This window comes from Salmo trutta, chromosome 1 (genome assembly GCF_901001165.1).
Source record: "Salmo trutta chromosome 1, fSalTru1.1, whole genome shotgun sequence".
Lineage (NCBI taxonomy): Eukaryota > Metazoa > Chordata > Actinopteri > Salmoniformes > Salmonidae > Salmo > Salmo trutta.
This window is the reverse complement of record NC_042957.1, coordinates 48858623-49002775: the sequence shown is the minus strand read 5'-3', so window position 1 is coordinate 49002775 and position 144153 is coordinate 48858623. Positions and strand designations below refer to the sequence as shown.

The following is a 144153-nucleotide window of genomic DNA, read 5'->3' as shown; positions in this document are numbered from 1 at the left end:
ACCGCCATGCGCAGGTACGACCCAACACACTGACCGCCATGCGCAGGTACGACCCAACACACTGACCGCCATGCGCAGGTACGACCCAACACACTGACCGCCATGGGCAGGTACGACCCAACACACTGACCGCCATGGGCAGGTACGACCCAACACACTGACCGCCATGCGCAGGTACGACCCAACACACTGACCGCCATGCGCAGATATGACCCAACACACTGACCGCCATGGGCAGGTACGACCCAACACACTGACCGCCATGCGCAGGTACGACCCAACACACTGACCGCCATGCGCAGGTACGACCCAACACACTGACCACTATGGGCAGGTACGACCCAACACACTGACCGCCATGCGCAGGTACGACCCAACACACTGACCGCCATGCGCAGGTTCGACCCAACACACTGACCGCCATGGGCAGGTACGACCCAACACACTGACCGCCATGCGCAGGTACGACCCAACACACTGACCGCCATGCGCAGGTACGACCCAACACACTGACCGCCATGGGCAGATACGACCCAACACACTGACCGCCATGGGCAGGTACGACCCAACACACTGACCAGTGACCACCTTTCACAGGTAGGCTACAGCCCACCACACACTGACCATCAGTGAAACATCGACACTGATCCAACATCCCAGGTACATGAACGATGTGTAACTCAGAGCCTGCGTTGTCTAGCCACAGCCCACCAGCACTGAACACATAATGGCTGATGTACAGAGGTGACTGGCATCGCCTGACATTGGTTGTGTTTGTATGGTCAGGCAAGTGAACGAGGGCGTCTGGAAGAAGCAGGAGGACTTCCCCAAGCACAGCAGTGAGGACTTCCGTAAGAGTTCTGACTTTGACATGCCCACCAGCCCCCCTCTCAACCTCAGTGACCTGAGGGGCGGCAGTAGCCTGTCTAACTGGAGCCCCCACTCCAGCCACAGCCATAGTCACAGTCACGGTCATGGACACAGCCACCCCTCCTCTGGCCCTCACAGGGACAATCATCCCCCTGTGCCTCACAAGGGCCGGGCCCTGGAAGAGCTGGCCAACCGCGCTGCCGCTGATAAGGCTGTGTCTGTGGAGGTTCGACTGGTAAGGAATCCTTCTGTTACTCCATTCTACTGTTTAATCTGTAGTTGTCCTAGTGTAGCATTGGTATGATGATACAGTATGTGTAGGTTCTGGAGGAGAGTGTGCGTAGGCATGAGTGAGTCTACAAGTGTGGATGTCTGCACATGTGTGAGTGAGTGTTAGTGGAGGCTGCTGATTGGAGGACGGCTCATAATAATGGCTGGAACAGAGCGAATGAAATGGCAGCAAACTGTGTGTTTGATGTGTTTGATACCATTCCACTGATCCCGCTCCAGCCATTACCACAAGCCCGTCCTCCCCAATTAAGGTGCCACCAACCTCCTGTGGTGAGTGTGTGTGTGTGTCTGCGTGTGTATACAATATCCCTCACTGTGCTATATCTCTCTATGGTTCCCCCTCCCCAGGCAGCAGAGCGGGACTGGGAGGAGAAGCGGGCCAGTCTGACCCAGTACAGTGCTCAAGACATCAACCGTCTGCTGGAGGAGACCCAGGCTGAGCTGATGAAGGCCATCCCAGACCTGGACTTTGCCGCCAAGCAGATCAACAAGCCCTCCTCCAACACACCCTCCCAGTCTCAGACTCCCCAGAGTGGGGGAGGGACCCCAGAGCACCGCCCTACCAAGCCCCAGCACGCCACACACAAGCTCTCGGGGAAGGAGCCTGGCTCCAGACGTGGTTCTGGTAAGGATACATCAGACCTCTCCTCACCCAACAGAGGTAACAGTAGAGCGTTGGGGGTTTTGATGATGGGCAGCAGTGTTTTGTCACATACTCAGCTCATGAATGTGTCAGGGTCGGCTGTGGTGCCAGTATGAATGTGCTGTGTCCGGTTCTCTAACGGGTTCCCATGGTACTGCCCTGCCTGCCACAGATGCAGAGCAGCTGACAGTGACTCGCTATCGTACAGAGAAGCCCTCGAAGTCGCCCCCTCCCCCGCCACCTCGACGCAGCTTCCCATCATCCCCGGCTGGCCTGATCACCCGCAGCGGAGAGACCCTTATCCCCGGCAAGAGCATGAAGGTGACAGAGCATGAGGCATGGATGTATATTCACACACACACACACACACACGCACGCACGCACGCGCGCGCGCACACACACACACACACACACACACACACACACACACACACACACACACCTCCTGCCTAGTTTCTGATCTCCACTATGTATGTGTGTAAAAGTCGGAGGCGGAGGAGGCAGAAGCACAGAAGCCCCATGTGAAGCTGCGACGGACGGTGTCTGAAAACCCGCGTCCTGCGTCCACCCCTCCCACCATCGCCTCCGGAGACAAGGAGGAGGGAGAGGAGGACAAGATCGCTGCTGAACTGGAGGTACTGCTATACCAGCTTCGGAAATAGTGTATTAATAGTGTTTGCAGAGTTTATATAGTATTCGCAGAAGTGGTCCCTGAAGGATTTTAGGTAAGGGTGCAGGGAATGGGAAATGTTACTGGAAAACGACACTTCCTCCACTTCCCTAATTTTGCCGAGAGCTTGTAGCTACACACACACTCACGCCCATTGTAGGCCTCATTAGCTGGCTGCTTGGTGTGTTAGAAAGGATGGTCAGGTCAAAGCAGCAGGTGCCATATGTCCTCCACACCCCAGGCCTACACACTGGGAAAGAGAGCTCCATTCACTGTGGGCCCAGACTACTGCTGATCACACAGCTTAGTCACACCCACACACACACAGCGTGTCACCCAGAGCTCACAGACCAACCCAGCCTGGCCACATAGACCCAAATGAAGCGTTGAGTTGTGTGTTTGTCTTTCTGATGCCCTGCTGGCCACTTAGTGAAACAATAAATTGGACTGATTATTTTTTTAACTTAATTTTTGATAGACCAGTTATGATAATTTATCTTGATATTATGGATAACTTATCCTAGTTTAACCATTATTTACATTATTTCAACTTTCCCCTCCCCTCCCTTCTACCCTTCCCCTGGCCAGCTGTTTCAGAGAGCCCCCCTCAGGCTCAGCCACCCCCCTCCCCTGTCCCTGCCCAGTGCCCCCCGCAGCAGGACCAGCGTGCCCCCCTCCAGCCTCGACCTATGGCCCCGAGGTGCCCCGGGCACCAAGGTAACGCCCTCCCTGACCTCACGAGGGCTTGTGTGGACTTCTGCTTCCTGAGACTGCCCTCACCTTCCTCCTCGCCCTCCTTCCTCCTCGAACTAACACTTCCACCCCTCTACCCCCTCCCTCAAATACACACTCCCATGTTCCATCCCTGATCTCTACACCCCTCCCAGAGTACACAGTCCCATCCTCACCTTTTATCTCTACCTGCAGAGTGCTCTCCACAGGGTCTCCTGTCAACACAGCAGCTGGTCACCAGCCCACAGACTGTACACTGACCCTATTCTGCTTGGTGCTGTAGGGAAAGTAAAGGAGTTTGTACTATTGTTTTAAATGCAGCCCTTTGGTCCAGCACTCCCCTTGTTCTACACTACCAGTACACACCCCTAAACACACTGTCTCCAGACAACACACACACCCTATACCAACACACACTCACTCCCTGATGGAGTGATCACTCTTCCTTACACACAAACACTCAGGTGACTAGTCACTCTCTGTGTTGATTATGGGGCTCTGAAGTGCATGGATGTGTGTGTGTGTGTGTGCAAGTGTGTGCAAGTGTGTGTGTGTGCGAGTGTGTGTGTGTGTGTGTGTGTGTGTGTGTGTGTGTGTGTGTGTGTGTGTGTGTGTGTGTGTGTGTGTGTGTGTGTGTGTGTGTGTGTGTGTGTGAACAGTTGTGAAACTCTACACTGTGCCTACCATCTGTCTAGAGCATCGTTGGACTGCTCTGGTCTACAGCAGCAGGGCAGCTCAGAATGCCCTAATGAGAAGTATTTTATAACCAGTCAATTACCATTACACTGTTTAGAAAACAATCCTATTTTATCTTATTGAATATATATTGGAATATTACTTCTATTCACCCATTTTGTTTAACAGGCACAGAGCATGGCCCTTCCTGGTCCGTCCTTCTCTCCTGTCCCCCGGATTGTGCTCACAGAGTGCGTGTCAGTTTCACCCTCTCCCTCAGAAGGCTTTGTCAGAGACTTGACACAGGACCATCAGATGTCCCCAACAGTGGACCAGTCCCAGAGCCAGACTGCTCCTCCCCAGACAGTCCCCAAGATCCAGGAGGTCTCTAAGGGGAATGATCTCGTCAGCCAGCCCCAGAGGAAGCCCTCTCGGCGGGGGGAGCAGAAAATCCTGGAGCCCTTTGAGAAGGAGGAAGAGAGGGAGGAGAGAGAAGAGCTGTCCTTGGTGCTGACTGAGCTGGGGGTGATGGTGATGTCACCCTCGGAGGCCCAGATGCTCAGCAGGACTTGGGGAGAGGCTCTACAGACACTCACCATCCCACCTCAGCCTTCAGAGGGAAGCACTGAAACCCGTCTGTGTGGGGCTCCACTACTGGTACTCTTCAGGGAGACTGTGACGGTCAGAGAGGCCTACAGGAAGCTGCAGTTACTGCTGGGCAGGGAGGAGGACACAGGGTCATCCAAGGTGGTCCCCAAGCCCAGAGCAGGATTTTCTCACAGCAGCCTGAGCAGCAGCCCAAGTACCCTGGGTTCCAGGATAACTCTCTCCCCTGAGCAGCAGGACTCTCTGAGAGAGGCTCTGAGGAGAGGGGTGGAGACAGGGGCCAGGAACCTGACACTCCCTCACAGCACTGGAACAAAGAGCATTCTAGCCACCCTTCCGGAGTCCAGTCAGGACTCTGCAGAAGCAGCAGTGAAACCCAATGGTTCTGCAGGGTGTGAGGAGAGCCAGGCCAGGGAAGAACAGGGACTGGACCCCTGGAAGCAGGGAGAGGACATTAGGAGCAGCACCTACAGGAGGCTGGACAGCCTGGATGAAACCATCCGCGAGCTGGAGAACACCCTGCTGGAGCTCAGTGGCCACCCCCCCACACCCCCCACTGACACTGCCTTGTCAGAGGCTCCAGACACAGCCCAGACCCCTGGCACCAGCACCCCAGAGACCAAGAAGCCCCCAGTCCCACCCAAGCCCAAAACCTCCTACACTCCTGCCACGATGACCAAGGTCTATAACGTGCACCCCTGCATAGACTCTGCTCTTTAGAGGGCATGCACTCCCTTCTCTCTATCCTCTTCTGTCTTTTTGGCTTTAAGTGTTGGGGTTGCTGTTTCTGCTGAAGCTGAAGCTTTATCTTGTCTTCCTCCTATTGACTTCAGAGGGAATCTGACAGCACATAAATGACCAACATCACATGGAGTTATACCTCACACCTCCGTTGAACCTCTCAACCTGCCTACTCCCACATAGAAGTAATCTGTCGTCTGCTCCCTGTGAAAACGGGTAGATTTTGGCAGGCCAAAGGCTTTAAATCTTAAATCTGTTCAACTCAAAGGGGCCTGCAGCAGATTCTCTCCTTCTCGGTACTGTGATTAGTTATGTGGTGCTACTGTCCACTTGGAGACGGGTTGTTCATGATCTTTTCATCGATCTTCTGTTTCTACTCTGTAAACCAGTGCGAGTCCAGTCTCTGCTGCAATAAACTGGAATTTCTCTTTCTCTCCCCTCTTTATTTCCCCCCCCCTCTTCACGTCTTTGTCTTGTCTTCTCTTTGTCCTTTGCTGCTTCTCTCGCCTCTGTAATCAATTACCAGTTACGTGCATCATCAACTATTATAGCTTTACCTTGAACTTTCTTTCGGCTTATCGACAAACGAAACGTTGAGACTTGTTTACATATTGGCCTGAAACTGAATACAGACACACGCTGTTGTTTTCATTACCCCATAGTAAATCATTAGCATAGGGCAGACCAAACCTCGGAGGGCTCATTGCATGCTGGGAGTCGGAGTTTGTCATTTCACCTTCAGGTCAACGCTCCTGGTAAAGCTCCCAAAATGAAATACATGGTTGAGTAATGCTGATAGGTAGAGAGTTAGAGACAGACAGGTGAAGAGGTAGAGTGTAGCATGGACCACCATGTTGTCTCAGTGTGTAGATAGACTGTCACTCAGTCCAACTGCAGTGGAGTGCCAAGCTACAGTAGAGGCTGGCTGTCAGAGACCGTTTCTCCTCTCGGCCGTTCAGCTGGAGAAACAGGTCCCGTGGGCTTGACGTGGGGTTGGTGTGGAGTTGCAGCATTTTCACGCCTTGTTGCATCACTCTCAGTACTGTAACCACCACTGCCTTTAACTGGGTCTCATTAGGCCAATCAGATCCTTCATCCAGGTTCCCTACTCTACCCCTGAATGATTCATATTAGCATACCATACTGGGCGCTCCGTCTTCTGTAATCATATGCGCTGCCTTTCCTCTTAGCCAATGTGCGTGTGTGGAGGGGGTTGGGGAGTAGATAGGATGTGTGTTGGAGTGAGTGAGTGCGTATTTGCTTTTTGCATATTAGAGGCATATTCACCTGTTTGTCAGATCTTCTGCAGCCAGTGTGTAAAGATATATTGAAAGTCAGTGGGGCGGATAGAAGGGAGTTGTGTCAGCGAGGCTATAGTGAGCACCCTGATCTTAGGGCTTTCAGCAGCCGGTGGGCATTCTGGGTGAGAGCTTCTATTGAGTTGGTATATGTCTGATTAAAAGGAAGGAAATGTAAATCCGTTCGTGCTCTGTGACACTAATACTCACATCTCTCCCCTCTTCTCCTCTCCTCGTCTCCTTCTCCAGGGAGGCAATAGCTCTTCAGTTGTGGGTAAAATCCACTCCTCGGCTGCCTCCAGACTGAAGCACCTGCAGCAGAGCAGCACAGAGAAGACCAAAACTGGCAAGAGGGAAGACTTCCTCAAGGGCCAGCAGCAGGTACTGTATTCTAGTGAGACTGATCATCTACTACTGACTGACCCTCCCTAACTGACCCCACACCTCCACCTTCTGCACCAAGCTAGCCTATTCCACTGTTGTATTAGTGTACCTCTACATCTTGGTGTGACTTCTTAATCGATAGACCGTCGATGGATTAGCCAGAGCCAATAGTACTACTAGGGTCTTGTTTGATAAAGGGGATATAGATAGTGTATGGAATAGATAGTGTAGTGCACCAGGGCACCTGAAGGTTTTGAAGGATGCTGGGTTATAAATTGGGAGATGCAAGGGGGCCCAGGGGAGACAGGGAAATGGAACTGTTCAGGCATGTCAGAACAAAGTCAAGCTGAGAGAGAACGTTCTTCTTTAGTGCTTGCAGGAGTGATGTCAATGAAATAAGCTTTAATGTCAATGTTATTTGAAAAATACCGGAGCACTGAAGTGCACCTAAACCCCCTCTCCACGCTAAAAATACTTTGATTGGGAATTCAGAGAGGGAGCCATTCATGGAGAGGGAGAGGGAGAGGGAGAGAGAGAGAGAGAGAGAGAGGGAGGCGCGCCAATAAAGCCATTTGAATTGAATAGAGAGAGAGAGAGAGAGAGAGAGAGCGAGAGAGGCCAATAAAGCCATTTGAATTGAATAGAGAGAGAGAGAGAGAGAGAGAGAGAGAGAGGCCAATAAAGCCATTTGAATTGAATAGAGAGAGAGAGAGAGAGAGAGAGAGGCCAATAAAGCCATTTGAATTAAATAGAGAGAGAGAGAGAGAGAGAGAGAGACCAATAAAGCCATTTGAATTGAATAGAGAGAGAGAGAGAGAGAGAGAGATGTAGGGAGAGACAGAGAGAGATACATGTATATATAATATAAAGAGAGAGTGTGTTATGAGACTGGGCTGACTAGTAGCTGTATAGGTAAACATGGGAGGAATCTCTAATTCCCTTGTCTCCCAATGTAGGCTGAGGCTCATCAGTACCCAGTTGTGTCAGTGCAATCACTGATTATTCAATATGAAGAGCACAGTGCTTCCCCCCAGTGTGCTCGCTTTCTCTCTCTTCCTCCATTTTATTCACTCACTCCTTCCTTAGTGCACAATCTTTTTCATCCCTATTATTTCTTGTTCTCTCAATTTTGTTATCTCTCTTTCCCCACCTCTGTCTTTCTCTCTCTCCCCCTGTGTGTCTCTTGTTCCCTCCCTCTGCTTCCCTGTTTTTGGAAAGCTGTAGGGGTGGAGCGGCCTCCTTCTTGCCCACTGAGAGGAAAATGAATCCCATTATTTCAGTATGAGGACACAGGATCTCAGCGTGCTCCCTTTGTCCACAGACTGTTGCAAACAATTACATTGAAAGCAGGCTGTGTGAAAACACTATCCCCTCGCCCAAAGAAGGAAAGGTGTTCAAAACAATCTCTCTCAGAGTCGGCACCAAGCCATAAGTTAAGATAGCGCCAACAACAACAGTAGCAAAGACATTTCTAAACCCATTTCAGAGCATTTTGAATCAACATATGACTTCAATCGTGGAAGTCTATCTCCCCAATACTCAATGACTGACAGCAGGCTGTTTGTATTGGCATTACATGCCATGGATGTCTGTCTTCTCTCATTACTCCACCTCAACACTGTCAGATGCCCATCCACCCACCATATTAGTTGACGCATAGAGCTTTAAGGTGCCCCCCTCTAGTTTCCCCACTCCCATAGAGTTGTAAGTTAGTAGCCCCACTCCCATAGAGTTGCAAGTTAGTTTCCTCACTCCCATAGAGTTGTAAATGTGTTTTCTCACTCCCATAGAGTTGTAAGTTAGTAGCCTCACTCCCATAGAGATGTAAGTTAGTTTCCCCACTCCCATAGAGTTCTAAGTTAGTTTCCTCACTCCCATAGAGTTCTAAGTTAGTTTCTTCACTCCCATAGAGTTTTAAGTCAGTTTCCCCACTCCTATAGAGTTGTAAGTCAGTTTCCCCACTCCCATAGAGCTATAAGTTAGTTTCCCCACTCCCATAGAGTTGTAGTAAGTTAGTAGCCCCACTCCCATAGAGTTGTAAGTTAGTAGCCCCACTCCCATAGAGTTGTAAGTTAGTAGCCTCACTCCCATAGAGTTGTAATTTAGTTTCCTCACTCCCATAGAGTTGTAAGTTAGTTTCCTCACTCCCATAGAGTTCTAAGTTAGTTTCCTCACTCCCATAGAGTTGTAAGTCAGTTTCCCCACTCCTATAGAGTTGTAAGTCAGTTTCCCCACTCCCATAGAGTTGTAGTAAGTTAGTAGCCCCACTCCCATAACGTTGTAATTTAGTTTCCTCACTCCCATAGAGTTGTAAGTTAGTTTCCCCACTCCCATAGAGTTGTAAGTTAGTAACCCCACTCCCATAATGTTGTAAGTTAGTAGCCCCACTCCCATAGAGTTGTAAGTTAGTAGTCCCACTCCCATAGAGTTGTAAGTTAGTTTCCCCACTCCCATAGAGTTGTAAGTTAGTAGCCCCACTCCCATAGAGTTGTAAGTTAGTAGCCTCACTCCCATAGAGTTGTAAGTTAGTAGCCCCACTCCCATAGAGCTGTAAGTTAGTAGCCCCACTCCCATAGAGTTGTAAGTTAGTAGCCTCACTCCCATAGAGTTGTAAGTTAGTAGCCCCACTCCCATAGAGTTGTAAGTTAGTAGCCCCACTCCCATAGAGTTGTAAGTTAGTAACCCCACTCCCATAACGTTGTAAGTTAGTAGCCCCACTCCCATAGAGTTGTAAGTTAGTAGCCCCACTCCCATAGAGTTGTAAGTTAGTAGCCCCACTCCCATAGAGTTGTAAGTTAGTAGCCCCACTCCCATAGAGTTGTAAGTTAGTAGCCCCACTCCCATAGAGTTGTAAGTTAGTAACCCCACTCCCTACTGATGCAGTTGTTTTGACTGACACCCACCCAGACATGCCCACCATGGGTGTCCTCTCTACTGGAGCCACAGCTGAAGGTAAAGAGATCTCTTCTCCCCTCCCCAGAGATGACCCCTCACCCCAAACTCTTACATTGACCCTCTCTCTCTGGTCATCACTCTTTCCTTTCATCTTCCTATCTTTTCTCTGTTTGTCTCTTTTCTGCTTATGTCCTCAGTGGTGTTATGAATTAACGTTATCGGTGGTGCGAAAGCGTTCATATTTGTGTTATCTGTCTGTACTGTGTGCTATCTTTATGTTTGTGTGTGTGTGAGACTGAACAGTGCATTGTGAGATGCTACTCAGTGCCGTTGTGCTTGCGCTTGTTGTTAGGCACTGCTACAGTACCAGGAGACGTCAGAGCGTTCCAGGCGCGAGAGGATTTTTTTTAATCACTGAGCTGTTATAAGAACAGACAGTTCAAAGCCTCCATTTCGCTCCGTTGGCCTTTGGCGCAGATCAAGGAGGCCATGACAATGTGAATCCTTTTCATACCACAATCCTCGATTTCCATTTCCCATTTCGCTTCTTATTACTTCTGGCTGAGAAGCAGGCTAGTCAAGCGGGGGGCCCGGTAAAGGCCAGTCCCACGACACAGTCTTTTGGCAGGCAGCTCTGAGCTTCCAGAGATGAGAGGAGGCTATCTTACCGCACTAACAGAGCGGAATAAATGTTGCGGTGGCCAGGCTTGAGAGAGAGGAGAGAGAGAGAGGGTGTCCTCAGGCAGAAGGAACAGCCCCTCTCCCTGGGGGCAGACAGCAGCACCAGAGTTACTGGAGCACCAGCCAACACAGCAGGTTAAAGCCTCACAGGCCACACAACACGCACCTGCTGTCCAACCAACCACACAGACCAAATCCCCTCTGTCTCCACACTAACACCCTCCAACCACTCAACATGCAGGGCAGAGTAGAAACCTCTCAGAAATAGTGGGTTGCCTTTATTCGGAACATTGTGGAAGAGAACTTTTGACATATCTATGTACAAGAGTTATTCAAGAGCAAACGATTTGCCATCCTGGATTTAATCCAAGTCACCTCTAAATAAACGATGACCTTCGGTATAAAACCTGGTATGCAGAGTTACTGCTCTCTCCCAGTGTCTGTCTGACTGATGATACAGAGTTGGGACCGTTACATGAGACTCTTCCTTTAGGTTACACCTCTCATCCCCCAGCCACAAGCACAGATGTCTAGACAGGTGTCATCAGCCAGTGGCACTGATGTAGGACTGATCACAGAGGTAGGGGACCCTCACACACTCGTGCTCTGGCATAGCTCTGTTACCGTTTGGCACTGCCTGTCTTCTGCCCATGCCCCGGCACTGCCACTTGCCCCAAGCCATCCTCTATGAGAGAGACTGAATGCTGGCAGACCGCATTTACAGAGAATACACCCCCCTATACTGTATAATGTGTACAGCGCTACCGCAATGTCTCACTGCCAACACAGCGCCATCTACTGGTGTACTCCAGCATCACACAAAGGGGAATATGCGTGATGCTGTTCATTTAATGTGTTTTGCATTTTTAATGACTCGGACGTCCATTAAAAAAAACTGTCAAAACAGTAACGGACAACAGCAGTGTAACCCCTGTACACTTCTGTTACGTTTTCACTTCAGACTGTTGGTATCATAATACAAAAAAATATATGTATTGTCCCATTCTGTGTATTTGGCACTCTTGGCTAGCATCAACATCAGCTGATACTAACCTGAATTTCCTGTGTTTGTCTCTTGTTCTCATCTCACCCCTCCTCCCTCACCCCACCCTGCCTGTGCCTCTCTACACCACCTGTTCCTGGGGCGCTACCACCACCTCACCCACCACCCTGTCACCTGTGTGATCCTCCCGGGCCATCCTGTACCACCCGGCCCGCCCCTCCACCTGCGCCTCTGTGACCTCTGACCCTGCACAGTGAGTGAGGGACCAGCCTGTGCCCCGTGCCTGTCCTCTCCAGACTCCTCCTCAGCACCAACCACCTGACTACAGAGCTGCATCTGACCCCCCCATCCCATGCCCTTCTACTCCTAGTCCACGCCCTTAAGCCCCCCTCCCCTCTGTTGGCTAACATGGGTATTAGCAGTCTCTGACTCCTGTACCCTCTCATGTCCTACATTGACCCCACAATGCACAAGATATCTACCACCCTCCTCTTGGTGTGTTTGTGTGTGTGTTCTGTATGTTTGTGTGTGTGTTCTGTATGTTTGTGTGTGGGCATGTCTGTGTGAATGGAAGGGTGCTGTCCGGGACCACTACCAACTATATGACTGTACTCTCTTTTTTCATTTCTCTTTTTCCCCCTGAAACCTTTCCAATTTTCCCCAATTCTCCATGTTCATCCTCCTGTTCCTGGACTGTCCTGGGTCTGACCCGTAGGCCCATGGGAACAGCAGCAGCAGTATTGAGCCCCTCCTGTCAGGCACCAAAGCTGCCAGTTTCTCCGGCCGCCTGTCTTCCTCCAGTTCGGCCTCGACTGTGTTCGCCCCGGGTCTGAGGAAGTATCCCCAGGAGGGGGCGCTGTCTTCCCTGACAGCCTCCTCCAGCCAGGCCAAAGCCCTGCTGGCCAGCCTGTCAGCCTCCAGCCTGAGCGCCGAGGCCCTGCTCCTCTCCTCCACCTTCCGCCAACACCGCCTCCTCCGCGAGCAGCAGCGCGCCTCCTCCCTGCCCCTGCCCAACGGCCGCTCCTCCAACTCCACCACCACCTCAACCACCACCTCCTCTTCCTCCTCCTCCACCTCCCCCACCTCCACCACCTCCACCCCCTCCTCCTCGCCCTCCTCCCCGACCCCCCTGACCTCCCTCAACCTCTCCTCCGTGTGGCTCAAGCCCAGCAGCCGCAGCCTGCAGCACTCCGGCTCCAACAGCTACAAGGAGCGTGGCAGCAAGACCCTGCTCAAGCCTGTCTCCCCTAGCAACTCACAGTGAAGTACAAGAGGATGGATGAGAGGAGGAGGAGGAGGAGGAAGAGGAGGAGTGCAATCAAAGCCCCATCACATGCCAAAAATGAAGAGGACAACAAGCACACTAGCCCCGCCCTCTACCCTAGCCCTCAATGCCAAGAGTTATATGCAGCAAAACATATCAGTGGGGAATTCCCCAGAGTTGACTTTCTGAGTGTCACTTTGCTGCCCTTGGTCTCAGTCCAGCATCTTCACATATCTATAATTATACAGTACAAGAGTTGATGGTGGTTCCTCTCTGGCTCTCCCACTCAGTAGTACTGACAGTTCCCGAGACCCCCAGCGAGAGAGCTCAAAGATGGGCCTCGGCCTCCTCTCCCTCCCACTGCCTAGTCTGGTCTGGCCCGGTCTGATCTGGTCTGGGTGGACAGAAAAACAGTGCCAGTACTTTATGAACCCTCAGTTTGTCATCGCACCATTTGCCAAATCTTACTGGATGGAACCTTAGTGGAGTAGATGTGATATCTAGACTGTGACTTATATTATACAGAGTAGAATTGCAATAATCAACGAGTACAGTACAGTAGTCGTGTGTGTTCAGAGTTCTAGCAGTTGTATTCCATCACCTGGCACAATGTGAATCTGTAGAGAAAAACAAAGCTAAACCAAGATGACGGTTTCCATTCTGAGACAGTTTTCTGTTTGTTCGTTTCTTTATTTCAGACTTATTGCATCGCCTGTGTAGAAGTCTAAACCGGTGCTATAGTTGTCCCTGTTTTGTAAAGAGTTTACATGAATGAAACGGCTCCCATTCAATGTGACTGTACATTCCACTGTTTATCTAATGCTTCATCCCTGGAGTGGCTTAAGGCTTCTTCTCTCCGGCATCTGATTCCATTCTTACCCTTGTTCTCTAAGGCCCCACTATTAGCACAGCGGTTTGGCAATGGAAGAAAAGGCCAGGGAGCTGCTTTTGTTGAAGTCCGCGCACAATTGTATCGCCCACAATAGCACATTATCGGAACAGTAATGTGACATTACGGTAGATCAATTCTTTAACGACTGAGCTGGTACGTGAAGAAGGGTAAAAAAAAGTACAACAAAAATATATTTAAACGTAGAAATTGATCGTTAAAGAATGTAGAATGTGTAGACATGAATGTTGTATGACAATCAGGACGTATCCATAGTGGAAGGGTTTTGCCTTGGACTGGCGTTCCCTGCTGCAGTGATTACACTCTTAACTCAACACACGCTCACGTGACCAGGCACAGGCATACAGCAGTAGATGCACGCGCAGTCTCCGACACGCCAGTCAGACGGAGATCCGCCGAACTGTTTATGAAAAGCACAGTCTCCAGTTGTTTTGAGTCAAAACTGTTGGCTAGATTGCCCATTTCTTTATTTCATGACTGTAGAACCACTGATCATGAATGAACTCACACCGGTTTGATAATGCAGTCCTTTAGGAAATATTCCATTTGAATGGTTAAAAGGAACAGAATGTTAGAGAGAGAGAAACAAGGGCACAAATGAATTCTCTTCTGAAAGGGACCAGAGATGTGGACCAGCTGATTATTATTGACAAGACATGCTGCACAATGACTTTCATTTTGGCCTGTGTGTATTTTCAATATTTGCTCTAGATAAAACACACAATGAGTTTATCTGGACCTCCCCCGACACAGAATCGGGCTTAGCCCACAGCTGTTGGTTGTGCAGTGGTAAGGTTGCTTTTGTTCTGTGATATACAGTATGTTTTGGAGAATAATTCGGTTCATGTACGACGGCACCGTAAACCGGAGCGCTTACGCAGATCACTGGCTCCATTCTTCATAACTGACTTAAAAGGAAGTGTTATAAGGATAGAAACACACTTTCATCAAAGACGTGTCAATGGTTTCTCTGCTGTTAATCTTATGCCAGCAAACACTCTCGTTCTCCTGTGATGCGTCACCAAGGCGACCTAGGGGGTTATGGCTGTGTAGTCCTAGTTCGTTCTTCAATTGTTCGGTAGACAAGTGCGTGAAATCGATTTTTTTGTGGCATTGAGATGAAAACAATTGCTTGTGAAAGAGGCCGGTGTCAAGTGCAGAGAGCTTGAGGTGGGGAGATTGGTTTTGGTTTTCATGTTTGAAGGCTAGTGTAATAACAAAGTGCTTTAACTCTTATCTACTGGGTTCATGAGGTGTTAAAGGGCTGGTTAGACAGGTTTATCTGGACGTCACTGTTTGACACCCTTTTGAGTTTCTTTGCAACTTGCTATCTGTGCTGTCCTTTGGGGGAGATGTGTCTATGAATCAAACCCTTCTTGGAAGAGGTTCCCACTGGACCTGTATGTCTGACTGCCATGGTGCTGTTATAAATTGCACAAAATGATCGATGTTGCAATTTCCCCATGAGAGCACAGAGTGGACCTATCTCTGCATGAACCCTCTGGAACTTTGGTTTCATTGGAGACCCACCAAAGATACTGTTTATCAGTGGCTCTGACAACACACTGCTGTAAAGATCAGAACAAAGGGGTACATATTGGCCCACACACACACACACACACACACACACACACACACACACACACACACACACACACACACACACACACACACACACACACACACACACACACACACACACACACACACACACACACACACACACACACACACACACACACAGCATAGTGTGTCAGAATGTGGCCATGGCATTGCAATAAGCACACCCTCTGTTCTGTCAGCGAGAAAACGGCAAGCTCACGGCACAGCAAGTTAGTTAAGCCTCACACTGGCTGCACTGTAGCAATGCAGGACTCAAGCCCTGGGTTTTATAAAGTGAAGTCAAATGAAAGATATTCACTTACTCATTCAGCTCCACACTCAAATCCATAACTGCCAGCACAGAAGGGAGGGAGGTATTCACACTTCGCTGCTTTTACACAGGAAAGTCCAAGATGAAAACCCCAAGACTGCGGGACAATGCTTTTTTGAATCACCATAGCACTAGTGTTATTGGACAGGAGATTTCAGTATGGCTTAGTCTTGGAGGGGTTTATTGGTAGTGGGGATGAGGAGAGGAGGGTGGAGAGTGGAGACACTCGTAGTGAAAGCCCCTGGCAATCAGAGAGATAGTTCATGCAAACTTGAAATCAAAATTAAAATAATTATATATATATATATAAATATATCTTCGTTAAGATGTTTGTGTATGATATTAATATAATTGTGAAGAAAGTGTGACACATAGGTCTGGATTAAATTATTATAATGTACAATTTAAATCATCCTCTTCTTGGGATTTATATGAGTAGGCATTTTGTACAGACTTTCCTTTTCAATTCTTCGAGAGAGATAATGTATTTCACATTAGCAAATTATTTATTCATAAGCAGAACATTTTTATATTGATTTGAAAATATTTATCTGTATAGAAGACAGGACAGGTATGTAATATAAAGTGGAGCTCATTTTTAATTCTGGGATATTTTTATTAGCACTATTTTTAACAGTTGTGTGAGTTTCCTCTTTTGTTGGCCTGCTGGCCCATACTACTGGTATGTTTAGGGAGAGGTTGCCCCTGAGCTGGTCCAGTACAATGTCTGCTCCCAGGTCTCCACGAGCTAACATTCATTTTGAGGTAAGGGGAGCTGTTCCTAGACCTGTTCTTAGGGGCGTGTCTTTTGTTTGGAACTTCTGTTGGTTTACTTAGTCCTCTTCTAGTCTCTGTCCTAGTCTTTGCATTACATAGCGCTCCCTATACCTGACTGATGTGTTCTTCACCCTTGGCTGATTCCAGTGATGTGTGAGTGAGTGAGTGAGTGAGTGAGTGAGTGAGTGAGTGAGTGAGTGAGTGAGGGAGTGAGAGAGAGAGAGAGAGAGAGAGAGAGAGAGAGAGAGAGAGAGAGAGAGAGAGAGAGAGAGAGAGAGAGAGAGAGAGAGAGAGAGAGAGAGAGAGAGAGAGAGAGAGAACTGTGAAGTGGGCGTTTACCTGATGATGCAACATGACCTTGCTGCTCTGATTGGTTGTATTGATCTACTATGAAAGAACTGTTCACAAGAGAGGGTTTGGCTGTTCCTCCTGAAGGCATCCCACAAAAATGAATAGCCCATACTAGAAACCCCTCTACTGGTGGTACGATAGGATGGTATTACATCAGTATGACCCAAAGTTATTAACGGAGAAGGATCTCAGCATTGAGTAAGTCATTTAGGTTTCAATGACAAACCAAGAGCCCATAACGCGGATAGATATGGGACGTTAGCTTTTTCCTTCATCGTCATAATCATTGTCTATTGAGACATGTTTGGTTCTGTTTTTAATAAATGAAAGAGACATATGTGTATTATTTGACCTGCTTTCTGTGGCGTTTACAGTACTGTATGAGGTTCTGACATGAATGTGTGGATGTTCCAAAATCTTGGCATCGAGAAGAAAACAAAACAAAAAACGATATGTAAATAGACGGAGTAATTCCTAGAAAGTTCAACAAAATATTATGTCCAAAATAATGTTTTATTAATTCAAAGATGATGGATACAAAGGTATATTATAAAACAGCGCATGAAATATTGTCAAGCAATCGCACGGTGCAGTTGTTGTCTACATGTTTTCTTAAAAAACAGAGCGCGATAGAAAAAGAGGTAGAGAACCAGACCTTTTTTACTTTGGATCTTTCTGTGACACAGGCATGTTCAGTCTTACTGTGATCAGTGATGCTACGGTGATGATGGCTAAGAGTGAGGAGTGTTCCCAACAATCCAGAACGATCCGGAACGCTTCAACGCACCTTCACCAGAAAAACCCACCAATTACGATCTCCCACTTGTAGAGTAGTGTGACATAATGAACAATACAAAAAAAAATTAGATCTATATAAATATAAATACCTACTGATACTGGAAATTCTCATTTATCAGTGTGGATGCCATGATATTCTGTGAGAAATGTGATTTTGTTTTTCTTTCTGTGAGAAGACCGGCAGTTGAACCTGCTTCCTTTTGTACATACTTGCTGTGGTTGTGTGTCTAATAAAGTGCAGCTCTCTTGTACAGTCGGAGTCCGGGTTTCGCTTTATCGTAGACAGTAAGTTCATCTTCTTTCCCTTTTGGGATCAATAACGTATCTTGTCAGTAGGTGGAGGCCCTGTGACAGGTCCAGCGGCGGCCCTCAGATGGGTCATTGTAGTATTGTTAACTGGGTATGGAATGCTCTCTCCGCTCATCTTCCCTGGGGCTAGGAGGATGTTTCATGTACAGACATAACGTGAACACTCTGATATGATTACAGGACACATAGACTTTCTAACGGCTTGGCAGGTCACGGATCCACTCTAAGGTAAGCAAGTACTTGAGTCATGAATTTGGAGTGATACAGTAATGTGAAACTTGTTTTTTTAATTTAAAAAAAATGTACTCGTTAAAAGATGAACGGAAACAAAAAATTCTAAGTTATTTTAAAAAGCTAAATGGATAAAAACACATCAATGTATTTCTATGTTACACATTTGCTCATGACGTATAGCTTAAACTCTGTTCTATTTACAGAGTCAATTCATACTGTAGTTTAAATGTGTATTGATAGGTAAAAGGCCATATAATCTTCAGTACTAATGTAGGTGTATTGTGTATGTACAGTACAAGTATGTATTTGTGTTCTGTGTATGCATACACTTTGACATTGAGTGTGTACAGTAATCTCAGTGGAGTCTTGGAGCTGGGGCTGTTCAGGTGTCTTGACGCTGTGCTGGTCTCCGTCCATCTGTTGCTCTGAACGGTGAGTTCCTCAGGTCTGGGACAAAGCACATAGACACAACCACTGAAACTTAGCCAGGGATATCTATCTCCGAATGTACCGGTGAAAAGTGTGGTAACGCTTCATGATTTACATACATATAAAGCATTCATGTAGTTTATAGTGCCTTATAGCCCACTTATAATGTGCTATGGCATTGACTATACGCGTTCTTAACTCTGTTTTATAGATCATAAACTACAATATAAGACTATAGTGCATAATGTATTCTAGCTATAGTGGTTCGTCATACCTGTGATGATGTCCTCCAGGGCCCCATCCTTCACCTGAGGCTTCACCTGCCTCTTCTTCAGCTCCGCTATCAGGTCCATCTTCGGCATCATGGGAGACTGGCAGAGGTCAAAGGGTAAAGCTGACACACTGGCATATGTAGTACGGACCACACTAGAATGACTAGTCACTGGTCGATCAGTCATAAGGGAAGCTACAAAACGATAGTACTCCACCTCCTTTTATAACTGACTGTATGGAATGTAGAGATTGTGGTGGATTGAGTTGGTACGGGGCATCGGTCTACAGTCTACTGTCCTACCTTGTGTCCTGCAGCCTCTTTCTTTCTGGGGGAGGGAGACTCTGCTTGGTTCTCACTGCTCTGGGCCTCCAGTCTCTTCTTCTGTTCATTATCCTTCTCTGCTTGCTGTGTGGGACACACACAACAACAGGTAATTAGATGTCCAACGCAGCTGTTTTATCTCAATATCAAATCATTTCTGAGCAACAATGAAGCACCTTACTGTGATTGTTTTCAATTCAAATGGTAAAATAAACAAATAGCTTCTTAGCTAAATGCTATTTCTCAAGCAAGAATTTTGCTAGGACTGTCTAGGCGTGGTCTGAGATAGGGCCCTAATTGGAGGAGCCTAATAGGAGGAATGTGTAACCTGAAAACTAGCTGTTATTGGCAGAGAGGAGGGCAAACTTTCTTTGTTATTGGTCTATTAACTCACCAGGTGGTCCAAAAAACCCACCCCACCCCACCCAACCAAACAGCTCTTACACTAAAAGTGCATTGATATAATTTTCACAATATTATTCAAACCTCATAGAGTGGAAAATATACATAAAACAGGGAAATCACATTTTTGACTGCACTGCCCCTTTAACAAACATGCATCTAAATACAAAAGTTAAATATAATGAGCTATTTCATTAATCCTTTCCCATTATGGGGGCACCACCTCACCTTATAGGCCTTCATGAAGCGGACAAACAGAGGGAAAAACATGGAGGGTTGTGTGGTCTTGGGGTTCTCTCCAAAATACTCCACCACCGAGCCATACGCCTCCTAGCGGAGGAGGTGAGAGAGGAAGAAGAGGAGAGATGACGCTCACACTAAAATATGCATTGAACATCTTCTGTGGAATTATGTGTGTCGGATGTGTCTATTAAGATGAAATGTTATGGGATTCCAACCTGAGCGGTCTTGCTGTCTTTGAGTAATGAGTCCAGTAATTCACTGTTTGTCTTGACAAAGTCCTTCAGCACTGTGTTGTCTTCCTGCACCAGGAACTCCTTCTTGGTCACTTCCATTCCCCTCTCCAGGGAGCGGATATCCTGAAGAATACTGTCCAGAGACACTGAAACACACAAACACAGGAGAGAAACAGGGCGTCAGTTATTCTCACTATGAAGGGCTGCATTGTTTTCAAGCTGTGTGTACATGTGCGCGTGCAACCGTTGATTGCGTTCCCGCACCTAGGCCAGCCTTGTCCACAAAGTGCAGCTCAGTGTGGAAGTTGTTGAGTTCAGGGTATTTCTCCTGGACGATGCTGGAGATGAAGTGTAGCAGGGTCTGGGAGCGGTCTGTAGACTTGGTGTCCAGCAGCTGACAGGACAGAGACAAAGAGAGGCACAGATGGAGTCATCTCCCAAAGATGGACTGGCCTGCCTATCAAGATACCATAGCGCCCTCAACAGTCCAAAACTTTGCTTTAGCTAATAGCGACTTATTTATCGTTATAGAGTTGAAGCCATACTATTTCATCCAGTTCATCTCTACCATAGAGATGGTTCTATTCATGTTAAACAAGGGAAATAATTTTGTCTCAAGAGCAGAAGGGTACTCACCAGGTCCAGACTCTGCAGGCGGAACCCATAGGCTGCACCCCTCTTACTGCTGTTCATGTAGTTCCCAAAGGCTAGGATGATCTGGAGAGGAGGAGCCAGATACAGAATGTGTTACATAGACAGTGCAGGCCTGTTTAAAGAGGCTCTCTGATTGGAGGTTAGCAGTGACGGACAGGGATGCCCTCCACTCACCTCTAACATCTTCTTCAGCTTGGCCGAGGACTTAATGGACATGGATGCTGTGATTATGGAGTTCAGTTGCTGTAGGTGAGATTATGAATGACTATCGTATCAGATTCTGAAGAAAGTCATTGTTGTACAGATACAATTTCATTGGCTGTCCTGAGCAACTGACTCACCGGCTGCAGACGTTTGACACTCTCGGGGAAGTTGCCCATGAAGGTGAGGGTGCTGATTCGCTGGGCCAGACGGGGGATCTTCCCAAAGCGCATCATGAAGCGATCCTCCTCTGCCAGATCATCCAGCGGACGGCCCTCCTTCTCATAGTTCTGGAGGAGCTTCAGCTCGTAGTCTGACGGGACAAACCTCTCCAGCAGCTCCAGGAAGTCCAGCCCCAACGCCTGCTGGTCATAACTGGAGAGAAGGAGGGAAAGGAAGAGGGAGGGAGAGAAGTAAGATAGTAAGGAAGGGACAAAAAAAAGAGTGTTAGGGGAAGGTGGGATGAGGAGAAAGAGAATGAAGGGATTAAAGAGAACACAAAAAGGCATAAAGAAATTAAATTAGTGAGAGAAATATGTTTACTAAGGAAAGGAAAAGAATAGGAGAAGATATAGTTCCATACGTCTCTATAGCTGTGCAGATGTCTGTGGGGCTCCTGCCTCCCTTGCGTAGCGTGATGGCCAGGTTCTTGGCCTTGTTGCCCTCGATCAGGTTGACCTTGCTGGGGGCCTTCTGGGCCACCTTGACCTTAAGAGTGGACAGAGCTGCTGGAGGACCCTGGGCCTTGGTCTTAAACTGCTCTTCAAACGCATCCATGTTCAACTCCTGACACAACACACATAGAGATGGTTAGAGAGGGAGGAAGGGGGAGGGTAAGGAGGGGAGAGACAAAGGGGGAGAGAGAGGAGGGAGGGTAAGGAGGAAGAGATATATAAAGAGAGAGAGAGAGGAGCAGAAAGAGGGTCAGAGGAAGAGGGGAGGAGAGGAAAGAGTGGAAAAAGAGGGTCAGAGGGAAGGTGAGAGAAGGGAGAATGGAAGAGTAGAGTTCAGTCAGTACTAGTATCTGTGTGGAGGTTTGGTCTTACCCCTAAGACCTGCTCGTCGTCCAGCTCGTGGAAGACCGTGCCAGTCACCTGGTTGGGCTTCAGTGCCTGCCAGTTGAGCAAAGGCATCCGGAATTTAGTCTGGATGGGTTTCCTGCTTTTACCTCCTGAGATAAAGAGAGAGAAAGAGAGAGAGTAGGAGAGAGAATCAATCACATTTGCCAATCGCCAATGCACTCATTTCACCCTTCAGCAAATTGGACGCATACAAATTCATGAGATTGACTGACAATCTGATTATCATAGAGCTCTCTCCTATTTGACCTCTCACACCCTAATCTCTAATCTCTCCTCTATATTCATGATCTCCCCTCTCATCTTCAAATCTCTGCTGTAGACCGCTACTGGAGCGGAATAGGTGGAATGGTATCAAATACATCAAGCACATGGTTTCCACGTGTTTGATGCCATTCCATTCGCTTCGTTCCAGCCATTATTATGAACCATCCTCCCCTCAGAAGCCTCCACTGACATACACATGTAACTGCCAGAATAATGGAAACACTTAAGATACAAAGTATATTGAAAGAAGGTGCTTCCACACAGGTGTGGTTCCTGAGTGAATTAAGCAATTAACTTCCTATTATGCTTAGGGTCATGTATAAAAATGCTGGGCTGGCCATTATTTTGGCTACCATGGCTATGCCCCCATAGGATGACAATGCCCCTCTCCACAGGGCACGAATGGTCACTGAATGGTTTGATGAACAATGTAAATCATATGCCATGGCTTTTCAGTCACCAGATCTCAATCCAATTGAACACTTATGGGAGATTTTGAAGTGGCTCCTAAGACAGCATTTTCCACCACCATCAACAACACACCAAATGATGAAACTTCTCGTGGAAGAATGGTGTCGCATCCCTCCAATAGAGTTCCAGACACTTGTAGAATCTATACCAAGGTGCATGGAAGCTAGTTCTGGCTCACACTTTATATTGGTGTTTCCTTTATTTTGGCAGTTACCTGTACACCTCTAATGAAAGCAGATAAGAGTCACCTTACCGGCTTGGCTGTCTCCAGAAGGTGGGCCTCCGGGTGGGGGCGGAGGTCCAGCGCCGAGTGGAGGAGGAGGTGGGGGCGGACCTCCCCCTGGAGGAGGGGGAGGAGGGGGGGGAGGTGGGCCACCGGAGGCAGGTGGGGGAGGAGGAGGAGGTGGAGGGGGTGGAGGAGCAGTTCCACCAGGCCCAGGAGGCGGGGGGGGAGGAGGAGGAGGGGGGGGGGACAGCAGAGATGGCTGAGGAGGGAGTGGCATCGGGGACTTCTGGGCCAGGGGCAGTGGGTCCAGTGGAGCTGAGCAGGGGCTCAGAGGCTGGGGCGGGGGCGTACTCGATGATGGTGACAGGCACCACCTGGAGGTCTAGGGCCCCAGAGGGAGTGCGTCCCAGGCGGATCAACCCTCGGTCCTGCAGCTCCTGTACCTTGAGTTCCAGCTCAGAGGAGGGCTGGCTGAGACGCTCTCTGTCCCGCTCCCTCTCCTGGCTCATCTCCCTCTCCCTCTCTCTCTGCTGCAGAGAACTGACCTGGGAACAGGAGTCCCGCAGGCTCTCCTGTCAGTCGCACACACACACAAAGGCAAGGAAAAGTTGTCATCACACAATCACACACACATACAATCACACTATATTGTATACAGTCCACAGTTCATTGTACAGTGCAGACCTTGAGCAACTCTGTCTCCTTGGTGGCTTGGAGGAGCTGTTTCTCCAGTTCAGCCATCCTCTCTGCAGACTGGCTCTCAATCTCCTCTAGCCTGGCACTCAGCTACAAAAACACAACACGACACAACATGACACAGCACAGCACAGCACAACACAACACAACATGCCAACACAACTTTCAGAGATCACAGACAGAGTCATAGAGTAATTGATGGCATTTTTCAGAGGTGAGATTTGAATGAATCAGACTGTGTGTGTACAGTGTGTATCACTGACCTGTGAGTTATGCTCCTGCAGTTCGTCCACATGCTCCAGCACCCCGCCCCTGTTCTCTGCGTCCTCCAGCAGAGCCCCCACATCAAACACATTGTCCAGGTAGGCCTGAATCTGAACCTGCAGCTTCTCACTCTCTGTCAGCTTCAGAGACTGACACACACACACATCATCATCGTTATCATGACGGTTTCATTTCAGTTTTAAGGAGTTGGTTTTGTGGTTGTGACGGTTCCATTTTCAACAATGAGATGAGAAGGATAAATGGAGAGTTCACCTCTAAGTACTGGTCCAGTCCGTGGTGAGTGAACTCATATTGCAGGTGCACACGGAAGTTCATATTCTCCACCGAATGCACCACAATGTTAATGAACTGCATGCAGGCCACCTGAAGAGAGGGATCATCATATTTGATCTTTAACCTTTCAGAACTACATTGTGAGTAATGTAAACACATCAGCCAGTAGATTGAAAGCCGTTTTGTGTCCACGCACCATGAAGTCAATGTTGCTGTCATCGTTGCTAAAGTACTCCATCAGTTTCTCAAAGCGGTTCTTCTCTCCGCTCACCTGAGTGAAAGGACATGGGAAAGAAGTTCCTTGTTTCAGTAACAGTCATGCACTTCAACAGATGCCCACCGTATTCATAGAAAGCTGATCAAATTCGTCCACCTCTGCTTTAAACACATCCAACATTAGTCGTGATGGTCACCAATGTGGAAAGTCTATATCGATATCAGTTGAATTTTTTTCAGATTACATTTCAGTCATTTAAAGGGGCCTTTCAGTTTGGTGAGTAGTGGTTACGCACTCACAACGTGATATCTTCGTGTGAGTGTGTGTTTTTGAGTTCTAAGTGTGCTCGGTGAGACTAAGACAGGCAGTGGCGTGTATCAGTCGTGAGACTACTTAGAAGAGAAAAGTCTTGGTCCTGAGAACACACAAATGAGTAGGCTAAGGTGAGATGACACAGTACACATTGGTAAAGTAAAGTCTGCTATAGTGTGGCTAAGTTTGGTAAATCCCTTCACCTCCTTGAGGTTGTCGAAGGCGGCGAGAATGATGTCATGACCGCCCCTCACGAGACACACAGCAGCCAACAGCTCCAACACCAGGGCTTTGGTTCTGTGGAGACCAGGAATATAATACCACATCATACACACACATCACACACACACATGCACGAGCATGCACACACACATCACAGAGAACAGGTGTTCATACCTGGGGTTCTTGTTGTTGAGACTGAGAGTGATCTCGTTGACGCAGCGTGGGTGAGTCATAACTTGGTTGAAGCCCGACTGAAAAAGTGATAATTAGCGTTGGACTTTCACAATTTCACACTCCATATCACAGTCATGCCCTCACGCCACACAACACACACCTGGTAGTTCATGATGGCACGCAGACACATGATGCACACATGGACGTCATCCCTCTGACTGGCCAATCGAGAGATCTTCTGAGTTTTCCTACTCTGGGCCAGAGAGGTTATTCTGCAGCAAAGGAGATATCGAGAGGATGGAGGAGATGGTGGTCACTGGTCAGAAGGTCCTACTTTGCAGTAGAATATTTTTGGTGAGATTTATCTTGTGGTCTGTAAGGCTTGCTTAGTGAGACTCGGGTCTCATAACGGCTGATGGTTCTTACCGTACGGTCAGGGCGCGGGCTGCTCTGGTCATGCCGTGTGTAGGGGAGCTTCCTGCACTCTTATTCAGGTCCTCCATGGACCTCTCCGCTGGCTTCCCTCTCTCTGACAGTGTTCCCCCATTCTCAGCACCCTCCAGGTCAAACCTATAGATATAATTCCCAAATACGCAAACATATAGTCACATATAGATAATCAAACATTAAATCTACAGTACCAGTCAAAGGTTTGGACACACCTACTCATTCAAGGGTTTATCTTAATTTGTACTATTTTCTCCATTGCAGAATAATAGTGAAGACATCAAAACATAAGACATATGAAATAACACATATGGAAACATGAAGTAACCAAACAAGTGTTCAACACCCTTTGCCTTGATGACAGCTTTGCACACTCTTGGCATTCTCTCAACCAGCTTCATGAGATAGTCACCTGCAATGCATTTCAATGAATAGGTGTGCCTTGTTTAAAGTTAATTTGTGGATTTTCTTTTCTTACATTTTACATTTAAGTCATTTAGCAGACGCTCTTATCCAGAGCGACTTACAAATTGGTGCATTCACCTTATGATATCCAGTGGAACAACCACTTTACAATAGTACATCTATATCTTTTTTTGGGGGGGGGGGGCGGGGGGGGTTTAGAAGGATTACTTTATCCTATCCCAGGTATTCCTTAAAGAGGTGGGGTTTCAGGTGTCTCCGGAAGGTGGTGATTGACTCCGCTGTCCTGGCGTCGTGAGGGAGCTTGTTCCACCATAGGGGTGCCAGAGCAACGAACAGTTTTGACTGGGCTGAGCGGGAACTGTGCTTCCTCAGAGGTAGGGGGGCCAGCAGGCCAGAGGTGGATGAACGCAATGCCCTTGTTTGGGTGTAGGGCCTGATCAGAGCCTGAAGGTACGGAGGTGCCGTTCCCCTCACAGCTCCGTAGGCAAGCACCATGGTCTTGTAGCGGATGCGAGCTTCAACTGGAAGCCAGTGGAGAGAGCGGAGGAGCGGGGTGACGTGAGAGAACTTGGGAAGGTTGATCACCAGACGGGCTGCGGCGTTCTAGATGAGTTGTAGGGGTTTAATGGCACAGGCAGGGAGCCCAGCCAACAGCGAGTTGCAGTAATCCAGACGGGAGATGACAAGTGCCTGGATTAGGACCTGCGCCGCTTCTTGTGTGAGGCAGGGTCGTACTCTGCGAATGTTGTAGAGCATGAACCTACAGGATCGGGTCATCGCCTTGATGTTAGTGGAGAACGACAGGGTGTTGTCCAGGGTCACGCCAAGGTTCTTAGCACTCTGGGAGGAGGACACAATGGAGTTGTCAACCGTGATGGCGAGATCATGGAACGGGCAGTCCTTCCCTGGGAGGAAGAGCAGCTCCGTCTTGCCGAGGTTCAGCTTGACTTCTTAATGCATTTGAACCAATCAGTTGTGTTGTGACAAGGCAGGGGTTGTATACAGAAGATATCCCTATTTGGTCAAATACCAAGTCCATATGGCAAGAACAGCTCAAATAAGCAAAGCGAAATGACAGTCCATCATTACTTTAAGACATGAAGGTCAGACAACACGTAAAATTTAAACAACTTTGAAAGTTTCTTCAAGTGCAGTTGCAAAAACCATCAAGCGCTATGATGAAACTGGCTCTCATGAGGACCACCACAGGAAAGGAAGACCTAGAGTTACCACTGCTGCAGAGGATAAGTTCATTAGAGTTAACTGCACCTCAGATTGCATAATAAATGAAAAAATGCTTCACAGAGTCCAAGTAACAGACACATCTCAACATCAACTGTTCAGAGGAGACTGAGTGAATCAGGCCTTCATGGTCGAATTTCTGCAAAGAAACCACTACTAAAGGACACCAATAAGAAGAAGAGACTTGCTTGGGCCAAGAAACACGAGCAATGGACATTAGACCGGTGGAAATCTGTCCTTTGGTCTGATGAGTCCAAATATGAGATTATTACTCTGTGTCTTTGTGAGACGCAGAATAGGTTAACGGATGATCTCTGCATGTGTGGTTCCCACCGTGAAGCATGGAGGAGGAGGTGTGATGGTGTGGGGCTGCTTTGCTGGTGACACTGTCTGTGATTTATTTAGAATTCAAGGCACACTTGACCAGATTGGCAACCACAGAATTCTGAAGCAATATGTCATCCCATTTTGTTTGCGCTTAGTAGGACTATCATTTGTTTTTCAACAGGACAATGACCCAACACACCTCCAGGCTGTGTAAGGGCTATTTGACCAAGAAGGAGAGTGATGGTGCTGCATCAGATGACATGGCCTCCACAATCACCCGACCTCAACCCAATTGAGATGGTTTGGGATGAGTTGGACCGCAGAGTGAAGGAAAAGCAGCCAACAAGTGCTCACCATATGTGGGAACTCCTTCAAGACTGTTGGAAAAGCATTCCTGGTGAAGCTGATTGAGAGAATGCCAAGAGTCTGCAAAGCTGTCATCAAGGCAAAGGGTGGTAACTTTGAATAATAAAAAATATATTTTGATTTGTTTAACACTTTTTTGGTTACTACATGATTCCATAAGTGTTATTTCATAGTTGTGATGTCTTCACTATTATTATACAATGTAGAAAATAGTAAAAATAAAGAAAAACCCTTGAATGAGTAGGTGTGTCCAAACTTTTGACTGGTACTGTATGTCTCATTGATACTGTATGGGATTCTGGTAAGACAGAAGGGGAGGCTGCAGGGATACTCACGAAGCGTCACACTGAGCGTAGGACAGGTAATCCACCAATACATCCAAACCCTGGTTCTCCTCATTCAGAAACTCCTGGGCCCAGCTATATAGAGAGAAAGTGATTTTGAACACGATACTACTTGAAGGACTCCTGAGTCAGTCGTACTGACTGATGGGATAACTGTGGTACCAGTCCTGGTCAAACCTAACACAGCAGGCGTAAAAGAAACGCGTGAAACTGGATACCCTACATACTGGTCTTGACGAGAAGAAGGGAAAAAAACTATCAGGGGAGGTTCTCATCTGCACTGTTCAACCAATCAAGTAAATGTGGAGGAGGAGTTAAGATAGAGTGTTGCTTTATTAACGTCCAAAAGCGGAAGTTGCATCACAGGCTGTCTTTCCATTTCCCCTGAAAACCGGAACATCTGGTTGTTGGGGACTCGGCAGAGGCTAATCCTGGTCCGGTCACTCACCCAATATGATTAGTGCGGAGGGAGATCTCCAGCTCTCTCAGTACCTGGGTGGACTCCTGGACCCGCCTCTTGAACTGAAATAGGCCAAAACCATACAGAGAAGCTCTATTAACGAAGGAAACGCACAAACCTTTATATCAATAATTCAGAAGTTGTTCTAATGAGACTGGCCTTATATTGCTGGCTTCGTGGCTTTGTCATAAAATGCAAGGACGTACTACTACTGTGGATGTAATATTGGTATCCCAATGTTCCAAAACACGCATATTTATTTCTTGAAATCCCTGGCTACGGTGAGAATGACTAGAAGCTCTATGAATGTGAGCGGGGGGAGGGGTACTGTACACCCACCCTGCGGGTCACTCCTCCTTGGTCCTGATAGAAGCTCTTGATCTTGGTCAGATAGGTGGAGGGAGGGTTCTTCACCTGGAACCGCTCCTGACCACACAGAATGGAGGGAGGAAGGAGAAGGGGAGGAGGGTGAGTAAGAAGACAAATGACACAGTCAAACACAACGAGCACTGCAAACCACTCTGTTACCATGCCAACCTGCTGAGGGGAAACATTACCACAGGAACCCATCAGAGGTGTAGTGTTTTGCTAGAAGACTGTATGACCTTTTTGCACTCTAACCTACATTACATATTGGTAACCGGACACCAGCAATACACATTTATTTTGCTTCACAGTTATGTCCGTATGCTGTGTTTTTACAACACTTCATCTCAGATACAATCATGGGTTACTCTTTATTTTAACGGTCGGTAATAAACCATTTATAAGGCATTTACAAAAATATTACACACTATTTATGGTTAGGGTTAGGTATTGGTTAGGGTTAAATAGTGCTCGCTTTAGATTAGGGACTGCAAAAATACTTTACCTATGATTAGTAAATGGCTTATAAATGTGGGAGTAATGATTAATAAATGGTTTACTTGCGGACCGTTGAAATAAAGCGTTACCCAATCATGTAGAACTGTGTATGTACTAGTGCATGAACCAATAACCCCATGTAAGGCGTCCAACAAGACGTAATGCTCTTACCTGATCACAGATCAGCTCCCACTTCTTCTCATTGTCATACTGACTCAACAGCTTCAGCTTGTCTGGAGGCAAGTTCATATAGCTCTGAGAATAGAATAAGGTACACTTCAAAAACCTAAATCAATAATGACATGAAACTGTTACTGTGATTACAACTGGGACCTTTGGGGATCTTGTATAAAAATGAACTCTGAGTAGTCTACAACAGCATGTTACTCAATAGACTTAAATTAAGCAGTGCCTGCAGAATAACATCATCTTAAATAATATCATATTTAAAAAATATTTCATTTCTTTCTTCACTACCAACCAGCCAACGCTCTTTTGCACATTGTCATAATGCTTCCTGTTCATGCAATGCTGTTCAAATGTGATCAGAAACCACAGGTGTCCCCACCAGAGGTATTAGTGAACGCTATCATCATCCTAAACCATGGAGGTGACTCACTGTTTACATGTATTGCTGGTAACTAATGGAAACCATCTGTGAGCATGTATCACGTCTAGTCATGAGCGTTTTCAAACGCATCCAGATAATGCTCCTACCATTCATCATTGAACGCAACGGGCCAACACAGTAGTCGTTTAGCCATGATCTGTTTGAGTGAGTAGCAAGTGGATTTAACCTGATTGATTCAATAGTTACTCGTCTCTATGACAAGTGAGCCACCTGGCCCTTTCTACAGGAAAATATGGTGTGTTTACATCCCGAGAAGTTGATTCAACTCTGTCACGCCTATTGATTAACAAGGGAAAATACAATAGATTGTTTAAGCGTCATTCTCATGTGACACATCTCACACACTATAACCCCATAGATGTTGCCGGCCAAACTAACCGCTAATGAAAGTCGTTTATTTAAGGCATCTAAGACGAGCGATGTTTTAGTCGAGGCAGTCTTGGGCCTACTAAGAAAGGGTGTGGACTGTGGTTAGATATGCAGAATTGAATGTTCTCAAGCAACAGTTTGTGGCTTCCTCTTGACACGTTAACAAACCCTTGAGGTTTGACATGTGTGTCCCAGTTAGTGTGGGCTTTGCTGGGGACATAGCTATAGGGTTTGGGTGGGGTACAGTATGGGAGGGACCGATAGTGGATTTTGAAAGACAAAGGCTAGCAACAGAAAACTAAATGTAGACAATGTGTATGTGAATATTTACATTTACATTTTGCAGACACTCTTATCCAGAGCGACTTACAGTAGTGAATGCATACATTTCATAATTTTTTTTGTACTGGCCCCCTGTGGGAAATGAACCCACAACCCTGGTGTTGCACACACCGTGCTGGCGTTGCAAACACCATGCTCTACCAACTGAGCCACAGGGAAGACATATGCGCTGTACATACACATGAGGTTACTCATACACATACATACCCACTCAGAAAGACATATACTCTTATGTGCGCATGGTTTGTACACATGAACGCATGTGCACACACACACCTACATTTTTGAGTATGTGTCGTTCCATTTGAGGCCGGTTGGATGTACTGCCAAATTCTGTAAAACGACGTTGGATGCAGCTTATGTTAGAGAAATGAACGTTCAAATTCTCTGGCAACAGCTCTGTTGGACATTCCTGCAGTCAGCATGCCAATTGCACCCTCACTCAAAACTTGTGGCATTGCTGTGTGACAAAACTGCACATTTTAGAGTGGCCTTTAGTTGTTCCTAGCACAAGGTGCACCTGTGTAATGGCCATGCTGTTTAATCCGCTTCTTGATATGCCACATCTGTCAGGTGGATGGATTATCTTGGCAAAGGAGAAATGTTCACTAACTGCTTGCAACCCGACTTCTTACAACTTTTGTTAAATCCAGCGACATAAAAGGGATCTCTATTGCTTACGGAGATATTATCATCAGTCACCTTGCAGATGACACCACCCTTTTTTCGAAAGATGCTGACCAGATTCCTAGAGCAGTCGATGTGATAAATATTTTTATCAAAGCATCTGGTCTTTGCCTAAACCTTAATAAGTGTCAATTCTTTGCTGTTAAAGACTGTGTGATACCCTCTAAATGCAATATTCCAGTCAAGGAAGAAGTAACATACCTTGGGATTACCATATCTAAGGATCAACAGGAAAGATGCTTATTCAATTTCATACCTATTATGGAAAAAAACTTAAAGAAGTTGAACCATTGGTTGCAGAGGGATTTATCCTTGAATGGTTGAGTATTGCTTTCTAAAGCTGAAGGTATCTCCAGACTTACTTATGCAGCCCAGTCCCAACATCTTGACAACAAAATAGGTAAAGCAGTTGACCAGATGCTTTTCAACTTCGTCTGGAAAAATCATACACATTATATTAGGAAATCTGTCGTTATGAACACATGAATATGGTGGTGTCCATTTTTTTTTATAATACTGATAAATTGGGCTAAACATTTCTTAAAGAATTCTTAAGGAATTTCATCCGTCATTATATCTTCTCCCGTTTTGGTGGCTTCAATTTTATGTTACTTTGTAACTATAACATTGATAAGATTCCTACAAAATTAGTATTCTTAGCGTGGTTGTTAATATATAAACATAATTTTTCCCTGCCTAGGTATTTTATTTGGAACAATAGGGATTTTTTGTATAGAAACAAGTCTTTATTTTTGAAGAACTGGTTTAATAATCATATCCTGCTGCTGAGTCAACTTTTTAATGCAGAAGGATCGTTACTCAATTAAGAGGAATTTTTATCTCGTTACAATATCCCTGTTACACCTAGAGAGTTCGCCATAGTCTTTGATGCTATTCCATCTGGAACTCTCATGTTGTTTAGAGGTGGAACCAGACCTCACCTTCTTGATCTTCCCTCGCTTAATCCAGTTTACTCTCCAGTAGGAGAAATGTGTTTCTCCTTGCTCCCTCAGAACAACAGATCTATACATGCCTTATTTCAAAGGGATATTGTATCTATTCCTTATGTTATCAGCTGTCAGAGCAGCTTACCAATCACTGTACCTGTACACAGCCTATCTGTAAATAGCACACCCAACTACCTCATCCCCATATTATTACTTCTTGCTCTTTTGCACCCCAGTATCTCTACTTGCAGATCATCATCATCATCATCATCTGCACATCTATCACACCAGTGTTAATGCTAAATTGTAATTATTTCGCCTCTATGGCCTATTTATTGCCTTACCTCCCTATTCTTCTACATTTGCACACACTGTACATAGATTTTTCTATTGTGTTATTGACTGTACGTTTGTTTATGTGTAACTCTGTGTTGTTGTTTTTTGTCGCACTGCTTTGCTTTATCTTGGCCAGGTCGCAGTTGTAAATGAGAACTTGTTCTCAGCTGGCCTACCTGGTTAAATAAAGGTGAAATAAATAATGTTACAACTTACTGGAATACATTTGTCAATAATATCTGTTAGAAAAAAGTCTGGTTATTACCACACAAATGCCTTCTTGCTAACAAGGTCAAAGAGGTCTCTTTCAGAATTACCCATAAGTATTACCCTGCGAATCAATACCCGAATAAACTTAAAAAAGACATTAACATTAACTGTACTTTTTGTGTTGAGCATCCAGAAACTGTTTTGCATTTATTTTGGAATTGTCTACATGTAAAGAAATGATAGCAAGATTTTCATAGATTATAATTGTTAATATTTTTGATGACTTTTGTTTATGGGACAATGTGCTGCTCGGTTTCCTTAACTATAATCAAATTTCATATTCATAAATGTAAATTCACTAATAAAAAAAACACTCTGTGTTTTCTATAAGGAATTTGAGTAGCACATTAAGACCATTCTACATTCTTCTAATAACAAAGCTGTCAAAACAATCAATACTTGTGTATCTTTTAAGGTCTTTGTATAATCTGTCATTTGTTGTACCCCCTAGCATATGTTATTATTGTCTGTTTGTATACTTCTTGTATGTATACTGATTTTTCTGCCAGAAATAAATTTCTAAAAAAAGACATGCTCACTAACAGGGATATTAACAAATTTGTGCACCAAATTTGAGAGAAATAAGCTTTTTATGTGTATTTCAGGGATCTTTTATTTCAGCTCATGAGAAATGGGACCAACACTTTACATGTTGCGTTTATATTTTTGTTCAGTATAAAAATGCTTTCATTTTCGAATATGTTGTATCTTAGACCCTATTTTACATAATCTGAGGTGTTTGTGTTGTGCCCGCCATTGGTTGAGACACAACATACTCTTAAAAACGTTTATATTCACTCATAAAAATAAATCAAGAAATTATAAAATAGTTATAATCCCTGTTTGTAAGCTTTTAAATGATTTCAAATGCAACTGTTTAACTTTCCAGTGATGAAGACATGGATGTCTCATGGTAGGGTGGGGTATGCAAAATGGGTCAACTTTGAGCTCTTCCATCTCCTAAATGTTTTGGCACTCAGGTTCGAAATGTAACTTTCTGACCACTTGCACCATAGGCAAATATGTATAGAAGGTTTAGTTGAAATCAAAAGGGGTGCGGTCAAAAGGGATTGAAATCAAATGGAACGACCCGTATCTCAATTTAGAGACCCTATACGGGTACCACAGTATTTTTTTATTTCACCTTTATTTAACCAGGTAGGCCAGTTGAGAACAAGTTCTCATTTACCACAGTGACCTGGCCAAGATAAAGCAAAGCAATGTGACACAAACAACAACACAGAGTTAAACATGGAATAAACAAACGTACAGTCAATAACACAATAGAAAAAGTCTATATACAGTGTGTGCAAAAGGCGTGAGGAGGTAAGGCAATAAATAGGCCATAGTAGCGAAGTAATTACAATTTAGCATTAACACTGGAGTGATAGATGTGCAAGTAGAAATACTGGTGTGCAAAAGAGCAAAAAAGTAAATAAAAAACAAGTATCAGTCATAATACCCATAAAACCTATCAGTCAAACAAGGAAATGGTTCCAATTGTTTTTCTACCATACATTTTTCCCATAGGGGATTTTAGAAACATTTAAAATAAGGGCAGTGTTTCGTGTAGGTTTACCCTGCCTTGACATTTTGATAACCATGTAAATCTTTCTAGGACAAGGTGACTTTAATCAATAAATTTGCCTGCATTTATCCCCCCCAATTATTTATTTTTAATGCTAATTAGCTGCTAATTGGGCTATCATACAGTTCTATAAATGCCATGATGATCTGGACGAGACCACCAAAACGAGGCAAAGGTAAGAATCTCTGGATTAACTATCTAACGTTAGCTACATTTTAAAATTAATAAATTGTCTACATTTCTTTAAATTGATAATTATGTGAATGGTCTTGTGCAAGTTTTAAATTGACACAATACCTGTTAGCAAAGGTGTCAGCTAGAGATGACGTGCAGGAGCTTGCATGGATTTGTAGTCTTGCATGATGTCCACTTTGATGCTAATTAGCATTTTCTAATCTGAGAGTAAATAGAGCCGGATATATTGATAAAAGTCACCTTGTCCGAGAGCGATATTTACATGGATATCAAAACGTCACGCCAGGGTAAGCCTACAGAAAACACAGCCCTTATTTTAAGTGTTTCTGAAATTCCCTATGAGAAAAATGAATGATGGAAAAATGATTGGAACCATTTTGCTATTTGACCGCTAGGCTTTATGGGTATTGTGACACTTCCGCTGTGGGGCTCTATTTAAAACCCGAGGGGGAAGTCCTGTTCTCAGTTTCAACAGGTTGTTCCATTCTTACTGTCACCCTGACACCCCTCTCAAAAAAGAAAAATTATTACTTTGACCTAATATCTCCTCTCACACATTGCCACATACCTAAACATATCTGCTCGTGTGAGTGCTATAAGTGACGTATTAGGTCCGTTTGAAATCTAGACTAGAGAAGGTAGCATTTACCTTTGATGCATGTAGGATGTCTGTGCAGTGTGATAACTATTAGCTAATATGTGTGTGGTACAGTCACTTACTTAGCCTAAGCCATTTCCTGCCCACTGTCCTCTCTACCAGCCTGCTCATTCAGATCATGACCTGACTTCCTCTTTCTTTCAGGCATAAAAGTAAAAGAAGGTGAATGTGTATGCATGGAAAGGTAGTTTTACTGTCATGATGTCACATGTCTTCCGTGTGTCTCCGTATCTAGTACCTAATATGTTTAGCATCACATTTATCCGATGTTTATCTAAATGTGGGATTCAAACTGCTTGCGCAACTCATGATTGACTAATAGTTTCTACAGATAAGGCCTCGTTCCCCTGAGATGTCCTGCTTCTTTTGTAAAAAAAACAGCCGTGCTTCTAGTATTGGATTGATAGCGTTATGTTGTCCCCCGTAGGTGTTAACTGATGGGAAATGACATGTTGAAATATTTGACAAACATTTGCCTTCCTGTCTTAGTCTTATGGTCTCTCTCGTGCAAAATCTATTGCTCAATCCAGCACGGTGCCTTTATGGTGTCTCCGGTTCATCTAAGAGGGAGGACTGCAGTCGAAGGTCTATGAGATCATTCGAACACAGGCTGAGCAGATGGTCGATTTCAAAATATCTAAAAGAGGATGTGAGCTTTTGGATGGGATTGAGGCCAACAAAATGTCAGCTCTCTTCACTAACATGTCTGGCTGCAGTGAGATAGACGGAATTGTTTTTTAACAGGAACCAGAATTACCTTGACAGAATAATTCAAATGTGAAGCTGAATGTATTTTCTCTCAGACATCTGGCACCGTGCATATTTAAGTGAGTGGTTTCACCTGTTCCTTTTGATATCAGTGCAATACATACAGTAGGTGTGTGATGTATCTAAATTCCTGTGTGATGTGTCTGTGTTTCTGCATGATGTTTCTCCCCTCCTGTCCTGCCACTCACCAGCACCACACTGAAGCGCTCCTCCAGCTCCTCCTCTGGGGGCACGGGCAGCTTGGGGGGAGCAGGCTGCTTCTTCTGCAGGGTCGGGGTGGGGTCACTCAGGCCCGTTCCTGACCCCACAGAGTGCTTGGCCTCCCTGCCATCTGCCTGCTCTATTCCCCCCGCCGCATTCCCCATCACCAACCTGAACAGGTAATCCAGGGGAAAGGTAAAAAACACTCTCTTTTAACTGGAAGTGCTAGTAGGCCTAACTCCTAAACAGACTCCAACTCAGATGTCTGCAAACCTGTCCACAATGAAAAAAGTAGCTAGTTAGTTCCAATGTAGAGCAGTCCAATGAAGTTCCAAAAAGAAAGGAGAAGGTGAATAAAAACAGGTCTTGGAGTCCTTGGCCCTTCAACGTCTCTGGGAGATTAGGCAGGTGGATGGAACAGCCACTGGCCTACTGCAATTGTCTTGGTCCTGAGGTGAGGATGTTTGACGGAGCAACATCTTTCCTCCTAATCCCGTATCTCTTCCACTGTCCTCACTCTCTGCTGGATAACAGGTGTTACTACGAGAAGAAGAAGAAAATCGGACCAACTTGAAACCTGAAAAGTGGCGCCTGCTGAAGCAAGATGTTGTTTTTACTATTTAACTGTTCATAGTTCCTACAATGAGCTCAGCACAGACAGGCAGGGCACGGGTGTTACAGGAAGGAGAGGGGAGTTTGACGCAGTCGTTGCAGCAGAGTCAGAAACCGCATAACCAGAAAAAGCAGAAGAGTAACTTCCTGCTGTGTGTGAGAGAAACAAAACGACAAGGGGGTGGAGAGAGGAGACTGAGGGAGAAGCAGAGAGGGTGTGGTTGGAGAAGATGGACAAGAGAGTAAAGTGGAGGGGGTGGAAAAAAGAAGGGATAACAGAAGACTAAGTAGGGTTATTGGGCCCATCGTCATATGAGCTATGAAGTAACTACACGTATCTGGCCTCGTGGATGGTCGGTGCATGCCAAATGGTAGAGGGTGGATTAAGTAAGGTGTTTTATCGTTACTTTCTTGACTTTCCATTATTAGGAAACCACTGCCAGAACATAGCTTGTGGAAATGTGAGTGCAGTTGCGTTTTACCCAATGTACCCTTAAATAGCATTCCAAGAGTTCTACCCTGTGTCAGATATTCACATTGCTACCCCTAGTGAAGTCAAGGCAAAATTGCCCATGTTGTTACCATGTGGTGGTGAATCAATTGCTGACAATCAGAACATCAACAAGGTCTTAGTAGCCACTTTCTACCAGATTGATTAATGTCACTGACTGGCCACTCACCAGTGTTGCAGAGCAAAATCAGTTACTGGTAAAAAAAAAAAAAAAAACAGCAGCAGCAGGCCTACTTCCATGAGGAAGGCCTACTTCTATGAGGAGCCTATGACTGCGTTCAGACAGGCAGCCCAATTCTAATCTTTTGGCCAATTACATCAGATCTTCATCACATCAGATCTTTTTCAGAGCTGATCTGATTGGTCCAATTAGTGAAAGCAACATGTGTAAACGCAGCCATATGCCGCGTTCACAAAACTGGGAACTCAGAAATCTCCGAATTCCGAGTTGAGTACGTTCAAAACAACTGGGAACTCTGAGGGGAAAAAACGAGCTCTGAGTGGGAAAAAAAACGATTTGAACGGTCATCCAATACGGAATTCCAACTTGGGAACTCGGGCCTCTTTCTATATATCCAACTGTTCGACCTGTAGATCACTGACGTCATGATTTGACCGAGGTCCCCGTTGTTTTGAACGCGGCAATAGATCCCTACGGCCTATAAAAACATGCACTTATTTGAGGTCGTATGTCATATCGTGTGAACCAGTAGAGGGCGTAGGTCCCTTTCTCTAAATTGTTTTTCCACCCCATGACGCTCTCGAACAGCTGCTGATTCCAAGATGACGGATCCTATAGCATCGCCGGAGGATCACTGGAACAAAGTAAGCTTGCTAGTTTAGACAAATATGTAAGGACAAATACGCGGTGTATGACACTGTCATATATTCGTAGCAAGAGTAGTGTTTGTAATTTGGAGTTAATTTCCTACAATTGGCTTGTGTTAGCTAGTTAACAGGTAGCTAGCTAGGTACTAGCGCTTTTGTTTATGACTCATTTCAAGCTTCTTCCCCTTTCGTTACGGTTCTGTGACGGTCAACTGCTGACCAACTTGTAGCCTAGTCCTAGTGGACCAGACGGGTGATCTGCAAATTCACCGTCTGGGTGGACAGTGTTTTAATTGTGCAAATAGTACACTCATTATATATCCACAGGTAAGTTAATAAATCAACTTTACAAAACGTTGTTGGTGTGTTCAGATTGCGCCCACGTCACGATGTACATGTAGGCAACGCATGTTTGCCGAGGTTGTAGACATGTTTTTGCCAAAAATACTTGCCATATTTCAGCCTTGTCTGCACTGACCGCATAGGAGCTACTAGTAACTAGCTGCCACCTAGCAGTGGTGTAAAAATACTTTAAAATACTACGTAAGTAGTTTTGGTGGGTGTCTGTACTTGACTTTAATATTTAGCTTTTTGACTTTTACTTCACTACATTCGTAAAGAAAATAATGCACTTTTTACTCTCTACATTTTCCCCTGACACCCAAAAATACAAGTAACATTTTGAATGCTTAGCAGAACAGAAATTGTCAAATTAACACACTTATCAAGAGAACATCCCTATTGCCTCCGATCTGGCGGACCCATTAAACACACATGCCACATTTGTAAAGATATCTGAGTGTTTGAGTTTGGCCCTGGCTATCAGTAAAGAAATGGTGCGGTCTAGTTTGCTTAATATAAAGAATTTGAAGTTATTTATACTTTTGATACTTAAGTATATTCAAAACCAAATACTTTTAGACATTCTGCCTACATGAATCAAATCAGTGGTGTATTCATTCTGCTGACTCTGTTTCTTAAACAGAAGGAACCTACCTGTATTTGACCAATAGAAACTCGTTTTAGTTGCAGAACATAACTGTTTGGACCTGATTACACCCCAGGACTCCTGTCAGAGGAGTTTGTTTATGCATATTGCTGTGTTTGTCTGGGGATTCGATTAAAGTGAAAGTTGATTGAATTCGTTTTGGAACCGGTGCCCTGTGCAAAGTCCACGGCGAAGTCTTGAATCCTTCTCTACTTTTCAGCTGACTTCTGCCGCGTTCCCCTGCTAGTCGAAGCTAGGAAACTTGTTGAACGCGGCACGTTTATAACTAAAACCAGTTAGCAAGTCTGACATTTCTGAGTTTCCTAATTCAGACTAGCACGTGAATGCGGCAGAAGTCGGCTGAAAAGTAGATAATGATTCTGTTTCCACATGCAAAAATGATTGCTTTTGATAACATTTTATCTGTCTTCCCAATGAAAACTAGTTTGAAAAATCAAACATATTTGGACATATTTTATAGAAAAGAGATGTATGTTTCTGGATGATGCCCCATGCTGCCTTGTTGACATGTCCAAGCAGCACAGATTACTGTTCCATTTTGAGAAGGGAGCTCCTCCCTCACTGCTTTTACCTGTTCACATCACCGGTGCCCTGCGGCTCAGCATAATTGAATCTGCCCATTGAGTGAGACGGGAAAGAGCCTGTTGTTCTCACCTCCTTATCCACTGTTGTATTCTCTCCTGTCAACACCTGCCATGGCTGAACAGAACGACGGGGCTTTCAGTGACAACGGATTTGACCCCAGTGAGTAGCATCCTTAGTCCTAATTGTTGTTTTACTAAAACATACAATCTATAGCTAGTAGGCTACCAGTCTTGTGGGTAACTGTTGATTAGTAATTTGATGTCTGAGCTCTTTATGTTCTCCATGAAGGTTTCTTTGCTGAGACTGCAAGGAAGGGTACTGTGGTCTCCAGGGCTAACAGTATTGGGTCCACAAGTGCCTCATCAGTACCAAATACAGGTACTGTGTTCTTTCTCATTTATGTTTAGACGACATATTATTTTGTGTCCTGATTCAGAAACGACTGTTAATGCAGTGCCCCTTTTATTCATTGTCTTACTCCCTACCCCACTCTCACTTCCACTCTATTCTTCCTTGGGGTTTTTTCTCTGTTGCATTTCCAAGTGACCTAGTTCGGTTGGGCGTTGTCCTGCACTCTCATTGTCCAGTGCTTTATTCTAGCTTGATGTCAGCCTTGAGCCTTAGGGAGGTAGACTGAAACACCTGCTCTTCCTCTCCTCACTGTAGATGATGAAGACAGTGACTACAGGCATGATACCACATACAAGGAGTCCTACAAAGACCGGCGGAGACAGGCGCACACACAGGCCGAGCAGAAACGACGGAATGCTATCAAGGTTTGGCCTCCGATGGGGATCGGATCAACAGGAGTGTAGATCATGTGAAGGAGGGTAGTTGTGAAAAGGTTGAAAAATACAAAAGATTGGGGAAAGGGGGGGGGGGGGGGCCTTTGGACAGAGGGAGTTGGTGACTCTGATCTCTTCCAAAAAAACATTTGGTTTCCTAGGTGGCCAAATGTAATATTTTTGTCAATTCTAAAATCTGTTTGTCATGTGTGTTTGACTCCACAGAAAGGTTATGATGATCTCCAGTCCATAGTGCCCACCTGTCAACAGCAGTCTGAGTTTGCTGTGGGGACGCAGAAGATCAGCAAGGCCACAGTGCTGCAGAAAAGTAATGTATTCTATGTAGACCATTGTACTTCTCAACCAGAAATGTACATTTTAGGACTGCAAATTGGCATTCTGACCTGTTTTAAAAAAAAAAAAAAAATTAATAATGTCAACATACTAAATATTTATAAATGATTCCACCTTAAGCTGGAATTTCCCTCCCTGATAGAAATGCTTTGTTCAGAAATCCATGACTGGTTGTTTCTGTGTTTCCTGCTGCAGCTATTGACTACATCCAGTTTCTGCACAAGGAGAAGAAGAAGCAGGAGGAGGAAATGTCTATGCTGAGGAAGGAAGTGATGGCACTGAAGATCATGAAAACGTTAGTCGCAGGCAAAAAACTTGTTACTACAGTGTGACACAGTAAAAGTGTCAAAGCAGAGAGGGGAGAGCTGCGGGGTGAAACCATTAAAGATATTAGCTGTGTTAACCTAAATTATACATATTTAATCTAAGAGACCCTTCAAGGATATGTTTCCTTTACCTAATAACTCATGCATGTGTGTCCATGGTGGATTGCATAGGCTGTATCAGGTCAGCCCTGGCAGACGGGCCTTATCAGAGAGGGACAAGCCTCAGCCCACACTCTGCTCCGGCGGAGATAAGTCCAGGAACGCAGTCAACGGGGTTGGTTTTACCCAAACAACAATTGGGCCGTGACCTTCAGCGTGTACTGTGGTGGGAGGCCACTCGTACAGGAACATCTGACTGGATTGAGCTGCCATCTACTCATTTATTGTCCTGAAGAGGCACAGAAGCCTCATAAGTTTTGAATTGTGCAGTCATTTATGCTATTATTTGACAGCATCGGGGTTCTACGCTGACCTTTTTTTACAAGGAGCACGTGTGCGCCTAAGTTGAGAAATGTAAGCGCACACAAAGAAATTTAGGAGCACAATTAAAAATGAGGTTTTAAAGCTAGAATCAAGCATTTGTTAGGTGCGCTGGTGCTCCTAAATTAGAATTCCAGGTCGCACAGCAAAAACATTTAGGCGCATATGCGAGTAAAATGGTCGCGTTGTAGAGCCTTGACCGTGTACAACCAATACGACGCTATCATAGTTGTGTAAATATGATGATATTAACACTATTGTCAGTAGCTAGGTTTCCATCCATTTTATGCGAATAAACTATGCACATTTTCCCTCCAGAGATGTTTTCCCGTCAAATTAACTTGTTGCGAATAAAAAGGCTGTGCGTGATGACGTAGTACACATAAAAATACCTTGTTGAGGTAAAATTCTGATGAACTGAAAAAAAATGCATTTTCAGCTCGACTGATGGCTTTCTCCAAAACAATAGTTGTCTAGTGAGTTCCCACTCTGGTACTGGCAGTGCGCTCTAGCCAACAGCTCGCAGATACAGTGAGGGTTTAACCTACATGGCAGCTTTGTCAAACTGCAGCTCGATATTGATTGGAAAGGAGCATCAAGCTCATCAACTTGCACTTTCACCACCCTGTGAAGTTCCTAACTTATTTCATCTGTAGCCTAATAAACGGCGTGCTTTCCCAGTGCGTTATAGTGGGACGACCACATGTCATTGCGTGACTCCCAAGTTTACTTCGATATGCTGGTTATTATATTAATATTTGCTCATTAAAAGCTTTTCCACTGACATTTCCCGCATAATACAATTTAGACACAAAAAGATCCCACCTTGTCTAGCGTATTTGGATTTGTCTGCATTTTGGAAAGTTTACCGACACATTTTCTGTTTCAATCAAGCCTGTCGTGCAATTGTTTTTTTACCCTTAACATGTACATTACGCGCATTAAAAGGTTGGATGGAAACCTGGTTAGAAATGGTCAGACGTAGTCGAACAGGTTACTTCAATAAGGCCCGAGGAGGTGTGGCACAGTGCCTGGATACAGCCCTTAGCAGTGGTATACAGTGTCTTCAGGAAGTATTCGTACCCCTTGACTTATTCCACATTTTGTTGTGTTAGAAACTGAATTCAAAATGGATTAATTATACAGTACCAGTTAAATTTGGATACACCTACTCATTTAAGGATTTTTCTTTTTACTATTTTCTACATTGTAGAATAATAGTGAAGACATCAAAACTATGAGATAACACATGGTATCACGTAGTAACCAAAAAAGTGTTAAACAAATCTAAATATATTTTAGATTCTTCAAAGTAGCCATATGCTGAGCACTTGTTGGCTGATTTTGCTTATCTCTGCGGTCCAACTCATCCCAAACCATCTCAACTGAGTTGAGGTCGGGTGATTGTGGAGGCCATGTCATCTGGTGCAGCACTCCATCACTCTCCTTCTTGGTCAAATAGCCCTTACACAGCCTGGAGGTGTGTTGGGTCATTGTCCTGTTGAAAAACAAATGATAGTCCCACTCAGCGCAAACCAGATGGGATGGTGTATCGCTGCAGAATGCTGTGGTAGCCATGCTTGTTAAGTGTGCCTTGAATTCTAAATAAATCAGTGTCACCAGTAAAGCACCATCACACCTCCTCCTCCATGCTTCATGGTGGGAACCACACATGCGGAGGTCAACTGTTCACCTACTCTGCGTCTCACAAACCAAAAATCTCAAATTTGGACTCATCAGACCAAAGGACAGACTTCCACCGGTATAGTGTCCATTGCTCGTGTTTCTTGGCCCAGGCAAGTCTCTTCTTCTTATTGGTGTCCTTTAGCAGTGGTTTCTTTGCAGCAATTTGGCCATGAAGGCCTGATTCACGCAGTCTCCTCTGAACAGTTGTGTTTGTTACTTGAACTCTGAAGCATTTATTGGCTAATATTTTACCAGATAGCCCTATCTTTTATATACCACCCCTACCTTGTCGCAACACAACTGATAGGCTCAAATGCATTAACAAGGAAAGAAATTCCACAAATGAACTTTTAGCAAGGCATAGGTGTTTAATTGAAATGCATTCCAGGTGACTACCTCATGAAGTTGGTTGAGAGAATGCCAAGCATGTGCAAAGCTGTCAAGGCAAAGGGTGGCTACTTTGAAGAATCTCAAATATAAAATATATTTTGATTTGTTTAACACTTTTTTGGTTACTATATGATTCCATATGTTTTATTTCATAGTTTTGATGTCTTCACTATTATTCTACAATGTAGAAAATAATAAAAATAAAAACCCTGGAAGGAGTAGGTGTGTCAACTTTTGACAAGAACTGTGTGTATATTATTTTTTCACCCATTATTTTTAGCAAATTTATTGAAAATGAAATACAGACGTCTAATTTATGTAAGTATTCACACCCCTAAGACAATACATTAGAATCACCTTTGGCAGCTATTACAGCTGTGAGTCTTTCTGGGTAAGTCTCTAAAGAGCTTTGCACACCTGGATTGTACAGTATTTGCACTGTCTAATTGGTTGTTAATCATTTTTACTTCTGACCTTATTTAGGCTTGCCATAACAAAGGGGTTGAATACTTAATGACTCAAGACATTTCAGCTTTTAATTTTGTATTTGTTTGTAAAAAAAATATATATATATATATATATATATAATCTCAATTTAATCTATTTTAAATTCTGGCTGTAATACAACAGAATTGAAGCCAAGGCGTATCATAACTTTCTGAAAGCACTGTATTGGCTGCATACCATAAACCACCCAGGTGCCTTATTGCTATTATAAACCATTTAACAACATGAATATAGCAAGAAATATGTATTGTGTCAAACCCATGGTATATTGTCAGATATACACACGGCTGGAATTCTGGTTCAGCCAATTAGCATCCAGTACCCAAACTACCTGGTTTATAATACGTGTTTAACCTGTGTGTTGTAGGAACTATGAGCACATAGTGAAGGCCCACCAGAACAACCCTCAGCAGGGGGAGGAGCAGGTGTCGGACCAGGTCAAGTTCAGCGTGTTTCAGAGCATCATGGACTCCCTGTTCCAGTCCTTCAGCAGGTCTGTGTCTGTGGCCAGCTTCCAGGAGCTGTCCGCCTGCGTCTTCAGCTGGATCGAGGAGCACTGCAAGCCTCAGGTAGGACACTCAATATGCACTCAATGTACTGTACTGCTGGGGGATTCTCGCTGCTGGTGGATGGATGGCGCACCAAATCATGTACGGTTTTATTTAAGGTAATGGTCTTTATATGTGATCGTCATGGCATTTTGGTGTATTTTCTGCTCAAGGATGGTATTTTGGACTTCCGTCTGACCCCAACAGGTCAAAACTATCACCACTGTAGGCTTTAATTGACATGCCAGCCACCCTGTCTTGCTCTGAGGATTGATGACTATGTTGAGTTGACAGCTGTGTAAGGTAATCCATGTTTGTCCTCTTTTCCTTCCCAGACATTGCGTGAGTTTGTGGTGGGAGTTCTCCGGCAGCTCAACAGCCAGCCGTATTAATGCAGTTCAGGCATAAACTCAGGACAGGAATCTCCCCTCAGGGATGGAGCCGGGGGCTACCCTGGGTTCTCAGGGTCTGGTAGAGACCTCACATATCAGCCTATCATGTTCCCTCCTGGCCTGCAGTATTTAAATCGCTAACGCTTACTCAACTCACCACCAGAGTTTGCAGCAGGGTTGGGTGTTTCCTGTCTAGTCAGGTCAAATCCAGCCCAGCATTCTGTGGTTTTAGTCATCAGGGGTTTTCGTTGCAGAACAGAGTTGTGTTAAACAAGGCAAATGGCCACTTGCTTGTGAACGTTCCCTAATGTTTACATTCACCACAAATCAGGGGTTGGAACCACATTTTATTTTTTAATTGTTCCATTCCAAACCTCTTTTTTTTAGTTCCAGTGTTCAAACCAGCATAAAGTTCTGAACCGGTTCGAATCAAATCCAAAACAGTCGTGAGTTTAAATATTCAATTCAAACAAGTTGTGATGGTATTTGAGAATTGTTAAATCATTGATTGTGATGTTATGATTGCTGTTGTGTCTATGTTGTGACAGAATCGAGCATATTTGTAAGTGTTACTGCAGCTTTTTGCCTTTTCATCATCTTTATTGGCAAAAAGGCACAGTAGAATAGTGATTCATGAATAGTTCTGTATTAAACATGGTTTTTAAACAGAATCTCTGAACCAAAAAACTGGCCAGGATTCAATCAGATTAGTGGTAAATACATAGCTAATCATTGCTTTTGTTTAGGTGGTGTTGGAGGTGTAACTGCGTTTAAAAATATATTTAACCTTTATTAAACTAGGCAAGTCAGTTAAGAACAAATTATTATTTACAATGACGGCGTCAGAGCTGTCAAATCCACAAGAAGCTCCTGGCGTTAACTATAGCTGGCATTGCCATTGGATGCACCAAGTCGCATTAGTAGAAACCCCTTGCAGCAGTGTTACAAATTATAACAGTGAAATGTGTGATAAATCCCATTTCATGATTGTCATTTCTATATAGCCTACACATTCTTGTTCTGAACTTCTAAGGTGGGTGGGATATAAGGACGGGTGTGGTTTCATGACAATGACCACAAGAGCAGCCGCTTAACAATTTGACAGCTCTAACAGTTATACCACCTAAACAAAAGCAATGTGTTTGTCGGCTGATGCAGGTTGCCGCAGATCTGATTGAATCCTGGCCTTAAACAGTCAAGCATGTTAAAAATGTAATGTGAAGAATTTGGTGATTTATTTTGACAATGTGCTCAGGAGAACTTGTACCAAATGTTTCAGGACCTTCTGGTAAACCTAACAGATGTGAATGTTTAATCTGTGTAATCACCAGACTTTAAAAAGGGATAATTTTATACGACAAGTATTTGTGCTGGTATAAATAAATCAGGTCTACTGTTACATATTTTTTGCTGATTTGGACAAGAATTTGAAAGTATTTCATATGAATGATTTTTAATTGCAAAATAAACTTTAAAGTATACACCTGTACAAGGTATTTTATTACAAAACATTACAAATAGTAATTAGTTAATCCTGGAATTAGTTTTGATGGCATAATACTCCCTCGGAATTGACATTCAAGTCAAAGTAAACAAAGATCCTCCAACATTCTGTCAGGTATTTGGCATAGTCACTTTACAGTCCTCATCAGTCTCCACACCAACTTCTTCCTAAACAGAGAACACAAAAAAAGATGCTGACATCTCAGGTTGACAAATAGAGTAAACATGATAGGCATTTGTCTGCCACTGTCATGGTGATGAACAATATCTTGTTTCCCAAATAAAAACAATAGAATTGATGTGTAGAACAGTCACTGTAGATCTGTATGTTTTTGCAGAGCATCTTACCAGAAATTGCTTCTTGGTCTTGGGGTATCCCTCCAAAATGGAACCCATCATGTCAGATGCCTGAGAGGAGCAGAGACGGAATCAGACTATTTGTTCTGGTTTATCCTGCTCTGACACGAATACTCGTACGGCTTTGATCAAGTAAGGGCTCTATTCAATCCAAATTGCGGAAGTACAGCGCGTAAGGCAATGTTCCCGCGTTTAGCGGAGACTGCATTCACGGTAAACGATGCATGTCTGCTTGATCGGAAATTACCTTTACATTTTATCACGCAATCCGTAACACTTCAGCAATACAGCTGGAATAGAGCCCTAAAATAAATAAATCACCAGTCTCTTCCTCTTCTTCCACTCTTTCACGTAGAGATGTCTCTCCTTGTAAACCTGAAGGAAAGACGCATGAGCACAGTATATGGAAAAAAACGTGTTTTGTATTTGAACCCAGGTCTGATTGTGACCCATACCATCTCCTTCTGCTCTGGTGTGACATGATTGGTCGCTGACTTTATCTTCTCCAGGCGCTCCCTGTAACCAGAACACCCTTCTTTCAGCTCCTGGATCTCTGATATGATTTCCTCTGTGGTCAGGGAGCTGTTGAGCTCCTTCAGCTCTGCAATCAGAGATAAGAGTATGTCGGATAGTCCAGTGTGTGGGAAGAGTGCTGATAGGGCCAAAGAGGGGAGCCCTACCTGCGTCCAGCTGTCTGCAGCCCTGAGAGATAGCCTGCACCTGTGTGCTGAGGTCAGAGGTGCGACTGTCGATGGCCTTCAGATCTGCCTCACTCACCTCTGCAAACTGGGCCTGGAGGCAGTCAAGGACATTCTGGTAGTTACTTTTACCGGTTAGTTTTTTTTATTACTATGTGGTACATTTTCACAACTCTAAGTTCAAAACTCAAAAAAGATCATCAAAAAGGCAGTTAACACATTTTCAATTGACTATAACACAAATCAGTCACTTTTCCACCAAACTTCACACTGCTTTAATACAATTGTATTGGCCAATACAGAACTGTAATAGCCATAATATACTGCTCAAAAAAATAAAGGGAACACTTAAACAACACATCCTAGATCTGAATGAAAGAAATAATCTTATTAAATACTTTTTTCTTTACATAGTTGAATGTGCTGACAACAAAATCATACAAAAATAATCAATGGAAATCCAATTTATCAACCCATGGAGGTCTGGATTTGGAGTCACACTCAAAATTAAAGTGGAAAACCACACTACAGGCTGATCCAACTTTGATGTAATGTCCTTAAAACAAGTCAAAATGAGGCTCAGTAGTGTGTGTGGCCTCCACGTGCCTGTATGACCTCCCTACAACACCTGGGCATGCTCCTGATGAGGTGGCGGATGGTCTCCTGAGGGATCTCCCAGACCTGGACTAAAGCATCCGCCAACTCCTGGACAGTCTGTGGTGCAACGTGGCGTTGGTGGATGGAGCGAGACATGATGTCCCAGATGTGCTCAATTGGATTCAGGTCTGGGGAACGGGCGGGCCAGTCCATAGCATCAATGCCATCCTCTTGCAGGAACTGCTGACACACTCCAGCCACATGAGGTCTAGCATTGTCTTGCATTAGGAGGAACCCAGGGCCAACCGCACCAGCATATGGTCTCACAAGGGGTCTGAGGATCTCATCTCGGTACCTAATGGCAGTCAGGCTACCTCTGGCGAAATGCCACACCACACCATGACAGACCCACCGCCAAACCGGTCATGCTGGAGGATGTTGCAGGCAGCAGAACGTTCTCCATGGCGTCTCCAGACTCTGTCACGTCTATCACGTGCTCAGTGTGAACCTGCTTTCATCTGTGAAGAGCACAGGGCGCCAGTGGGGAATTTGCCAATCTTGGTGTTCTCTGGCAAATGCCAAACGTCCTGCACGGTGTTGGGCTGTAAGCACAACCCCCACCTGTGGACGTTGGGCCCTCATACCACCCTTATGGAGTCTGTTTCTGACCGTTTGAGCAGACACATGCACATTTGTGGCCTGCTGGAGGTCATTTTGCAGGGCTCTGGCAGTGCTCCTCCTTGCACAAAGGAGGAGGTAGTGGTCCTGCTGCTGGGTTGTTGCCCTCCTACGGCCTCCTCCACGTCTCCTGATGTACTGGCCTGTCTCCTGGTAGCGCCTCCATGCTCTGGACACTACGCTGACAGACACAGCAAACCTTCTTGCCACAGCTCGCATTGATGTGCCATCCTGGATGAGCTGCACTACCTGAGCCACTTGTGTGGGTTGTAGACTCTGTCTCATGCTACCACTAGAGTGAAAGCACCGCCAGCATTTAAAAGTGACCAAAACATCAGCCAGGAAGCATAGGAACTGAGAAGTGGTCTGTGGTCCCCACCTGCAGAACCACTCCTTTATTGGGGGTGTCTTGCTAATTGCCTATAATTTCCACCTGTTGTCTATTTCATTTGCACAACAGCATGTGAAATTTGTCAATCAGTGTTGCTTCCTAAGTGGACAGTTTGATTTCACAGAGGTGTGATTGACTTGGAGTTACTTTGTGTTGTTTAATTGTTCCCTTTATTTTTTTGAGCAGTGTATATACATTTACATAGACACTTGACAAAAGTCCACACATTTTGGTATGTGTCCCCAGTGGGAATCGAATCCACAACTCTGCTGTTGTTAGTGCCACACTTATGAACTGAGCCATGTACAGGACCACTACAATACATAAGTACAATACAGGTGAAAGATGTATGCTTGCCATCCCCATGAGTACCACCCTCATTCAGGCCATGGATGAGGCATGCAATGATTTAAATCCAGACCTACAGTACCAGTCAAAAGTTTGGACACACCTACTCATTCAAGGGTTATTCTGAATTTTTACTATTTTATACATTGTAGAATAATAGTGAAGACATTAAAACTATGAAATAACCCATATGGAATAAAATAACCAAAAAAAGTGTTAAACAAATCAAAATATATTTTGTATGAGATTCTTCAAAGTAGCCACCCTTTGCCTTGACAGCTTTGTACACTTGGAATTTTCTCAGCCAGCTTCATGAGGTAGTCACCTGGAATGCATTTCAATTAACAGGTGTGCCTTTAAGTTAATTTGTGGAATTTATTTTCTTGTTAATGCGTTTGAGCCAATCAGTGGTGTTGTGACAAGGTAGGGTCCCGTGTGGCTCAGTTGGTAGAGCATGGTGTTTGCAACGCCAGAGTTGTGGGTTCGATTCCCACGGGGGACCAGTACGGGAAAATAAAAGTATGAAATGTATTCACTACTGTAAGTCGCTCTGGATAAGAGCGTCTGCTAAATGACTAAAATGTAAATGTAGGGGTGGTATACAGAAAATAGCCCTATTTGGTAAAAGACCAAGTACATTTTATGGCAAGGACAGCTAAAATAAGCAAAGAGAAATGACAGTCCATCATTACTTTAAGACATGAAGGTCAGTCAATATGGAAAATTAAGAACTTTGAAAGTTGGTGCAGTCGCAAAAACCATAAAGCGCTATGATGAAACTGGCTCTCACAAGGACCGCCACAGGAAAGGAAGACCCAGAGTTACCACTGCTGCAGAGGATAAATTCATTAGAGTTAACTGCACCTCAGATTTCAGCCCAAATAAATGCGTCACAGAGGCCAAGTAACAGACACATCTCAACATCAACTGTTCAGAGGAGACTGTGTGAATCAGGCCTTCATGGTTGAATTGTTGCTAAGAAACCACTACTAAAGGACACCAATAAGAAGACTAGCTTGGGCCAAGAAACACAAGAAATGGACGGTAGACCGGTGGAAATCTGTCCTTTGTTCTGATGAGTCCAAATGTGAGATCTTTGGTTCCAACCGCTGTGTCTTTGTGAGACGCAGAGTAGGTGAATGGATGATCTCCGCATGTGTGGTTCCCACCATGAAGCATGGAGGAGGTGGTGTGATGGTGCTTTGCTGGTGACACTGTCTGATTTATTTAGAATTCAAGGCACACTTGACCAGCATGGCTACTACAGCATCCTGCAGCGATACATCATCCCATCTGGTTTGCGCTGAGTGGGACTATCATTTGTTTTTCAACAGGACAATGACCCAACACACCTCCAGGCTGTGTAAGGGCTATTTGACCAAGAAAGAGTTTGATGGAGTGCTGCATCAGATGACCTGGCCTCCACAATCACCCAACCTCAACCCAATTGAGGTGGTTTGGGATGAGCTGGACCGCAGAGTGAAGAAAAAGCAGCCAACAAGTGCTCAGCATGTGGGAACTCCTTCAAGACTGTTGGAAAAGCATTCCTCATGAAGCTGGTTGAGAGAATGCCAAGAGTGTGCAAAGCTGTCGTCAAGGCAAATTGTAGCTACTTTGAAGAATCTCAAATATAAAATATGTTGATTTGTTTAACAATTTGTTGGTTACTACATGATTCCATGTGTTGTTTCATAGTTTGTAGAACATACTAAAAATAAAGAAAAACCCTTGAATGAGTAGGTGTGTCCAAACTTTTGACTGGTACTGTATGTCAGGCTTGGATAGAAAATTATGAACATTTGATGTTCAGTCAATTTTTATGGGTAGTGCAAGTGTATTGCCTAATGTGAAAACAGTGTACTGTAATTTACAGTAATGTACCATACTACATTCAAAGGGCAATTTTGAAACATCTTACATTTTCTGCCATTGGGGTATGTTAAAATAACAAAATTGAGAAAATATCATTATGTTGTGTTTTGGTGATCAAACCAATGTACTCATTCCACAGTAAACTTATATGTTGGATCAATGGTTGTGTGGTGAAAGAGGTCTCCAAACAAAACGAATGAAGGGTTTTGAATGGAAGACTGTCTGCTTACAAGTGTTAACAGTTGAGTTTTTTTATTTTTTATTTTTTACAAATTCCCCACATACTTGTGAAAATAGCACCAAAGAGAAGAAAAAAAACGAATCATCAAAACAGAAAAGATTCAGATCAGCAGTGGCTACATATCGCCATCAACATGTACAGTACGCACTGACGTGCTGCTATGATACTCAGCCTGGATCACCTGATCAGCGAAGTAGATCTTTTGCTTCCCATAGGTTTTCTCTTTGATCTTCCCTTCCAGTGCCAACTGTTCCATGGCTTTAACCACAGCCTACCAGGATAGGAATGAGTCATCAAATATACATTTTAGTTTATGTATGCTTAAAATCATGTCACTGGCTCAGAACAGTTTAGCCTTTCTCACCGTCTTTCCCAGGCCGTGCTGCTTCTGTAAATTGTTAAAGACATCTTGGGCACTGTAAGGACGGTTCTTCTCGTTCAGGTACGCAAATATGACTGTTAAACCTGACAAAAACACAAAACAGTGACCTGTATAACTTCTAGCTGGTGTGTGGATTTATCAGTGCAGATGAGTGTCAGTGTGCTAGCTTGCTGTACTGCTTCTAACTTGGCTAACGTTAGCTAAATCGGTTAGGAAAACGTCTGTCATGTTTGGCAACATACTAGACGCAATCAATGTAGCAACCAGGTAAAATAAAAAAAGATTACAACTCATACCTCCGTTGTCTTTTTTGCTCATTTTCTTTATTCCGTGAGCTATAAGCTATCGCTAACTAACTTTATGCTAGCTAGCGGTGCAATAATTATTTACCGATCTTAAGTTTCGCGCGCCGTGATGCATTGTGGGTGTCCAGGCTTTACATACGTCATATCAAAACATGTTATCTACCAGCAACACTGGCTGGTGGTCAAAATGGTGACTTTGGATCTGTGGAATATTGCATTGTTTATAAATAACAAGATAAACATTTAATCCAGACTTCATATTTAATAAGATGTGCACATCAAAACCAATGTCAGAGAGAAAAAAAAACACACTGTACTGAACACATTTATAGAACATAATACTAAGAATGAAGAATTGCCTGGCAGTCTTCATGAAGCGATACTGCAACAACCCCTATTTAAACTAAAGTGGTCCAAAACAAGTCATGTACATTCACTCTTTTTAATTAAAATCCCAAACCTTTTCAGATCAGACCGATTCTGTTTTCTGGGCCATCTCCATGAACAGGGGGATCCGAGAGTTCTATTGTATGAAATCTCCCATAGTCATGATTTTCTATACAACACAAATAGCATTATTGGGCAATGTGTCTGATATATAAACCAGCATTGTCTCTTTCTGATTGTTTGATCCAGCTACGTCAGCAAAACCCATCTGCGGGTCATTTGAGTTTCAATGACCAAGAAGAATCACTCCTATTTATTAGATTGTTTCCGTGAAAAGACAAAAGCAGCAGGATCTTGTTTGTCCATCGCAGGTTAATCATGCTGACCTGCACACACACACACAAAAAATAATAGGCTAACATTTACATCCTAGTTTTTAAAAGACAAGCATATTTCATATTTTCCTTTACATATTCACACTTTTAAAAAGGCTAATCAGGTTGAGTTTTGTATACCAGCATTTTGTTCACCCATCAATGTAAACATGTTTTCCTGATGATTTTCTTAAGATGTCTACAAAATGTGGTTCATGCATGAGTTTAGAGGTTAAACTAAAGGCTTATATTCTGTACTTCTTACATATGCATGTCTATTCTATAGATTCTCCTCTGAGAAGGATCGGCAAAAATTAATGAAGATGGTGACAGGGAATGCCACAGGAGAAAGGATAGAAGGAGCAAGTTAACTTGATAAGTTACTTATTGTGATGATAAAGACAAAAATATCTAAATAGCCCATTACTGCTCATTCAAGACACATGGAGAACACAGGAGGCAACCCTACGTTCACGGATCTACCCATAAGTACAGCAAACGAAATAGGACCAATGGTGTGGGAAGAAACATTCTGGGGGGGAGACAATAAAACACTTAACTAAAATGCCAATCCCCTTTCTTTAAAACAATGATTTCAGACTCAAAACAAATTCATGTCTCAAATCAAGAATGATGAAAAAAAATATTACCATTAATTTTGACGAGTGTCTTAAAATGAAAGCAGTGGTTTTTACTAAAAGAGAGTACTAGTCAGATATTGCTAAAACTATTCAAAACAAGGTCATTGCAGTTGTAAAACTTCACTAATCAATAGGAATGTCAAAGTTGGTCCCATATTAAATAGCCCTGTGTGTTTAGCATTTTAGGAAGTGTGTATACTACCTAGTGGTCGACTTAAAAAAAAAAAAAATTGTATTACTCACTGGGGCATACTGGATGACAGTACAGAGAAGTGGTTCCGTAATGCAGTTTCAAAAATGATGATGGTGGCTTACACATACAAGCTACAGACTAAAGGAAGAAATTGAAAAGTGAGATAGAAAAATATAGAAATCAGAAGTACTTCACAGTGATGTCAACTGAGGCCAATCAGGAGCCTGGCTGCTGGATCCTACGATTAAATGACTCACACATACACGCAGTCAAAAAAGCCATAAACATTCCAATCACTCAATCACACACAAAGACTTAGTTGATTGTTATGCACAGGTAGAGGCGCCTCACTGTGGTTTCCCCAGTAGGTTGGAGAGGAAGCTGGACCCCTGTCCCCCACCATGCCCTCCTCCCCGTCCTCCTGCACCCCCAAAGGAATCCATCTGGTTCAGCTCCGACTGGTCCAGCATCTCAAAGTCCTCTCCGTCCAAGTCCGTGTCCAGCTCCGAGCTAGACTGCTTGCGGTAGCCCCTATGGGCCCCTGCTCTGGTGGGCCCCACCCTTTCTCTGCGGGCGGCAGGGGGACGAGGCTGCATGGCCCCAGCCAGTGCCGCCTGAATCATGTTGCTAGCGATGATTCCAGCCAGGTCACCTCCGAGGAAGTCAGAAGCGGGGGGGAGGCCGCCGAAGGAGAGCTCCTCGTCCAGGTCGTCCTGGTCAGAGTCCAGGTGGGATTCCACATCCAGCAACTCGGCCGTGGTTCGGGGGCCAGTCCGCCCAGACCGAAGACCCAGGCTGGGCAGCCCGATGCATGAGTCGTCGTCATCGTCCATCAGGGTGGCGTCTGGGTTGATGGAGGGGAAGTCATTGAGGTCTCGTGCAAACGACTCCTCATTGTCGCTGTGTCTATCAAAATCTGAGGATGAATGGAGAGGAAGGGGTTCAAGATGTTGGAATGTCATTTGTAATTTAAAACACAGGCAATCACCCTGCACAACATGTCTTACCAGAGTAGGCAGTCATGCCACAGTACAGAAAACAGAAAACACAGTGCAGTGCCTTATGACATGTCATCCTATCATACAGGCTCTAATGTTAGCTACAATTCACAGATACGCATTGGTCCCCGATTCAAATGTTTAACATACGACTGCTTCGCGAGCTGTGCCCAGCTTCGTGCGCTGACCTGCGGAAGGACAGCAGTCTGTTCGTGATCTTGCACGTCTGCGCAGTACATTCAGCATTCAAAAGCTAAAATGGCTTGCGCGATATTAGGCTTCATTAGTTGAGTGACAACCTATGTAATTTCCTATGTTATTGTTATCTATGCACTGTTGAAAATTTTGTTTTATATGCACTGTCAAGTTGTTTTACCAGAATAAAGCTCACTAAACTTCCAAATGGTCAAAACCATTCAATTTTGAGATGGGGGTGAAATCCAAAGTTGTGTTCATTGGCTATGTCATAGCTAATTTTGATTAAATAAATATTTTCTCAATCTACACACAATACCCCATAATGACAAAACAAAAATATGTTTAGAATTTTTTAAATGTATATTAAAAAAAATGAAATACCTTATTTACACAAGTATTCAGACCCTTTGCTATGAGACTCACAATTGAGCTCAGGTGCATCCTGTTTGCATTGATCATCCTTGAGATGCTTCCGGTGGCGATTTTAGCATGTAAATCTTGGTTGAGCAAACTTGAAAAACACTACACAACACTAAACAATACATTAATTGCACAATAATGGTGACAAACGGTGCCCACAAACTGTTAGGGCCTACATAAAGCTGTTCCAACAGCAGAGTCCCAACACCTTACCACTGCCACACCTGGCTATCAGCAGGGCCTTGTCTGGCAGTGAAACAGTTCATTCAGCCTCATTTACTGCCTTTTAAAAAAACATAGCTGATATGGCTGACTTGCTTAAACAAATGTGGTTTCTACTGACAATGGAGAGGCACAAACTATGGCATAAGGGGACAACGAGCGGATAAGAGGCCATCCGCAATTTTGATTAAGACATTAGTGAGCGAGCTAGGACGGACGTAGTCAATAACTATTTGTTCAGCACTTCTGAAATGTACAGCGACAGAATTCAGAACATGGGCTGTTTTTACAGTATTCTCCCTGTACACCAAGTCAGAACCGTAGGATAAGGGGGCATATAAGTAGACAATTAAAGCTCTTACAATATTCGATGATTACATTTCTCTAAAATAGGCTATAGGCTACATGTGCACCACCAAGTCAGAACAGTAGGTGAAATTGAGGGGGAAAGGGACCAAATTATTAGGACGAGGCACATGGGCTACTAACGGCTACTAACAGCTTACACAATATACACTTAATATTACTTTCTTAGCTACAGTATACATATCTCCCTGCCCCCCCCCCCCCCCAAGTTCCCAGTTGTCTTGAACTCACTGAAGTCTGAGATTTCCCAGTTCAGAGTTTCCAGTTGTTTTGAGCGCAGCCAAAGTCATGCTGGATTGACAGCACAGCCAATGTTGAATGTTTATCCTTTTAAGCCTGGAAAAAGAGACCCTTAAATCCAGACTTGGACCACATACCCGCTCCACTGACGACCAGGCTAGTGATTGCTTTGCAATTCTTGAAGTTAGCCACTGATTCCTTTAAAAACCACTCATTGTTGAGTGGAGGAACACCAATATGTTTTATCTATAATTTCTCTTCATATGACAAGGATTGAAAAGGATTTGCCAGTAGATGGTCGACTTCACTCATGCTGATGACTGCTAGCTTCCTAGCTAAGATTTTGAAAGTATGATGTCGACATAATCAGTCCAATCAAAGCTACTGTAGATATAACGTGATTTTATCTGTGGCCAATGACCTTGAGCCTTCTTGGATGGGCATTTCTAAAGTAACTATGGCAGCACCCAAGGGTCTTGAATGTTTGAGCTCTACCTGTAGATTTTGCGGTGACGTAGTGTCCCCATGAGTGATAGAACACTGAGCCAATCACATTACCAACCCCTACGCTCCGTATTTTCCGCTGGCTGCCGCACCACCACAGAAAGCACTGAGCTAGCCTGAAACACCTGCATTTTGGAGCTGCCTTACTCAAGAAAGCCAAAAAGATACCATGTTTGTATGCAGCTTTATTAACTCAACAATTGTTTGCAAACTGATATGTGACACGTATTAATGCCAAAATAACATGCAAAACAGGCACACAAAGCTGGTGGGGCTCATGATTTGGAAAGGCATGCGCCTATCTATACAAGGTCTCACAGTTGACAGTGCATATCAGAGCAAAAACCAAGCCACTGTCCGTAGAGCTCCGAAACAGGATTGTGTTGAGGCATAGATCTGGGGACAGGTACCAAAACATTTCTGCAGCATTGAAGGTCCCCAAGAACAGTGGCATCCATCGTTCTTAAATGGAAGAAGTTTGGAACCATCAAGACTCTTCCTAGAGCTGGCCGCCCGGCCAAACTGAGCAATCGGGGGAGAAGGGCCTTGGTCAAGGACGTGACCAATTAGGCCTTTATGGAAGCCACTCCTTAGTAAAAGGCACATGACAGCCCGCTTGGAGTTTGCCAAAAGGCACCTAAAGGACTCTTGGACCATGTGAATCAAGATTATCTGGTCTGATGAAAGTCTTTGGTCTGAATACCAAACATCACGTCGGAAGGAAACCTGGCACCATCCCTACGGTGAAGCATGGTTATGGCAGCATCATGCTGTGGGATGTTCTTCAGCAGCAGGGACTGGGAGACGAGTCAGGATGGAGGGAAAGATGAACAGAGCAAAGTACAGAGAGAACCTTGATTAAAAACCTGCACCAGAGCACTCAGGACCTCAGACTGGGGCGAAGGTTCACCTTTCAACAGGACAACAACGCTGAGCACACAGCCAAGACAACACAGGAGTGGCTTCGGGACAAGTCTCCGAATGTCCTTGAGGGACCCAGCCAGAGCCCGGACTTGAACCTGATCAAACAACTCTAGAGTAACCATGATAATAGCTTTACAGCGACGCTCCACATCCAACCTGACAGAGCTTGAGAGGATCTACAGAGAAAAATGGGAGAAACTCCCCAAATACAGGTGTGCCAAGCTTGTAGCGTCATACCGAAGAAGACTTGAGGCTGTAATCACTGCCAAAGGTGCTTCAACAAAGTACTGAGTAAATGGTCTGAATACTTATGTAACTGTGATATTTCCGTTTTTATTTTTCATAAATGTAAAAAAAATACTTTCTGAATGCACTGTACACACACACACCAGCTCAGACAGATCCAGCCCAGAGAGGCCCAGCTCATGATCTCCATCAGCAGCTGATTTTAAATTAGAATGGAAAATGTATGTGTTTGCATCGAACTGCATCAATCTAATCAAAAACGAAGTGTCAAACTAAAAACGTGTCGTTCCTGTATCGTAGCCCATGTATCTAGATACGTATTCAATCGTATTGAAAGGGAAAGATGCACATCCCTATTAGCTACATTGGATCTGGCTCTAATTCTCGTGACTCCAGAGCATGTGTGCCTGGAGGTGCAGACTCAGCGGGTGGGTGCGTACTGTACCTTCTGAGCCCTCTGTGAGAGGAGTCTGGCCACGGGACAGATTAAAGGTAGCATTGTCTGTGTACGAGACCTCAGCGTCAGAGTGCTCAGAGTCGGTCATCGCAAGTTCTTTGGCCCCTATAGCATCGTCAAACTGAAAGAGAGGAAAGACATTGAACTGTGTTAGTCATTCATAATATACTATGTTTCCTCTTGAATGTAGTCCATATGTCACAGATGATGTGACCTGATATGACTGGGAGGGCCTGCTATTTTTATCTCTAAAGGGGTCAGGTTATTGTAAATCTGAGACCAGCTGCAGGGTTAAGCTACATATGCCACTCCTGGCCATCTAACTGAGTAAAAACCAACACAGGAAACAAGTAGGCCCATTTCAATAACCATAACAGTCAGATAGATAACAACCTGACTATGCTTTTGGACTGCACGTGAAATACATCAGGTGAATTACCGTCGGGCAGAATGCAGCAAGCTCCTCCTCACTGTCACTGGCATCACCGGATGCTGCACCCCGAATTGGCTTGCGGAGGACTGCAGAGCAAACGCAGACCACAGGTTACAATGACTGAACTACTCTCTCGATCCAGTCAAGGTAGAAGGAGATGCACTGGTTTAGGTTTGTCCATGCAAACTGTAGCAATGCCAATGCAACTATCAGACACAAACGAACAGGCAACACACGCTGTACTCACACTGGTTGTCGATGGGCTTTGACATCATATACCCGCGAACGCTGAAGTCCAGCCACTGCAGGGCTGGCTCCAGCTTCACGCACACACGCTGCCACACGCGGTGGTACGCTGCCAGGGGGCACAGCAGAACAACCAGCACTGGGACAAGAGAGAATGGCTTAATGTTAGTGGAAACATCACTCGGCATAAACAAACAAACAAACAAAAGACAGAAAAGAACCATGGCCGCATTCATCTGTGCTATTAGGCTCTGGCTCACCCAATCCCCAACCTCCGAGCTGCTCTCCTCAGCCCAGACACACCCATGGGCTTGAGCCCTTGAGCCCCCCTCTCGCCATTCAACAGAGAACGAAACAAAGAGTGGGAGCTCAAGCAGCCACGAGATTGTTAAGTACGTCAGAGGGCCCTGGCAAGGCCTCCCTGATCTTGGCTCTCTACATTGGTTAGAGGTGTGGGGGATTAGCATGTCTCAGCCTGACCTCCTTCCTGCATCTCTCCCCCTGCCTTCCCACCTCCCCCTGAGTCCCTCCATTCCTGCTTCCCCCTCTTCCTGATTCCCTCCCTGCCTGCCTCAGCCCAGCCAGGCGGTAATCACCTCACATACAGAACCCTGGTGGCGGGGACACAGATCTGGTTTCACCAGCCATGCATTTTTAACAAGGGCAGCCAGCTTTCCACCACTAGGGAGCTCTGAATGGGGATGGTGTTTGGGAAACAGAAGGGTGGGGTAGGTGGGTCGTCTCTCACTGTACTCACCCGCAGAGTAAGAGAGCACAAGTCCAGGAATGTACCGTCCAACCATGACCAGACAAGTCAAGAGGGCACAGGTCAGGAGGCAGAACTAGAGACAACAAACAGAGTTCAACTGGACAAGTTACTGATTAGATGTATGTTCACAGTAGGCTGAGAGTAGACAAGATATTGTATTAGGGTTAATATAGGAGACCCTTCATACTAGTACAAGGGGAGTGCCAAGGCCTCACCTTGCCAGGGTTGTGGCGTTTGAACTGCACCAGGCTGGATGTGAAGGCCAGCCCAGAGACCCAGACCTCAGCAATGTGGTGACACAGCTCTGGGACACTGAGCAACCCTGGCTGCACCAGGCCCCAGCTGCATGATAGGAGTACAACAACAACAGTGACATCATCTCTCTGTGACCACTGCCCAACCAGAGTGTGACGATAGGATACAAATGATATGTTTTTAAGACGTAGGCCTACCTTTCATTTTCAGACTCATCAGGTTTTTTAACTGTGGGAAGAGACAGAAAATGCACTTAACACCCGCATTTAGCAACAATCCACATCACTACATGCACTACACTTGGACACTCTACACCACATGAGTTTAAATGAGGACAGGCATGACAAAGGATACCACTCATTATACAAGGTCTAATGAATAGTACAGACCAGGGCCAGTAGGGTATTCACACCAAGGGTAGTATGACACTGGGGAATAAGGGACAGGATCTAAGAACCAAGTCAGGTGTAGTTAACAGTTGGGCAGAGGTACTCAGCGGGGACAGACCAAGACACAGTGGGGCATGTGGCGTTGGGTGCAGAATAAGGCAGACTAGCCAGAAATAACGTACTATATCCTCCTCACCTCTGATCTCAGGCCAGATCTTGTTCCTCCAGCTGTCAACGCAGATGAATACAAGCAGGCCAGAAGACAGCAGGAAGAGCAGGCGCAGCGAGGTCAGGGCAAAGAACCTGGAACAGAACACTAAGGTCAGCTTCAGAACAGCTGACGTTTCCTTTTGTTTAAGATGTCACAAACATACCCTGTGGACTCTCGTGCAAGTGGCAGTTATGCACAGACTCAGATGCGTGGTGCCTCAGTTACTGACAAAGGTGGGTTGCTGACTGAATGTGACGGAAAAGGCCGACACCACAAATATTGTGGTGATAGTTTGTGTGTACATGTGACTTTGAACTCTACTTTGAATACAGGCGTTTCCTGTGTTTGTCACCTCCTGAGTAAAATGTTGTCAGACTCTGACAGCAGACAATCTAGACATTAGTTCAAATGAGGACAACAAAGGTTGAGAACTGCATTCACTTCGAGCTCACCAAGAGGCAAATATACTCTGTCACATTGCCAGGCCAGCATTGTAAATAAGATGTTGTCATATCTACATGCAGACCACCATAGTCCCTGTGGCCAAGAACGCCAAGGTAACCTATCTAAATGTCTATCGCCCCGTAGCACTCACATCTGTAGCCATGAAATGCTTTTAAAAGGCTGGTCATGGCTCACATCAACACCATCATCCCAGACACCCTTGACCCACTCCAATTCGCATACCACCCAAACAGATCCACAGATTACACAATCTCTATTGCACTCCACACTGCCCTTTCCCACTTGGACAAAAGGAACACCTATGCGAGTATGCTGCTCATTGACTACAGCTCCGTGTTCAACGCCAGTGCCCTCCAAGCGCATCACTGAGCTAAGGACCCTGGGACTGAACACCTCCCTCCTGACGGGACGCCCCCAGGTGGTAAACAACAACACATCCGCCACGCTGAACCTCAACACGGGGGCCCCTCAGGGGTGCGTGCTTAGTCACCCCCTGTTTACCCATTACTGTGTGGCCACACACGACTCCAACACCATCATTACATTTGCTGACGACACGACGGTGGTAGGCCTGATCACCGACGACAATGAGACCGCCTATAGGGAGCAGGTCAGAGAACTGGCAGTGTGGTGTCAGGACAACAACCTCTCAATGTCAGCAAGTCAAAGGAGCTGATTGTGGACAACAAGAAATGGAGGGCCGAGCACACCCCCATTCACATCGAAGGGGCTGTAGTGGACCGTGTCGAGAGCTTCAAGTTCCTCAGCGTCCACATCACAAAGGATCTATCATGGTCCAAACACACCAACACAGTCGTGAAGAGGGCACAAGAATGCCCCTTCCCCCTCAGGAGGCTGAAAAGATTTGGCCTGGGCCCTCAGATCCTCAAAAAGTTCTACAGTTGCACCATTGAAAGCATCTTGACTGGCTGCATCACCGGTTGGTATGGTAATTGCTTGGCATCCGACCGCAAGGTGCTACAGAGTGTAGTGCATACGGTCCAGTACATCACTGGGGCTGAGCTCCTTACCATCCAGGACCTCTATACCAGGCGGTGTCAGAGGAAGGCCTTAAAAATTGTCAAAGACTCCAGCCACCCAAGTGATAGACTATCGTATGGCAAGCGGTACGGATGCACCAAGTCTGGGACCAACAGGACCCTGAACAGCGTCTACCCCCAAGCCATAAGACTGCTAAATAGTTAGTTGAATAGTTAACCAAATACTGTAGCTACCCGGACTATCTGCACTGACCTTTTTGCACTAACCTTTTGACTCATAACATACGCTGCTACTACTGTTTACTATCTGTAACTTTATTCCTAGTTATATGTACATATCTACCTCAATTGTGCATAGCCAAGTTATCGTTACTCATTGCATATCTATTATTAATTTTACGTGTTTTACATTTCCATTATTTATCTTTTTTTGTCTCTGCATTGTTGGGAAGGACCCATAAGTAAGCATTTCACTGTTAGTCCACACCTGTTGTTTACAAAGCATGTAACGAATAACATTATATTTGTTCTTAATTGATCTGCCTGGTAAAATAAAAGGTAAAATAAAAACAAGCCTAGAAGCCTACAGATTGGTTTCAAAAGCAGTGTTGGAATTCAGGATTACGTCATCTAGCTATGCAAACACCTGGCCTAAAAATGGATAGCTAGATGGCAGCTATTACAAGTGGCTCCATTACCACTTGGTTTAACACATCTAAAAGATAGTTAGTGGCCACAATAACAGCAGAGTGAAATGTTGCTGATAGCCTACATCATTAAATATGAGAGAACTATTGGCTGATAATGCATGGCATACAGCTTCTTATTACTAGTACTGAGATAGAGAACACATTCAGAAGGAAACAAAACCCAGGCCCCCATTTCTTAGGGACCTCTGTTTAAAGTAAAAAGTACACACATACCCATTAGTAATCATGTCTTGATTGTGTGAAAACTAAAACACACACAACAGAATTTTCCAATTCATATACCACAGACACCAGTACTGGTACTGTTAGGGTGGGCTTACTTCCTGTAGACTTCTCCCCCAAAATACATGTGACTTGTGTCGTTTCATGCATTACGATGTATCACTCTGGGCAATAATATAGACTATTAGTTCACCACTCTAAGCAGGCTGACTTCTTGACATTGATTGATTGGTGACATGGTGGCTGTTTGCAATGGCACATGTAGGATATTGACTCTGTAATACAAAGTGCATCGACTCTGTAGGGGGACATTGCCTTACAGGACTTTTACTATTGTCATATCACTAATTCCTTTCGCAGATTCTGTTTTACACTCCTTGTAGATATTTGACATATAGGCTTAACTAGAGTAGTTGCAGATTCAACATACTAGGCCCATTTCCATTGAAAGATAATGTCAACCCCCAGAGTTGATAGTGTTTCTAATGCAGCCTACAGAAGCACAATGGTGCTTTGGTGTTCTATTAATAGCAGCTCTGGTGAGCCATCTGTCTTATCTTAAATTGATGGGAGACGTTTTCGTTGTGCAAAAGCTTCTGATGGTACAGTAGATATGATTACTGTACTTGGATATGATTTATATATGTCATGAATTATACATTGTACAAATATGCTTGTCATTACTGCTATTCCATTTATAATTTCTCAAAAACTTACCAGAACACAACGTTGACCACTGTGTACAGTAGCACACTCTGAAACGGCCTTTCCCACACCAGAACGGACTGTAGGTAGGTCAACACCGGCTCGTAAGGTCCGAGTCTCTCCTGAAGCGAGGCTTTAACAACGCGGACCTGGCCATCTCTTTCGCTGGAGCATGGTCGACTTCTCAGGCCAAGAGTCGACCCCTGTTGTCCTGAACACTCTCCCATGGCATTTTCCAGTCCTTCCGTGTGCGCCATCTCTCGCGTCAAATGTTGATTAAATAACCCTGTAAAATAACACCTCGGTATAAATATGGAGCTAACTAAAGTAAGTGTCGTGTCCCAGATCGTGTCTCTCACTTCCACGTCAGAACAACCGAACCCGCTTTTAGCCGACTAGAAGACGATAGCAGACTTGTTACCTTGTCATTCTCAAACAAAGCTACAGTAACTGTCAAAGGTCCCTGCCCGAACGAGCTTGTCAGTTAACAAATATACGCTAACATTCCCGTATCTAGACGCAAGTGTCGTTTCACCTGGCTAAGTATGTTGTTAGCTAACTAGCCAAAAAACGAGCTGTTTTGGCTAGCTAGCTATGTATGCTAACTGAATACTAATAACAGTGCACTGTAGCTAACGTTAGCTAGCAAAACAACTACACGACGCTATCGATATCTTTACCAACTATGACTAGAACATATTCATATCAATTATTTGTAAAGTAGCACACAAAAAACGGACACATACTTTGACATTATTGCAGAAAATGATCAAGTGGTATTGACAATATGGCGTTGCCCTAAGCCTAGCTAAACAAAATCGTAGTCAACTGGCTCACCAATCAGAAGCAACAGCACTACTTTGTCGTTTATTGTGGATTTAGCTGTGGACAGACAGGTTGCGGACCAAAGTATGTGAATGACATTTCAATAACCTATATTGAGGAAATCTATAAAATATCCTGTATTAACACTTTACTATCACCATCAGACATCACACTATACAGCCGTTGCAATGAAATCATGCATGCAGTATGCCTCATATTATATAATTACAGCTAGATCGTCATGTATGAATGAGCTATAACTGAAGTTTATTTTTGAAATACATTTGAAAATAGCTAAAATAATTTCGATACAATTTGGAAGATGTATAGAAAACCCAAATGGAGCAGTTTGTATTCTGCAACAAATCAGATGCCACGCAAATAAAGAAACGTGATTATTGCGAGCAACGTTATAAGGATAATGTCAGTGCAGTTTTATTTTTCGTAAGGGAAGCAAACGGAACGAAGCGGGAGGGAACTACCTGAATTTGTCCAATAAACTCTCGTTTCATTATGCAACTGTTTGGACTAATGATTACACCCTTGATCCCCTGTTTAAAATGCATAATTCCCCTAAATGTGGAGTACTGCTCATCGTAAATAACATAAATACGTATTCTTTGATGAGGTTTAACAGAGATTGGCATCCAATAAATGCATTAGCGCCACCTACTAGAATGGAGTATAACTCCATTATACTTTGCTTGAAAATAAAAAAGAAACAAACAAATACCGTTACCATGTAACCAAACACCCTACTCGACTATTTAAATATATCTAGTCCTACCTCAGGCCAACAGCCTGAAAGGACTGGACACCACCACCACACCCTGTAACTCTTCTGACGTCAAGTCTGGCACACCCAAATACCTCTCTGCGGGTGACACCACAACCTCACCTTTCTGCGACTTACGTTCCATCCCTCCAGTACAGTTGATAACCATTGCAATAAAAGCTAAAAATACTATCTTACTGAAGCATATATCACGTATTGGTCTATCCCTCTGTACTGGTACAGATTTACTAGTAACACTACTCCTCTCAGGATCCATCCCCATTGACCCTATCTTCCTCTACTTTCTTCACTGCCTGAGCATACGACAATTTCTACACTACTCTAACCCTGGAAACCTCAACCTGCCTCTCACACCGGGCATTTCTGATCCCCAGCCCCTACAATTAACACACACCACTACTTTCCCGAATGCTACACATTCCTTTATTTCGTGTTCTTCTGCATAATTCTCACACCTAAGAACCTCCCGCCTACACACTGCTGCCACATGCCCATAAACTTGACACCTGTAACAACGTAATGTATTTCGTCAGAAAAGCTCGTACAGGATTACATATATCCTAACATCACTTTGTCGGGCAAAGACTCAACATCAAAACTCAAAAGAACCGAGGTAAAGACAGTTTCAAATAGGATATTCGACGGATATTCGCGCTTTCAAACCTCAATAGCTTTCAAACCACTTGAGCCACAGACTCCAAATAAGTGTCATGATGTTGGAAAATTTGCGCACAACATTGCACAGGTCTTATTTTCACGATTTGGACATTAATTCGCTTTCTAAAGCTAATAAACATGTGGAAATGTGAGCAGCATTTTGTATTCCAAATTTAATTAGTTAGGGAGCGTAAACAAAGTACAAACTTTTTTTACATTCAAATTTCAATAGCTCCTTGGTCATGTGACCTACTGTCTTCAAACAAGGTTCAGAATGTCCAATCAGTGGGCCTACACATTGCACACCCTTTTGTTTGTCCATTTTCTTCTCACACGTTTTTACATGAATTTTTCCAAATGTAAAATTTCAATAGCTCCTTGGTCATGTGACCTAGTGACTTCAAACAAGGTTCAGAATGTCCAATCAGTGGGCCTACACATTGCACACCCTTTAGTTTGTCCATTTTCATCTCACATGGTTTTACATGAATTTTTCAAAATGTAGAATTTCAATAGCTCCTTGGTCATGTGACCTGGTGACTTCAAACAAGGTTCAGAATGTCCACTGACTACCCTTCTATATTGCACACCCTTTAGTTTGTCCATTTTCATCTCACAAGATTTGAAAATAATTTTTCAAAATGTAGAATTTCAATAGCTCCTTGGTCATGTGACCTACTGACCTCAAACAAGGTTCAGAATGTCCAGTTACTATACCTTCATATCGCACACTCTGATGTTTGTCTACTTTCATCTCATGCTATTAGACTTAAATCTGTAAGCTTTGCAGGCCTTCATTTTACATGGGTGTTAAAAAAAATGTTTTAAGTCAACAAATGTTCCATCCTCGCAATAACTATATTTCACATGGACACTGAAAGATCCGCAAATGGCTGTATGTGGTATGGATCAAGGACAGGAGAGGTGTTCGAACAGAGGTGCTTAAAGGAAGGTGCACAGGTAGGCCTCATGAAAAACAATGTTTCATATGCTCTTTTTAATCACAGTAATAGGCAGTGATTTGTCTGTCACAGTGAGCTTGATAACGTGAAATAATTATTTTCATAGCATCAATTTCATATACTGTACATTAAGACAAATCCTTCTAAGTTGAGTATTAGAACGCAATATTGCATTTGAGGGTTCGTTTTTCTGATGAAAATAGTTATTTGATGCATGGCCTACTATTTCTAACTGGGAAAATAAATTCCCACGTCTTTTGTGAGTAAAAGCCTTTTTCAAAAATTGATTTAGGTACATTTTTGTGAAGAGGTATGAGGGTTGTGATATGGGTCATTTAATAGTAAAATCATTTAAGGGATCAATACATTTCTATATTGCTTCCCCAGTATCTGCATGAACCATCAGGCCTATTGTTTTTGGTTGACCCTGATGGACAGAAAGAGAAGGAGGAATCGGAACACACTGCATTCAAATTCAGGTCTTAGTTATTCAGTTGTACTGGATCTAATACATATTAGCATTTTACATACATTCATAAGTGTAATACTTTTTTATAACATACTGTGAAAACTCTCTTGGCTGCTGGCTCTGTCACTTTCAGACATGCGCAGACCAGACTTGAACCACAGGGGTTCTCTGTAAAGAGAGAGTAATCCAAAAGGCACAGACCCCTTGACTTTCAATTGGCACCGTTGACCTGTAAGTATTCTCTCCTGATTGGCTCTGTGGTGCACAGTCTGGCAGTCTGACAAAAGTGCCAGAGGTATGAGGAGAGACATCCTCCTTTGTATTTATGGGGAAAAAATATTTCCTAACACTTTGGATCCTATTCTTGGACAGTTAGAAGACACAATGCATCAATGCAACAAAAAAAATGTATTAATAATTACTGTCCATGAGTAACCTCAACCTTGTGGGAATATGGGTGTTTGGGCCAATAAAGTGCCAACTTAATTCTACCGCTGACTAGTCTCTCATGCCCCTATGAACGGGGACATAGGGCAATAGTTTTTAATCTAAACCAGACCTTTTTTACTGGAGTACACTAACCCCTAGTTGGGGCTCTTTTCTTGACACATAGTAGCAGTTTACCAGATAACAAGTCAAGAAGAACAAAAACTAGATTGTTGTAAGGGTGTATTACATCCTGTGCTGGCCCTATTGTCATATCCATTCTGGATTCTGAGTGGTAAAATAATAGCTGACAAATGCCTCTATGTATGTGTATACATTTTCCGCCAAGACAGAACTGCCAAAGGGGGTGGCGTTGCAATCTACTGCAGAGACAGCCTGCAGAGTTCTGTCATGCTTTCCAAGTCTGTGCACAAACAGTTCGAACTTCTACTTTTAAAAATCCACCCTTCCAGAAATAAGTCTCTAACTGTTGCCGCTTGTTACAGACCCCCCCTCAGCCCCCAGCTGTGCCCTGGACACCATATTTGAATTAATTGTCCCCCATTTATCTTCAGAGTTTGTAATGTTAGGTGACGTAAACTGGGATATGCTTAACACCCCGGCCGTCCTACAATCTAAGATAGATGCCCTTAATCTCACCCAAATTATCATGGAACCTACCAGATACAACCCCAAATCCGTAAACACGGGCACCCTCATAGATATCATCCTGACCAACCTGTCCTCTAAATACACCTCTGCTGTCTTCAACCAGGATCTCAGCGATCACTGCCTCATAGCCTGCGTCATTAATGGGTCCGCAGTCAAACGACCACCCCTCATCACAGTCAAACACTCCCTAAAACACTTCAGCGAGCAGGCCTTTCTAATCGACCTGGCCCGGGTATCCTGGAAAGATACTGACCTCATTCCGTTAGTAGAGGATGCCTGGTTATTCTTTAAAAGTGCTTTCCTCACCATCTGAAATAAGCATGCCCCATTCAAAAAATGTTGAACCTGGAACAGATATAGCCCTTGGCGAACTGCATTAGCATCGACTAGCCCCCGTGATATGCAACTTTTCAGGGAAGTTAGCCTTCCCTGTAGCTCAGTTGGTAGAGCATGGTGTTTGCAACGCCAGGGTTGTGCATTCGATTCCCACGGGGGGCCAGCACAGAAAGAAAAAAAAATGTATGAAATGAAATGTATAAGTCACTCTGGATAAGAGCGTCTGCTAAATGACTAAAATGTAAAGTTAGAAATCAATATACACAGGCAGTTAGGAAAGCAAAGGCTAGCTTTTTCAAACAGAAATGTACATCCTGTAGCACAAACTCCAAAAAGTTCTGGGACACTGTAAAGGCCATGGAGAATAAGACCACCTCCTTCCAGCTGCCCACTGCACTGAGGCTAGGAAACACTGTCACCACCGATAAATCTATGATTATTGAGAATTTCAATAAGCATTTTTCTAAGGCTGGGCTTGCTTTCCACCTGGCTACCCCTACCCCGGTCAACAGCTCTACACCCCCCACAGCAACTTGCCCAAGCCTCCCCCATTTCTCCTTCACCGAAATCCAGATAGCTGATGTTCTGAAAGAGCTGCAAAATCTGGACCCCTACATATCAGCTGGGCTAGACAATCTGGACCCTCTCTTTTTAAAATTATCCACCGCAATTGTTGCAACCCCTATTACTAGCCTGTTCAACCTCTCTTTCGTATCGTCTGAGATCCCCAAAGATTGGAAAGTTGCCGCGGTCATCCCCTCTTTAAAGGGGGAGACACTCTAGACCCAAACTGCTACAGACCTATATCTATCCTACTCTGCCTTTCTAAGGTCTTCGAAAGCCAAGTTAACAAACAGATCACCGACCACTTTGAATCCCACAGTACCTTCTCCGCTACGCAATCTGGTTAACGAGCTGGTCATGGGTGCACCTCAGCCACGCTCAAGGTCCTAAACAATATCATAATCACCATCGACAAAAGACAATACTGTGCAGCTGTATCCATCGACCTGGCCAAGGCTTTCGACCTTGTCAATCACCGCATTCTAATCGGCAGACTCAACAGCCTTGGTTTCTCAAATGACTGTCTCGCCTGGTTCACCAACTACTTCTCAGCTAGAGTTCAGTGTGTCAAATGGGAGGGCCTGTTGTCCGGACCTCTGCCAGTCTATGGGGGTGCCACAGGATTCAATTCTCGGGCCGACTCTTTTCTCTGTATACATCAATGATGTCTCTCTTGCGGCTGGTGATTCTCTGATCCACCTCTACGCAAACGACACCATTCTGTATACTTCTGGCCCTTCTTTGGACACTGTGTTAACTAACCTCCAGACGAGCTTCAATGCCATACAACTCTCCTTCCATGGCCTCCAACTGCTCTTAAATGCAAGTAAAACTAAATGCATGCTCTTCAACCAATCGCTGCCAGCATCTGCCCACCCGCCTAGCATCACTACTCTGGACGGTTCTGACTCAGAATATGTGGACAACTACAAATAACTAGGTGTCTGGTTAGACTGTAAACTCTCCTTCCAGACTCATATTAAGCATCTCCAATCCAAAATTAAATCTAGAATCGGCTTCCTATTTCGCAACAAAGCATCCTTCACTCATGCTGCCAAACATACCCTCGTAAAACTGACTATCCTACCGATCCTTGACTTGGGCGATGTCTTTTACAAAATAGCCTCCAACACTCTACTCAGCAAATTGGATGCAGTCTATCACAGTGCCATCTGTTTCGTCACCAAAGCCCCATATACTACCCACCACTGCGACCTGTATGCTCTCGTTGGCTGGCCCTCGCTTCATATTCGTCGCCAAACCCACTGGCTCCAGGTCATCTATAAGTCCTTGCTAGGTAAAGCCCCGCCTTATCTCAGCTCACTGGTCACCATAGCAGCACCCACCCATAGCACGCGCTCCAGCAAGTATATTTCACTGGTCACCCCCAAAGCCAATTCCTCCTTTGGCCGCCTTTCCTTCCAGTTCTCTGCTGCCAATGACTGGAACAAATTGCAAAAATCACTGAAGCTGGAGACTCATATCTCCCTCACTATCTTTAAGCATCAGCTATCAGAGCAGCTTACAGATCATTGCACCTGTATGTAGCCCATCTGTAAATAGCCCATCCAACTACCTCATCCCAATATTGTTATTTCTTTTAATATTTTTTTTTGCTCCTTTGCACCACAGTATCTCTACTTGCACATTCATCTTCTGCACATCTCACTCCAGTGTTTATTTGCGAAATTGTAATTATTTCGCCACTATGGCCTATTTATTGCCATACCTCCCTAATCTTACTTAATTTGCACACACTGCATATAGACTTTTGTATTGTGTTATTGACTGTACGTATGTTTATTCCATGTGTAACTCTGTGTTGTTGTTTGTGTCACACTGCTTTGCTTTATCTTGGCCAGGTCGCAGTTGTAAGTGAGAACTTTTTCTCAACTGGCTTACCTGGTTGAATAAATCTGAAATAAAAAAATTAAAACACACTGTATGTGGGAATGTCTTATGTCCGTCCTACATATAGTGTTGGTACACTGAATATTCCTAAACTGCATATATCATAAATTGCTATTGCAAATAGAAGTATTAGGTTCAACAACTGACATTTTCAGATATTATTTTGACACACACACTTTGGTGCTTACAATTCATTCTCTATTGCCATAGATTTGGTGGGCACTGTCATCTGTGATCTTTGTGATATGACTTTCTTTAAGCACGTACTGATGAAACTGTCACTTCAAATTATTTTCTTAAAGTCTACAAACGCTCTACAGTCGTGGCAAAAAGTTTTGAGAATGACACAAATATTAATTTCCACAAGGTTTGCTGCTTCTGTGTCTAGATATTTTTCTCAGATATTACTATGGAATACTGAAGTATAATTACAAGCATTTCATAAGTGTCAAAGGCTTTTATTGACAATTACATGAAGTTGATGCAAAGACTCAATATTTGCCGTGTTGACCCTTCTTTTTCAAGACCTCTGCAATCCGCCATGGCATGCTGTCAATTAACTTCTGGGCCACATCCTGACTGATGGCAGCCCATTCTTGCATAATCAATGCTTGGAGTTTGTCAGAATTTGTGGGTTTTTGTTTGTCCACCCGCCTCTTGAGGATTGACCACAAGTTCTCAATGGGATTAAGGTCTGGGGAGTTTCCTGGCCATGGACCCAAAATATCGATGTTTTGTTCCCCGATCCACTTAGTTTTGCCTTATTGCAAGGAGCTCCATCATGCTGGAAAAGGCATTGTTCGTCACCAAACGGTTCCTGGATGGTTGGGAGAAGTTGCTCTCGGAGGACATGTTGGTACCATTCTTTATTCATGGCTGAGTTCTTAGGCAAAATTGGGAGTGAGCCCACTCCCTTGGCTGAGAAGCAACCCCACACATGAATGGTCTCAGGATGCTTTACTGTTGGCATGACACTGGACTGATGGTAGCACTCACATTGTCTTCTCCGGACAATCTTTTTTCCAGATGATCCAAACAATCGGAAAGGGGATTCATCAGAGAAAATGACAGTACCCTGGTCCTCAGCAGTCCAATCCCTTTACCTTTTGCAGAATATCAGTCTGTCCCTGATGTTTTTCCTGGAGAGAAGTGGCTTCTTTGCTGCCCTTCTTGACACCAGGCCATCCTCCAAAAGTCTTTGCCTCACTGTGCGTGCAGATGCACTCACACCTGCCTGCTGCCATTCCTGAGCAAGCTCTGTACTGGTGGTGCCCCGATCCCGCAGCTGAATCAACTTTAGGAGACGGTCCTGGTGCTTGCTGGTGCCCTGAAGCCTTCTTCACAACAATTGAACCGCTCTCCTAGAAGTTCTTGATGATCTGATAAATGGTTGATTTAGGTGCAATCTTACTGGCAGCAATATCCTTGCTTGTGAAGCCCTTTTTGTGCAAAGCAATGATGACGGCACGTGTTTCCTTGCAGGTAACCATGATTGACAGAGGAAGAACAATGATTCCAAGCACCACCCTCCTTTTGAAGCTTCCAGTCTGTTATTCGAACTCAATCAGCATGACAGAGTGATCTCCAGCCTTGTCCTCGTCAACACTCACACTGACGAGAGAATCACTGACATGATGTCAGCTGGTCCTTTTGTGGCAGGGCTGAAACGCAGTGGAAATGTTGTTTTGGGATTCAGTTCATTTGCATGGCAAAGAGGGACTTTGCAATTAATTGCAATTAATTTGATCACTCTTCATAACAGTCTGGAGTATATGCAAGTTGCCATCATACAAACTGAGGCAGCAGACTTTGAAAATTAGTATTTGTGTCATTCTCAAACCTTTTGGCCACGACTGTACATTTATTCACTCTGCGAAAGGGTTGGATCCTATATGCTACTTTTATTGTCCTGTAAATGGTTCAATGCCTATAATTTAGGCTGTGTGTAGAATGGGGCAAAAAGGAAATTACCTCTACTAATAAATTACTACTAGATTATAGTGATAAGGAAAACAGCACACAAATTTAGCTTGTGTATTCATTTGCCTATAACTAATCATAATTCCATTATTTTTACATAAAAAAGAGAATACTTCAAAATGAGAAGATCCTGCCATGGAAAAGACGACTGGGCGGTCATAAAGTGGAAAGGAGAGGAAATAACTCACACCATGCAGCAGGACACCTTCAGCTGTGGGGTCTTTGTAATGCAGGTTTGATAGTTAAATTTTCAATAATGAATGGTTATCTGTTATGTGACAATTAGGTCAAAAACTCTATTTTATTTTTTGTGTAGATGGCCAAGGAAGTTGCACAGAACTTCCCCCAACATTCTCTCCCAAATTGATATGGAACCTTGAAAAACACATGGAGCAACTGCGAAAAGAAATGGCTGAGGATATACTAAAAATGTCTGGTATGTAATGACATTTAATTCAAAGTAAATGTAAATTCTTTATTTTTATGTAGTTGTGTGGGAAAACCAAATGTTCAGTTCATGCCTATGATTTCAGAGTTCAACAAAGCCAACAACTGCTTCATGTGTGCCACTGATAAAGTACCTGGATGTGGCCCAAAGACTGACTGGGTTAGTAACTTTATTTAACATGTTTATAATCTTTTGACAACAGTGACGGCATGTAAGACAATTTATGATATAACACAATGGATGGCTAATTCGTCATTCGTCATGCTGCATTGATATTTGATATTATTACCGCTACTTCAGTAATCACTCTTTTCAATGGAGCCCTTTTCTTGAGAGCAAAACAATTGACATCTCTTGTCCCCATTCATTTAACACGGAGTGCCTGTTCCCTCTGACCAGCAGAAACACAAAAAATTATCAACAGACCACTTCTGGTTACCCTCACCGATTCCACAGCACCCTGTTTTCACCCACACTGAAACCACAAATGGATAAGCCAAAAGGCAAGGGTCCACTTTTTTCTAAAAATTGCACTACTATCGTCAAAGACTCATCTTTATCCTGACCCTCAGTGCAAGCCCCGGGCTCCGAGAACTTCACCACATCTACCCCTCTGATATTTCACCCTCACTCACTTCCATGTTTTTTTAACCTTTATTTAACTAGGCAAGTCAGTTAAGAACAAATTCTTATTTTCAATGATGGCCTAGGAACAGTGGGTTAACTGCCTTGTTCAGGGGCAGAACAACAGATTTGTACCTTGTCAGCTCAGGGATTCAATCTTGTAACCTTTCGGTTACTAGTCCAACGCTCTAACCACTAGGCTACGCTGTCGCCCCAAATTTCTCCTCCTGTCTTTGATCCGGCGTTCAGCTCCCTCTGCTAACACTTTCTACCATTCTTATTTAGTAACATAAATAAGAGTGAAAGGCACGGTCATTTATGTGGAAAACGTCCTACACCTAGCGACATGTGATTGCTGATTATTGTTGTTTGAAATTCAAATTTTATGTAGCCTTGCATGTAAATCTGTTGCGTCCTGCACAATGTATGCGTAACATTGATGTTTCACTCTGGTCACACATAATGAAATAGCCACATTTAAATACGATTTTAGAGATATTTAATTATATCCAGACAATTTCAAAAAAGTCAATTATTTATTTAATTGTAGTAAAGTATAATGTACTTTTATTCACAGCAATTCTGCCAAACTATTTTATTCAACTCCTACTATTTGTTGAATGCAGCCCTAAAATGTGAGCATGCAGGATTTGATAGAAGTTAGTAGGGTTCTTTTTTTATTTTCTTAGTAGTACAGGATTAGATAGGAGGGTTTAGTTGCTCTTAATGTTCGGTTCTTTATTCATTATTCTCTAAACTGTGATTGACTACACAATCCAGTACAGTAGGTGGCGGCATGCCCCTATGAGCTGTGTTTCCGGAACGCCGTAATATTGTAGAAGAAGAAGAATGTGAGCATGCGCCTTGTCGCAAATGCCGTTTGGCGTTGTGACTCCATTTATGCGGTATTTCCAAGCGGGAAGCGCAGGCAGGTCGGCAAGATTAATACAGTGGTCAGTTAAACAGCCGTCTTTCCGATTGTAGACTTCGCTGGTAGGGATCTACTAAAAGAGGAATATGCCCCGAGAAATCATAACACTTCAACTTGGCCAATGTGGAAACCAAAGTACGGTGAAGTCTTTCTCTTGCTACAAATGATTAGCTAGCTAGTACGTATACGTAACGTTAACAACTGTAGGCATAGCAATGCTAGCCAACAGCTAGGCTTGTAGTGAAATAGCAACTTCTGGACATGCACGTATCATGCATGGGTTTGGTGTCGTAATTAAATGCATCTTATTTCCACTTTTATTGCAGTTGGTTTTGAGTTTTGGAAACAACTCTGTGCAGAGCATGGCATCAGTCCGGAGGGGATTGTGGAGGAGTTCGCCACAGAGGGCACTGACCGGAAGGATGTCTTCTTCTATCAGGTACAGAACAGCATTAGCTTGCAAGATAAGTGGGTCAGGTTCCTATCCCGGATATGGAGCCATGGGGAGAGAGTGCATCTTATCACCTTGTTGTATCCTTCTCAACCGTATTGGAGAAGTTCCAAGGCCCTTCCCCTCAAACAGTCTTCTTCAATGTGTTTTGAGAAGGAAACGAGGAGCAAGGATGTGAGGAATCAAGAAAATATTTATTGAGAAAGGGCGATAGACTAGAGGGAATCCTCGCCTCTCTGTCTATTGGTCCTGATGTGGGCTTGGCAGGTTGCCAGATTTGGCAGATGTGGTTGTTACTGACAAGGAGCACATGGCTAAGCTCTTTCATCACTTCCTTCTTTAAGGTTGCTGCCCCTATCGTTGCCTCCAACCTTTTTTAACCTGTCTCTCCTCTCTGGGGAGGTTCCCATTGCTTGGAAGGCAGCCGCGGTGTGTCCTTTATTTAAAGGGGGAGATCAAGCTGATCCTAAAAGTTATAGGCCTAATTCTATTTTGCCCTGTTTATCAAAAGTGTTGGAAAAACCTGTCAATAATCAACTGACTGGCTTTCTTGATGTCTATAGTATTCTCTCTGGTATGCAGTCTGGCTTCCGCTCAGGTTATGGATGTGTCACTGCAACCTTAAAGGTCCTCAATGATGTCACCATTGCCCTCGATTCTAAGCAATGTTGTGCTGCTATTTTTATTGACTTGGCCAAATCTTTTGATACGGTAGACCATTCCATTCTTGTGGGCGGTCTATGGAGTATTGGTGTCTCTGAGGGGTCTTTGGCCTGGTTCGCTAACTACCTCTCTCAAAGACTGCAGTGTATGAAGTCAGAACATCTGTCTCAGCCACTGCCTGTCACCAAGGGAGTACCCCAAGGCTTGATCCTAGGCCCCACGCTCTCTCTATTTACATCAACAACATAGCTCAGGCAGAAGGAAGCTCTCTCATCCATTTATATGCAGATGATAGTCTTATACTCAGCTGTCCCCTCCCCAGATTTTGTGTTAAACGCTCTACAACAAGCTTTCTCTGCCCTTAACCTTGTTCTGAACACCTCCAAAACAAAGGTCATGTGGTTTGGTAAGAAGAATGCCCCTCTCCCCAGAGGTGATTAGTACCTCTGAGGGTTTAGAGCTTGAGGTAGTCACCTCAAACAAGTACTTGGGAGTATGGCTAGACAGTACACTGACCTTCTCTCAGCACATATCAAAGCTGCAGGCTTAGGTTAAATCTAGACTTGGTTTCCTCTATCGTAATCGCTCCTCTTTCACCCCAGCTGCCAAACTAACCCTGATTCAGATAACCATCCTACCCATGCTAGATTACGGAGACATAATTTACAGATCAGCAGGTAAGGGTGCTCTCGAGCGGCTAGATGTTCTTTACCATTCGGCCATCAGATTTGCCACCAAAGCTCCTTATTGGACACATCACTGCACTCTATACTCCTCTGTAAACTGGTCATCTCTGTATACCCGTCGCAAGACCCACTGGTTGATGCTTATTTATAAAAACCCTCTTAGGCCTCACTCCCCCCTATCTGAGATATCTACTGCAGCCGTCATCCTGCACATACAACACCCGTTCTGCCAGTCACATTCTGTTAAAGGTCCCCAAAGCACACACATCCCTGGGTCGCTCGTCTTTTCTGTTCGCTGCAGCTAGCGACTGAATTGAGCTGCAACAAACACTCAAACTGGACAGTTTTATCTCGTCAATCAAAGATTCAATCATGGACACTCTCTTACTGACAGTTGTGGCTGCTTCGCATTATGTATTATTGTCTCTATTGCCCAATAATGTCTGTACCATGTTTTGTGCTGCTATCATTTTTGGCTGCTGCCATGTTGTGTTGCTACCATGTTGTGTCATGTTGTGTTGCTATCATGCTTTGTTGTCATGTGTTGCTGCCATAATGTGTTGTCTTAGGTCTCTCTTTATTTGGTGTGTCTCTTGTCGTGATGTGTGTTTTGTCCTATATTTTTATTTTATATATTTTTTTAAAATCCCAGCCTCTCTCCCCGCAGGATGCCTTTTGGTAGGCCGTCATTGTAAATAACAATTTGTTCTTAACTGACTTGCCTAGTTTAATAAAATATGCGGTGCAGCAGCTGCTGTACTGATGGCAAACGAAATGGACATGAAGCATGCATCACGGACTGTACCATTATTCCCCACTAGATGGAGCAGTCTAATCATTTATGGCAGGCAGCATTCACCATGTTACTGCCATCAAATCAAATGTTATTGGTCACATACACATATTTAGTTATTGAGGGTGTAGCAAAATGTTTGTGTTCCTAGCGCCAACACAAATCTAAAAGTGAAAGAATGAAATTAAGAAGATAGAAATATTAGATTGAGCAATGTCGGAGTGGCATTGATTAAAATACAGTAGAATAGAATACAGTATATACATATAAGATGAGTAAACATTATTAAAGTGGCCAGTGATTCCATGTCTATGTCTATGGGGCAGCAGCCTCTAAGGTGCAGGGTTGTGTAACCGGGTGGTAGCTGGCTAGTGATGGCAATTTAACATTCTGATGGCCTTGAGATAGAAGCTGTTTTTCATTCTCTCGGTCCCAGCTTTGATGCACCTGTACTGACCTCGCCTTCTGGATGATAGGGGTGAACAGGCAGTGGCTCGGGTGGTTGATGTCCTTGATTATCTTTTTGGTCTTCCCTGTGACATCGGGTAGTGGAGACTACTATTATTATTATTGTGTATGCTTTGCTTTCTGTGCATCAAGTAGGAGTTAGCCTTCCATCTCTCTGTGGTCCACAGGCAGACGATGAACACTACATCCCCCGTGCTGTTTTGTTGGATCTGGAGCCCAGGGTGATCCACTCTATCCTCAACTCCCCCTACGCCAACCTGTACAACCCAGAGAACATCTACCTGTCGGAGCACGGAGGAGGTGCAGGGAACAACTGGGCCAGTGGCTTCTCACAGGTGACTATGTGGACCGTGTTGTTGGTTGTAGCTGGACCAGGGTCCATGTAGAGAACAAAAGATTTAGCTTTGAGGCGAATAATGCATGTTTAGTAGAAGTTTGGCTATGTTATTTATTATACTTTTTTTGTAACTACATTCACCCAAATAACAATCTGGAATAATGCATGTCTTGTCGTTTGCAGGGTGAGAAAATCCATGAGGAGATCTTCGACATCATCGACAGAGAGGCGGACGGCAGCGACAGCTTGGAGGCAAGCCCACTCTTTCTCAGTCTCTGATTGGTCTACAGAACGTATGGGGTGAAAACAGGCCTGAGTTTGGAAACATTCCAACAATTCTCCATCTCATACACACACTGCACTGACTGCATATCCTGCCTCACGTGAGGAGAACATTGGAGGGAGAAACTGAAAATGGGAGGGGACTATCCAGAATGAAACACTTCCTGATTCTCTCCATATGTAACTGACTGACGTGCGAAAGGAATATAGGTTTTTCAGTTCTTTTTTTCCCCCTCTTTCCCTTGAGTTGTGCTGTGGTGGAAAGCATGCTTTCTTTGGCGATTTTATAATGGGTAACCTTAATAGAGAGTACACATAAAATGGGAGCCCACACATGTCATCTTAAAACTAGTAAATGATCTGTTATTTCAAGCCTTTTCAAAAAAAACTTTCTCAACTGCCAGCTGTAAGGTTGCCTCCCTTAAAACAACATGACTTTCCCCATAGAAGTCTGTGTAATTTCTGTTGCCCATACTCTTTATGACCCTCACGTTATTATTTAGTGTGTGTGGACATGCATTTGAGAGGGTGTGTGTGAGATAGGGCGTGGCATGCCGTGTTGGGTGGTAATAGCTGGACTGGAGTAAAAGGCAGGTATTACATGGCTGTCTAGGCGAAGGAGAGAGCCTATTTGTGGGGTTGGCCTGCCCTCCCACCTCCAGGCTGGGTGAAGAGTGGGAGGCATAAACACATGTCATATATACTGGCGCAGTACAATAAATACTACTACTTAACCTGATAGATGTAATCTAAAATGTAGATTTCTGCCTAAATAGACATACTCAAAAGTAATAACTTATCATGAAAGGGCCATAAACAACTAGTAATGCTGCATACTCCAAGAAAGATTCAAATCTCACCTTTCTGGTATAAATAGTTATACATTTCTCAGGTGTAGTCACTTTTGAGGTAACAGGCTCAAGTACATAGTAAAAATATGATGAAAATATGAAATATACACTGAGTATACTAAACATTAGGAACACCTTCCTAATATAGTTGCCCTCAGAACAGCCTCGATTCGCCGGGGCATGGACTCTACAAGATGTCGGAAGCGTTCCACAGGGATGCTGGATGTCCTTTGGGTAGAGGACCATTCTTGATCTACACGGGAAACTGTTGAGCGTGAAAAACCCAGCAGTGTTCTTGACACACACCGGTGCGCCTGGCACCTACTACCATACCCCGTTCAAAGGTACTTACATCTTTTGTCTTGCCCATTCACCCTCTGAATGGCACACACACACACAATCCATGTCTTAAGGCTTAAAAATCCTTCTTTAACCTGTCTCCTCCCCTTCCTTTACACTGATCCAAGTGGATTTAACAGGTGGCATCAATAAGGGATCACAGCTTTCACCTGGATTCACCTGGTCAGTCTATGACATGGAAAGAGCAGGTGTTCTTAATATTTTGGACACTCAGTGTATGCGATGTAGTTCCTATTCAACAAAAGTTGATGAATAGGGCTTGAAATGACTGATATGCTTTCTAAATATAGTAACGATCAAATTATAAATCGACTAACCTATAGGATTTTACTTTCCTTATAACTGTAAAATAGATATGATAATATTTAGTAACAGTACAAAATTACCTGGTTGAGTAAAAAAAAAAAAAGGGCATTTCATAGAACTAGACAGATAATATCCTGCCCTGCGTCCTCTGAGCACAGACGCCGCTCAAATGCCTGCCGACTACGTTACACCGTCTTTAAGCAGTGAGCACAAACTGATTTAGTCCACCTGTGGCCAGGAGAAAGTGGTTTGTTTCTACCAAGAGAAAGTGGTTTGTTTGTACCAAGAGAAAGTGGTTTGTTTCTACCAAGAGAAAGTGGTTTGTTTCTACCAAGAGAAAGTGGTTTGTTTCTACCAAGAGAAAGTGGTTTCAATTCTACAAAATGATATGCATTGTATTTTCGTGTCGGGAGTTTTAAATCCCTGTGTGAATATCACATCGAGATGAAACGCGCATCAATAGAATCGTACGGGTGTCAGCTGTCAGGAAATATGCGAGGGGTAGTGACGTACTGAGCCAGAGGAAATTGCTTGTTTGTCTGGATGGGCCCAGAAAGACGTTTTCATATTTTCACCCAGAGCAGTGGAATTAAGGAATTACAATGGTTCTGTTTCACTGTTGCAGGGTTTTGTCCTTTGTCACTCCATCGCTGGGGGAACCGGGTCCGGGCTGGGATCCTACCTGCTGGAGAGGCTCAATGACAGGTCTGAACACACACACACACACAGGGAGGCTGAATTTCTACATCGCGATGTGGTCTATCTTTCTGTTTGACTGCTATAAAGTTAGTAGACTTATAATTTATGGAGTAGAAACTCTCTCCTAATTGTAACCATAATTGTCCCAGCTTCCATGGGAGAGATAATATTCTCTCCCTGGGGGAACCTTTTAGTTTTCCACTGTTGGATGTTTTTCTGTGACCTGGTGTGTGATACTTTTAGAATGTTCTTCCTGTGCGTGTTGGCCAGGTACCCTAAGAAGCTGGTGCAGACCTACTCTGTGTTCCCTAACCAGGATGAGATGAGCGACGTGGTGGTGCAGCCCTACAACTCACTGCTCACACTCAAGAGGCTCACCCAGAACGCAGACTGTGTGGTGAGCAAGAAATACACGCACATCTGCGGACACACACACACTCTCTCTCATCTGTGCTTTTTTGCCTTCATCTGGCTACCGTTGTGTGGGGAATAGACGAAAGGTTCTTTCCTGGAATCAAATCCATGCACATAAACTCTGATGTTGCGTGGTCATTTTTTTCGAGAACGTCCCCTTGTGCCGTTAAAATGTGCTAAAAATTAAAAATGAAGACAAGACGTGCCAGTTCCACACTCTTGTTGTTGTTGAAAGTTACAAACATCCTGTCCGAAATGGTACTGTTTCTTCATCCCCCAAAACACCACAGGATGGGGACGGACACGCCTCATCGCTCGCCTGTCTCTCTCCTCAGGCAAGCTCCAAGTCTTAGAGAGACGGGAGGAAGTTGAGCCAGAGGGCCTGTATATCATGAATAATGTTTTCATGACCATCGCTGCCAGCCCGGCAACACGCTGTAACAGGAAGGGTTTCTTCCCTGGCTGCTGGTGTGTATGACTGGTAATGAGGCAGTGTTGTTGGACATTTACATCTCTGGATGATTACATCTTTGCTGCCTGGGATTGATGATTGTATTAGTTCCCGAGATGCTCTGACAGCCTAATGTTTCTCCTCTCCAATATCTACTTCCTCCTGCAGGAGTTTACGTAAGGGCCTCTACTCAGGCTTATTGGGTTAGCCCCACAGCTAATAGAATCTATGTGGAGAAGAATTGGTTCCCCTGTTAGTGACGCACAGTGTCTGCCCCACTGCTTCAGTCTTCACACAGCAGCACACTGTCTACTCTGCTTTACCCATCAAGACTGACTGGAGGATTGGATCAAAGCCCACTGTTAACTAGTCTCTACCACACAGCATCTCTCTTGCCTCCGTTTCCCCTAATTCTAAAGTCAAACCTCCCCCATTGCTGTCTTTCTGTGGAAATCTCTATCTTCTGACCTCATGTCTACACATCCCTCTCATTCTGTTTCTCTTTTTGACTTGTGTGTGTCAGGTGGTACTGGACAACACTGCTCTGAACCGCATCGCCACCGACAGGCTGCACATCCAGAACCCCTCCTTCTCCCAGATCAACCAGCTGGTGAGTGATTGACACCTGCCACTCGGGTGCAAGCTCCACCTCCTTCCCTAGTGGTGTTCTCAATATCCAGGTTCTAGATCCCCGGACTCCTGAGAGGAGAAAGTGTTTCGAGGTGTTTTGATAGCCTGGTCCCAGATCTGTTTGTGCTGTCTGCCAAGTCGGTAATACGGCACAAACTGAACTGCAACCAGGCTACTGTTTATAGCCTACTGGCCGTGACCCAGAAATGATTAGGCGAATACAGAGAGAGTGTATGGGTGAAGTAAACCTCACACTGTTTGTCAGAATGTCCTGAGGATTAAACAAACTAGTTAGACTAGTTACTCCTCACACTTTAACTGTCAAACTGGATCTCACACTCCCTAGCAATTATTGTTGAATGAACACCCAGTGATTGTTAAAAAAACAAAATTGTGGTCAAATATGTCTATATCCCTAGGGCTGTGGCGGTCATGGAATTTGGATGACTAATTGGCCACACAAATGAACGCGGACACCGTAATAACTGGTCAAATGTTTTATTATTATTATTATTATATATTTTTAATTCCCCTCTCCTCTGCTCCTGACTGCATGTGCTGCCATAGAAATATAATAAATAGAACGGGCGTCCCCATTCAAGTCAATGGTGGCATAATGGGTGGACTGGCAGCTATTGCGAGTGTACCCATAGGAACAAAGGAGGAAGTAAAAGAAGGAATTAAAAGCAGGAAGTGTACCTGTCAAAATGTTCTGTGATTTGTTGATTCAACTCAACTGACGTTACAAAAACTACATTCCATTGCATGAGCCACATCAGTTCAAATCATTTGAATGAACTTTCTACATTACCATGGAAATGATTGCATCACAATACCAGGCAGCCCTTGCGAGTGTACCCATGAGTTTACCAGTCAAATTGCCAGGGTTAGAGGTGCCAAGTCTGTTCTATTCATATATTTCTATGTGTGCCGCTGCAGGGAGGGTGACACTGTCTTGGCAACTCCTTGCTTGTTTCAGCAAGGAACAGCAGTTTCATCACGTTGTTAAGAGTCCATGTTACTGTAGAAACAGACTCGGCCTCACGAAAGCCCGGCCATTCCGTCTTCAGTCAGCTGTTCATTCCACCCCCCCAAAAAATATTTAAACGGTTATGCCGGTTATTTATTTTCACGACGGTCTTCATCCATAACCGTCGTTTATTCAGGAATTGTGCCAGCCCTATATACCCCTCTCTAGCTAACCTTCTAACCATACAATCTCATATAGCATATCTTTTTTTTTTTTACATAAAATACTGTAAAAACACTAGCAAATCAGCCCCAAGTGATTTTAATTTTGGAAATCTGTTCCAAAGTATTCTCACGCATAATAGAGAGATACTGTATATGTGATCGTATACAAATGTAAGCAATGTTTGAAACTATTATATTTTAGTCAAATATTATATCTATTTGGGCTTCTTGCAGTCTACAAATTATTTGTAAGTATTTTCCGGCTCCCTGACCATCCACTCATGGAAAAATTGTCCCGGGGCTGAATCTAGGTGGTGATCCCTGTCATTTAGGCTGCATTTCTTATGACCACTCCTGGTGATTGCCCGACAGAAATTGACAAGATTACGGGGAAAAAACAGCCACAAGTAATTATGAAAACTAAAGTTTCTTTCTCTCCACAGGTTTCCACCATCATGTCAGCCAGCACAACCACCCTGCGTTACCCTGGATACATGAACAATGACCTGATTGGTCTGATCGCCTCTCTCATCCCCACGCCCCGCCTTCACTTCCTCATGACTGGCTACACACCGCTCACCACTGACCAATCGGTAAGTAGTTCTCAGCAACCGCGTAGTACGTCTTGGTGCTTTCAAGATAGCTGGGAACTCGGGAAAAATCATGACGTCAGTGATCTTCAGGTCTGAAAGTTGGAGCTCTATAAAGATGCTGTAGTTTCTGACTTGGAATTGTGAGTTGGATGACCGTTCAAAAAAATAAAATTAGTCAGGCGCTCGTTTTTTCCAACACACTGAAGTCTTCGTCAAACTTATTATTATTATTCTTCTGCATGCTTCTCCTCTTACACCATTTAAGCTAGAAACGCCATTCAAACTTTAAAATGTGAGACTGGTCTGGAATGGTGTGCTTGCATCCAACTTTTTTTTAAACTATTTATACTTTTGAAACTATACATTTTTTCATTCACTTTAATGGGACTTTTTTCAAGATTCTAGAGCTCCTTATTGTAACATCACTTCCAACATTCACTGTAATACAATGCAACTTTTGACAAAAATCTGCTATTTTGACCACTTTGCCAACAACTTAGACAAAAAGTTAGAGCGCAGACTAGAAAGGTCTCGAATTTGTGATTTTGTTTTACCAATCTCTTTCACCGCTTAAGCTATTAACTCCAAACCAATGCTGAGATGTTTAGACTGACCCTACTTAGATTGCTTGTCAAAATAATTTTGATACTATATATACTTTTTAAACTATAACCATTTAAAAATGTGCATAAATTAACATGGGTTTGAACGAGAGCTGTAAGAATACAGAGGTAGCCATTCAGTGGTCCTGCTGCTTGGCCAATTAAGCTACAAGACCAACTTACACAATTCTGGCTATCCTAACTATCCTATTCTTTCAAAGATTTATCAACTATAACTATACACATTTGCATAAAATAACTATCCAACTGGCTTCATCAATAAGGGCATCGATAATGTCGTCCCCATTGATTACAGGCAACATCCACACTGGCTAAAGGGTAGAGCTGCCGCTTTCAAGGAGTGGGACTCTAACCCGGAAGCTTATGAGAAATCTTGTTATGCTCTCCGACGAACCATCAAACAGGCAAAGCGTCAGTACAGGACTAAGATTGAATTGTACTACACCGGCTCCGACGCTCGTCGGATGTGGCAGGGCTTGCAAACTGTTACTGACTACAAAGGGAAGCACAACCGAGAGCTGCCCAGTGACACGAGCCTACCAGACGAGCTAAATAACTTCTATGCTTGCTTCGAGGCAAGTAACACTGAAACATGCATGGGAGCATCAGCTGTTCCGGATGACTGTGTGATCACGCTCTCCGCAGCCGATGTGAGTAAGACCTTTAAACAGGTCAACATTCAGGACGTGTATTCCGAGCATGCGCTGACCAACTGGCAAGTGTCTTCACTGACATGTTCAACTTCTCCCTGTCTGAGTCTGTAATACCAACATGCTTTAAGACCACCATAGGCCCTGTGCCCAAGAACACTAAGGTAACCTGCCTAAATGACTACCGACCTGTAGCACTCACGTCTGTAGTCATGAAGTGCTTTGAAAGGTACGTAACAACACATCCGTCAAACTGATGCTCAACACAGGGGCCCCTCAGGGGTGCGTGCTCAGTCCCCTCCTGTACTCCCTGTTCACACATGACTGCACGGCCAGGCACGACTCCAACACCACCATTAAGTTTGCCGATGACACAACAGTGGTAGGCCTGATCAACGACGAGACTGACCTCCTCCCTATAGGCTGAGGCCTGACCGTGTGGCGCAAGAACAACAACCTCTCCCTCAATGTGATCAAGACAAAGGAGATGATTTGTGGACTACAGGAAAAGGAGGACCGAGCACGCCCCCATTCTCATCAACATGCTGATGTGATGTGTCCACATCACCAACAAACTAACATGGTCCAAGCACACCAAGACAGTCGTGAAGAGGGCACGACAAAACCTATTCCCCCTCAGGGGACTGAAAAGATTTGGCATGGGGTCCTCAGATCCTCAAACGTTTCTACAGCTGCACCATCGAGAGCATCCTGACGGGTTGCATAACTGCCTGGTATGGCAACTGCTTGGTCTCCGACCACAAGGCACTACAGAGGGTAGTGCATATGGCCCAGTACATCACCGGGGCCAAGCTTCCTGCCATCCAGGACATCTATACCAGGCGGTGTCAGAGGACGCCCTAAAAATTGTCAGACTCCAGCCACCCTAGTTATAGACTGTTCTCTCTGCTACCGCATGGCAAGTGGTACCGGTGCGCCAGGTCCAGGTCCAAGAGGCTTCTAAACAGCTTCTGCCCCCAAGCCATAAGACTCCTTAACATCTAATCAAATGGCTACCCCAGACTACTTGCATTGCCCCCCCTCTTTTACGCTGCTGCTATTCTGTTATCTATGCATAGTCACTTTAATAACTTTACCTACATGTACATATTACCTTGACTAACCGGTGCCCCCACACATTGAGCGAGCCCCCCTCTGTATATAGCCTCGCTATTGTTATTTTACTGCTGCTCTTTAATTATTTGTTTTATTTCTTACTTTTTTGGGGGTCCTTTTCTTCAACTGCATTGTTGGTTAAGGGCTTGTAAGTAAGCATTTCACTGAAAGGTCTACACCTGTTGTATTCGGCGCATGTGACAAATGCAATTTGATGTGATTTGAACAGTAACCAGCAAGCGCACCACATTTTCTTCAGGAAATGTACTTTTCAGATTTCACTGTCAGCCTAAAGAGTGGGTTTATTAGAACTACAGCTAGCTATTAGTAGGTCTAGATACAAACCTGTTCGTCGTAGTTCAACTACCATCAAAATACTTTTAAAGAGCTGTCATCACTAGATGCACCATCATATTTCTCTCCCCAAATAATAGCCTAGAACTTTCTAATCATTACATCATCATTCAACGAAAATCCAACGTCATTTCCACTGAATGTTTTACAAAAGTAAATTGTACATCTATTTATCTGAAACCGTTGTTTTGCTTTCCTAAGAGTGTTGTCCACATGATCCTGCTTTTTGTTCCCATATTCTGACAGAAGACCATTTTGTCTTGTCTGTCTGTCTTTTAGTTTTCACACTCAGCAACTGTAGTTTAGACATTTTTGTGATCGAACTGCCCCACAATCCAAAGTAATAGACTACCATGTCAACTATATCAAAGTAATCAGACCAATTATTTTATTGCATTTAACTTTGACTATATGTAACTGCTCTGCTTTAAATAGTAAAGTAAACCTTTTTTAAACTACTACCACTACCACAAAAATACTTTTAAAGAGTTAAAGCAAGTCCCACCAATTGTACTAGTTTAGTTGAATCTCTGTTCTTGAAAACACAGATCTTGACTGAGTTATCCAAGTATCTGCCGATTCATCTTCTTTTAAAGACTTTTGGTGAACAAAGCATTCCTGTCATATATGCGTGCTTATACATGCCCTCTCCTTTGTTTCTCTCCCAGGTGGCCAGTGTGAGGAAGACCACAGTACTGGATGTGATGCGGAGGCTGCTGCAGCCAAAGAATGTCATGGTGTCCACGGGCAGGGACAGACAGACCAACCACTGCTACATTGCCATCCTCAACATCATCCAGGGAGAGGTGGACCCCACCCAGGTGTGTGTGTTTGTGTATGTGTGTGTGTGTGTGTGTTTAGCATGAGAATGTGTGCTAGCTCTTTAAAATATATATGTGTGTGTGTGTGTGTGTTTAAAAAAGAAAACGTTGTCTAATCAAAGTGAAGTCCTTAACTACGGATGACGTAAAGAAATCAAGTTCACTATTAGTTCATGCGCTGACTCCTCTGTATAATTTGGATGTTTATGAAGGAGATGGCTGAAGACCAAGTGGATATTGTAATGGCCTTGTGGTGGTGTGTGTTAAACATATTGGTCCAAAAGTTTTAGCAATATCAATACTTTCCATAAGTTGATACAATCCTGTTTGTGTGAGTGCAGGTCCACAAGAGCCTGCAGAGGATCCGGGAGCGTAAGCTGGCCAGTTTCATCCCCTGGGGTCCAGCCAGCATCCAGGTGGCTTTGTCCAGGAAGTCCCCGTACCTACCTTCCGCCCACCGCGTCAGCGGCCTGATGATGGCCAATCACACCAGCATCTCCTGTGTAAGCTCCGCCCCTCATTCTCATTACAGGTTCTAAAGGGTGGCTACTTGGAGTAGGGTGGCTACTTGGAGTAGGGTGGCTACTTGGAGTAGGGTGGCTACTTGGAGTAGGGTGGCTACTTGGAGTAGGGTGCCTTGTGCATAAATATTTTTAAAGGAGACAAAACTATAATCCTTAGCTAACATTTCAATGGCAAAACACTTCATGGGTTGGTGATGAATGTCAAGAGTATTTTTGGTATCCTCCTAACCCACAGTCAGCGACTGAGGGAGTGGGCAGAAAGTGACTAATGTGAGGTATATGTAATGTGTTCACTGGATGCCCCTTCTCTTCCTCCGCTGCAGCTGTTCGAGCGGACTTGCAAGCAGTACGACAAACTGCGAAAGCGCGAGGCCTTCCTGGAGCAGTTCCGCAAGGAGGACATCTTCAAGGAAAACTTTGACGAGCTGGACAACTCCCGTGAGGTGGTGCAGCAGCTCATCGACGAGTACAGTGCTGCCACGCGGCCCGACTACATCTCCTGGGGAACTCAGGAGCAGTGAGGACAGATGGGATATACACCCCTGTCACATGACATGGGTCTGGTGCCCCTCTACAGCCCAACCAGGGAACGATAGGGCAGAGCTAGTTGTCTCCTGTGCCACCTGCCCCATCACTATGGAGAAAAGTGTTCAAGTTCATACCTGCTGCTTTTCTTCCCTTAAGCTGTTTGGGAGTTAAACCAACACTTCAATCTGTGTGCCTGTATCCAATCCCCACTGATGGTTATGAATAGTAGTGAATGACTAGTCTTCTCTGTCTCTCTCTCCCTCTCATGTAGGATTCCAAAACGACCCCTACCACTAGACACTTCATGGATAGTAGATCTGAAAGGATCAGATGGGTATCAGCTCCATCTTGTTCTCTGACAGGTGGAATGTATCGTATTGTGCCCGGTGGGTACGGGTTAGGGGTTGATTTGGAATTCTACATCACTCTCTCCATCCTCTCTTCCTGTTCTCGTAGCCTTGTTTGGCACTATTTTTATACTGTATAGTACCACTCTGCTTTTGTGCTGTTCCTTTTGCAGTCACGCAGACTAACATACCAGCCGGAGAAACACTCGAGTGTCCTTGAATGGGGAATAGAATAAAATGCCTGGTGTGACTTTGTACATTTCTGAAAAGTTTATGACACCAGAGCCCATGATAAGAGCCCATGATAATCAAGCTCTGACAGGATAGTCAAGTCAATAGGCCTCGGATCAGTCGCTGCTGTCCCGTATGTACTTAACCAAAACGTCTGTTTCCAAAGTATGGCGATGGTCATTCTTATTGCAGAGGACAGCCTACTTCTCTACTCTGTGGTGCCTGAGTGTAAATCCATACTTTCTCTTACTCTACGTGCATCAAGAAGCTTGTTAAATTGCATAGCATCTGCAGTTTTCCTTTTTTTTGTAGCCATCCAAATGTATATACTTTGTTGAGCTTTGTGTTGTGAAATTATATATATTAAAAAAAAAAGAATAATTCTATGAGAATATTCTTCATTGCCATTGGTGGACTGAAGTGTGAGCTGTATGCTGCTGTTCATATAAATAATTGTCATACTATTAGGATAAAGTGGTACTTGTTCATTACTGCATCATGAAGTACAATCACTGACATGCAGTCCTTAGAAGTTAGTCTTTGAAGCGGGCATTAACAGAATACTAAACTTTTCAAGGGTCCACAAAATAATGCTAGATAAAGCTTTACTAACTCACCTGGAGTGTCTGTGTGCTAATACACACACCCCCCCCCCCCCCCCCCCCCCCATCAAATTCTACTACGCTACTTCAGGCCTCATTACCAGAAAGAAATGCAGGCTCACTCAGCGATGCCCGCTCGGTCAAGCAGGTCAAGTCCATTGTGTCAACCTAAGACGCTAACTGTTCATGAGAGATTTTAGAAATCTGTCTGGTCGCTGGCGCCAAAATCCATCCCCTCTGCCAGGCAGCTCAGGTTGAGAACTTAACTATGGACTGTAACTAGGACATTTTTCAGTGACACTGAGCCTTAACACAATAACAAACAGTATGGTACAATGGCGCTGCTTTTTAATTCATTACATACAGTCTTTATAGTTTACTTATTGCACATCCAAGTTAGTTAAAAAAAAAAACAATAGTGCAATTGACTAGACACACATTACATACAGAAGGTACCATGCGGTGTACAAACAAGCTTTAAACAAAGCGAGCTTCAGGTTGGACTCTGTCTTCCTTTTCAGTTACACGGAGGGAGGGATCTCAGAGACTGTGAGCGTAGCTGCCTGCAGCTGCAGTATAAAAAGCGACGGCTTGACTGGACAGTGAGCGCCTGCATATCGTATGGGCAGGGCTGGCTGTGCCATGGTTGGTCCTTCCTCCTGAGGAAGACCTCCAGTCTGCCAGATATAGGGGCATGCGGGTTAGGGAAAATGAAATCCCACCACAGCCGGGGTTTCTAATAGACTACTGTATTACAACATAACTAAAACTTCTATTGGTCTAAATTACATTGGGGTGTAACATTTGGGTATATTCTCTGGGAAAAAAAAGCTTACAGCAGAACTTATCTTTGGTCAATGCTCAAACACCACTTTTTGGTTACTTTAATGAACTTGGACAAAGTCTACCAGCCAAGTAGTGAACACAGAAAGGCAATGTGCTGTGGTTTTGTGGCAATAAAGTAGCTTAGGACTTTATTCAATCTGTGTTGCTGATTGCGCGATAGAAAGGTCATTTCCAATTGAGTAGACTTATACAGCGGTTACCGTGAATGCTGTCTCCGACCAATGCGGGAACATTGCCTTTACATTTCAATCACGCTGTAACGCTGAACTTCCACGATACGGATTGAATAGAGCCCTTAAGCTATATAGGATCACATGGCTGATCAGTACAGTGACCTAATGGATCTAGATGAGACATTAATGGGATCATTTCAAAGCCATACTAAAAACAACTCAAAAACAGCTAGGTCCTCATTTAAGACATACAAAATGGATTAAAAAAAAAAAAAAAACGTGTCACAAAGTGTGTACATAAATAATACTAAGAATGCATCAATAGTCAGGACAGCATTGGTTCTGTATGTAGGCACAGCAGAGAAAAGACAGGGGTCTGCAGTGTGGTTGTGATGGTCCATGTTTCTGGCTGGGGGTTAGGTGAGTACATCAATTGTTCAGAGTGCGAACTTAAAACAGCTATCTAATTTCCATCCACACCCAATATGTTCCCCGCTGAAACAGAGACTGGGAAATAACAGTTCCACCCTTAAATTGGAGGTATAGGCCTAGATATAAGATCAATATTGGATCAATTAACTATTAAAAATGAGCAGACAAGACATTTAAAAGGCTCCTATCAAGTGTTAGCCGTAGTTTCATAATGGGGTGATGGCTCGGGCAAGCAGCAAGTTGACAAAGGGGGAGAAATCAGAGTGTTTGGTAGAAACAACAGACAAATCATAGCCCGAGATCCTGTAGAATCTGTTACACAGCATTAGGCTGGATCCTTTACAACATCTCGTCCAATCAGTGTCCCATCCTCTAGTCTCGTCCAATCAGTGTCCCATCCTGTAGTCTCGTCCAATCAAAGTGTCCCATCCAGTAGTCTCTCCCACCCAGCTGACAGTACCAGCAGGAGCAGTTCTGTCCATGACAGCCAGAGTGACTTACTGAGCTCCATCATCTGGTTCCAGTTCACACGGCTTGCTACATCAACAGTTCTAGGTAACGCAAGCCTGGCTGGGGTCTTTATGAAAACGGACTCTTTCAGAGTGTGTGTGTGAGAGAGAGAGAGGAGGTGAAAGTGTGGGTGTGAGTCAGTCAGTCTGATTCCACCCCCTCCCCCCCTTTCTATTGCATGAGGGATATTCTAGGAAAGGCAGAGCACGACATGTAGAACAACATAGCAGAGGCACGTTCACAGCGCTCCCTCAAGCAGTTTGTCCTCTGCTCTGTGTCTCTAGGGGAGCAGGGGAACTGGTTGGGGAACTGTAGATGAACTTGTGTGTCTAGGCAACAGTGTGTCTCCCTGAAGTATGGCTCTGTGAGTCCTAGGAGATAAGGAGCCACAGCTTTCACGTTGTCGGGGTGCTGGTTCTCCCATGTGAGAACAGAGGTTGTGTGGCAGGATGGGGGAGGTGGCGACGCCTCATCAGCACCCACATTGGTTTCTGTGGGTTTCTAGCCTCACTTACCAAACAGGCTCCTCCCCTTCTCGCTCCTTCAGTTGGAAAGCCCAGCAGGGTTTATATTCACGGATGAGGAGTAAAAACAGCCCTCTCTTTGTTTTGGCTGCGGTGCTGTTCCCAGTGGAGGAGGTGGAGGAGGCAGGCGCAGGGTCTGCTAGGCTGGGGCTGGGCTCCGAGGAGGCTGCATGTGAGCTGAGGACAGGGGGAAGGGGCGCTCTTCACACGGGGTGCGAGGGCAGCTCCAGCAGGGTGGGGGTGGGTGTCGGGGGGAGGTGGTGGAAGCCCACCTCGATGGCAGTGCCCTCTGTGATGCTCACCACGTCGTCGCCCCTCCCACGCTGGCAACGGATGGCACTGAAATAGGCATTCATCAGCTGCATGATCTCAGTCAGCTGTGACAGAGAGAGAGAGAACAGAGGGAAGGGGGAAGAGGGAGAGAGAGAACAGAACGAGAGAGAAAGAGAACAGGGAGAGAGAGAACAGAGTCAGCCTGGTGGCAGTGTGAGGAGTGTCTTTCTCAATGTCTGTGTCTGGCACCATCACAGGAGGGAGGGGAGAGATGATGTCATCCAGCTGCTGCTGGAAAAGACACAATCCTCCAGGGATGGTCAGAGCGTGATGTGCCTTGGCACATTCTGCAGCAGCACCAGCACTCACACCACTGGACTGAACTTCAGTAAGACACAACCCTAACAACAACAAAAGCAGATGGGTATTGCATTTCAACATACTATGTCTGTGTTTCAGCTGGGTTTTATATCTGTCCTTAAGGTCACAGCAAAATATTGCATTAGCTCATGATCGTATGTTGTTGTGTTGGCCACCGGGTCCTAACCCCAATTTATGCAACTACCATCAGTCCACATCTGGCCTTCCTCCTAACACTATTTGACCTCTGGCCATAACCTTTGCCCTAACGTCAACATGGCCCCAGTCCAGTTGCCGGCACCAATATTAACCCTGACTTCAGCTGCTAACCTTGCCTTAACCCGTTGACTCCTAGCTTAACCATATCCCCCTTCAAACCAGCTCCTGTTGAACTCTCCGCCCAATCCACTTAAATCCTCTACGTTTACGACTGAGCAATGTGAGCCCCATAGTTCAGAAAAGTATCACCCTCCCTTAGCTGGCCTCCAATTTGCCTGTTCTGCTGCACCAATAAATAAATAAAAGCCACTCTTGTGCCCCGTGAGAGAGAGATCACAGAGAGGGCTTTGTTCCGCGTGGGAAGATGCAAGCAGATGCAAGCAACAAAAAAAAAAGAATTAGCGGTTTGGGGAAATATCCAGGTTTCTGGGAAATGTTATAGGCTAATATTTTAGTCTAACCACTGCAGAGAAAAAAACCCTCACCCCGGTTAGTATTTAATAACAGGAAGTAAGACTCTTGGTGGTTGATTCTGGTGGCAGAGAGAGAGAGGCAGGCTGTGTACTCTCGTTTAAATCGCGATTAATTACGTTTTTTTGCACATGGAATAACATCGTGAGCAGGCAGCGTGGCTGTTTCAATGACTGTGCACAACGTGTCACTGTGACCAGGAATAGAGGCCATTCACCATGCACAATAAAGCAGCTCACTGCTGTATGCAGCCCGAATGAGGAGAACTGGAGTCAATCAAAGACCGTCTCAGGTTTAATTCCACCTACAGACTCCGCTACGTGTCTATACAGTGGGGCAAAAAAGTATTTAGTCAGCCACCAATTGTGCAAGTTCTCCCACTTAAAAAGATGAGAGAGGCCTGTAATTTTCATCATAGGTACACTCAACTATGACAGACAAAATTAGATTTTTTTTCTCCAGAAAATCACATTGTAGGATTTTTTATGAATTTATTTGCAAATTATGGTGGAAAATAAGTATTTGGTCAATAACAAAAGTTTATCTCAATACTTTGTTATATACCCTTTGTTGGCAATGACACAGGTCAAACGTTTTCTGTAAGTCTTCACAAGGTTTTCACACACTGTTGCTGGTATTTTGGCCCATTCCTCCATGCAGATCTCCTCTAGAGCAATGATGTTTTGGGGCTGTCGCTGGGCAACACGGACTTTCAACTCCCTCCAAAGATTTTCTATGGGGTTGAGATCTGGAGACTGGCTAGGCCGCTCCAGGACCTTGAAATGCTTCTTACGAAGCCACTCCTTCATTGCCCGGGCGGTGTGTTTGGGATCATTGTCATGCTGAAAGACCCAGCCACGTTTCATCTTCAATGCCCTTGCTGATGGAAGGAGGTTTTCACTCAAAATCTCACGATACATGGCCCCATTCATTCTTTCCTTTACACGGATCAGTCGTCCTGGTCCCTTTGCAGAAAAACAACCCCAAAGCATGATGTTTCCACCCCCATGCTTCACAGTAGGTATGGTGTTCTTTGGATGCAACTCAGCATTCTTTGTCCTCCAAACACGACGAGTTGAGTTTTTACCAAAAAGTTATATTTTGGTTTCATCTGACCATATGACATTCTCCCAATCCTCTTCTGGATCATCCAAATGCTCTCTAGCAAACTTCAGACGCGCCTGGACACGTACTGGCTTAAGCAGGGGGACACGTCTGGCACTGCAGGATTTGAGTCCCTGGCGGCGTAGTGTGTTACTGATGGTAGGCTTTGTTACTTTGGTCCCAGCTCTCTGCAGGTCATTCACTAGGTCCCCCTGTGTGCTTCTGGGATTTTTGCTCACCGTTCTTGTGATCATTTTGACCCCACGGGGTGAGATCTTGCGTGGAGCCACAGATCGAGGGAGATTATCAGTGGTCTTGTATGTCTTCCATTTCCTAATAATTGCTCCCACAGTTGATTTCTTCAAACCAAGCTGCTTACCTATTGCAGATTCAGTCTTCCCAGCCTGGTGCAGGTCTACAATTTTGTTTCTGGTGTCCTTTGACAGCTCTTTGGTCTTGGCCATAGTGGAGTTTGGAGTGTGACTGTTTGAGGTTGTGGACAGGTGTCTTTTATACTGATAACAAGTTCAAACAGGTGCCATTAATACAGGTAACGAGTGGAGGACAGAGGAGCCTCTTAAAGAAGAAGTTACAGGTCTGTGAGAGCCAAAAATCTTGCTTGTTTGTAGGTGACCAAATACTTATTTTCCACCATAATTTGCAAATAAATTCATTAAAAATCCTACAATGTGATTTTCTGGATTTTTTTTCCTCATTTTGTCTGTCATAGTTGGCGTGTACCTATGATGAAAATTACAGGCCTCTCTCATCTTTTTAAGTGGGAGAACTTGCACAATTGGTGGCTGACTAAATACTTTTTTGCCCCACTGTACGTGACAGATGTATCATGTGTACACACAATGCCTCCTGCTATGAGCTTTTGTTCACCCACCTTGGTGGTTTCAAACAGCAGGTCTCGGTCGCCGGCGGTGATCTTGAAGGTGTTGCTGTCGGAGACGCCGTAGGAGCAGATCTGTCCGTAGGGGAAGGACTCCAAAGCCTCTGCCTCGCCCTGCCTGTACAGAGACACACACGTCGCTGCCACACCCAGCCACAGCTTCTGAGAGAAACTACCTGTCGAACTCTGGAGAGAGAAAGAAAGAGGGAGATAAAGAGATGGAGGGAGAGAGAGAGAGACAAAGACAGAGGGAGAGTAAAAGTGAGAGAGAGAAAGAGGGAGAGGCAGAGAGAGAGAGAAAGAGAGAGAGAGAAGGAGAGGGAGAGAGACAAAGACAGAGGGAGAGTAAAAGTGAGAGAGAGAGAGGGAGAGTAAAAGTGAGAGAGGGAGAGAGAGAGAAAGAGGGAGAGTAAAAGTGAGAGAGGGAGAGAAAGAGGGAGAGAGAGAGAGGGCGGAAGAGGTCAGTACTAAAATCTCTCTTTACATTCAACTCACTTATCTGTGCAGACGGAGAAAGGAGATGTACTCACAATATAGAAGTCCACCTCATAGAGTGTGCAGCCAAAGCCAGACCACTGGCGTGCGATGGTGAGGTAGGCAGCCATACTGTCCCTCCTGCTGTACCCAGCCAGGCCCTTCCAGCACTCCACAATGGTGCTCATGATGGCCGCAGCCTCCTCCTTCAGACGGCTGCGTAGCCGCAGGTCCTGCTCCACCTTCTGCTTGTGGGCTGCAGTGGCCGTATGGTTCCACAACGCCCCTCCCAGGAGACCCCCGGGGAAGCGCTGGGGGCAGCCCTGGGCTGGGGGCTGGGTGGCGGGGAGGAGGGCAGGGGGGACACAGGGGGGCATGAGGAGCCGAGCCTCCACCATGTGGCCGGGGAAGAGCTCGTCCAGAGGGGGGCAGGGGGAGTGGGTGCTGAAGTCCCCGATCACAGACTGAAGCCGCAGGGCAGCCAGGGTCTGGAGGTCCTCCTCACAGGCTGGGAGCTGACCTCGCACCACCATCTCATGGCACTGCAGGGAGAGCGAGAGAAGAAGAGAGACGTAGAGGAGGATAGAGAAAGAGAGCATGAGTGAGATTGAAGAAAATGAAGATGGAATGAAAGAGAGGGGGGGTGGTTTAAAAGAAAGAGAAAAATTGAAAGGGGTAAAGAGATGGGGACAGCGGTAACGCTCTCCCTCCATCCATCATAGTTGTACTCCACCCTGTTTTACTCAGGCCCATAACTCTTTTATAACTGTCCTCAGGAAGAATGTACTAATGTACTCAGCCCTGCCTGGTTGAGCCTGGCCTGGGCTCTCAGCAGTGCAGCCAATGGCCTTACTCATGTTTTTAAAGCATTGTGTTTAATTACTATTGTGGATTGCAAGACTTTAACGACTGTTAAGTGAAACCTAATAACGCAGTGAAATACAAGGAATGAGTCACTGGCCAAAGCTATTAAAATGTCTCGTTATCATTATTGGAAAAGCCACTAATGTCTAATTTAACACTGACAATAACACAGGAAATAGAGGCGCCGATCTCTCTTTCGCCCTCTCTCTCTCTCTGTGAGGTTTGTTACCTGTTCAAAGAGGAAGAGGTACTCGATGCTGTCGACAGATATGGCGTCAGCATCCAGAAAGCAGTAGAGTTTAAAGCAGAGCCTCCACTGGGAGTCTGAGTCTGGCTCTTTGGCAGACAGGCTGGAGAGAAAGAGAAAGAGAAAGAGAGAGAGAGAGAGAGAGAGAGAGAGAGAGAGAGAGAGAGAGAGAGAGAGAGAGAGAGAGAGAGAGGAGGAAGAACACAAGGGGTTAGCAGGGGTGACCGGTGGGGGAAAAAACACGTGTGAGAAATTATACATGCATGCACACACATACGCACACAAACACATATGCATGAGAACTCCCTAACTGGCTGGCCAGGTCAATATCCCACCACCCCATCCCTTCCTGTCTGTGACATCACCATGTGCTGCAGCAGAAGATGACTAGCAGCGACTAGCTACATTTGGTATGTTAACCGTGTCACTCTAGCTCTGCAGACTGTAGACACACGCGCACCTCTTAGAACAACGCCGAGCTCTTCTATTCCAGCTGAATTTACTCCTTATCTGCGACACTGAGACTTGTCCCCACACAAGCATATGACATCGGTGTCACATTCGAGTGCTCAGTGGGTGCCCTGACTGCAGGTAAACAGACATGGTGACACAAGCCCACTACTTTCCCAGCATGGCGTCGGTTTGTGTTTGACACGGCAAGGTCAGCAGTTATCAGGGACTTGGTTGATTTACAGCGTGAGAGCTGGACTACAGGAGAAGAAAAACACAAACCACACTATCTGTAGAAACTAGGAGGATAGAAAGGTTCAGAACTTTTGTGAAACATTACAGCACAGTTGAGAAATATATGGCAATTAGAAATGAAAATGGGATGGTTTTCAGAGATAGGTGGGAGGCGTCGAGGGTAGCTGAAGGGTGAAAAATGAAAGGAAAGTAAAGTAAAATATACAGTGATCCTAAAAATGCATAGAGTATATAAAAGCTGGAAGTAGAAGCCTAAGTGTTGTTGTCCATTAGTTTACTCCAATTAGGGGAGGGGTGGTAGGGCTAGGGGAAAATAATGATACAAATATATATGGGGGATAGAAATGATGCAGACAATTACATTGATAGAAGCCACAATCCATCTGCAATGTTTAAGCTGATCCACCCGCAAAAAAAAATAAAAAAATAAAAACGACACTATCTATCTCTCAAAGACTTCAGATTCTGCGTCTGCGCGATATTTACTTTTCAAACCTGGTGAGGATGTCAGCGATGATGGTGTTTCCCCCTACAGCTCTCTCCCAGTGGGCGTTCTGCTCAAACAGGGAAAACGTGTTTTTGCTCTCCTTCAGACCCAGCTTCTCCAACATCCTCCTTACCACCTAGCAGAGGAGAGAGAGAGAGTCTGGAGGAGTACACTGACAAGCATTTACCAACTTGCTGGGTCTTTACAGTGCAAGTCTCCACAAAGGTCAACTAGAGAGGAAAGGATTGGAGAGGGTGTTCGTAGATCTTGATAGAGAGAGAGAGAGACAGAGATGGTAGAGAGAGACAGAGATGATAGAGAGGTCCCCCCCCTCACCTCGTTGGCGGTGGTGTGTGAGCTGATGTGGAGCTGACAGGAGCCTGGTCCTGGGTAGTGAACCGTACACAGCATCTCCTGTCTCCCCATCAGCACCTGGATCTCCTCCCAGGAGGGAACACATCCCCGGCACCGTGTCTTCTCCAGAGCCTCCCCGATGAACGACGCATAGTTATCCATCTCAGAGTCCGGAAATTGGCTCTGGATCCTGGACCACAGGAGGGGAGAGAGGAGACACGGGAGTGAGCAGGGTGAGTGTGTGTGTATGACTAACGGAAACTACACTACATTTCAAAAGGGCAAACTGAAGCATGTCAGTGTTTCTAATATTGATAATGCGAGGCCTGTAAACCGTTCTATTATTTTAACTGGATTTGCGTCATCCTTTCGGTTCCACACAAGCCATCTTTATTTTCTTTCGCGTTGGCAATACTGAGAAGTCAATGAGGCGAGGAACGACCAATGTTCTCACTTTAGCTCTCAGAGACTTAAAAGGCTCTCCTCCCTCCACCCTTCAAAGAGAATGTAAAAAGGGGAAGAAAACATGTTTGACTTTCAGCAGCGCTCTTTACAGGAAAAGGTGTTTCCGCTCACGTGAACCAGAGTGACCTGCCACTTCCTCTCAGCGGAGTGGCCAGGGAAGGTGAGGGGGGGGGGGGTCCACCCTCAATGGGCCAAAAGCTCCAACACACGGAAAAATTGTCAGAGGTGTGAAAGGTGACCTGACACAGCCATGAGCTCACCTCAGCTCAAACAAGGAAGGGTAGAAGTTGGGGAAGGAAGCAATTATACTACAGTGTCCATCCCAAAATATACAGCACAGAGAACAGAGGAGAGCTGGAGAGAGAAAGGGGGTGAATGAGAGGAGACTCACACTCCAGACAGCCAAATGGAGCGAGAGAGAGAGAGAGAAAGAGAGAGAGAGAGAGAAGGCCCTCCACTCCCCTCTCTGTTCCTCTGTCTCATTACGGGGCACAGGGTGGGTTTTGTCTTGCTGCTCAAACATAATTAGGAATGCTCCACTGAGAGAGGCTGTGTGATCCCTTTCCGTCTGCCCCCCTCCCCACCCCACCCCGCCTGGCCCAACCTCCTCTCCTCCACTCACGCAGGGCTCATGCCGACCCTTCTCCGACTGGGGACATTCCCTGGGGGGTTCTCAGTGCACCATGGGGGTAGAGGGGGAGGGGGGGCTCAGTCTCTGGGCCCTCTGCCCAGTGTGCAGCTCCAGTTCTGTCCAGCTGTGGGGTCAGCCTCAACACTCTCTCACAGAGGTCTCAGGGAAGCACTGACCCTATCTCTTTATAGCAGCGCTGCTGCATAACCCGCCACCTTGCATTTAGGCCGACCCCGGAGGCTAATAGCTAGCTATACTGTGAAAAGTACAACCGCCATACTTACCCAAGCCAAACATACAGTACGTTCGGAAAGTATTCAGACTTTTTCCACATTTTGTTAGGTTACAGCCTTCTTCTAAAATGTATTAAATAGTATTTTTTCCTTGTCAATCTACACACAATACCACATAATGACAAAGCAAAAACAGGTTTTTAAAAATGTTTGCATATTTATTCAAAATAAAAAACAGAAATATTACATTTACATAAGTATTCAGTCCCTTTATCAGTACTTTGTTGAAGCACCTTTGGCAGCGATTACAGCCTCTTCTTGGGTATGACGCTACAAGCTTGGTACACTTGTATTTGGGGAGTTTCTCATTCTTCTCTGCAAGATCCTCTCAAGCTCTGTCAGGCCGTCTCTTCAGAGATGTTCGATTGGGTTCAAGTTCGGGCTCTGGCTGGGCCACTCAAGGACATTCAGAGACTTGTCCCGAAGCCATTCCTGCGTTGTCATGGCTGTGTGCTTAGGGTCGTTGTCCTGTTGGAAGGTGAACCTTCACCCCAGTCTGAGGTTCTCGAGCAGGTTTTCATCAAGGATCTCTCTGTACTTTTCTTCATTCATCTATGCCTCGATCCTGACTAGCCTCCCAGTCCCTGCCACTGAAAAACATCCCCACAGCATGATGCTGCCACCACCATGCTTCACTGTAGGGATGGTGCCAGGTTTCCTCCAGACGTGACGCTTGGCATTCAGGTCAAAGAGTTCAATCTTAGTTTCATCAGACCAGAGAAACTTGTTTCTTATGATCTGAGTCTTAAGGTGCCTTTTGGCAAACTCCAAGGAGCTGTCATGTGCCAACTCCAAATAGGAGTTCTGCAGAGATGGTTGTCCTTCTGGAAGGTTCTCCCATCTCCACAGAGGAACTCTGGAGCTCTGTCAGAGTGATCATCGGGTTCTTGATCACCTCCCTGACCAAGGCCCTTCTCCCCCGATTGCTCAGTTTGGCCGGGTACCCAGCTCTAGGAAGAGTCTTGGTGGTTCCAAACTTCTTCCACTTAAGAATGATGGAGGCCACTGTGTTCTTTGGGACCTTCAATGTTGCTGAAATGTTTTGGTACCACAGATCTGTGCCTCTACATAATCCAGTCTTGGAGCTCAATCAAGTTGTAAAACATCTCAAGGATGATCAATGGAAACAGGATGCACCTGAGCTCAAATTTCAACTCTCATAGCAAAGGGTTTGAATACTTATGTAAATAAGGTATTTCTGTTTTTAATACATTTGCAAAAATGCCTAAAAAATGTTTTTGCTTTGTCATTATGGGGTATTGTGTGTAGATTGTTGAGGATTTTCTCAAGGGGTCTGAATACCTTCCGAAGGCACTGTACATACAACCCCTACCGCGAGAGACAGTGTATTCTAGCTGTGCTATATATTGTGTGCTATATATTATATTCTGTGCTATATATTGCAACTGTTCCATTAGCTTTGGCCTGATACTGAGTAGCAATGTAAACATGGGCATCATATATATTGCTTCGTGACTAGCAGTCCAACAGAGGCTTTAGGCCAAAGATTAGCACTGTTAATATAGCTTAGCATGTGGCTAATTCAGAGCTGCAAATTCACTCCTAAAACACTGGATATGTCTGGGGGGTCGTGCAGTGACAATGTGAGGGCATTTCACACTACTATATCTAACTGGTGGTTAGCAGGCTTGGCGCCTGTCTCCTGTCTGCTCCCACAGTGGGTTCCCATGCTACTGGTACCCTTCTGGCTCATTAGCCTGACCCCCATTTCTCCCTCGTACCACAGCCCTATTCCCCCTCACCTCTCAAATCATTTCTGTGACAGGGTACAGAGACACCTGTCAACACCAAACGCTTTCTATTGTCGGTGAAACCAACTGATGCCTTAAAGTTCTCCGCAGGCTACGACAGAGCTAGGGTGGATGGGTAGAGGAAGGATTACATCTCCCGTTGAGGGCGTTGTGTTATATGTTGTGTGTGTCACCTCTTGAGGTGGAAGCGCAGGTATTTAAGCACGGCGGGGCCGGGCAGGAAGGTGCAGCTCATGCAGGTGAGGAGCTGCCAGTAGCGGAGGTGTGCGGCGGTGTGGGGCTGCGGCGTGCAGCTGGTCTGCTTCACCAGCTGGCAGTAAACCTCGTCCCGGAGCGGCCGCAGGTCCAGACAGGTCTGCAGCACGCCCTGGATCAGAGGCACCGGGTCCCGCGCACACTCCAGCTGCTGCAGACAGTTGAAGAGCTTCACCGCTTCCTCCCGCACCGTGGCATAGCCCTTACCGCTGTGGTCTGGGAGGGGGGGGGGTGGAGAGACAGGGACCAGACGCATAGTATTAGGAATTAGACCAGACTAGACCAGTCAGCATGGTTGTGAATAGATGATCCTGTCTCTGTGATGTCTCTCGGTGGAACAACTAAGCTTTTAGTGGCCGTCTCTCATCATTCCTTATCCAAGCAGTCTCACTCACTGGCGTTGACTTGGCACGCAGGCAGGTAGGCATTACAGGTGACTAACTCAGTGGTAAGTCTATATGTCAGTCTGTTACAGTGTATGATATGTCAACGAGCATGTGACAGCATTACTCGTATGTGAGTGGGTGTGTGTGTGTGTAACTGCTCGTGTTCTATTGTAGAGTTTATAGACACGGCACTGAACGCAGGGACAGGTGGAAGCATGATAGTAGTACTTACAGGTGTGTTCCAGGCTGCCGTAAGGGAAGGGCAGCAGGGGGGCATACAGGGGGCTCTGGGTGTGCTTCAGGATGGGGTTGTGCTGGTAGATATTATCTACCACCTCAGGGTTAAACTTGTTCTCCTGGAGAAGAAAGACAGAGAGACAGACAGACAGTTAAAGGGAGAGAGAGAGAGAGTGACAGATCAGCTTCCTTGACCTTCCAGCTGACCTGGGTGCAGCCCCAAGCAGGGCTGCTATGAGAGAGAGTGTGTTGGGTAACAGGGGCGACTAGGGTCAGTGGGAGTCAGGTCATGGAGCAGGACAGCTATGGCTGCTTTTTAAACACCCGGGGACCCAACAAAACACACCGCCATCCCTGACACTATTTACATGTCGCTACAGATGCTGCTCTCATTGACAGAAACACATTTTGCATGACATTTTAATCATTTAGCAGACGCTCTTATCCAGAGCGAGTTACAGGAGCAATTAGGGTTAAGTGCTTTGCTCAAGGGCACAGACAGATTTTTCACCTAGTCAGCTCGAGGATTCAAGCCAGCGACCTTTCGACCAGCGACTGGCCCAACCTCTTAACCGCTAGGCGTCTTGCCACCCTACGCAGACGGCATGCGCCGCTGCAATCCCTGCCTGCACCTGTTGAACATTAGTAGTGTTGCCACTGCTCTCCCTCCTTCCCCCAATTCACCCTCCTTTGTGGGGCAAAGTTGACACATTCCTCTGAAATGTTTTGGTCCATCTGAACTGGGACCATGTGGAACACTGGCAGACTGTCTATTGGACAGACACATACAGCCTACATACACAACACATTACCATAGGCTAACATACAGTGCCTGTACAGTGCTCAACACTGGGACACACATTGCGGTCTATGTAGAGGTCGCAAGAGGACACAACGGGATTCATTTATAATCTGCAGGATTCCGACAGAACATCCATCCTCGTTATGTCCTAAAAATGGACACGTTCCCTTGTCCTTCTCACTCTCTCCCCCCCCTCGCTACCTCCCTCTCCCTGTCCCTCTCTGTCCCTCTCTCCCTCTTTCACACGCGACACAGACTGGAGGTCCAAGGCTGAAACGGTCAGCTCTCTTCACCTCCATGTCTGGTGGGACACACATCTACACTCAGAGATATGCACTTCTCTCACACAAAGCACTCCTCTATTCATTCTCTCCCTCTCCCTCTCCCTCTCCCTCTCCCGTAGTGTCAGTTGTGTTCAGCAGTGTTCTCCAGCCTTCAGTGGGATTCGGCTAGGCGTTGTGTTAAGTGTGAGAAAGAGTGTTGGAAGGAGTGGAGGAGGATTGGAAAGGGGGAGGAAGAGAAGACAGGGGCAACTCTTTAAAAAGCGGCCCCATCTCTTCCTCCTTCCGCTGAAGTCAAGTGATCGAAGGGCACATTTACAAGAATACACACACAACAACACACAAACTCAGAATAGCAAACGAGCAGAGACTTAACACCACTTGGTGAATTCCAAAGTGATGGCAGAGCGTGGTCTGGCTTTTTCGCTTAGACTTTGTCTTAGTGTTGAATGAAATCATACTTTAAAAATAGAACTGTTAAGTGAGGCATGTTTCTGTGGGCAAACACACGTACACACCCCGGTACCGGGTCCAAATATGACGCTTTGCCTTGCACACCCTCTTCATCCACCCTTTTGCCTCTAAAAATGACACGTTCCTTAAAATAGGGCAGAACATTCCGGTGGAACTTTTACGGGTTGCCTCCTCTCCCCTCACAGCTTGGTGGAACAAGATAATTCCCTGAATTCCCTGCAACGACAGTTGGAGGACACTTTGGACTCGCGACCCAGTGTGGTCGCGCGGTTGCCGCGGTGACAGAGCGGAGGTATAATGTCCGTTGTGTTGCTGCGGTCCGTGTTTGGTGACCCTTGTCATCGGCAGCTTGGCAGTGGTCTGGCCTGGGGCGGGCAGCGAGATGCTGTGAAGCAGTGTGTGTGTGTGCGCGCGCGTGTGTGTGCATATGTGTGTGTCTCACCTCGATGTCTCGGATCAGGAGCTGAGTGGGCGTCTCCACGGGGGCTTTTGTGTCGATGACCTTCTGGACAGCGCAGGCCCAGTGCACAGCCTCGTTGAAGTGCTTGGTGTACAGCCTGTAGCAGTGCTTACGCCCATACACTGTGATGCTCCAGTACCCTGAAACACACACACACACACAGGGAAATCAGTCATCAGTGTATCGTGCAATGAAACCATGAGTAAACATGAAAAAACAGAAGCTGAACTTTCAAAGAACAATATAGCTATAGAGAGCAGAATCCAAGGCCTATACTTATGTAATAACTGTGGTTTCAGAAAATAAGGAAGCCTGCTCCGCTCTCCCTCTCATGTGGTCTGAACATGGGACACTCCACATATCTGGTGTGACTCCTGCTTCCTCACTTCCTCTCTGGGTTTCACTGAGGTCAGCGGTCATCCCGAGAGGGGCTCCCAACTTTATTAGCCACTAAGCCCAACCGAAACACAACGACTACAACCAATCTCCTGGCACAACACCTGGCCTAACCTCCTGTAAGAACAGAGAAAGCCCTCTCTCTTCCATGTGCACAGGAAGTAGTAACTGTACTGGACACGCTACAGGCAGTGTGGACCCCTGGGCCAATCATACCCTGAGTTTGTTACCATGTGATCTCCTGCTAGCTACGTGACTGTCACGCCCTGACCTTAGAGAATAATAAGGATCTCTATGTTTGGTTAGGTCAGGGGGTGACTCGGGTGGGAAAGTCTATGTTTTCCATTTCTTTGTTTTTGGCCGAGTGTGGTTCCCAATCAGAGGCAGCTGTCTATCGTTGTCTCTGATTGGGGATCATATATAAGTTGTCATTTTGTAACGGCTGTCGTCGGATATAGATCAAAATGCAGCGGGGAAATGTGCACTCATCTTCTTTATTATATTCAGACAAGAAGGAGAACCAAAATAAACACGTACACAAAGAAAACACAACGACTATTCACAGGCTGGTAAGGCACAAGGCTATACACAGAACAATCTCCCACAAAGTACTCAACAAACACACACTTAATTATAGGACTCTCAATCAGAGGCAACTAGAAAACACCTGCCTCCAATTGAGAGTCCAACCCCAATTAACAAAACATAGAAATACAAAAGACTAGACAGAACATAGAAATACACTAACATATAACAGTGCCCAAAAAACCCCGGAATACATAAATCAAATACCCTACTAAACAAACCACCACCCCGAACCACATAAAACAAATACCCTCTGCCACGTCCTGACCAAACTACAATAACAAATAACCCCTATACTGGTCAGGACGTGACACATTTTCCTTTTGGTTTTTGTGGGATCTCGTTTTCTGTTTAGTGTCTGTGCCTGACAGAACTGTTCGCTTTCGTTTTGTTGCTGTAGTTATTTTGTTTTCGTGTTTCTTGAATAAACGAATCATGAACACTAACCACGCTGCGCCTTGGTCTACTTCTACCACCAACGAGAGCCGTTACAGTGACTTGGCATACTGATTTTTCTTTGTTTAGATTGGTCAAGTTCAAAAGCCAAGTGAGGCTAAAGTGTGTTTGTGTGTGTGTGTGTGTGTGTGTGTGTGTGTGTGTGTGTGTGTGTGTGTCCATTCACTGCTATTTCACAAGTGAGAGATAGAGAGGTGGAAGGAGATACTGGGCCTAAAAGGGGACTAGTATTGTATTGTATGGTAAGGAGATTAGGAGGAAGCCGTTCGGTCCATGCCACTCTGCGGGGACAGACTTACTCAGAGGCTCATAGAGGAACACAGACAGAACACACAGCCACCAGTGAGCTGTACTTTTACTAAGGGCAGGACAAAACAGAGTACACACTTCTCTGCAGGAAAGTCCCAGAGCAGATTTAGGGGAATGTTTGGGTTAAGTTTTATTTTCTCCTGGAGGTTTTAAGTGGTTGTCTAAAGTCAGCAGGCGAAGGTACAATCCCCTCCATACAGACACAGAGGGCCTTGTGTGTGTGTGTGTGTGTGTGTGTGTGTGTGTGTGTGTGTGTGTGTGTGTGTGTGTGTGTGTGTGTGTGTGTGTGTGTGTGTGTGTGTGTCGTGGGTGAGTAATAGAAGAACTCCTAGTCCGAGTCATCCCCCTCTCTCTCTTCACACAACAATAGCATTTCACCTGTATTTCCTTTCCGATTCCTGTCATTCAGGGTGTTAAACGGTAAAGGGCTGGTGACTCAGAAGGTCCCAGAAAAACCCAAGTTGTGGAGAGAAAAGTGGACTGGGTTTTCCAGACTTCCTCTGGGTGTACTGGGCTCACAGGAACTGAGAGGAGACCGTAAATCCTCATTTTACGACCGCTTTGAGATCTTTACCAATATTTGATTATTGAACCAATATGGAACTTATTATGTGGGGCTTAGTTATCCAAACAGGGAATGTGGGATGGCGTGTAAGAATATATGAGAGAGAGAGAGAGAGAGAGAGAGAGAGACAGAGACAGAGACAGAGAGAGAGAGAGAGAGAGAGAGAGAGAGAGAGAGACTATACACGCATGCATGTCTGTGTTCATGCACACTGCGTGTATGTGTGCATGCTCATGTGTCTGTGTGTGCGTGAGTGAGTGGCACTCACCCGTCTCCTTGAAGGTCTGTTTGTCTGGCCAGATGACAGAACAGAGGTTGGTGAGTACCAGCGTTCCCAGTCTGCGGGCTCCTCTCTCTGAGCTGCTGTAGTAGTCTAAGGTGTCCTGGCTCAGTACAAACCAGTAGCACCGCTGCTTGATCCAGCTTCCACGCACCTCCCGGAACAGCCAGCCTACACACACACACACACACACACACACACACACACACACACACACACACACACACACAATGTGTGTGAGAAATATGTTTTTTTATTTCACCTTTCTTTAACCAGGTAGGCCAGTTGAGAACAAGTTCTCATTTACAACTGCGACTTGGCCAAGATGAAGCAAAGCAATGCATGTTATCAAAAAGGTAACCTAATCAAAAAACATATCTGCACATGATAGTGTGTGTGTTTTTGCGCATGCGCCTCTGTGTGTGTGTGTGTGTGTGTGTGTGTGTGTGTGCGTGTGTCTTATTTGATTGAATGGAAGGGTTAATTGGTTTGGGCTGAACATAATCACTAAGAGGTTGAACCCATCGGACATAAAATATGTCTGTAACATGCAGAACAGGTTAAAAATAACGGCAGCTAATGTATAGTCAGACATTAAGGCCTGTGTGCCTGCCACCAGGATAATTACAGCTGTAAAAAACACACAGAGAAGAAAACGGGAGGTTGGAGAACAGTCGCTGGTGGTGGAGTGGCAGGAAGAGAACTGGTGGACTGATCTTTCATTAACACCCAGAGAGGGAGGGAGGGAGGGAGGGAGGGAGGGAGGGAGGGAAAGAAAGGCTGATACATTCTCCTGGCTCCCTTCATCATTCCACCCCTGTCACATGACCATGGCCCTCAGAACTGGGTGGTGTTCAGTAGGCACAGAACGAGACAAAACGGTTTGAAACTGACCTGAATTTGTCCAATAAAAATGGTCATTTTCCATTTCATAACTGTTTGTGTTTGGTCTCTACTGAACGGGATCCTGGTCTGCAGTGTCCAGCTTTACATGAAAGGGATGTACATTACATGGCCAAAAGTATGTGGACACTGCAGACCAGTGTCAACAGCTCGTCGAACATCTCGTTTCAAAATCATGGGCATTAATATGGAGTTGGTCCCCCCCTTTGCTGCTATAACAGCCTCCACTCTCCTGGGAAGGCTTTCCACTAGATGTTGGAACATTGCTACTGGGACTTGCTTCCATTCAGCCACAAAAGCATTAGTGAGGTCAGGCACTGATGTTGGACAATTAGGCCTGGCTCGCAGACGGCGTTCCAATTCATCCCAAAGGTCAGGGCTCTGTACCACTTTACGGCTGAGCCGTTGTTGCTCCTAGACGTTTCCACTTCACAATAACAGCACTTACAGTTGACTGGGGCCGCTCTAGCAGGACAGAAATTTGATGACCTGACATGTTGGAAAAGTGGCATCCTATGACAGTTCCATGTTGAAAGTCACTGAGCTCTTCAGTGAGGCCATTCTACTGCCAGTGTTTGTCTATGGAGATTGCATGGCTGTGTGCTCGATTTGATACACCTGTCAGCAACGGGTGTGGCTCAAATAGCCAAATACACTAATTTGAAGGGCGCTATGGTGAGGGCAGGGTTATGTGGCTGTGCCATCCGTTGTGTGTGTGTGTGTGTGTGCATGTGTTTATGGGAACAACAGTGCCATGTTCATTGGGCTAACTTCTTAGAACAGCTCTGACGCCGAGCCAGCGTCACAGCTTCCTCTGTGGTAGGCAAGCTGCATGCCACCTGTCAGCTCTCCCTCGCTTTCCTTACAGCTCTTTTCTCTTCGCTCAGTCTCTCCCTCTTTCATCTCTCCCCCTCCCTTTCATCTCTCCCCCCCGCACCAGCTCCCCTTTTTCCTGCCGTAAAGTGCTTTTCCCTACATGCAGAGCCCCCATTGCTACCATCCCCCATGGTACAACCCATAGACCTGGAGAGGGGCAGTCGAAGTGGGAGTCTGGGACACACTAGAAACCCACCCAACATAGTCCTGAGGTACTTCATGTGGTGTTAAGGAGCAGGAGCATAGAAATCAACAGGAGCATAAAAACCACCATGAAATGGAGAAATAAAAGACTATGAGGTAAGACAGGACGGGATTGGGTGGGGTTGATGATTGGGTAGGGGGATGGAGGGGTGTGGCTGGACTGGTTAGCAGAGAGCTGGGAGGCATGTCCTCTGTCAGTCACACAGGATGTCCTGCAGCTGCTCGTTTTGAGACAGTGAGATAGAGAGACGGCCTACTTTGGAGGGAGAGAGGAAGGAGAGGGAGAAAGAAAGAAAGAGAGAGAGAGAGAGAGCGGAAGAGAGGGAGTGAGAAAAGTAGAGAAAGAGAAGGAAAGGCAGTGAGGGGGAGAGAGAGAGAGAGACATTGAGGGAGAAAGGGTGAAACAAGAGTCCCGGTCAGGACCCCCTGCCTACCCCTCTCCCCCCCCCCCCCCCCCCCACGGTCCTCCATCTGGATCCCATCTCCCTGGCCTGCTAATGCGTCCCCTGGGGGCCACGGCTCGCCCTTAATTTGTTTCATTTGTGACCCCAGACCCCTAATGCTGGCCCTGCCCCCTGAAACACAGACTGAGAAAACACTGGAGTCTGTCTCCCTCTGGTTCTGTTCTGTCCTTCTATCTCTGTGTGTACTTTCTGTTTGTTCTGGAGATTTGGGGGAGATTAATAAGCATCTGATAACCAACAGTCATCCATAAGGGCACAGAGCTTTAATGAGCTTCAACACTAGGATTATGGGCTGAACTGAATTAGACAAGAGATCCAAACAGAAAGGGAAATGGTTGCAATTGAGCAGACTGAATCACTTTCCAAATGACTGGAGTACTGGCCACTCTAAGTGGTATGTAGCTAAACCTGTTCAGTTTTACTGAGCATTAACAATCAGAGGAATGTAATTTAAGCTCGTTACGGCATTCTGTCTAGGAGTTTCCCACTCCCTCGCTACGTCAATCTCTCTCTATTTCTTTTCCTCTCTGTCTGTCTCTCTCTCTGTCTCGGCACGGTTGATGGCCTATTTTAGACAGCGAGGCGACACTTGGCCCCAGTTGCCTGAGGATGTCCCATTGTAAACCACACCAAACCACACCAAACAGCTAGGGACAGCCTAGCTCCAGGACATTTGAAAATATATCCCTGCACACAACAAGGGCATGAACAGAGCAGGGCCTTCACATGTCCTGGAGCGTCAGTGGTGCTGGAGATGGTGGTGGTTGGTGGGGAAGACGGCCCGACTGAAGAGAAGAAATGCCAAGGCACATAGCCAGCCCAGGGGCCCAGGGGAAGTATCCGTCCTCCGATTGGGAAGGAATGCACCCCCCTAACCCCATCGCCTGCCCCTCTGCCCGGTCTCAGACATCGGAACAGAGGGAGGAGGGGTGCAGCCAGCCAGTCGGCCAGCGGTGCTGCATGGTAACTGCTGTCAGAATTAGCCGATCGGGCTGCCGCCATCCCAAAGAGGACGTAACTTATCCAGGCGCTGGCATTTTACTGCAACCGTTTCGGTAGCAGGAAAAGCACACATGAATAGCCTGTGAGATCACTCCTCGAAAAGCGTCAGGCTCGCAAGGCTCTTAATGCCGCTGATGGTCATCATTACATGATTACTGGGGGCAGGGTGGTGTTGTGTGTGTGTGTGTGTGTGTGTGTGTGTGTGTGTGTGTGTGTGTGTGTGTGTGTGTGTGTGTGTGTGTGTGTGTGTGTGTGTGTGTGTGTGTGTGGGCTTAGCTGTGGACCGTGCAGTGTACAGTACAGTAGTACAGTGTGGTCTACTTATTCAGCGATAACGCCGCAAACATGCACGGGACCCAAAGCTCGGTTAATGCTCTCGGATGAGTGAACGTCACCGTCACACAGACTGCTATTACTGTACATGCAAACCACTGGAACTGGAACACAGCAGCCAGACAGAGAGAAAGCAGAGAGAGAATAGAGGGATGGTGTAGAAGTGTGTCAGCCAGGCAGGCTCACCTTTGACCAGCAGCTCGGGGTCTTCTTCCAGGCCCATCTTGCTCTTCTCTATGATCAGACTCTTTATCTCATCAGGAACCTCTGACAGACTGTGTCTGGGTGAGACAGAGAGAGGTGGTAAATAACAGCATCATACACTCCCACAGTCAAGGCACCCCCCCCCATACCCTATTGGCTCTGAGTCGAGGGGAGGAGGGTAACCCCACACAACCTCTGCCAACCCTAAGCCTTTCTGACACCCTAAGTGAGAGAGGAGAGGGGGACAAGTTGAAGTGCTGTGAATATCATACCCTCCACCCCTCCCCTCCCCAGCTGCATGCATACCACTCCACTGTGGACAGCTCGTCTCTCTTTGATTGGTTTGGCTGGCGGGCACGGCGGAGTGGAGGGAAGCGGAGGACTGAAAATAAACGTGGCAGAGCGACGCCGGACTGACTCAAAGCCAGCCAGCCAGGCAGTCACAGGCCAGAGAGAGAGAGAGTTCAAAAGGTTACACTGTTGTCAACTAATCGAAACCCATAACAAACATCAAAAACATCTGGGAATTATGGGAAAACTGTTGTGAAATGCTCTCTCTCCTCTCTCTCTTTCTCAAGGGCCACTGTCGAAGAAGCACTGTAAAAAGTAACACCACCACATGCAGTCATGGTGGTGGCGAGGACTTTGGACTGTAAAGTGACATTCGTTTCAGACATTTGGCCAGGCAATGTTTTGGACGACTGAGAGCTCAGCTTGTTATCTCTGGCCAAGGCCCATTTCCAGCACATTAAATTGTTTATAAGGTTTATCTATGCTCATTTATTTATCTAATTACTGGTTTATTTTCTCTATTTCCTGCGTCAAACTAGCGTGTGAGGTATGACGGGACAAGCCCTCCTTCCTTCCCCTGAAAACACCAGGCAGGAAATGAGTTTTGGCAGGCGGCCCTCCATCCCACCGCCATGTACAGTCTTAGATAGCGTTTCTCTGGGCTGTGATTATTGATCAGATGATTGTGGAAGGTTATAGCCTTACGGAAGTCAGACCTAATCAATGAGTCTGAATATACCCTATCCTGCTCAACTTAGCTTACTTACTGTGCTGACTGTTCATCTGCAATACATGACACCTGCTCAAAGTATCTCACTATCCCAATATCCACTAGTTGACCTTTGTGTCAATACGTTTCGCTGTTTCAGACTGTACAGTAGTTGGAAAATATGTGTGTGTATCAGTCTCTAACTTAGGCTGATGCTCAGACACACAGGGAAACACTATACCACATTGGCCCTTAAAGAGTGTATGACTGGTTCAGCCGGGGAAACGTCAGAGAGACACCAGAGGGTGAGAAAAAGAGGGTCAGATCCCTGTCCTACTACACACAGTCTACCTCTGCAGCGGAGCCGAACAGCGACGGCAGCGTTCAAACAGTAACGTCATCTGGGACCTTTCCAGTGTATCGTAGCATATCCCTCTTCTCTTAAATACAGAAAAATACATCCAGAAATCTGAGGACGGCTCTTTCGGGGTGCGCGAATAACCCCTTGCTGCAGAAACATATGCAGACAGACCTTTATACAGTCATTTAAATGGAAAACTCAATGCACTGATGGGGATTTGGATCTATAGAAAACTCCAACGCAGCCAGCTAGGGGATAGCGTGTTGGTATGTGGAGGACTTGATATCAAAGCCGAGGATCATTTTGTGCTATTGTCTGCATGGGGGCACACGTACAAACTCTGGAGAGCACCAGTACAAACCAGCCCTGGATTGGTACCTCTATAGTTTGGGCCTTGCTCAAGGGTACAAAAGCAATGTTAGCTATGTTCCTCGCAGAACTTAAACCAGAAATCTTCTAGCTGTGAAATGGGTCAAGTTCCCACTTAAAGCTACAGGCTATATGTACAGTGAGGGAAAAAAGTATTTGATCCCCCTGCTGATTTTGTACGTTTGCCCACTGACAAAGAAATGATCAGTCTATATTTTTAATGGTAGGTTTATTTGAACAGTGAGAGACAGAATAACAACAAAAAAATCCAGAAAAACGCATGTCAAAAATGTTATAAATTGATTTGCATTTTAATGAGGGAAATAAGTATTTGACCCCCTCTCAATCAGAAAGATTTCTGGCTGCCAGGTGTCTTTTATACAGGTAACGAGCTGAGATTAGGAGCACACTCTTAAAGGGAATGCTCCTAATCTCAGTTTGTTACCTGTATAAAAGACACCTGTCCACAAAAGCAATCAATCAATCAGATTCCAAACTCTCCACCATGGCCAAGACCAAAGAGCTCTCCAAGGATGTCAGGGACAAGATTGTAGACCTACACAAGGCTGGAATGTGCTACAAGACCATCGCCAAGCAGCTTGGTGAGAAGGTGACAATAGTTGGTGCGATTATTCGCAAATGGAAGAAACACAAAAGAACTATCAATCTCCCTCGGCCTGGGGCTCCATGCAGGATCTCACCTCGTGGAGTTGCAATGATCATGAGAACGGTGAGGAATCAGCCCAGAACTACACGGGAGGATCTTGTCAATGATCTCAAGGCAGCTGGGACCATAGTCACCAAGAAAACAATTGGTAACACACTACGCCGTGAAGGACTGAAATCCTGCAGTGCCCGCAAGGTCCCCCTGCTCAAGAAAGCACATATACATGCCCGTCTGAAGTTTGCCAATGAACATCTGAATGATTCAGAGGACAACTGGGTGAAAGTGTTGTGGTCAGATGAGACCAAAATGGAGCTATTTGGCATCAACTCAACTCACCGTGTTTGGAGGAGGAGGAATGCTGCCTATGACCCCAAGAACACCATCCCCACCATCAAACATGGAGGTGGAAACATTATGCTTGGGGGTGTTTTTCTGCTAAGGACAACTTCACCGCATCAAAGGGACGATGGATGGGGCCATGTAGCGTCAAATCTTGGGTGAGAACCTCCTTCCCTCAGCCAGTGCATTGAAAATGGGTCGTGGATGGGTTTTCTAGCATGACAATGACCCAAAACACAAGGCAACAAAGGAGTGGCTCAAGAAGAAGCACATTAGGGTCCTGGAGTGACCTAGCCAGTCTCCAGACCTTAATCCCATAGAAAATCTGTGGAGGGAGCTGAAGGTTCGAGTTGCTAAACGTCAGCCTCGAAACCTTAATGACTTGGAGAAGATCTGCAAAGAGGAGTGGGACAAAATCCCTCCTGAGATGTGTGCAAACCTGGTGGCCAACTACAAGAAACATCTGACCTCTGTGATTGCCAACAAGGGTTTTGCCACCAAGAACTAAGTCATGTTTTGCAGAGGGGTCAAATACTTATTTCCCTCATTAAAATGCAAATCAATTTATAACATTTTTGACATGCGTTTTTCTGGATTTTTTTGTTGTTATTCTGTCTCTCACTGTTCAAATAAACCTACCATTAAAAATATAGACTGACCATTTCTTTGTCAGTGGGCAAACGTACAAAATCAGCAGAGGATCAAATACTTTTTTCCCTCACTGTATGCACCAGGGTTTTCCCATTTTAATTTACCAGCCATTTGAGAAATTTACCAGACACATATGCATTGGGTGTGTAAACCCATTAGGGGCGTCCACCCACGGTGCTCAAAAACACATCACATTTAGATTATGGTAATTCCTTTTAACAAAACATGTAACTCCTGTAATGAAGTAGCCAATAAAACGTCATTTTCAAACATTTGCCAAAATGCAATTTACGGGAAAAAGGGAACACGCCATTCTAAATAGTGCACTTGACGCAAGTGGTATATGACAGAGATTCAAAGAGCGCGAATCTAAAGATACAACAACTAGGATGGGCTGCTAATACTGTATGACTAGGATTGCGCATTTGACTTCTGGACAACGAAAGAAAGTTGATATGAAAACCAACAGAACAGGAGAGAAATGGCATCGAGCGTGGCAAAAGGCCTAGCTGATTGTGTTGCGGCTGTCAATGAAAAGCATCTAATATGCGTGAACATAACGTGTCTTGAGTATAATTTAAAATGAGACAAGAACAAGGGGAGGGTGTGTGTCGAAGATAGCTTATAGGCCCTCTCTCTCCAGATTGCATGCTCTCAGCTCTCCAGAATCAACTCAGCTGTCTCCCACCAATTCTCGCGCATTCATTGTTTCTTGTGAATCGTTTGCCCTAAAAATTGTCGTTGTTATCAATTCCCCATTACATATGTCACCAATAGTAAATTAACCGTTAATCCCCGTCATTTGGTTACGTTAATTTATGTTAATGCATTGTATTACTAATTAGGCCTACAGTCATTTACCGTTCTCGGTGCGTAAACGCTGCTGAGAAACACGTTTTGGTTTTATTTCATAGCCATCATTTACGAGTTGTCCCTTTTTTCATTGTCTTTTGTTAGGAGTGCTCCATGTGAGCGATGAGCACGGGTCTCGTTAATGTTGAGGGAGCTTGCACGTCTGAGCACGCAGAGAATTAGGCTACCTGGCCTGCTGCGCGCAAGTGCCCATTTGGGGATGTATGATTTCTGCCTGTCTTAGTCATCACCTTCACCACTAATAAGCTCATCTTCTCAGTAATCTTTTCTTCGCCTCACACAGTAAGTCAACGAAGTCTGTTGTTGTAACATCCATTGCAAATGACAGCCTAATAGTTCCTCGCAAAAAAAATCTCCCCGTCGATAATCACCAAGCCTCGGTGTGAAAGAGCAAAATACAATAATCTGATGATCCCATATATCCAGTGGAAACGTCATAAAATCCTTTCCCTTGCGCAAAAACAGCTGTCTGTCCCGAGCTCACTGGTGCCTAAACTGTCAGTCCCGAATAGGCTAGTTGATACAACGTTGCAAGTTAGGGCCTGATCCAGTTGATTGATTTCATACAATGTTGCACTTCACAAGCGACAGCTCAAGTCAAGACAGATAGAAAGGGAGGCAGACAGGCTGAGTGGAGAAATTAAAGTTATTGAAAGAACCAGAATTTTCATCAGTATATTTTCTACTGTTTTTATGTATTTTTACTTTGTTGACAATGTAAGTTATAGACCATCAGCTGCATTAGCCATCTCGGAGTTCCATGCGCTCATTTAGGCAGAGGCTGGTCCTCTCGCATTACATTTTATATTTCTTACATTCTAATTAAGATTTTTATGATTATCCACGGGGCAACGATTTTGAGAATTAAAAACATTATTATTGAAATGAAACGGTTCCATCAAAATGCACATATGAAAATCAGAACTGACCAGCAGATTGGTAGAAATAAATGAAAGGTTTATGCTTCCCCAAACTTTAAACTCACGCACCGCTTCTAAAGTCTTTAGAAAAGAATTGCCTCCACCTTTCTATGGTCGGATTTTCAAGCAAGGTAAGACATGCCTCATAATATGTAGTAAAACGCTCAGGTTTCAAACAATTAAGTAGGTTTTCAAAACGCATACTGCCTCCAGCTCACATTGTAAAGTGGTGGGTGACTCGCTGATTGCCTTCCTACCGTTGTTTTTTCTCCCGGTTCATTTGGCCGGCCAAAATTGTATTTATCTGCTTACCGTTTTTTTATTACAGCCAAAAGCCGGCAATTACAGGCTAACGGAAACCCAGGTAAGCATATGACAACCCCGAGGAACAATATTGTTGGGGAGGATAACCCTAACCACTCACCAGATGTGGAAAATCACACGTTTTAGAACTAGCATGAGACAGGATTCAAGAGAGAGTGGAGGGAAATGAGGGAAAAGTGTTTTATTTATTCATTTTATTTAACCTTTATTTAACCAGGTAGGCTAGTTGAGAACGAGTTCTCATTTGGAGGGAAACAGGATAAAGGAAGGAGAGGGAGGGCCGGGCTAAAACCCTCCAGTTGACCTTTTACTCTGTCTCTGTTCAAACAAGCCTGACCTTCAGCTTCAATGGGCCCTCAGCGAATCAGAGGGCCCATCTGGGTCCACAGGCCTTCAGACAACGTCTAACACACAATCTGCCTTTGTGACTTACTGTAGACACAGGCATCACCAAAAGTCATGTCAAAGACAAAACCATATGGGAAGAGACAGGGGCTTGTTCTAACTTTGAAGCCCATATGCTATAGGCTTGGGAGGTAGGCTACTTTGTGTCGAGGAAAAGAAGTCGGGTGGGTGGGTGTGAGTCTGACATTTTGGTAAGCTGATCCAGAGGGGGGCTGTCCAACACACTTCTGATAGAAGTTCAAACAAGAGGATGAAGCACTGAGCATGTCGAGAACCAGACCAGCAGAAAAACTGTTCAAGAGTCTGTCAGACGACAGAGAGACAATAGGCCTAGGCTTTGCGTCATGCTACCTTTAATAATTATTCCTTAAGAGTCTATTGACGCACCCATGCATCAATCTAATTAACATACTACAGCTGTCAGTTTAAGCTAGAGATACTACATTCACCTATGTCGCCCTTCTGCAGACTGCGGTGAAGAGTGGCAGAGCTACAGCGCTGTTTGTCAGACCAGGAGATATCCCGAAAATCAGTCTTGTCACAAAAACGTCTGTAGCGTCCAACTAACTAATATAACCACTATATGGAAAGACGAGACTCTCACTAGCACAATGTTTTAGCTCCACGACCCCCACAAGTGTCACGGGACTTGTCTGAAGGTAACCTGTTGCCGGTTTTAAAAAATGAATGGAAGTATGGAGGTAGTTTTGTGCCAACAAAAAAAAGGGGTTAAATGTAAATGTTAAATGTAAAAAAATATATACAGTAGCAGTCAAAAGTTTGGACACACCTACTCATTCAAGGGATTTTCTTTATTTTTACATTGTAGAATAATAGTGAAGACATCAAAACTATGAAATAACACACATAGAATCATGTAGTAACCAAAAAAGTGTTAAACAAATCAAAATATATTTGATATTTGAGATTCTTCAAAGTAGCCACCTTGATGACAGCGTTGCAAAATCTTGGCATTCTCTCAACCAGCTTCATGAGGTAGTCACCTGGAATGCATTTCAATTAACAGGTGTGCCTTGTTTAAAGTTAATTTGTGGAATTTCTTTCCTTCTTAATGTGTTTGAGCCAATCAGTTGTGTTGTGACAAGATAGGGGTGGTATACAGAAAATAGCCCTATTTGGTAAAATACCAAGTCTATATTATGGCAAGAACAGCTCAAATAAGCAAGGAGAAATGACAGTCCATCATTACTTTAAGACATGAAGGTCAGTCAATCTGTAAAAATTCAAGAACTTTGAATGTTTCTTCAGTTGCAGTTGCAAAAACCATCAAGCACTATTATGAAACTGGATCTCATGAGGACCGCAAAAGGAAAGGAAGACACAGAGTTACCTCTGCTGCAGAGAACAAGTTCATTAGAGTTACCAGCCTCAGAAATTGCAGCCCAAATAAATGCCTTACCGAGTTCAAGTAACAGACACATCTTAATAATTAACATCGACTGTTCAGAGGAGACTGTGTGAATCAGGCCTTCATGGTTGAATTGCAACAAAGAAACCACTACTAAAGGACACCAATAATAAGAAGAGACTTGCTTGGGCCAAGAAACACGAGCAATGGACCTTAGACTGGTGGAAATCTGTCCTTTGGTCTGATGAGTCCAAATTTGTGATCTTTGGTTCCAATCGGAGTCTTTTTGAGACGCAGATTAGGTGAACGGATGATCACCACATGTGTGGTTCCCACCGTGAAGCATGGAGGAGGTGTGATGGTGTGGGGGTGCTTTGTTGGCGACACTGTTTGTGATTTATTTAGAATTCAAGGCACATTTAAACAAGCATGGCAAACACAGCATTCTGCAGCAATACGCCATCCCATCTAGTTCTCTCTTATTGGGACTATCATTTGTTTTTCAACAGGACAATGACCTAACACACACCTCCAGGCTGTGTAAGGGTTATTTGACCAAGAAGGAGAGTGATGGAGCGCTGCATCAGATGACATGGCCTTCACAATCACCTGACCTCAACCCAATTGAGATGGTTTGGGATGAGTTGGACCGCAGAGTGAAGGAAAAGCAGCCAACAAGTGCTCAGCATATGTGGGAACTCCTACTGTTGGAAAAGCATTCTAGGTTAAGCTGGTTGAGAAAATGCCAAGAGTGTGCAAAGCTGTCATCAAGGCAAAGGGTGGCTACTTTGAAGAATCTCAAATCTAAAATATATTTTGATTTGTTTAACACTTTTTTGGTTACTACATGATTCCATATGTGTTATTTCATAGTTTTGATGTCTTCACTATTATTCTACAATGTAGAAAATAAAAAAATATATTAAAAAAACATTGAATGAGTAGGTGTGTCCCAACTTTTGAGTGGTACTGTATATATTTTTTGAGCTTTCTTTTATTTCTTAGATATAGGACAGACACTTCAAAACCTTATTCTTAATGATTTTGTTTTTTGACTGTCTGTTTTGCCATTTATGAATGTGTTATTCAATGCGTTTCTTTAGTGGTAGCCAAATTCTATAATATTTTTAAATGTTTTATTATACAGTATCTACAGGGGTCCTAAAATTCTAAATCAAATAGCTAAGTGATCCATGGTATGACCATCTTAAAACAATTCCATATGTCAGCTTAGTAGAACCCCCTCCCCCCTAAAGGCTTAGACTTTAGAGGTTTTAACAGGCAAATCTGCGCCCAGCTGCCCACACAGGCCCAAAGTAATGCTTAAATTCTGCTAATTGAGTAAAGAGGGGCTTGTGAATGAGTGGTGTAAACCAACTATCCAAAACAAGCTTCCATAGCCGGATGGATGGGGGGGGGGGGGGGGGGGGGGGCGGCGGCGGGGGTTGATGGACCAGGCTGGTTTCATTTCATGGGAGAGAGCCCTGGTGGTGTGTGGGTGCTAGTTGGGTGGGTAGATGGGGATGGGGGTGTAGCTGTAGTGCAGCTGGGGTCACATGTTGGCACTCTGACAGATGAGGCAGAGTGCCACAGCTGTCCAGTAGCCCCCCTACTCCTTCTCCCCCCGCCCCCGTATTCCCAGAAGCCCCGGCTGAGGCCATGACGGAGGGGCCTTGAGTGCTGACTTCCTGTGGAGGCCAGGAAACAATTTTACACGGGGATTAGACGGCTAGGAGGGAGAGCAGACCAACAGAACCCCCCCCCCCCAACACTAAACTACATCCCCGTGGAGAGACCATGACACAGTCAGGGAGGGATGAAGCTGGGAGAAGAGACTAGGAGACAAGACACTCCCATATTAACCTGCTGTTTCAGGTTTTTGTTTAATATTCAAACGTTTCAATTGATCTGTTGATGTTAATATGCAATCTATGGTCTGACGTGTAAGTCACCACTCCAGCGTTGTCCTGAGGAGGTCTTTGTGTTTGAGATGTCAGGAATTTGGTGAGAGAAGAAAAAAATACCCCTGTTGTGCTTTGTTTACGGAAGTGTAAGGGAACACATGGAAAAGTCCTGCAGCTCAGATGGCATATATCTCTCTCTCTCCCTAAATCTCTCCCTCTTTCTCTCTTTTTCTGCCCCTCTCCACTCCGGTCTTTCCACTGTAGGCCTAACACCAGCACGCTAAGCAAAACCATCTGTTTGCCCCACATAAACGGGAAGCTAGCTAACAAAGAAAGAGAGAGAGGGAAGAGAGAGGCGGAAGTAGAAAGAGTAGGAGAGAGGGAGTGCCAGAGGGAGAGAGAGAGAGGAGGACTGAGGGAGATGGAAATTAATAATTCTCTTTTGGGTGAATACAAATATACACATGCCCCCATATACTGTACTTCTGATAGACAATTTAACTGTACACAATTCTTATCAAATCAAAAACAAAATACAATTGTATTTGTCACATGCGCCGAATACAACAGGTGTAGACCTTACAGTGAAGCGCTTACTTACAAGCCCTTAACCAAAAATGCAGTTAAAGAAATAGAGTTAAGAAAATATTTACTAAGTACACAACAACAAAAAAAGTTACAATAAAACAACAATACAGAGGCTGTATACAGGGGGTACCAGTACTGAGTCAATGTGCGGGGGTACAGGTTAGTTAAGGTAATTAATACATGTAGGCAGGGGTAAAGTGACTATGCATTGATAATAAACAGCGAGTAACAGCACTATAAAAATAAAGGGGAGGCGGTCAATGTAAATAGTCCGGGTGGCCATTTGATTAATTGTTCAGCAGTCTTATGGCTTGGGGGTAGAAGCTGTTTAGAAGCCTTTTGGACCTAGACTTGGCGCTCCGGTACCGCTTGCCGTGCAAAAGCAGAGAGAACAGTCTATGACTTAGGTGACTGGAGTCTTTGACAATTTTTTGGGCCTTCCTCTGACACCGCCTGGTATAGAGGTCCTGGATGGCAGGAAGCTTGGCCCCAGTGATGTACTGGGCCGTACGCACAAGCCTCTGTAGCGCCTTTCGGTCAGGTGATAAGCAGTAGCCGTACCAGGCGGTGATGCAACCGGTCAGGATGCTCTCGATTGTGCAGCAGTAGAACTTTTTGAGGATCTGGGGACCAATGCCAAATCTTTTCAGTCTCCTGAGGGGGAAAATGTGTTGTTGTGCCCTCTTCACGACTGTCTTGGTGTATTTGGACCATGATAGTTTGTTGATGATGTGGACACCAAGGAACTTGAAATTCGCTCCACAACAGCCCGTAGATGTGAATGGGGGGCATGTTCAGCCCTCTTTTTCCTGTAGTCCACAATCAGCTCCTTTGTCTTGCTCACGTTGAGGAAGAGGTTGTTGTCTCTGACCTCCTCCCTATAGGCGGGCACTATGGTATTGAACGCTGAGCTGTGGTCAATGAACAGCATTCTCACATAGGTGTTCCTTTTGTCCTGGTGGGAAAGGGCAGTGTGGAGTGCGATTGAGATTGCGTCATCTGTGGATCTGTTGGGGTGGAATGTGAATTGGAGTGGGTCTAGTGTTTCTGAGATGATGGTGTTGATGTGAGCCATGACCAGCCTTTTAAAGGACTTCATGGCTACTGACGTGAGTGCCAATGGGCGGTAATCATTTAGGCAGGTTACCTTCGCTTTCTTGGGCATAGGGACTCTCTCTGTGTATTTGTGTGTCCGTGTGCAAATACTTTGTGTGTGTGTGTGTGTGTGTGTCTCATGTGGCCGAGGAAGAGAAGGCTGACAAATAAAACAGTCTGACTATTCAATATTCTATTTTATCCATGATTATCACCACCACTGGGCTCTCTCTCGTGTTCTCTCTGTGTGGCCTAGTTTCAATCTCACGCTCACTTTCACAATCCCTCAACAGGGAAGGAAATAAAGCAACTGATCAGATCCAGATGACAAGGCATCCTCATTTCTGACCAGAGTGGACAAAATACATCTCTGTTATGCTTCATATTGATGGAAGACATGAATATATATGGAAGTCCAGAGAGGCCATATGAATAAAAAAAAAGAGTATTATCTCGCTATGTTGAGATCGTTACTTATCTGACGATTACGACATAAGTTGTTTTGCCGAGATCAGAAGATCATTCTCTCATGATCATGACATAGCAAAAAAAAAAAAATTGAAATCGCGAGGTAAACTCTATAAATAGGAGTGGACGTATTGATGATATATTGACAGTATGGCGGAGGAGGCAGAGCCCACGGTGGATCAGCGCATACGTTTTAATTGATTGCTACACTAAAGTATGGTACATTTCATGCTATCATTCTTCCACTTATGTTTGGAGCTCATTATCAGCTTATAAATTAGAATGGTAACAAGCTAAATGTCCCTTAACTTGAGCTAAGAGCTCATGGGGCATCTAAGCCCTCACGAGGCATTTAAGCCCTGAACAATGCCTGACAGGCAACCCTGTTGGGCTGTGTGCTAACCCCCGAGAACACAACCAATCGCATGTGAGCAACAACGCAGCTAACTTGGCTAGTCTTATGAGCGAGTGAACTAGTTAGCTAGGTAGTCTTGTTAGCTAGCTAGCTAGCTAGTTTGTTATATATGCTGGTTGTTAGCTAGCATAACTGATGTGTATAATTGTAAGGGACACTTCATGCTTTATGGATAATATTTACATTTACAGAGTGGGTGAGCTCCATTCTTGACAGGCTGATCAAATTCAATAGCAGCCTCAGAGGCTGGGCTCCCTAAGGCACTGCATCTCAGTGCTTGAGGCATTCCTACAGACACCCTGGTTCGAATCCAGGCTGTATCACAACTGGCCGTGATTGGGAGTCCCATAGGGCGGCGCACAATTGGCCCAGCGTTGTCCGTATTTGGCCGGTGGGGGACATCATTGTAAATAAAATAAAAATTAACCGACTTGCCCAGTTAAATAAAAGGTAACAACAACAAAAATAGTCTGTCTACAAGGAGCCCTACATATGAAACATCTTACAAGGCAGCATTTTGATTTATCAGCCTCTGAGGCTGCTATTGAATCTGATCAGCCTGACAGGAATAGAGCTCAACCCTTGGATCAGATATGCATCTACCAATAAAGCACTTTGACAGCTAATCTGCCTGCAAGGAGCCTTGCCTATGAAACAGCCTACAAGACACCAACCTTATTTCTAAGCCTCTGAGGCAGAAATTGAATCTGATCAGCCAGTCAGATTAGTTAGTCTAGCTAACAATAATAGCGAACAAGACTACCTAGCTAACTAGCTAGCTAACAAGACTACCTAGCTAAATCACAAGACAAGACAAATTAGCTGTGTGGTTCCTTGCATGCAGATTGGCTGTGGTCTTGGGGGGGTGGCACGCAGTCTGGGAGACAGTGCAGCCTGTCAGGCATCGACGAGCGCATTGCGATCAACGCAGTCACAGGGCTCCTTGATGAGGCGGCTGTCGTGAACAAATGAACACGTGGTACTTTTGATTACCTCGTGAACTCGACAAAACTTTTGTTATGTCGTGATTAGGAGATAAATAAGTTGTGATCTCGACATAACGAGGGAATCCTTTTTTTCATTCATATGTCCTCTCTGGACTAATATATGAGGGATTGGGCTTTCAGAGTCTGAGTTGAGTCTACCGGTCAGTCAGACTCGCGGTGGCCAGAGTAGCCGAGCTGATGAGTAATTGATTTTGGTCGAGATCAAATTAAAGCAACGAGACGTTAATTAAAGTTGTAAAAACACAGTGTCCTTGCTCTGGGGCTTGGAGGACCGTGGTCAGAACCAGACTGCTGTTATGTTCAGACAGACATGCTCCGCTCCTGAATACAAAGTATGCCCTCATGAACACAGCTTTCATCCCAAATGGCACTCTATTCCTTATGCCATGGACCATTGTACTTTGTTCAAAAGTAGTGCACTAAATAGGGACTATGGTGCCATTTGGGATATAGCCATGGTTGCTCGATCAAAGCCCTCTCATGCAGGGTTCTGTTACATCAGTCGCTGAGTAACCAGCCCAGGAAATGACATGGGAGTTGAGATTTGTGATCCGAGGGGTCAAACGTCCAGATAAGGCAAACTGGGGGTGTAAAACAGCTTCATCGCACAACACACACGGCTATGAAGAGCTCAACCAGGAGGTGAACGTCCAGCTTTAAACCGTGGCTCATATACAGAAATGAAAGCTATGCAAGTTACCCAGACTTTATTAGACAGCTGAACAAACACACGAGCAACTGTCATATAACACAGAGGCTTCTTAAACAAACACTGGTCTCTGGGGAAACCTTCAAATACAACACATACTGTAGGTAGGTAATCACAGATCACAGTCTCTTTGTGGAATCTGTGGAGGGATGGAAGAGACCCATCATGCTCTCAAGTCCCCATCCTATCCTCCTCCCATCCCCCTCTCCGTCTCCAGTGTGCCTGGCTGGGCCTCTGTCTGAGCTGAGACGGAGGGGGCTGGTGGGAAAATGGGAATGTGGTGATTAAGAGTGGGCCTATATGACCTCCCAGCTCTAAAAATACCCTGTTTACTCAAGACCACTGCCAAGGAATTCTGGACTAGGCAGAGGGGACTGCAGAAACGTGTTTTGGGGGGAAACCGGAGAGAGAGGACAGGAAGTATGTGTGTGTGAGGGCATGCGAGTGTGTGACTTTGTCAATGTGCGTGTGAAGGAAGGGAATGTCTTGAAAGGAGGAAAACAATGCATTTCAGGAGCTTGAATAGAGGGTAAGCTACATTAACAAAGCCTTGATATCTTGGCACTTGAAGCTGCGCTGCCGGTCAACTTAATAAACCTGTCATGGTTCCATTAGTATGGAGAGTTGACATAAGAGCTCCTCCTTCTGTCCGAGTACTGACACACACAGGCAATTACCACAGATCACATTCAAGGACTTCTTGGAACACACACACACACACACTTCCAAAGACAGTTGTAAACACTGTCTCTTTCAGTCTCTTCCAGCCATCATTGTCTGGCATCCCACACCAAGAGTCATGCTCTTGACAGAGAGAGTGTGTTTCATAGAAGGGAGAAGAAAGAGAGGGACAGAGAGAAAGAAACAGGGGGGGGGCTAGCGAGAGCTTCCCTCAGTGGTCCCACTGTGTTCTGCCTGCTGGGTGTCTCCTAGCCTCCCACTCCTCTGTCTGTCCCTGGGCTGCCAACGAGGGGCTCGGTTGAGGCGGGAGAGGGAAGGAGTTGGGAGAAAATAGAGATGATGTGAGACAGATATGGATGCATGGGAGCGAGAGGCTCCTGTCCTGTTTGAGGGGCAGGCAGTAGGCCATGGAGGCCTTTCATAAAGGCACCAGACAGACTGTATGGGTTGGGGTTGTATGACAGGCCTCTGTTAGACATCATGGGCCTGACTGCTGCTGACACTGAGCTTGGCACCACAATGCTGGGATGAGGGTGCGACTACGGTCTGTCTACTGTCGGTCTACTGACTGTCTACTGTCGGTCTACTGTCGGTCTACTGTCTTTCCACTGACTGTCTACTGTCGGTCTACTGTCTGTCTACTGACTGTCTACTGACTGTCTACTGTCGGTCTACTGTCGGTCTACTGACTGTCTACTGACTGTCTACTGTCTTTCCACTGACTGTCTACTGTCGGTCTACTGTCTGTCTACAGTCGGTCTACTGACTGTCTAATGTCGGTCTACTGTCGGTCTACTGACTGTCTACTGTCGGTCTACTGACTGTCTACTGTCGGTCTACTGACTGTCTACTGACTGTCTACTGACTGTCTACTGACTGTCTACTGTCGGTCTACTGACTGTCTACTGTCGGTCTACTGTCGGTCTACTGTCTTTCCACTGACTGTCTACTGTCGGTCTACTGTCGGTCTACTGTCGGTCTACTGACTGTCTACTGTCGGTCTACTGTCGGTCTACTGTCGGTCTACTGTCTTTCAACTGACTGTCTACTGTCGGTCTACTGTCAGTCTACTGACTGTCTACTGTCGGTCTACTGTCGGTCTACTGACGGTCTACTGTCGGTCTACTGTCGGTCTACTGTCGGTCTACTGACTGTCTACTGACTGTCTACTGACTGTCTACTGTCGGTCTACTGACTGTCTACTGTCGGTCTACTGACTGTCTACTGTCGGTCTACTGTCGGTCTACTGACTGTCTTCTGTCGGTCTACTGACTGTCTACTGACTGTCTACTGTCGGTCTACTGACTGTCTACTGTCGGTCTACTGACTGTCTACTGTCGGTCTACTGACTGTCTACTGACTGTCTACTGTCGGTCTACTGTCGGTCTACTGTCGGTCTGCTGACTGTCTACTGACTGTCTACTGATTGTCTACTGACTGTCTAATGTCGGTCTACTGTCGGTCTACAAACTGTCTACTGTCGGTCTACTGACACTCTACTGACTGTCTACTGACTGTCTACTGTCGGTCTGACTGTCTACTGACTGTCTACTGCCGGTCTACTGACTGTCTACTGACTGTCTACTGTCGGTCTACTGACTGTCTACTGACTGTCTACTGACTGTCTACTGACTGTCTACTGACTGTCTACTGACTGTCTACTGTCTTTCCACTGACTGTCTACTGTCGGTCTACTGTCTGTCTACTGACTGTCTACTGTCGGTCTACTGACTGTCTACTGTCGGTCTACTGACTGTCTACTGTCGGTCTACTGTCGGTCTACTGTCTTTCCACTGACTGTCTACTGTCTGTCTACTGACTGTCTACTGTCGGTCTACTGACTGTCTACTGTCGGTCTACTGACTGTCTACTGTCGGTCTACTGACTGTCTACTGTCGGTCTACTGTCGGTCTACTGACTGTCTACTGACTGTCTACTGACTGTCTACTGACTGTCTACTGTCGGTCTACTGTCTTTCCACTGACTGTCTACTGTCGGTCTACTGTCGGTCTACTGTCGGTCTACTGTCGGTCTACTGTCGGTCTACTGTCTTTCCACTGACTGTCTACTGTCGGTCTACTGTCAGTCTACTAACTGTCTACTGTCGGTCTACTGTCGGTCTACTGACTGTCTACTGTCGGTCTACTGTCGGTCTACTGTCGGTCTACTGACTGTCTACTGACTGTCTACTGTCGGTCTACTGTCGGTCTACTGACTGTCTACTGTCGGTCTACTGTCAGTCTACTAACTGTCTACTGTCGGTCTACTGTCGGTCTACTGACTGTCTACTGTCGGTCTACTGTCGGTCTACTGTCGGTCTACTGACTGTCTACTGACTGTCTACTGTCGGTCTACTGTCGGTCTACTGACTGTCTACTGTCGGTCTACTGACTGTCTACTGTCGGTCTACTGACTGTCTACTGACTGTCTACTGTCGGTCTACTGACTGTCTATTGACTGTCTACTGTCGGTCTACTGACTGTCTACTGTCGGTCTACTGACTGTCTACTGTCGGTCTACTGTCTTTCACTGACTGTCTACTGTCGGTCTACTGTCGGTCTACTGACTGTCTACTGTCGGTCTACTGACTGTCTACCGTCGGTCTACTGACTGTCTACCGTCGGTCTACTGACTGTCTACCGTCGGTCTACTGTCAGTCTACTGTCTTTCTACTGACTGTCTACTGTCTTTCCACTGACTGTCTACTGACTGTCTACTGTCGGTCTACTGACTGTCTACTGTCGGTCTACTGACTGTCTACTGTCGGTCTACTGACTGTCTACTGTCGGTCTACTGACTGTCTACTGTCGGTCTACTGTCGGTCTACTGACTGTCTACTGACTGTCTACTGACTGTCTACTGTCGGTCTACTGTCTTTCCACTGACTGTCTACTGTCGGTCTACTGACTGTCTACTGACTGTCTACTGACTGTCTACTGTCGGTCTACTGTCTTTCCACTGACTGTCTACTGTCGGTCTACTGTCTGTCTACTGACTGTCTACTGTCAGTCTACTGACTGTCTACTGTCGGTCTACTGACGGTCTACTGTCGGTCTACTGTCGGTCTACTGTCGGTCTACTGACTGTCTACTGACTGTCTACTGACTGTCTACTGTCGGTCTACTGTCGGTCTACTGACTGTCTACTGACTGTCTACTGTCGGTCTACTGACTGTCTATTGACTGTCTACTGTCGGTCTACTGACTGTCTACTGTCGGTCTAATGACTGTCTACTGTCGGTCTACTGACTGTCTACTGACTGTCTACTGACTGTCTACTGACTGTCTACTGTCGGTCTACTGACTGTCTATTGACTGTCTACTGTCGGTCTACTGACTGTCTACTGTCGGTCTACTGTCGGTCTACTGACTGTCTACCGTCGGTCTACCGACTGTCTACTGTCGGTCTACTGACTGTCTACTGTCGGTCTACTGACTGTCTACTGTCGGAATACTGTCAGTCTACTGACTGTCTGCTGTCGGTCTACTGACTGTCTACTGTCGGTCTACTGACTGTCTACTGACTGTCTACTGTCGGTCTACTGTCGGTCTACTGTCGGTCTACTGTCGGTCTACTGTCGGTCTACTGTCGGTCTACTGTGTACCAGACAGGCACCATGGGTGAGCTGCCACTCTGGGTTAGTAGGTCAACGCAATGGGAAACTAACACACAACACCTAACCTAAAATGGACATATGTTGCCCATATGGGCATATGCCAGCCCTCCCATCCGATCCCACACCTGTCTCCTGTCTCTCTCTGCAGTATCACACCTCAATCAACCTAGCTAACCAGAGGCTTTTGTTCACTTCACACTAGACACTGTGGACGTGAATACACATGTAACTATGCCCACTGAGCTGCTCAGGAGAAGCTCTCTAGCCGCAGAACAGAACGTGCTCACAGTGAAGCCTGCAGGGCTCATAATGAGTAATAACGACTACATGACATGACTAATCATGTTCAAATGGAGGTGCTCTGAAGGTTAGTGGACACGGACAGAGGTGTGGGATGACCTGCTGGAACCTATACTTTCCTATTCCGGATTAACAGAAATCTATCAAGCTCACTTGCAGAATAGCACACACTCTCAACATCCCTTCAATATCACAGTGCTTTTCAATACAGACCTATTCTGCTTAGCCTACATTCACTTGTGACTGAATTTCATGCCTTTAATTTTCTATCTTGACTCTAAACGGGCCCCTAAAAAACGAATTAAACTGGTCTAATCTGTGTGAATATATCTGAGACTATACGTCACAGTGTCTCCTCCCTGCTTTGTAATGGGCCATTAGATAGGTGTGGCCAGTGGTCATGTAATGGTTGTGTAGCGCAGCACCTAATTCTCAGTGTGATGATTATAGTCAGTCAGTTATTTGACACACTCCCTCTAGCGCCAGCAGTAAATCACCTGTGTGACAGCTCTGAGGCCTCCCGCTCTACTCTGCTCTGTGGAGGTGGCAGCGCGCACACACACACACACACACACACACACACACACACACACACACACACGCTTGTGCCAGCCTCGCCCCTCCAGGGTGTGTTCCTGAAGTGAGATTGAGTCACCTCGCTCACCCTGTCTTCCCTCCCTCTCTCTCTCCCTCAGGAGGCTGCATGTCCCGTCTGACTTGAGGCCTCAGAGAGCCTCAGCTCACCCCTCCCTCAGCGCCCCCACCCTCAGCCCTCCTCCCTTTCCTGTTTGAGTTGTCCTCTGGTAGCGAGTTGTGACACTATCAGCCCTGTATACTGTTCATCAGCTGCGTTATATAATTCCAGGACTTTTCACTCCACGCTGTCTGTGCTCTGAGAGGACTGAGACTGAGATTGCCTGGGAGTGAGGTGGGAGAGGGGGTAGATAAGGATATTATGCCTGACTTTTAGTGTGGTGGGAGAGGGGGTAGATAAGGATATGATGCCTGACTGAGAGTGTGATGGGAGAGGGGGTAGATAAGGATATGATGCCTGACTGATAGTGTGGTGGGAGAGGGGGTAGATAAGGATATGATGCCTGACTGAGAGTGTGATGGGAGAGGGGGTAGATAAGGATATTATGCCTGACTGATAGTGTGGTGGGAGAGGGGGTAGATAAGGATATGATGCCTGACTGAGAGTGTGATGGGAGAGGGGGTAGATAAGGATATGATGCCTGACTGATAGTGTGGTGGGAGAGGGGGTAGATAAGGATATGATGCCTGACTGATAGTGTGATGGGAGAGGGGGTAGATAAGGATATGATGCCTGACTGATAGTGTGGTGGGAGAGGGGGTAGATAAGGATATGATGCCTGACCGATAGTGTGATGGGAGAGGGGGTAGATAAGGATATGATGCCTGACTGATAGTGTGGTGGGAGAGGGGGTAGATAAGGATATGATGCCTGACTGATAGTGTGGTGGGAGAGGGGGTAGATAAGGATATGATGCCTGACTGATAGTGTGGTGGGAGAGGGGGTAGATAAGGATATGATGCCTGACTGATAGTGTGATGGGAGAGGGGGTAGAAAAGGATATGATGCCTGACTGATAGTGTGATGGGAGAGGGGGTAGATAAGGATATGATGCCTGACTGATAGTGTGATGCAGGCCTGAGATCGCTCATCTCCCCCTCCACCACCACCGACCAACACTCACGTCACGTCTTGGCTCCCGAGTGGTGCAGCGGTCTAAGGCACTGCATCACAGTGCTAGAGGCATCACTACAAACCCTGGTTTGATTCCAGGCTGTATCATAACCGGCCGTGATTGGGAGTCCCATAGGGCAGAGCACAATTGGTCCAGCGTTGTCTGGGTTAGGGCTTGGCCGGGGTAGGTCGTCATTGTAAATAAGAATTTGTTCTTAACTGACTTGCCATGTTAAATAAAGGTTAAATAAATAAAAAATCAAATAAAGACCGCCATGGCCACTGCTGCTGGTGGAGGTCAAGTGGTCCGTGTGTGTGTGTGTGTGTGTGTGTTTGTCTTATCTTGCACCCGGGTGTGAGAGTCCCCCTGTCTCATGCTGACAGATGGCCTGCGAATCTGGTAGTGGTATTGGCGCGTCCTACAGATATAGAATCTTAATTTGATCACCCTGTTGCAGGAGAACTTGTAGTGTATTTGAGGTTTAAAAGGCTTCTGAAGTTTGTAATTTCCACTTGATTTTCCCTCATGAAAAATGGATCAACCCCTACAAAAATTACCATTATTTATAATCCACATAATAATTCACATTTCTTGTTGCTCCAGGATAATTGTTCTATTGTAGCAAATTGGCTCAAATTAAGATCTTAAGTATACTTCTGCGTGTGTGTGTGTGTGTGTGTTCGTGTGTGGTCAGTCATACTTTTACAGATGCACAATCAAGAGCATCTTGTCAGGCTGTATCACCGCCTGGTACGGCAACTGCTCTGCCCACAACCGTAAGCCTCTCCAGAGGGTAGTGAGGTCTGCACAACGCATCACTGGGGGTAAACTACCTGCCCTCCAGGACACCTACACCACCCGATGTCACAGGAAGGCCAAAAAGATCATCAAGGACAACAACCACCCGAGCCACTGCCTGTTCACCCCGCTATCATCCAGAAGGCGAGGTCAGTACAGGTGCATCAAAGCTGGGACCGAGAGAATGAAAAACAGCTTCTATCTCAAGGCCATCAGACTGTTAAACAGCCATCACTAACATTGAGTGGCTGCTGCCAACATACTGACTCAACTCTAGCCACTTTAATAATAAAAAATTGGATGTAATAAATGTATCACTAGTCACTTTAAGCAATGCCACTTTATATAATGTTTACATACCCTTCATTACTCATCTCATATGTAAATACTGTACTCTATACCATCTACTGCATCTTGCCTATGCCGTTCGGCCATCGCTCATCCATATATTTATATGTACATATTCTTAATCATTGCTTTACACTTGTGTGTGTATAAGGTAGTTGTTGTGAAATTGTTAGATTACTTGTTAGATATTACTGCACGGTCGGAACTAGAAGCACAAGCATTTCGCTACACTCGCATTAACATCTGCTAACCATGTGTATGTGACCAATAAAATTGGATTTGATTTGATAAACCCCATGAACCAAGCTCTGTAGAGGGAAGTAAAAGATAAAGAGATTGGGTACTAATGTTGTCCGTGCTTGGTGACACACACAGAATCACACACGAACATCAAGAGCTATAGAGGAACTTCTGATGTAAATGTTCTGAAAAACTGGAACACTGACTTCCTGAAAGCAGCACAACGTGTGTTCACTCAGGCGCACACAAACACACGCACAAACAACTTACCCGTTTGTCCCATTGGCTGTGCGAGTCGGCTGGGAGAGAGTCACCTCAAGTGCACCCTGTGAAAAAAAGCAACAACAAAAAAACACTTAACCCAGCTAGCACATTTGGTTCCTTGAATGTTGTGGACATGTACGTTTTTGGTTTCCCATTGTTTCTGGGAATGAAGCCATACATTTCCTGACCGGTAAAACGTTCTGGGAACGGAAGTGAACATTTCGCCTGTTCTGGGAACATTCATATTTAGGTTGAAGGGAGGTTCTGAGAAAGTTTTACTATGGTTCCCTGAGAGGTTGTATTAATGTTCTGAGAACGGAAATTATAGGTTATTTGAAGGTAATAAAAATAAGGTTCTGAGAACATGTTTCAATAAGACTTTTAATAACATTGTTAGCTCAGTTGAACTGTTTTGAACTCCAAGCACAGATCAAAATGAATTTGCTTAGGCATTAATCATGTAAACACGTTTTTTTTTTTATTGTGGCACATCAGTGAGATTTGAATCTATGACCTTCTGTTCTTAATCCATGGAATTAGCCCACTGGGCCACCAGGATGGAGCTAGCATGCCATGTTTTTTTAACTCATACAAAGCTGTTAATTTTAGTCTATTCAAACAGACTCCATTTCAAAGGAAACAAGCACTCATTAACATCAAGTGTGACCAATTGTCACGTTCTGACCAGTAAAGAGGTTATTTGTTATTGTAGTTTGGTCAGGACGTGGCAGGAGGTGTTTCTTTTATGTGGTTCGGGGTTTGTTGGGTTATATTATTATGTAAGAGGGGTGTTTGTTTAGAGTGTTCCGGGGTTTTTGGGCTATGTTAGTTCTAGTCGTTCTATGTCTATGTTTAGTTAATGGGGTTGACCTTCAATTGGAAGCAGCTGCTCCTTATTTAAGAGGGGTGTTTTTTTTCTATGGTATTTGTGGGTAGTTGTCTCCTGTTTAGTGTTGTTCGTTTGTATACGTGATTTGTTTGTTTTTCCTTCTTCACATTAAAAAGAAGATGAGTATACACGTTCCCGCTGCGTTTTGGTCTGATCCTTACGACGCCCGTTACACCAATTACTGGGTGCAACCAACACAGCTGAACATGCTTAACAAGACAGAGGATAGAGATAGTTTTGTTGATGCTCAGAACATTATAATTTTTTTAAAATAACATTCTTAGATAGTTCTCTGAACGTTACTAAAGTTTTCTTGTGGTTTTTATGGATCTTATTTTTATGTTCTCTGATCTATTTGAGAACATGGCTTTAAATAGAACCATGATTTCTCATGTAGGAAACGTTATGCTGAAACTAATGAAAATCCCAGAGAAGAATGTTGTTTCTTAACATATTCAGAACAATGTAAGCATATGACTTTAAATGGAACCACGATGGAAACCTATAGGAAACGTTATGCTGAAGTACTGAAATTCTCACAGAAGAAAGTTGTTTCTTAATGTTCTCTGAACTATTTGAGAATATTCCCAATTGTTAAACCAGTTGGAGAACGATCCTAGAATATTACCAAAATGTAAATTAAATGTAACCATGTTTGAACTTTTAAGAAACGTTCTGTTCAAGTAGTGTAAATGAGCTTAGAATGTTCCAAAGCCAAGAAACTATCCTGCACCATTCCCAGGAGGTTTTGGGAAGGTAGTATGTAAAATAACCATCGGACCAACACCCTCTCACCAAGACCTAAGAAGCATATGGTTCTCATAACGTTATGTGCTAGCTGGGAAGAGTCTGCACTCTGATTACAACATACATGTGTAATGAGGGGTGATCTGAGAGAGCTATGGGCCAATCAGTTCAAGGTAGATAACCCTGTAGAGATTTGATGTAGGCTAGTTAATGTGCTATGACAGTCAACATGGTAGGTTTCCAGGTAGTCTATATGGGGTGATTTCCCCCCTGAAGGTGTCCCCCCCCAGCCAAACCCTGTGTGTTACAGTGCAGCATGCTGCCTGCTTTTCCTGGCAGCTCCACCAGGCACATAGCAGCTCTGTTCTTGTAATGGTTGGCTTTCACATCCAAGGGTGAGATGGTTGGGAGAAATATGGCATTCAATACAGGCTCATTGAACATAAGAGCCAGGAACAGAGGATTATTTTGTGTTTTATCTCAACACACACCCCACACCCTTTTATTCACATCTGTGAAAAAGGAAAATAACATAAAATATTTGTGGTCAGTCGCACTCCTATCTCACATAGCTGTATGTGTCTAAAAACACACAAATGACAAAATGATATATTCAAGTTCCATAAGACTAATGTTGGTACAGTGTCAAAGTAAACCAACAGAAATAAATCACTTTTTTTCTTAGCAAACACTTCTAGCCAGAGCACTTGAACCTTTAGATCACTAGACCAACCAAGGCTGTAACACAGTATAGCCTTCCCTCACATGCTGCTGACACTCCTCCCTCAGAGAGAGAGAGAGAGAGAGAGAGAGAGAGAGACAGACAGACAGACAGACAGACAGACAGACAGACAGACAGACAGACAGACAGACAGGGAGACAGACAGGGAGACAGACAGACAGGGAGTGAGAGAGGCCAGACCAGGGAGACAAACAGACTAGGCCCATAAATGAGGGTGTAGAGACAGACTCCTGTTTCTACTTTAACTGCACTGATGACTAAGCAGAGGGCTTTTTTTCATTTCCTGGAAAATCACAATGAGGGGCCAACATCATTTCACTGTACAGTACTTTTCCTCTTAAACAGCCATCTATCCCCACATTGAGAGATGTGTCAACTGAACACATGGAGCCCCTGCTAGCAGTCAAGTTAAATCAATTTTCACGGGGGAACAGTAAACTTTTTTATTCCGGGACGCCCTGTGAAGTAGGCAGTGGCTGGAAAGGAGATTTTCTTTTACTGCGTATGGGCCCTTAGGATTCCTAGCCTGGCCTTGGAAAACCTCATCAGAGCTAGCCTGTGATCCAGTTGGCCCATGTCCGTGGTGCGCTGTGTGTTTCTGTGGCCTGTGTTGTTGTCTCTGAGGAGACACAGCCTTGAGGGAGGCCCTGCGGTGGCCCAGCCCGGGGTTCTGGCCGACCTGAAACACTATCCAGGTCAGCTCTGGGACCCTCGCTGTTCAAACACCACATTTTACTGCTGGGTCTGCTAAGTTTAGGACTCTGGCTCCGCAAAGTGCTTCAGAAAGTTAAAAAGAAAAATGGGAAAAGAAAAATCCAACTAGTAATTTACAGTACGCGCTCTGTATGAGGGTAGATGCCGGGCGGAGGTTCGGAGGTCAAATGAAAGGATAAGAAGAAGGTGTGAGTAATGTGATTGAGTACAAGTTTAACCCAGGGAGAGGTACTGCAAACGTCAGACGAGCCCAACAGGAATGACTGAATGGTGTCGTAAAGCAATTTGTGAATTAGGCTCGAGCGGGCTGTGGCCCTCCCCTGCTCCTGGCTCTGCTTGGCCCTCGTCGACCATCAACTGTCTGGCCAAATCCCGTTCTCTAGACATTCTGCTCACACCAGGCACAGCCTGAGCCTGCCATGTCTGACTGAGAGAAAACTGGTGACGGAACTGATTGATGTCACTGTTTGCCATATGGCAATCCAATAAATAAATCCTCCCCAGGCTTATTGTGAGTAGGTACTCTCTAAGAAAAGAACACTGTCACTGAACATTATCTCCCCTGTCTGTTTATCTAGGCCAGAGATTCCCAAACTTTTTCACTCACACTTATTTTCCTGCAATTCTACACATTTTGTCATGGTTTGCAGAGAAAATGTTGCCGTTTTAAAGCTCATTTTCTTGTAATTCTACACATTTTGTCATGGTTTGCAGAGAAAATGTTGCCGTTTTAAAGCTCATTTTCTTGTAATTCTATACATTTTGCCTTGTCTAATGTGCATTCATGTGACATTTGAGTGACTCAAACATTATAACAAAATCTATGGGTTAGTTGATCTGGACAAGTGATAAATATCTCTCTAATGTATACGATGACTGACATGACAAGAGGACAACTGATGATGTACTACCCTATTTATAATTTGCACCTTGCGCATTCCACTACTACAATTTTCAATAGTAAGTTGAAAGCCCCTGCCGATCCCTCGCGCCCTCTTTAAATGCATAGTCCTAAAGATGATAGAAGGAGAAAAGAAGGAGGGAACGGCGTGCTATTCAGAAGTCTGGAGGAGTCGATCTCGCTGGAGAGAGTAGACAGAGTGGAAGAGAGGGCAGGCAGGGGATGAATCATCCGGACTGGAGCGGGGGCCCGGGAAGGAGAGAGGGAGAGATGCCGTGATGTATTCGTTCCGTGGCGCACTTCCGCTCTCCTCCGGCCCCCCTCCGCCCCCACCCTCTCCTCCCCCCTCCCCCCTCCCCCTGCCTGGCCCTGCAGCTCTCCTGGGAGGCTGAGTAACCAGGATGAAATGCTCGGGCTCTGCCAACGCCAGCCTGAGGACCAGATGTGTGGCCTAAAGGTGGTGAGGCCGCGACGCAACGGAAACCAAATATAAACCAGTGTACCGTAACACCTCTGAAGACTCTTTTCTAATAAAGAGGGAGGAGGGGAGGGCAGAGGCATCGCCGTTAGCCGGTTAACGGGACCCACTTTCAGGCAAGCCAGGACTGGACCTGTTTCTTCCTGGTAATGCTGGCAGCTGTCACAGACGGGCTCATTGCCCATAGGCAAACATAGCTAGGCCTAACTTCACATTGCATCTAGCAGAATGCTGAGATTTAAGTGGAAACATGGAAGGGAGAGAGAATGACGGATGTCCTCTCCTAAAATTAGTGCCCTGGCTATCTCAACACAGAAGGCATTCATCTCAGCCTGCCTGACTGTTTGGGCAGCTGTTGCGAGAGCAATTTCTTTGAATCCGGTTTGTAAACATGCAGGGCAAAGGTTCTGAACTGGCCCAGGCAGTGACCGCGCTGCCAGCCAAGCCTGCACAAGCGTCACCACGGCCTCGTGCCTCCAACTACAGCTGGAGCCCAGGCCGGGCACAGAGCGGCACTCCAGGGTTTCAGTACTACGACTGTTACTCTTCACAACCCTTCTTGGCAGCGCAGAGGAAAACGTCGACGTAGGAGTTGGTGGTGGTGGTGAAGATGTTGGATGGATGTATCTGGAACGGAGGGGAGACTCGTCACTCCTCCACCAGGCCTGTGGGTAGCTGTGGTCATCCCTGGCAGCAGCAGGGACCATTTAGCTAACAGGCTTTTACAGAGAAAACGCTCCAACACACACACACACGCACACAGGGAGGGCTGGGAGGTCTGACCTACTGCCTCAAAGTGCGGCTTGTCCAACGCTGAATGTAACTGAGGCCACTGTGTAAACAATGGAACTTCCCTGTAGGGCTTTCCCTGGACCAGGACTCATCTACGACACCCACCTTCCGAACTCCAGCCCCAAAACCACCATTGACACCATGGAAAGCTAAATATTACAGTTCACAAATCCTTTGATTTTCCTTGGGATGTGACGGCCTTCGGAGTCTGTGCTGTAATGGGGCATTCTTAGTCTGGGTAAGCTGAGGTCTAACGGTTGGCTCAGCAGGTAGTATTGACTGGTCGTATCTATATCCAGCACACATCAGTGAGAGTGGTCAGGCCGGGAGGAAACAGAATTAGCAGTAGGCAGGAAATCAATAATCAATATCTTCTCGGGAGTTGTGTCCGGTTATAGTTAAGAAGCGGATACAATCTCAAGTGGGAGGTTAGGCCTACTGTTGTAGAAAAGGGTATGGACACACAATAACCTAAGTCACTGGAGCAAACCAAAGCCAGTGGTTGGAACAATAGGCCAAACCCCCATCACCACTCATTCACAAAGCCTATGCTCACTGTAGTCCAGATAGAACAACATGGATGGCCACACAATGAATGTGAAATTAGATCATTATTGATTTGAACAGGGATGTTCTTTAGAGGTTACTCTCTTTGTTCTCTTTTGGGACAGGAAGTGTGCAGCACACTATTGGGTAAATCCATATTAATTCATTTCAAAAGCTTAGGGTTGTCAAACTATTTAATAATTTCTTGCACAAAAATGTTTTGAATAGAAATTGATAATTTTTTAAAATCTTTAACGTCAATTATCTAAAAACGTGGAAACTCCGATTTTGTTCATACGCTGTAGCTTAGACCCTAGTTTAGATCCTCTGAGGTTTTAGTGTTGAGCCGGCCATCGGTAGAGACACAACATGCTGTTGAATACAGGGTGGCTGTCATTTCAATCATAGAAAACCAATCTGAGAAAGGCTCTTTCCCTTCAGACTAGCTGTAGCTGGTACACCATTAAAATGTCTATTCAATTGCAATTGTAAGTTCTAATTACTACCACAAAGATCCACCAGTCCACCCACTGTTGAATGTCAACTGGTCATGTCTGTAAAATGATCTATCCTTCAATGAGTTCAATAGATTTCCCAAGGAGGATTGACAGTAACCTATAATGTAAAACAACATATTCCCATTCAAGTCAACATTCTCTGATATGTGGACCTCCATCCATCTTTGTGGTATTATTTGAAAGTCTAAATGTCTATCTGATTCTCATTTTAGTACATTTATCAGCCAAAACCTGACACTCACCTGTATTCAAGAGCATGTTGTGTCTCAACCAAAGACAAGTACAACACAAAAACCTAAGATTATGTATAATAGGGTCTAAGCTACAACATATGTGAATATGCAATTATAAAATAAATAAATGATAAAACAGTTTGACAACCCTTGTTTGTAAGCTTTAAAATGATATCAATCTCAACCGTTGATCTTTTCCAGTGATGAAGACATGTCTCATGGTATGGTGGGGTATGCAAAATAAGTCAACTTTGAGCACCTTTATCTCTTGAAGGTTTTGGCATTCAGGTCCAAAAAGTCACTTTCTGAGCACTTCTACAACAGGCGAATATGTATGGCAGGTTTCGTTCAAATCAAAAGGGGTGCTGTCAAAAAGTGAGTGAACTCAAATGGATTTACCCTACTGTAAGTCACAAAGAGGTAATGACAAAGAGAAGACATGATTGAGGGGCTAAAAGGGGTGGTGACAGTTTTGGCCTGGATATGCATGGCTAGGTTAGATGGGGGGGGGGGGGGGGGGGGGGTTATGCTATATGGTGGGAGGTTGAGCACAGGAGGTTGGTGGCACCTTCATTGGGGAGGACAGGCTTGTGGTAATGGCTGGAGCGGAATCGGTGGAATGGTATCAAACACATAAAACATGGGTTCCATGTGATTGATGCCACTCCATGAGCTCCTTTCCAGCCATTATTGTGAGCCGTCCTCCCCTCAGCAGCCTCCACTGGGGTGGAGAGGGTCTTACTTTAAGCCCAACAAGCTGCATTAACTGAGACATACTACAATAACCCTGCATTGGTTGAGGAAATGGACCATGTTTGGAGTTTTTTTTAGCTATCACTGCCAGACAGATGGTGCATAATGATCAAGACATGGGATGTTTGCCAAGAAGAACAACTCTCCAGTACTGACACCTCTCTGGATCCCCCCCGAGCACCAGATGTTCCTCTTATCTCCGGACCAGACCAGTCTGTTAGTGGCGTTGGACTGCTGGGAAGAGACCTGCCTATCCATGGCAACTCAAGACCATTTTCATTAAAAAAAGTATCTCCCTCCAGTTTCTAAAACGTACGTGTGTAACAGCTGGCCGACAGAACGGATGATAGGAACGGATCTAGGCTGTCACTCATAACATCTTCAGAGGTGAACAGGAGGGGAGAGTGGACTATTCGTCTGGATGGGTGTTTCGTGTTCTGGTCGTGGAAGAAGACATGCCGCCCAAGTCAAGCTAAGCACTGCAAGCGATACAGAAAACATGACTGAAAGCGTAACATGGAGAAATATTGAATTAGGCCTACAACTAGAGGGCTTGCTGAGCTGCGGTCAGTAATATCGACTTTGGCGATGAATTCTAGGTAAAGCTCCTTTTGAATGGACATGTGAGGAGGAGGGTGCAGTACGTTGTGTCCTAGATTGACGTAAAAAGATTACCTCAATACAGGGCAACAATGACCCCACACAATGCTGAACTCTCTGTGACATTACAGAGAAGACAAGGCCACAGTCTTGTTTGCCATACAGTGGACAGAGGCCACATGATCGATTCCATTCAACACTGGGCTTTATTGGTTGCGTCACACTACGTGAGATTACTCAATGTTGCCCAGGCCTCAAAGAACAGGCCAAACACAGGGATCGACACACATTCTGTCTGTCTGTGTGCCCTGTATCCGTGACAGTGGAACTGTATTTTATTGTGATGGAGGGAGCAGGTCACATGAATGACCTGACTCACTCCCTGTATCCTGGAAAAGGAATCAGTCAGGTCAGCATAATGGTAGCTGGTACCACTTCAAAACTGTAAATATGGGCTCTGTGACAAAGCTAACACAACCTCTAGTCTAGGCCTATCTTCGTGCACATAGGCCTGCTCATTCCTGCATATGTCTGCATGTTACCATGTGTATCAATCTTGGATAGGATTCTAAAGTGGAATATGGTTCTTTTTTTTGCATGGATAGACCTTGCCCTGGCCCAACTCCACTTCATTTTCCTGCTGCTGAATCCATAGCCAGCAGTGAGTGTATTCGTGAGCTGGTGTTCAGGGCAAAATCAGGAAGATGGGTAACTTGGGTGACAAGGAGTCATGTAGCCTCTCTGTGGTGAGGAATGGAATTGGTTCATCAACTTATGTTGATGAACCAATGCCACTTGTGTGTTGCCCTTCAAAGCAAGCTGCACCATGATCTATGCTGGCTATGAAGCTTATGCTTTGTTATAACTATGTGATAACATGTACATGTGTCATAGTAAGCAATCAGATTCAAATACAATTTCTACTTTGTGTACTCGCAAACGTGTTCCATACAGGTTAAATGCTTGATTACTTTTTATAAACATGTAGCGTCAGCATTTATGGTATGTTATTAGAAATTGTTATGTCTCCCTATGTAGCAAAATCCCAACTGACTGACATATTGGCTGTTATTTAGTAGTCAGGACGATGAGAATAATACATAGGCTATGCATAGATGCGTATGACAAGTCTTAACAACGCCGTATAACTGCATCATAGGGGAGGAGGGGGCAGACAAATAATATTAACATGGTAATACTAATAATGCATGCAGATAAGGTTCCTTACACGTCCGTTGCAGGTCAGATCTTCCTTGTTGCGCAACTCAAAAGATTCTTCCTCCTCTTTCTCCCCATAGTCCCGTCCGAGCAAATTGAAACCCTGCCTGCAGCACAGAAACCAACAAAATCCTTGCACAGGCATTCAAATCGGGTAAAGTCCGGTGTTTTCGACTATTCTTGTCGTAAAGTCAACATTCACCGTCTGGCCTTTGGGGGTCCGCGTGTACGTCTCACAGTACGTAACTAAATCCAGAGTCGCGTGAGGAAAACATCCAAGTTGAACAGCTTCTCTCCATAGACTTCCAGAGGGGATATGACAAACAGACACATACGCCAAGAGGACAGTCCAACACTAGCCTATAGAAGAAACATAGAAGCTACCGAAGAGTTCAACCTGGTGAAATTTTGTCTGAAAGTTGTGTCAAATCTGTCCTTCCAAAAGGTGATGCCTTGTCCCGAGACCTTGCTCGTATCTGAAGTCGTTGCCCAAGTTATCACACGCCAACTAAAATACCAATATATCTACTTTCAAGCCTAAATGGCACTACTGGCTGACAAAACCATGAATATTGTAAATAAGAGCCGTCTAAAGAAATCAATATCAAGAGCGAAATTCGTGTTGCCTGCTGCTATTCACATACTACAGTGTAGTAGCTAAACTAAAGTCTAGGCAGGCGATTATGACTGACTTGAGTTGAGTTTGAACAAAAGCGTGCCAGAGATCAGCCAGCCTTGAATGGGCGGGTCGAGCCGTCCCCTCATGTCGAATACGAAATGTAACTGGCTGGACTATAACACGCCCAGAAAAGGCACACGCCCATCTTACACGCCCCCTCTTCCAACAGACTATTGCGTCACATGCCTCTTTGATGACCTACCACTTTAGCATCCTTGCCCATCATTCTTGAGAAAATATGTTTCCTTACCACGTCTACTTCATGTTTGTGTGAAGGCTAAATACCGTGTTGGTAGGCCTA

General features: G+C 45.1%; 6 protein-coding genes and 1 pseudogene across 10 annotated transcripts in view; 3 read left to right on the top strand and 4 right to left on the bottom strand.

The window, feature by feature from the left end:
- The window catches only part of srcin1a (SRC kinase signaling inhibitor 1a), a 166478-nt gene extending 150122 nt beyond the window's left edge, over window positions 1–16356 (top strand). The window contains exons 14-21 of one of the 2 annotated variants that reach the window (XM_029759995.1): window positions 787–1105; window positions 1510–1786; window positions 1977–2125; window positions 2290–2439; window positions 3063–3191; window positions 4071–5168; window positions 6776–6907; window positions 12205–16356. In XM_029759995.1, the coding sequence (XP_029615855.1) occupies window positions 787–1105; window positions 1510–1786; window positions 1977–2125; window positions 2290–2439; window positions 3063–3191; window positions 4071–5168; window positions 6776–6907; window positions 12205–12753 (2803 nt within the window). In that variant the 3' untranslated portion in view covers window positions 12754–16356. The remainder of the gene's footprint in view (window positions 1–786; window positions 1106–1509; window positions 1787–1976; window positions 2126–2289; window positions 2440–3062; window positions 3192–4070; window positions 5169–6775; window positions 6908–12204) is intronic. The other variant, XM_029760004.1, reaches the window with a different exon arrangement.
- Window positions 16357–17219: 863 nt separating this feature from the next.
- On the bottom strand, window positions 17220–37253 carry LOC115198256 (formin-like protein 1; annotated as a pseudogene).
- LOC115198241 (max-like protein X) lies at window positions 36617–47006 on the top strand. Of its 2 annotated transcripts, none has more exons than XM_029760048.1 (9): window positions 36617–36691; window positions 38405–38460; window positions 40180–40216; window positions 40346–40435; window positions 40724–40833; window positions 41068–41170; window positions 41392–41491; window positions 44953–45154; window positions 45469–47006. In XM_029760048.1, exons 2-9 carry the CDS (start codon window positions 38419–38421, stop codon window positions 45523–45525), a joined length of 741 nt encoding a protein of 246 aa, XP_029615908.1. In that variant the 5' UTR covers window positions 36617–36691; window positions 38405–38418; the 3' UTR covers window positions 45526–47006. The 2 variants fall into 2 exon arrangements, with proteins under 2 accessions (XP_029615908.1, XP_029615898.1); XM_029760038.1 differs by lacking the exon at window positions 36617–36691 and adding an exon at window positions 37478–37511.
- On the bottom strand, window positions 46960–53051 carry LOC115198250 (homologous-pairing protein 2 homolog). The gene is made up of 8 exons (XM_029760058.1): window positions 52889–53051; window positions 52575–52675; window positions 52392–52481; window positions 48066–48177; window positions 47841–47986; window positions 47707–47760; window positions 47377–47436; window positions 46960–47196 (listed from the first exon to the last, which is right to left on the bottom strand). Exons 1-8 carry the CDS (start codon window positions 52908–52910, stop codon window positions 47140–47142), a joined length of 642 nt encoding a protein of 213 aa, XP_029615918.1. The 5' UTR covers window positions 52911–53051; the 3' UTR covers window positions 46960–47139.
- Window positions 53052–53144: 93 nt separating this feature from the next.
- Window positions 53145–65452, bottom strand: LOC115198229 (reticulophagy regulator 3). 2 transcript variants are annotated; one of them, XM_029760025.1, is made up of 10 exons: window positions 65311–65452; window positions 64486–64759; window positions 61356–61462; window positions 60968–60998; window positions 60731–60857; window positions 60504–60588; window positions 59748–59885; window positions 59507–59586; window positions 59056–59188; window positions 53145–55408 (listed from the first exon to the last, which is right to left on the bottom strand). In XM_029760025.1, the coding sequence occupies exons 2-10, from the start codon at window positions 64728–64730 to the stop codon at window positions 54840–54842; spliced, it is 1515 nt and encodes a 504-aa protein (XP_029615885.1). In that variant the 5' UTR covers window positions 64731–64759; window positions 65311–65452; the 3' UTR covers window positions 53145–54839. The 2 variants fall into 2 exon arrangements, with proteins under 2 accessions (XP_029615885.1, XP_029615876.1); XM_029760016.1 differs by lacking the exon at window positions 65311–65452 and adding an exon at window positions 65220–65307.
- A 10571-nt stretch (window positions 65453–76023) lies between these two features.
- Window positions 76024–90920, top strand: LOC115198211 (tubulin gamma-1 chain). The gene is made up of 11 exons (XM_029759982.1): window positions 76024–76209; window positions 76401–76513; window positions 79303–79470; window positions 79656–79724; window positions 81897–81976; window positions 82241–82367; window positions 83359–83445; window positions 85103–85252; window positions 88664–88816; window positions 89158–89319; window positions 89664–90920. The coding sequence occupies exons 1-11, from the start codon at window positions 76161–76163 to the stop codon at window positions 89859–89861; spliced, it is 1356 nt and encodes a 451-aa protein (XP_029615842.1). The 5' UTR covers window positions 76024–76160; the 3' UTR covers window positions 89862–90920.
- Window positions 90921–91374: 454 nt separating this feature from the next.
- Window positions 91375–143853, bottom strand: LOC115198196 (unconventional myosin-X). 2 transcript variants are annotated; one of them, XM_029759962.1, is made up of 13 exons: window positions 143184–143853; window positions 134049–134104; window positions 112605–112699; window positions 108625–108807; window positions 106028–106185; window positions 104024–104147; window positions 103324–103621; window positions 99972–100179; window positions 99635–99771; window positions 98426–98546; window positions 97389–97874; window positions 96853–97044; window positions 91375–93910 (listed from the first exon to the last, which is right to left on the bottom strand). In XM_029759962.1, exons 1-13 carry the CDS (start codon window positions 143316–143318, stop codon window positions 93737–93739), a joined length of 2367 nt encoding a protein of 788 aa, XP_029615822.1. In that variant the 5' UTR covers window positions 143319–143853; the 3' UTR covers window positions 91375–93736. The 2 variants fall into 2 exon arrangements, with proteins under 2 accessions (XP_029615822.1, XP_029615831.1); XM_029759971.1 differs by having other exon boundaries at window positions 99644–99771.
- Window positions 143854–144153: the final 300 nt, after the last annotated feature.

Coding starts and splice junctions, on each gene's coding strand:
- LOC115198250 (XM_029760058.1), bottom strand. CDS start 52,910: ATGAGCAAAAAAGACAACGGAG. Junction 52,482..52,574: donor AGCACGGCCTGGGAAAGACG/GTGAGAAAGGCT, acceptor CTATCCTGGTAG/GCTGTGGTTAAAGCCATGGA. Junction 47,761..47,840: donor CACCAGAGCAGAAGGAGATG/GTATGGGTCACA, acceptor TCTTTCCTTCAG/GTTTACAAGGAGAGACATCT.
- LOC115198211 (XM_029759982.1), top strand. CDS start 76,161: ATGCCCCGAGAAATCATAACACTTCAACTTGGCCAATGTGGAAACCAA. Junction 79,471..79,655: donor GGGCCAGTGGCTTCTCACAG/GTGACTATGTGG, acceptor TGTCGTTTGCAG/GGTGAGAAAATCCATGAGGA. Junction 89,320..89,663: donor ATCACACCAGCATCTCCTGT/GTAAGCTCCGCC, acceptor CCTCCGCTGCAG/CTGTTCGAGCGGACTTGCAA.
- LOC115198241 (XM_029760038.1), top strand. Junction 38,461..40,179: donor CGGAGGATCACTGGAACAAA/GTAAGCTTGCTA, acceptor ATGGCTGAACAG/AACGACGGGGCTTTCAGTGA. Junction 40,834..41,067: donor AACGACGGAATGCTATCAAG/GTTTGGCCTCCG, acceptor TTGACTCCACAG/AAAGGTTATGATGATCTCCA.
- LOC115198229 (XM_029760025.1), bottom strand. CDS start 64,730: ATGGCGCACACGGAAGGACTGGAAAATGCCATGGGAGAGTGTTCAGGA. Junction 60,858..60,967: donor GATGAGTCTGAAAATGAAAG/GTAGGCCTACGT, acceptor CCTATCATGCAG/CTGGGGCCTGGTGCAGCCAG. Junction 59,886..60,503: donor TGTGCTCTCTTACTCTGCGG/GTGAGTACAGTG, acceptor CTCTTGTCCCAG/TGCTGGTTGTTCTGCTGTGC.
- LOC115198196 (XM_029759962.1), bottom strand. CDS start 143,318: ATGCCTGTGCAAGGATTTTGTTGGTTTCTGTGCTGCAGGCAGGGTTTC. Junction 112,700..134,048: donor ACAGCCAATGGGACAAACGG/GTAAGTTGTTTG, acceptor TGTCTCACCCAG/ACACAGTCTGTCAGAGGTTC. Junction 99,772..99,971: donor CACACACCACCGCCAACGAG/GTGAGGGGGGGG, acceptor CTCCTCTGCTAG/GTGGTAAGGAGGATGTTGGA.